Here is a 143153-nt window from a genome sequence, read left to right as displayed (position 1 = left end):
CCGTGTTTAAAGAGTACAATTTGAAACGGCATTACGAGACGAAACATGCCGAGAAATACAAAAACGTGACTGATGCCGAACGAGCGCGGACATCAACAGATTTACTAGCCAAGCTAGAAACATGACAAGGCTGTTTTACAAAGCTGCATGCAGCCAGAGATGCAGCGACCAGAACCAGCTTTGTGATAGCCCACAACTTTTCTTTTGAAAAGAATGCAAGATAAAGTGAGTGAACTCAACGCAGAGCAGAAATTGGTGTTTATACATTGTATTATTCATCAGCAAGCGTTGTGCAAGTCAGTGCTAAAACTTAGCCATGTGGTTGATGTTGTTACTACAACAGTTAATTTCATCAGAGCGCGAGCATTAAATCACAGGCAGTTTGTTTCACTATTGGAGGAGCAAGAGAGCGAACATGGTGATGTCAGGTGGCTCAGATGGCTCAGCCTGGGCAAAGTGCTAAAAAGGTTTTGGGTTCTGAAATCAGAGATAAAGGAGTTTTGTGAGATGAAAGGCAAAACCATCCCAGAGCTGTCTGATGAGGACTGGATGGCAGATTTATCATTTGCAGTTGATGTGACTGCAATGATGAATGAACTGAACACACAACTGCAGGGCAAGGGCCTTTTTGTTCATGAAATGCATAGCCATGTGAAAGCCTTCATGACAAAGTTGCAATTCATTTCAAGGCAACTAGGCAGCAACAATCTCAAACACATGAAAACCCTGAAAGAAGTCAAACCATCAGCTGATCACCGGCACAGGTACTCATCAATGTTAGGAGCACTGCATGGTGAATTTTCAAGGCGTTTTCAAGATTTCAAAAAGGTTGAGGATGAAATGCAGCTGGTTTCCTCTCCCTTTACCTGCAGTGTTGATAGTGCACCCACTGATGTTCAGCTTGAACTCATTGACCTGCAGTCTGATTCACTACTGAAAGAGCACTTCAAGTCAGCATCACTGCTAGAGTTCTACTCTGGTCTCAATTAGGAGAACTTTCCAAACATGAGGAGACATGCTCAGAAGATATTGGTTGTCTTTGGATCCACCTACATATGTGAACAGTAGGGGTGCAACGGTTCTCGGTTTTTTTACGGACGGTACGGTTTGCGTTCCACGGCTCAATTCACTAGTGAACCGTGACGGTTTTCGGTTTCCGTTTTTTTTTTTTTTTTTTTTTAACCTTTATTTTACCAGGAAGTCACATTGAGATTAAAACCTCTTTTACAAGAGAGACCTGGCCAAGACAGGGTCAAAATAGTAGCTTAAAAAAACTGTTCAGATAACAAGACAGGACATAAGACAGTGGCAACAATACAATAGACAAACAATGGTAGGGGTATTTACAAGGTGATTAAAACATTGAGAAGTCTAACCAAAGCAGGTACAGCGAGCGGTGACCACATCCTTTAATCTACGCTTGAAGATACTTATGGAAATAAGGGCCTCTAATTTAAAAGTAGTCTGTAGGTCATTCCAAGACCAAGGGCCATAATAAGACAAGCTTGCCCTTCCAACATTGTTCATGATAAGTGGCACCTTGTATTGTAGCCATCTACGAGACCTGAGACCCGAGCCACTCGGTATAGGGATGAACTTCAGGCCCAGATAATTCGGTAAGAAGCCAGAGATGATTTTAAACACAAGAGTGTACCAGTGTTGGAGCCTTCTGACAGAAAGAGATGGCCATCCAACCAGACTATACAGTGTACAGTGATGGGTCCTGAAGGCACTATTGGTGATGTATCTTAGAACCGAATGATACAGGGGGTCTAGCTTGGATAAAGTGGACAGAGAAGCAAACCTATATACTGTATCACCATAATCCAATTGTGAAAGGAAAAGGGCAGAGACAAGACGTTTTCTGGAAGCCAAGGAAAAGCAAGATTTAAATCTATACAGGAAGCCCACTGTACGCTTAAGCTTTATGGCGAGAAGATCAATTTGGCCGCGTTCGTAAATTAGCTCTGAGAGCGCCGGAGCGTCCACGTGAATGCCTCGAACGCGGCCTTTGGTCAGAGGTCGAGTTGGTCTGGAACGTTTGTTTCTGAACCGAACCGTACCGAAAACCGTGACCCAAAATACCGAACCGTACCGAACCGTGGGCCAACTGAACCGTTGCACCCCTAGTGAACAGACATTCTCAGTCATGAAGTTTACCAAATCCAGGTACAGATCCTCTCTCACTGATGAACATCTGTCAGCTGTGCTTCGCATCTCCACCTGACATTCAACCTGACTTTGATGGACTTGTTAAAGCTCAACAGAGACTGGATTTCTCACACTGAATGAAAAAAAAGAACTGAAGAACACTAAAATGTGGAAACATAACAAGTGAAATGGGACACTTTTTTTTGTGCACAGTTCTGAAAACATTAAATGTTTAATATAGGCATGTAAAGTCAAAAAGGCTACAAAACTGGGACACTTTTCTTTACACAGTTACACAGTTCAGTGACATGTCTTGTTTATTTTGGCTACAAAGATGATGTGATGTCTTTAGGAAGCTAAAAAAAGCCTTGTTTCAATAGTACGTTATTAATGTGACTGAAAATGAGTCAAATGTTTCACATTTTGTTTATCATTTTGGAAATTCTATTTGAATAAATGATATTTTTGAAAGCTAACCTCACCTTTTATTGCCAAATAATAACATACACTCTTACCAGCGGTCAAAACAATGCCATTTACTGCTTTTTATAGAGAAATAAAATGCAATTATGCATAATTGAGTTCGGAATTTTGGCCCGGCCCTCCAAAATATTTTCAGTTGCTCATTTGGCCCCCTGGGAAAAATAATTGCCCACCCCTGGGCTAGGCCCTACAGAAAAGGCCTGTCGATGTCTAGAGCTTTCAGAATTCCCCGATGACATCACAGTGAGTGATTGCATGAAGAAGTCTCTCGTGTAGTATGTCGATGGTGCTGTAATTTGGGAGATGTAACTCTTCAAAGCAGGTCTGGGCCTCTGGATAATATTCATCGGTGTCTGGCTGGGACAAGCGTACGATTATCAGTCGCAGTTTGGAATGGCGACCTCTCGGTACTCTGTCGGTTCCTGACAGAAATTCTAGCAAAACAAAGAATGTCAATACATTAGATGAAGCATTTATGGAAATGTATGGTTATTCACAGTCACTCACTGAGGTATAATGGCCAGGGCCCTGAGGTTTTCCTGACCACATGACATGACCAGGAAAAACTACAGGACCGTAACAATTAGGTATAACACAAAATATCATGATAACATACAGCTAGATATCAGAGATAGAACAGTGTTCTCTCCTCCATGGATCCAGTTCTATCTCTATTCACACTTACTTAGGAACCTTCTCTTGTGCTCCTCAGAGAACTCTGTGAAGACACTCCAGAAGTTCTGGATGACCTCATCTGTGTCACTATATCCTTGATATTCAGAATTCTGTTAAAACAACAATATAATCAAAACACATCTATCCATCAGTTATAGCAATAAAAAGTACTCTATGCTAGGGCCAGGGGCCATTGCCAGTCATAATGTTAAAAGATGGAAGAACAGAACAGAAGATTTTTAAAATATATTTACAGTAGAGAAACTGTACAGGGGGGTAGAGATCTTAGGAGGGACAGTTAAGTTGTAGCCTGAAGAGAAGGGTCTTCAGTCTACAGAGGAAGATAGGTAGTGACTCTGCAATCATGACAGCAGTGGGAAGCTCATTCCACCAGCGGGGCGCCAGGACAGTGAAAAGTTGTGACAGAGTAGCGTGACTGCACTGCATCCATGTAGAGGCTGCGGTGCCAGTCGGCCAGCAGAGGTGGAAGAGCGGAGTGATCAGGCAGGTGTTTGGGGAATGACCATTGCTTGCAAGTAGGGCTGCAACTAACGATTATTTTGGTAGTCGACTAATCTGTCGATTATTTTTCCGATTAGTCGCGATTAGTCGTGTGGCTTTTCGCTGCGCGTAAATGGCGACGCAGAAGCATAAATCCGGCTTAACTAGCTATCTAACCTAACGTTACGCCAAGCTACAGCTGCTCACAGAGCTAGTTGACTGGCTAGCTAGCATTGCTGGCTAGACTACAGACAGCTCACGTTAGTAGGCTACGCTTGGCGCTGTTTATCTTACAGACAGCTCGCTGGTGGACTCAACATAATTGAAATAGCATTCATTTATCAAGCATCATTCATGATCATCCACCATGACTACCTGGTATTTTAATAGCGACCACCCCTCATTTCATCTCGCGTTCTCCTGGCTTCAACATGGAAAACCCCTGCTACGTAACGTTACATACAAGCGCCTCTGTCTGTCACATGCGTGCCACAGGGCAAATAAATTAATAGCACAAACGCTCATAGCATGTACAGCCCTGTCCATGAGACGTTGTTTTCCAACATGTAACAGTAAAGCTAACATAAACATTACGACCCTAACAATATAACGTTAGCCAGTTGGCTAACAACGTTAGCTAAAACTTACCCAGCTGATTCTTGCATGGCTCCCGTAAAAAAAAAAAAAAAAATCCCGTTTTGTTAATATAATTTTTTATGCGATTAGTCGACAACAACATTTCACGCCGACGAATTTTCGTAATCGATTAGTCGTGACTAGTCGACTAATCGTTGCAGCCCTACTTGCAAGTAGGGAGGGGTTGATTCTTTTGTTGCCCGGTAGGCGAGCACCAGTGTCTTGAATCTGATGCAAGCTGCTACCGGGAGCCAGTGAAGGGTGTGAAGGAGGGGGGTGACATGGGAGAATTTGGGGAGATTGAACATCAGATGGCGGCAGCATTCTGGATGAGTTGCAGAGGTCTGAACCCGGCCAGGAGTGCATTGAAGTAGTCAAGGCGGGAGATCACAAGTGTCTGGACCAAGAGTTGTGCTGCTTCTCTGGTGAGGAATGGACATATCCGTCTGATGTTGTAGAGCAGCGGTTCCCAACCTATGGGCCGCGGCCCTCTAGTGGTCCTCGAGAGTACTGCAAGTGGGCCGCCAAATCATGGGCAAAAAAAATGTTTTATTGACGGTTTTTTTGTTACAAAAATGTTTTAATTTTAAAAAGATAAAAAATCTTGGATTGAACAGCCTTGATCGTATTGTGTGTGGTGTGCGCCGATATTTCCATCCGAAAAGAAGAAGTCAGCTCGCTTCTTGATTGGCTACATTCCATCCCCGTCACAATCGGACTCGCGAACAGGGTTGCCAGATGGGATCGACATTTTCCACCCTAACCACAGTCTAAAACCGCTAATTCCACCCCCCAAAAAAACGAGCCCATCTGGCAACCCGAGTCGGGAGTCGGGAGTTGCCCACACACATAAGGATGTTTGGTCGTAAATATTGAACACATACAACATTTACGATCTTGGTATTTGATCACCTGCTATATAAAACATTGCCGCTCGGCTTTAATGGTTTAACCGTTTTTTTTTTGCCACGCTCCCTCTAGTTTTTGGTGAAATTACGTCGTTGTTTTGAGCGCTCCGCGCGCTAGGCCTGAGTGGGCCGCGAATACTGTAGAGATTTGTAAAGTGGGCCGTGAGTCCAAAAAGGTTGGGAACCGCTGTTGTAGAGGAAGAATCTGCAGGAGTGTGCTTTCGCTGTAATGTTCAGTTGTCACGGATCACCCAAAGGTTCTTGGCTGTCTGGGAGGAGGTCATCGTAGCGTTGTCTACTGTGATAGAGATGTCTTGGAGAGGGCAAGCTTTCCCAGGGAGGAAGAGCCAAAGAACCAATGTTGCTGAATTATCATTGTCTCCTTCTCATAGATATACAAATAATAGACTGATTGCATTGTTGCTCCATTCCACAGTAAGGAGGATAGATTATTATCAGCACTAGTGGTGCAAGACTAGACTGGATGTGTCCCAACTCCCAACAGTCCTCTATTCCTCGCTTCCTTCTGAAAACACATTGAAGATCTAAGAGTCCTTCCCTCAGCATCCTCTTACAATACGCTTTGAGAAGGAAGCAAAGAGAGGAATAGAATAAAGGATGCAAGGAATAGAATAAAGACAATTGGGACACTGCCCTTGACGATCACCTCTCTCAGCTCCTCCCATCGGTAGCTGTCGTCTCCATGCAGAAGGGTCATCAGCTCCTCAGGTAGATACATCCTCCACGCTTGTAATGGACAGCCCTGAAGGAAGCCTGTCCTGAAGTCCTCAAACTGACTACTGACAGCCTTGTTGAACACAAAGTCAACGTACAAGTCCACATATTTCTGCCTGTGAACAACACAGAAGACGTGTTTACAGTATACATAAACGCTGCCTGTGTAGTAACCTAAGCATTATCTTGTTAAATCCAAACATTTCTACCATCACCTACCTGTTGACCTTGGTTACTGGGACCTCCCCTCCATTTGGAATCAGTGTCTGACCCTTCACCTTAGAAAGAAAATACATATTTTTACTATATCTGTCTGCTGTGGCTGTCTGAGTGCGTAAAACTACTGTGTACATGTAAGCATCAACTCTTACTGTGAAATCCAAATACAGCTCTTCTACAACCTCCTCTTCTTCCTTCAGCAGTTCTTGTAAGCCCCTGATTTAGAAAAAACAAATACATTGACTCGGGATGGGGGGCTAGCGGAGAATTTTTTATTGGCGGGCTCGAACACTTTCTGCAACAGTGCGAACAGTGCTGAAAAATTTGCTAAAAAGAAGGCGCTACAAATACTTTTGCTTATTTATGAAACTGTGGCGGGACACATCTGAGATTAATGGTAGGCCATCTTTCTAAAGCAACAAAGAGCAGTTGAAGAGAAAATAATTGTACCTTGCTTCAATTGGAGACAGCTCTTTCAGGTCATCCAATGTTGGATTCAAACCCAGGAGCTTCTTGAACAGGGCCAGAGGGAAGCAGACGTCCAGCAAACACTGGTTATACAGTGCCATCCCACAGAGCACTCCGAGCCAGTAGAAATCATCAGTCATATTGTAGTCCTTTGGATAGGGCACACGAATCAATGAAAAAAAAGCCAGTCAATATTTTCAGTATATAATTGTGGATATTTCTGTTGGTTCAAATGCTTTTAAATGTTGAGAAAAATGAGGGACTAGCGTTCATACAGAACCTACATTTGTAGATCTACATGTGAACCAGGCCAGACCAGAGTCCTCGTTAACATCCAGTATCTTTGTTTCTGATGTGAGTTCCTTCGCAAGGAGGGTGAAAAACTCCAATGACACACCGCCGTCATCCATACCATCTTCCAATTTGAACTTCACCTGGACATAGAAACAGGAGAGAGCATTTGAGTGGCTGAAACAAAAGAAATACACACAACAACAACAACAACGATATTTGATTTACCCAATCAGGATGCTTGTTCCTCTTTTCTTCTTCTGTGGTTTTACAATTGCCCTCCTCTCATCATATTCCACATATTACAACACTCCATGTTTTCTTTTACCCTCCTTCTCTACCTCCTCCTCTTCTACCTCCTTCTCTACCTCATCCTCATCCTCGCACCTGTTTCTCTCACTTCTCGTCCCCCTGTCTCCTCTTCCTCCCACATCCCTTGCCCTGTTCTCCTTCTCATTATCTCCAGCACAATTACAAAAACATGTGACAGATTGTCTACGTTCTACTTTGGGGGTACTTTTTAATTTTATTTAATAAAAAAATAAATATATTATTACTTCTTAATAAATTCAGTCGTTTTCAAAAACTACAGCCACACACCCCCTGGATGGAAACTCATAGTTTCTGATTTATTTTGTTTACCCATGATTACATCATCGGGGATAATTTCCATAGGACCTTTTCTCATATCTCTTTGACTGCAGAACATAGACAAGTACTGTTTCCACATATGTAGACACTGGTATGGTGCTGGAGATAATGAATATGTTGTTAAAATATTGTGAAGTGCCCCTTTAAAACAGGAATAACACATCTAACTAATGTTAACCTCTTCCCTCGCTAAGTATGTCCTGAGAGATAAAACAAATGTAGATTTTACAGATTGCCTCCAACCAGATCTTAGGTCTTGCTGCTTAATTTACATAATTCAAAAAGGAGAACACAAACCTTTAAAGGCATCACTGGGCAGCCAATGTTTACTCGTAGCCAATGAAAGGTATCACTCAGTACTGCCGTTCGACCCACTTCTAGTGTATTGTGAAGAAACACACTCTTGCTCTCCAGCAGGTAAACAGCCTGAGATAAAGACATCACAACTTTGGTTTATGTTACTTTAATTAAGCCAAACTAATACATCAAAACTGCTCAGTGCAAAACGTTACCCCGTGCTGAAAAGGTGAAACGCTATTAGTTTGACAAAGGTTTCAATCATCATTAAGAGGTATCGGTATTAGATTCTTTGAATCTTGAATGTTAATCTGTTGACACAAACTATTATACATAATCAATAAATTGGTGTGAAAATTACAAATGATACGTCGTCATTAACTATGAATGGAATTTGTAGTATCAATTCAATTGCTTACCTTGAATCTACAAAGTTCTGCCCTCCACAGTGTACATTTGTCCTCTGTGTCTAAGGTACAGGGATACTCCATCAGCAGAGATAGGGTGGCCTTAGACATGGGAGATACAATGAAATATGTTAGGGATCCATGATACTACAGGACTAAGACATACACTATTTGTGATTGAAAGACAAAGTATACACCTGACAAAGATCTTTTGCGATCAACATCTGCTCAGCAATCTGGACCTTGTCATTGCATTCATACCACATCAACATCCAACGGTTACGATCTAATCTTTGTATCTAAGTTTGGAGAGAGGTGGAAATGCTGTTAAGAAAGTATATGAAAGTATATACCTGACAAAGACCTGTTGCGGCCACCATCCTGTCCTCTCCACGCCAGACCGTTGCATTGGATTCATCACAAAAACGCATAATAATCTCAGCATTGAAATGTTGGATCTAAGTTTGGAGAGAGGTGGAAATGCTTAGTGAGCTGATATCAGGCTGTGTAATGCAGGACCACAATTCAAAACATGATTTGTTTTTACAACAAAACATATGAAATACACATGTACTACACATTTCATAATTGAAGTAAGGACCTGAGAAATGCTTAACCTGTTGACCTCACATTATCAACATATCATTCAAAGTTTCCCCTCGGCGGCACTGCATGTGCCTCGATCCACACTCTAGACAATTAGCAACAGATTTGTCACACTTTTACTTAACATGTGCTTATATTATTGGATTCTCTCTCAATTAAAGAGAGCTTGACATGCATATTATATAAGATATTAAGATATTAATATTAAGTATTGTGAGTATTACAGGTCTACAACTTCCTGTATTTCAGTCATGTATTTGTAGGGAGTGATTAGACTTGTTAGCAGCCCCGTTGTATATGTTGTGTCTATTGTTTGACTACCCTTATGAGCTGACTATGGACTGACTAACAAGTTCAAGAATAAAACAAATCCTCAGGTCTGTATTGATGTACTCACAGTCTGAAAGAGAGAATTGACTTCTTTTTTTAGATGGAAAGTGTTGACTGCAATTCCTCCGGGTCTTTTACTGTTGACCTGCAGTGAAGAGAGGTCGTTAGGTCAGTATTAGGTCAGTAGTGGTCTGAAGTCAGTATTTCATGAGACCAGGTCAATGTTCTATGATCAACACTCACCACATAAAGCTTTTGTAGAGCCCCCAGAGTAATCTCCAGTGATTGTTTATGATCGTCATAATTCACTATTGTCTTGTGAAGGTACTGCACTGACACAGAATGGAGAACTTTTACCACTGCTCGGAAGAAGAAATACGGCAGACTCGACCACAGACCCTCTGTAGATGTAACGCAGGGTTTTACTGATATGAGAGCCATATAACAAGAGGAAAAGACAAGAGAGTAGAGGAGGGGAAATTGATGATGGTATTACCGAGGACCTGTAGCTTGTCAGGGTGCAGTCTGAAGATGGCGGCAGTGAAGGCTTTGGCGAGGTCTGTACCACGGTTGTGTTTGACCAGGACCCGCAGGAGCTCCGGGATGACCAGGTAGACCCTCAGGCCCTCCACCCCGATGGGCTCCTCACCCAGGGAGGGAAGCAGCATACGTTGGACGACCGCTTCAACCTAGCACCATGAGAGGGGAGTCGTATAGGTTAGTAGGCTACTTACTCAAAAGTCTTTGAACATGGAAAGGTCAAATAGTTGCAGAGGTATGTAAAGATGTCAGTATAGAATAAAACTACATTGTCCATCTCTGGGGTGGAAATGTGCCTTTGGTATTTGATGTGTATTCAGAAAGGCCTGGTAGAAGAATACCTCAGTCAGTATCATGTCATTTCTCGCCAGCTTCTGGAAGGCGAGACGAGCGAGAGACAAATCCAGGCCAGAACGCTTCAGTGAGGTTTGGTAATGTTTGTCCTGACTAGTGATGAAACCAAGAGAACGAATACTGAATATACACATAGATTATTTACGTTATGGAGAAATGTTCCTGGGGAGGTAGTGTGGTTTTACCTTTTGTCAAGGAAACTGCCATTTAGACATGACGCGGAGGAAAAGATCTCTGTGATTTCCCTGCAAATTAAAGTTTGAAGATGATTATTATTATTATTGCTGCTCAGTAAACAGACACACTGAAGGTTAGTAACCTTTGAAGTTTTCTGCAGTTGTTTTGTACACTGGTTGGTGAAAGTGTAGCCATGTCTGATCAAACAACCACATTACTTTTTTGTATCAATGTTACTTACCTCTTTATCTCCCTCCATGATTTAGAATCATATTCCATTTGAGATCCATTTGAGATCCATTTGTCAATGGTTTCATCATCTAATGATTGTGTCACTTTGCTAAGACTTGAACAAGGGTTATTAAACCCTTTTTCAGACTCCTGTAATGACAATTGTGAACAAACACCTTATTAAAGCAATATACATTTCTCTAGGACTTAATAAAGAAAAGCTTAAATGTACCAATACCTGAGCTAATGAGCACAGTGCGAAGGAATGATGTCCTCCAGCGAGGATTTTCTCAATGTTCTGATCTTCTATGTGGTCTGACAGGTTGATCAAACATTAGACATTATTACATTTGTTACCTTTCCCGACTCTGCCTCCTGATCTTTAGTCGGGACGGCTCAGGGGAGCTTTCTATTTCCCCAACACATTGTATAAACACTTCCAGTTAGCATGTCAAGTTTCAGAAAGGCTTAAACTGAACTGTTACCTACCCTGTAGTTGTTGAACTGGCAGAGGAACCGCCTGATCTATCTTCACTCCATTTCCCAGCTGCCCTTGCTCTCCACGGCCAAACGAGTAGATCTTTTTGGAGTTCACCAGCGCTAATGTGTGATGTCTGAAGTTAAAGAAATTATAGCAATATGATTCAATAATCATATGCTAAGATATAATAGCTAAACAGCAGTAGTATTTTCATTTACACTAATGTTTATGACACAATACGATGTGATTGTGAGGACTGTGTAGGATTGTGGGCCTACCTTCCACAGGCTATCTGAGTCACCTTTGACCCCCAGAGTTCCGCCACCAGTCGGGGTCGTAGTTCGTCTCTGAGAGAGTTGTGGCCAAGCTGTCCATAACATCCTGAGCCAAATGTAAACACTACACCTCCCTAGAAAAGCAGACAATTGAGACAGTTATCTACCATAGTAGTGTCTCTCTTCTTACTATTGATGTCACTGTATCTATCATCTATGAAGTGAGTCATAAACTACTATAGCCTAGAGATATGCTATGAATATGTATTGGGGGGGGGCGTTTGCTATGACTTGAATGAAGAATACAGAAGTGTGGTGGAAGCTATTGTTGAGTCAGATAAGTCTCACCTTTGTCAAAACGGCAGTATGGCCCTCCCCACAGGAAATGACAACAGTCTTCTTCAGATTCAGACAATCAACAGGAGCTGGGTCATGTCTGTCTATAGGAAATGGATTTAGAATGTATTGATAATAATATAAATATTATTGTCAATACACAATATTGACTTGGGGGTGAATGGGTAAGTTTACTGAGATATTTAGCACCAAGGTCATCTTTGCATCCATTGCCTAAATGGGCTTATCTTGGAGATGATCTTGGTGCTCCAAAGCTTTCGGGAAACCCTAGACCAGATCATGCTTCTAGCAATCCCATACAACTGATAAAGTGAGTCACTAATCTGCGTGTGTGTTCTCTACCTGTTATGTCCCCTAGCCCCAGCTGACCGGCGCTGTTCTTTCCCCAGCTGAACACGGCTCCGGAGAGGGACAGGGCGAAGCTGTGGTCCCCCCCAGCAGTGATCTGAGCCAAGGGGATCCCAGAGAGGGACTTGAGGAGCTGGGGGGTCAGGGTGCTGGGCTTGCCCTTCCTCAAACCCAGCTGACCGCTCGAGTTCTGGCCCCACGTGAACACATGACCATCTGAACAGAAAATCGAAGGTACAAGAAAATGAAAATGCACAGGACACTTTTATATGCATTGTTAGTTTATATCGGCAGGTGATACATTTTTATAGTTGATAATATGATTATAATATGCTATATGCTATAATATGATTGTAACCTGATGTCAGTGGTTATTTACCTTGGGTTAGTGCTATTGAATGCTGGTTTCCACACGCCACCTGAGTTACCCTTCCTTTCTGTAAGTTATCTATGGGTCTGAGACAATAACACAGCAATAACAAGGAATATATTAACATTAAGCATGAACATTATGTGCTAATACTATTGGCAATTGTAACAAATTATGTAAAAAACCCACCTGGGAACATTGGATTTGTTGAGAGAGTGAACTCTGCCCTCTTCTGACAGTAGAACAACATAAGAATCCCCGCAACTCGCAGTCTGTATCCGCTGCTTACAGTCTACGCTCTCTGCGTACATAACATGCACATTTAAGGGGGGTATTCCGTATACGTTGATAAAGGAAAATCTAAGCTTATTCTTGATAAATCTCGCTAGATTTTCCTTTAGCGACAATGATGGAATACCCCCCAGGTAAGGATTGGGGGATAATCAGTGACTTAATACAATTAATAATAATAAAATCGTCAACACGCTCTGTGCACATGAACTGTGTATAATTATTAGTTCAAGAAATGTTTTGGTAATAAATTGAAGGAAAAAAAAACATGTGAAAGGAGCTTACTCAGTCGTCCAGTTCTCTTGATGCCTTGGTCCTCTTGCATCCGAGCGACGGACACTTTCCCGTCATTTCTGATAAACGTGACTACTGAGTTACCGGCGCACAGACCCCTGAGTTGAGATGTCAAGCGTGTGAAATGAACGCTGTCAGTGTCCGTCTTATCTAAACCATTTGGTTTTACTAAACCAAAGCCATAACGCGTGTTCTCACCCCATGAAAACATTTTAAGCGGATCCAACTACTCGGTGAAACTGAGAACAGGACCACTGACTGTTCGCGTAACACCCTCTAAATGCCAACCAAGCCAGAAACGAAAACGAAACTAAACTCTTTTGTTTTTGGCCGAATAGAAACTATGAATTCTCATTCATGTCCAGGCTAGCTAAATTTATTTGGCCGGCTCGGGCCAAAACTACCGCGAAACTGAGACTGCGTACGTGCCTGCGTGACCCCTGACACCCCCTGACCCCCCCTTCTCTCTGTTGATTGGGCCAGCCCAGTGTCTGTATAGAAAATGTACCAATGGGCCGCTGTCCCCGATTTATGGGCCGTTCGTTGGTAGCTTTCGGCCGGGCCGGCTGGTAAAAAATAAATAATAATATTTTGCCGGCCGGCTCGGCCCAAAACTACCGCGGCCCACGGCTGGTAAAAATAAATAAATAATAATAATATTTTGCTGGCCGGCTCGGCCCAAAACTACCGCGGCCCACCGGGCAAATGCCCGGTATGCCAGATGGCCAGTCCAGCCCTGGTTACGACGAGGGAGTACAACGAGACAGAGAGCGACTGATTGATTGATTGATTGAAAACTTTATTAGAAGATTTGCAGAAGTAGGTACATGAAAGTACATATTACATACAAGGTCAACTAACAGGATAAAAACCCAAGAAAGCCACTGGCTTATTTCAATTGGGGTCCTTGATTCTCAATTCATCGTTACATGTAAGACAGACAGAAAAACTAGTACTATCTACAAGATAATACAGACAAATAACTATTACTATCTACAAGATAAACATACATCCATCATGGGAAGAACAATACAACAAAACATAAGGTATGTACAGCGGGTAGGACAGGTGGGGACATACACCACAGGTGGGGGCGGGGGACAAAACACAAAGTATGTACAGTGGGTAGTTCAGGTCTTTTAATCTGATTTTTGTTTTAGAGGGTCCAGTTACGGATTGCAGCCTCCTGTAAATGTTTTTTGAGAGTGGTTTTGAAGGTGGGCAGTGTTTTACACTCCTTTAAGATTATAGGAAGGGCGTTCCACATCTTTACTGCATAGTTTGTAAACGAGTTTAAACCCTTGTTTGTGGTGCAACGCGGTTGAACGTGGTTCGTGGAGCTTCCTCTGGTGTTGTAAGTGTGGACGTTGTTCACTTTTTGGAAGTATGTTGACAGGTACTTGGGTGTCTTTGTGGTGTAGCGTATCTTGAAGACTAGGCCCAGTGCAAGCTGCTGCACTCTGTCAACTACTCGTAGCCAATCAAGGCTCAAAAAATGAGCAGCGGTTAGATGTGTCCTAGGGTTGAGGCCTAGCAGAAGCCTAACCAGTTTATTTTGGGCTGTCTGGAGTCTTGTTTTATGGGCCTTTGTGGTTCTATAGTACCATGATGTTACGGCATAGTCGAAGTGACATTGAATGAGAGCTCCTGATAGGGTCCTCAGTGTGTTTTTACTGACAAGTGAGGATATCCTGTACAAGAATCTAGTTTTATGGTTCACTTTTTTGATTACTTTTGCTGCCATTTTATCTCCGGAAAGATTTGCCTCTAAGATGGAGCCCAGGTATGTAATATCCTCTTTTCTTGTGATATTAATGTTACCCACTTTTATTTTAAAATGTTCAGCCTTTCTGAGTTTAGATGGGGATCCGTATAGGATGGTTTCAGTTTTACCTAGGTGTATTGATAGTTTATTGTCAGCTAGCCAGATGCAGATTCTACTCAGTTCAGTGCTTAGCGCTTTTTCCACCTGCAATATGTCCCTGTCAGAGACCAGCAGAGCCGAGTCATCCGCGAACAGGAACAAATTGCAATTACATGCTGATGACATGTCATTCACATATATTAGGAACAGTAAAGGTCCCAATATGCTTCCTTGTGGAACGCCGCAGGTCACTGGGAGGGGGGGGGACAGTGTTCCGTTCACACTAACCACCTGTTCCCTCCCCTCTAAGTAGGATTGCATCCAGCTCACCGATGTTCTATCGAACCCAATTGCTTTCAGTTTATCTAACAATATGTGGTGATCTACTGTGTCGAAGGCCTTCTGGAGGCCTTCTGGAGGTCCGACAACTAGACGACCACCAGACGAAAACCTGCCGAGTACCAGAGGGACCTGCGACGTTGGAACGAGAGAACACCTGATACACGCCAGGCGCCGAGCTGTGGTCCCGAGCAGAGGGACGACTGGCCACCAACGGAGCTGTCCGTGTCTGACCACTGGGGGTTGTGATTCCAGAGGCCTGTTGGGAAACTTGGGAGGGTGCAGCCAGCGCCCTTCCCAAAGTTAAGTGACTTTTTGTTTGCTTACTTTGGAGGTTGAGGGCTAAACCTACTGTCTAGCATAGCTGAGAGCCAGTTGATGGACTGTGGACTGTGTGGTTGCCTGTCACTCGTGCAACCTGCTGAGTCACTCTTTTCTGTCCTCAGCTAAGTGATTGGAGCCACGCTGGGTCGTGAGGATGCGCCGGACCTCCCCATAGGCGACGGGGTACAGTCTGGAGTCAACCCTGGGCGGAGCCCCGGTCAAGAGTTTATCGTACTATCCTATCCCATCGGACCCTGCTGTTTTTAAAGAGCCTTTTATACTGTTCCTGGTCTCTGACATCACTTATAAGATACACACCGGCTAGACCCCTACGGTCTAGTGGCACTTTTCCTGGAGGCGCTGTGTACAGGTTTTTTGCCCCTGCTTGCCTGCCATGCGCCGGGCTCCTTGGGCCTCTCCTCGGGGCCCCCGGCCGGCCTGCGTGCTTGGTCTGTTCTGCCGCTGGGGCACCTGACCCGGCTAGCCTCGTGCAGGGCTATGATAGTCTGAGCCTGGTGGCCTGGGCCGGGTGCGCCGGTGGTGGGGCGGGTCGGGCGTGTGGGGTCCCCCCGAGGGGCTTGTGGGGGGCTGCGGCTTTGCACTGGTGGGCAAACTGGTAAGTAGTCGCTCTACCACTAGAGGGCTGCAGGGGAATTTTCCTTGATGCACAGTGCACAGGTTTTTTACCCTTGCGTCCTTTTGACGAAGCTATCACTGGAACCTGGACACTGGACACAACACTGAACACTACACTACACTGGACACTGAACATCTGTCATTACGTGAAGCGCATTGAGTCGCATCTTGTGAGAAATGCGCTATACAAATAAAACTTTAATTGATTTGATCCCTTGTACACTTTTTTGGGCATTTGTGTTGCAACACACCTGTACATTGTGCACTCTACCCTAGGCCCTTATTTTACTCTAGACAGAAGGGTCGTAACACTTGTTATTAATTCCATTTGGTATACCTCATACTTTCTTGCATTTCTGGTGTTTGCATTTTACATATTCTAAATATATGCTATCTACATGTCGCACTGGATGGGGTTAGTGCTGTTGACTCATCAGAAAGTAAAGACTAATTCACAGAGTGTATGAAGATTCCAGTAAGTGTTTTGTGAAGGAGCCCTAGTGCTGTTGACTCATCAGAAATAGAATGTTTTATTTAGCTCATCAGTGGGCACTCAGCACCATGGACACCTCCAGCCCAGCACCTTGCACCACGGTTCCTGCCCTGCTCCATGGATTACAACGATGATCGCCTGACCCTTGCCTGACTCCACCAAGTCCTTTGCCTGACCCCTCAAACCTGTTTGACCTAATAAAGTCCCACACCTGGGGTCATTGACATTCATTTATTTATATACAGTTAGGTCTGGAAGTATTTGGACAGTGACACAATTTCCATAATTTGGGCTCTGTATGCCACCACAAAGGATTTGAAATGAAACAATCAAGATGTAATTGAAGTGCATACTTTCAGCTTTAATTCAAGGGGTTGAACAAAAATATTGTTTGAAACATTTAGGAATTGCAACCATTTTTATACACAGTCCCCTATTTTCAGGAGCTCAAAAGTAACAAATTAACAATCATAAATAAAAATGTTCATTTTTAATACTTTGTCGAGAATCCTTTGCAGGCAATGACTGCCTGAAGTCTGGAACACATTTTGTACATTAAGCCGCCTCACGCTACGGAAACAGGAGACAGGCTCCTCCTGCCCTATGGGCCATTAGGCTGGAGAACCATCGGTTCTCAAGGCTACTTACTTATGTGGTCTTGATTACCTGTCCACTTTACTCACCTGGTTCTTGCTGTCTCTCTCTCTGGTGTGCCGACACCATCCTGCTCTCTCTCCTTCTCTCCCTCTCTATCCTCCTCTCTCCCTCTTGAATGAATGAATGAATGAATGAATGAATGGTCTTTATTGTCATTGATATAGTACAGGTACCATACAACGAAATTTGGGAGGGGGGGGCTCCCCTGGTGCTAGGAAAAAAACTAAAAACAAGAAGGGAAAAGAGCTGGTTTACATAAATAAAGGCAATGTACACTATCCACTATACTATACTATTGTGCTGTCAACCAAAATGCAAACATAACAACCAGAGTATTTATAATCTCTGGTTGTTATGTTTGCATAATGGAGAGAGGAGGATAGAGAGGGAGAGAAGAGGATAGAGAGGGAGAGAAGGGGAGAGAGAGCAGGATGGTGTCGGCACACCAGAGAGAGAGAGCAAGAACCAGGTGAGAAAGTGGACAGGTAGTCAAGACCACATCAGTAGCCTTGTGAGCCTAATGGCCCTGACAACACAACTGCGTTCATGGAATGCCTCTTGTCCAATCAAATTACTTGATCGCTCTATGACGTTGAACCCTGTGTGAGCTCCGAATTTACAAACGCACATATCAAATGTAATATAATATTATTTATTTATTTAATGTATTCATATAATATCTGATTAGTATAGCCACAGTAGCCACACACACAGACTCCAGTGATGATGACGGTTGAAGGGGCTGGTGATTATTAATGTGCAATACGCACGTTATGTTCTGGGGGATACAAATGTGACTCAATAATATATTCAAACACTAAATGATACTCATAACAATATTATAAACCTCAACATGTAGCCGTATAGCGTAGCACAGTAGCTTAGTACAGATGCTAGCTCTAAGAAGCTCTCGAGCTAGCAACATAACCAACAGTTATAGTCTGCGATCAATAGAAACATTTTAAACAAGCAACATCCATGTCATGTGAACTAGACGTCACAACTGCGTTCATGGAATGCCTCTTGTCCAATCAAATGACTTGGACACTTTATGACGTTGAACCCAGTCTGAGCTACTCACAAATGTATTCATATAATAATCATTTTAATCAAAAGAATAATTTGATTAATAATATATATTTTTTAAAACATCAGAGGAATTTCGTTGCTACGGAAGCGCATTGCGTTCACCCAAAAAATGTACGCCTTATCTCGTAGGCTATATTTTCTATATATTTCTATAGATATGTTCTCCTAAATACACACCAACTCATTCATAGTTACAGGAAGCAATTGATTTCAGTTATTTTTTTCCAAAGGGTGTGCTGCCAAATATTAAGTTGTAGGTATATACAATACAATCATTTTGTCCAGTCCATTTTTGGAGTTCTGTGGAATTATATCAGATTTGGCTTTTTCTCTCTGCTTTTTTGTGATGTTCCAATGCAAACAAAAGACGTAAACATGTCAATACCAAAGCATAATTGCAACAATGTTACAAACAGTGGTGCAGGGGTGCCAATATTTTTGTTCATGACTGTAGACACCCTGAAGGTGTTTTCCTTCTAAGCAAAAAAATACAGTAGTTTGCATCTGCACCAGATGAATTTGCATGGTGTTATGAGAACAGAGGCGAGACCCTCGACAGAGAGAGACAGAGGAGAGAGACCCCTCACAGACAGAGAGAGACAGAGGAGAGAGACGCCCGACAAAGTGGTGAGTGACATCTCCCAATGATATCATTATAGTTACAGTACATAGCTGTCTGCTTGTCTCCTGTACCCATCTTGTACAGCAATAGAGTAGATTGTAGATGATATGAGATCATTTAATTCATTGTCTGTTTCTGAGCAATTCTTTAATTTTGAATAACATTGTGTTGAATAGTTAATTAAGTGCTTGAAGTGGAATTACAAAGTTGCCTGTTCTTATCTTAGGTGCCAGTACTTGTTTAAATATAATATTGAAATGTATTTAGTGTTGGTGGTGAGGTGAGGTGCTGTCCTCCGTACTACTTTCACTACTTTCTAATGTGTTGCTTTTGTTAGATGGTCAGTTAGTATCGTCACAGGTTATCTCTGTGTGTGTGTGTGTGTGTGTGTGTGTGTGTGTGTGTGTGTGTGTTTGTGTGTGTTTCCGTCATGCATGTTATATCATTTCCTTCACCAAAATTATCCAAATATTTACAAACATAATAACAACATATTTACACATATAATAATGTTTAATTATTCTGGATACGTCTCAGAAGTTTATTACATTAAAATGGGTTTTCTGTTGTAAAAGATTCACAATGTATATGATAGGTAGCCGACATTTTGAACATGAAGATTTGTTGTTGTTGTTGATTTAACCTTTATTTATACAGGTAAAAACACATTGAGCCCCAAGGGCTCATTTTCAAGTGTGACCTGTTCACAGGCATACAACAACAACATCCACCACAAACAAATACAATACAAAACCTGGCCTACATAGTCTAAGACTAAACTAAAACTACATAGTCTAAAACTAAAACTAGTCTAAAACAGTCTAAGATAGTCTAAAACTAAACTAAAACTACAAAACCTAAAACTAGACAGCTAAAGAGCTAGGGACAGGGAGGGGTCAGCAATGGGCAAAAGGGAGGGTCAACTCAATTGCAAGAACAAATCATACGTAGACTCGCACTGTACATGTATGTCTCTCAGCAAGAGCTTGAAACTGGAAAGAGGGATCAGATGAAACAGTTTCAGACTCTTCTGTAAAGAATTCCAAGAGGAAGGGGCTGCAAATGAGAACGCCCTCTTGCCTTTCATGGTCCGGACTAAGGGGATGGAGTATGTGATGATGTCCTGTGTGCGAAGGCCGTAGACGGATTGCTTGCGTGACAGGTGGTTAGAAAGGTAGGATAGGAGCAGACCAAGGATGGATTTGTAAATGAAAGTATACCAGTGAAGGGTTCGGCAGATAGAGAGAGATGACCAGTTAACCAGAGAGTATAGCATACAGTGATGCATAAGGGGTTTACAGCCTGTTATAAACCTTAACCTTAACCTATAACCTTAAGATATCCACACGTAGCCATCTCTACACTACTGTCGGCTACGTTCATGAGTTTAGGATGGTACTCTCGTTCTAGCAAACTGGTGATTGATTGTAGATGTTCTTATTTCATCTGTACAGACAAGAGACAGGTGCAGAGGCCTGAATGAAGCCCCAACCACCAGCCATACAGTGGGGTCTATTTCTCTTCTCTGTGATGGGTAAGTGTCTTACAGTAATAGTACCTGTGCTGGACTTACATTGCAATGAGTGCATACATTTTAAGTATATATACATCAGTATATATGGTTCCAGTGGGGATCAAACCCACAACCTGAGTGCCATGCTCTAATGACCGAGCCATCAAGGACTTTACCTCCACACCACCTGTTTTCTGCTAACCTGTGTGCCTATAGGTGACCCATTAACCTTGGTGATACTGCCACCTAGTGGACAAACTATGTTAAACATCCTAAAACCACACTAAATACACACAATATATAATTAGTAACATTACAGATGTACATAATCATATACTGTGGGCCTAATGTATCAAGATAATTATAACACATTAATAATAATAATAATAATAATACATTAGACTTATATAGCGCTTTTCTAGAGACTCAAAGACGCTTTACAAACTGAAAAGATTGAGTAGTAATAATACAAAGAAACAAAGGTAAATAAAAGAAAGTATAGGGGCCTAATTAAGGTTGTGCTGGGGACACATGGGAAGGGGAGGGGGAGAGGGTTAACTGGTGAAGGTGAGCTTGAAGAGGTGGGTTTTGAGGGCCTGTTTAAATGTTGGGAGGGTGTTGGCCTGTCTGATGTGGTTGGGGAGGGCGTTCCAGAGGGACGGGGCTGCGGCTGAAAAGGCCCTATCACCCCAGGTCCGGAGCTTGGTCCTGGTGGTCTTGAGGGTGGTTTGGTCGACCTTAGGCAACGGGACCTGAGGCAACGGGAGGGGGTGTGGAGGGGGACGAGGTCGGCAAAGTAGGAGGGGGCCAGATTGTTGATGGCTTTATATAATATGAATATATAATATATAATATTAATATTATATATATGAACATTGTGTTGTACCGTGCCTTACTGCCTATTTGGTTTGTTATTGTCTTTCATTCCTGTCCTTATATAGTTACATTTTGAGATGTTGAGATGTCCTTATTTAGTCACACTGTTGAGATGTCGCTCGTGTCAAGCATCTGATTGGACTGTTTGGTATCTGTAGCTGTGCATATGATAAATCGACTGTGATTTGATTTGAGTTGCTATGGTATTCCCAGGTGTGCCAGCCAGCGCCCTGACAGGTAAGAACATCCTTTACATGTTACATTACAATGTCATGTGATTGACTATTTTAATCCTGTGAGATGTACATGAGTTTTCTTCTCTGCCAACTGACTGATGATTTAACATTCTGTAGCCTCCTCTAGGATTTCATGATGACAGGAATCAGGACTGGTGGTGATGTGATGTGTGATTTCTCTGTATTTCTCTCCAGTAAACGTGGCGTTGGAGGGAGTGGCCACTCAGTCATCACAGCTTGGTAATGGTGCTGCTAGTAGAGCCAATGATGGGAACAGAGACCCAGACTATTACAGAGGATCTTGTACCTACACTAAAGAGGACCTGAGCCCCTGGTGGAGAGTGGACCTGCTGGGTGTGTACAGAGTCACTGCTGTGTTCGTCACCAACAGAGAAGACTTCGGGCCTGAAAGGCTTGATGGAGCTGAGATCCACATCGGTAACTCACTGGAGAACAACGGCAACAACAACCCCAGGTGATACATTCATTTAGCTATTATAGTGCCAGCACAAATTGAATCTAAATGTAATCGTTTTTAATTGGTATGCAAAATTTGAAATTGTATTTTACAGATTGAATTTGAGTTTCAGATCCGACATTTAAAATCCGAAGGGATTGGGAGACACTGCAATTTATTATTTCATAACTGTCTGTACATATATGCATAAAAGTGTGTGTAATTGCACGAATATGCGCATTATAATGATCAAAATAACTTTTTAGAAATGTTATATTATGACTATTGGGAACGTGCCGGTTATTGTCGTTCAGAGAATACAGCTCAATGTAAAAAGCAATGCTTTTAATGTACATATAATAACAACAACAACAGAAAAACATGTTTGATAACTTAAGGAATGTAGCCGACATTTCGATGTACGATTTCAATGTAGGCCTACGATTCTGTATAACACAACCGCCCTAAACAGTTGCAAGCAGTTTCGTCAACCTTGTGCATGGGGCCATGTTAAAACTGTAGAGTAGAGCCATAGGTCATTACAGACAGATTGTTAGTTGAACTGTTGAGCGATGAGAGATTACATGTATGAAGTAGATTGACTACACCATAATGATTTGTCATGATGAAAGAGACCAGGCAGCTGATATAACAATATACATTAGATTCTTATTCTTGTTCTGATATACAGTAGGCTAGGCCCTACAGAAAAGGCCTGTCGATGTCTAGAGTTTTCAGAATTCCCAGATGACATCACAGTGAGTGATTGCATGAAGAAGTCTCTCGTGTAGTATGTCGATGGTGCTGTAATTTGGGAGATGTAACTCTTCAAAGCAGGTCTGGGCCTCTGGATAATATTCATCGGTGTCTGGCTGGGACAAGCGTACGATTATCAGTCGCAGTTTGGAATGGCGACCTCTCGGTACTCTGTCGGTTCCTGACAGAAATTCTAGCAAAACAAAGAATGTCAATACATTAGATGAAGCATTTATGGAAATGTATGGTTATTCACAGTCTCTCACTGAGGTATAATGGCCAGGGCCCTGAGGTTTTCCTGACCACATGACATGACCAGGAAAAACTACAGGACCGTAACAATTAGGTATAACACAAAATATCATGATAACATACAGCTAGATATCAGAGATAGAACAGTGTTCTATCCTCCATGGATCCAGTTCTATCTCTATTCACACTTACTTAGGAACCTTCTCTTGTGCTCCTCAGAGAACTCTGTGAAGACACTCCAGAAGTTCTGGATGACCTCATCTGTGTCACTATATCCTTGATATTCAGAATTCTGTTAAAACAACAATATAATCAAAACACATCTATCCATCAGTTATAGCAAGAAAAAGTACTCTATGCTAGGGCCAGGGGCCATTGGCAGTCATAATGTTAAAAGATGGAAGAACAGATTTTAAAAATATATTTACAGTAGAGAAACTGTACAGGGGGGTAGAGATCTTAGGAGGGACAGTTAAGTTGTAGCCTGAAGAGAAGGGTCTTCAGTCTACAGAGGAAGATAGGTAGTGACTCTGCAGTCATGACAGCAGTGGGAAGCTCATTCCACCAGCGGGGCGCCAGGACAGTGAAAAGTTGTGACAGAGTAGCGTGACTGCACTGCATCCATGTAGAGGCTGCGGTGCCAGTCGGCCAGCAGAGGTGGAAGAGCGGAGTGATCAGGCAGGTGTTTGGGGAATGACCATTGCTTGCAAGTAGGGAGGGGTTGATTCTTTTGTTGCCCGGTAGGCGAGCACCAGTGTCTTGAATCTGATGCAAGCTGCTACCGGGAGCCAGTGAAGGGTGTGAAGGAGGGGGGTGACATGGGAGAATTTGGGGAGATTGAACATCAGATGGCAGCAGCATTCTGGATGAGTTGCAGAGGTCTGATGGCGGAGGCACGGAACCCGGCCAGGAGTGCATTGAAGTAGTCAAGGCGGGAGATCACAAGTGTCTGGACCAAGAGTTGTGCTGCTTCTCTGGTGAGGAATGGACATATCCTTCTGATGTTGTAGAGCAGCGGTTCCCAACCTATGGGCCGCGGCCCTCTAGTGGTCCTCGAGAGTACTGCAAGTGGGCCGCCAAATCATGGGCAAATTTTTTTTTTTATTGACGGTTTTTTTGTTACAAAAATGTTTTAATTTTAAAAAGATAAAAAATCTTGGATTGAACAGCCTTGATCGTATTGTGTGTGGTGTGCGCCGATATTTCCATCCGAAAAGAAGAAGTCAGCTCGCTTCTTGATTGGCTACATTCCATCCCCGTCACAATCGGACTCGCGAACAGGGTTGCCAGATGGGATCGACATTTTCCACCCTAACCACAGTCTAAAACCGCTAATTCCACCCCCCCAAAAAACGAGCCCATCTGGCAACCCGAGTCGGGAGTCGGGAGTTGCCCACACACATAAGGATGTTTGGTCGTAAATATTGAACACATACAACATTTACGATCTTGGTATTTGATCACCTGCTATATAAAACATTGCCGCTCGGCTTTAATGGTTTAACCGTTTTTTTTATGCCACGCTCCCTCTAGTTTTTGGTGAAATTACGTCGTTGTTTTGAGCGCTCCGCGCGCTAGGCCTGAGTGGGCCGCGAATACTGTAGAGATTTGTAAAGTGGGCCGTGAGTCCCAAAAGGTTGGGAACCGCTGTTGTAGAGGAAGAATCTGCAGGAGTGTGCTTTCGCTGTAATGTTCAGTTGTCACGGATCACCCAAAGGTTCTTGGCTGTCTGGGAGGAGGTCATCGTAGCGTTGTCTACTGTGATAGAGATGTCTTGGAGAGGGCAAGCTTTCCCAGGGAGGAAGAGCCAAAGAACCAATGTTGCTGAATTATCATTGTCTCCTTCTCATAGATATACAAATAATAGACTGATTGCATTGTTGCTCCATTCCACAGTAAGGAGGATAGATTATTATCAGCACTAGTGGTGCAAGACTAGACTGGATGTGTCCCAACTCCCAACAGTCCTCTATTCCTCGCTTCCTTCTGAAAACACATTGAAGATCTAAGAGTCCTTCCCTCAGCATCCTCTTACAATACGCTTTGAGAAGGAAGCAAAGAGAGGAATAGAATAAAGGATGCAAGGAATAGAATAAAGACAATTGGGACACTGCCCTTGACGATCACCTCTCTCAGCTCCTCCCATCGGTAGCTGTCGTCTCCATGCAGAAGGGTCATCAGCTCCTCAGGTAGATACATCCTCCACGCTTGTAATGGACAGCCCTGAAGGAAGCCTGTCCTGAAGTCCTCAAACTGACTCCTGACAGCCTTGTTGAACACAAAGTCAACGTACAAGTCCACATATTTCTGCCTGTGAACAACACAGAAGACGTGTTTACAGTATACATAAACGCTGCCTGTGTAGTAACCTAAGCATTATCTTGTTAATTCCAAACATTTCTACCATCACCTACCTGTTGACCTTGGTTACTGGGACCTCCCCTCCATTTGGAATCAGTGTCTGACCCTTCACCTTAGAAAGAAAATACATATTTTTACTATATCTGTCTGCTGTGGCTGTCTGAGTGCGTAAAACTACTGTGTACATGTAAGCATCAACTCTTACTGTGAAATCCAAATACAGCTCTTCTACAACCTCCTCTTCTTCCTTCAGCAGTTCTTGTAAGCCCCTGATTTAGAAAAAACAAATACATTGACTCGGGATGGGGGGCTAGCGGAGATTTTTTTATTGGCGGGCTCGAACACTTTCTGCAACAGTGCGAACAGTGCTGAAAAATTTGCTAAAAAGAAGGCGCTACAAATACTTTTGCTTATTTATGAAACTGTGGCGGGACACATCTGAGATTAATGGTAGGGCATCTTTCTAAAGCAACAAAGAGCAGTTGAAGAGAAAATAATTGTACCTTGCTTCAATTGGAGACAGCTCTTTCAGGTCATCCAATGTTGGATTCAAACCCAGGAGCTTCTTGAACAGGGCCAGAGGGAAGCAGACGTCCAGCAAACACTGGTTATACAGTGCCATCCCACAGAGCACTCCGAGCCAGTAGAAATCATCAGTCATATTGTAGTCCTTTGGATAGGGCACACGAATCAATGAAAAAAAAGCCAGTCAATATTTTCAGTATATAATTGTGGATATTTCTGTTGGTTCAAATGCTTTTAAATGTTGAGAAAAATGAGGGACTAGCGTTCATACAGAACCTACATTTGTAGATCTACATGTGAACCAGGCCAGACCAGAGTCCTCGTTAACATCCAGTATCTTTGTTTCTGATGAGTTCCTTCGCAAGGAGGGTGAAAAACTCCAATGACACACCGCCGTCATCCATACCATCTTCCAATTTGAACTTCACCTGGACATAGAAACAGGAGAGAGCATTTGAGTGGCTGAAACAAAATAAATACACACAACAACAACAACAACAACAACAACAACAACAACGATATTTGATTTACCCAATCAGGATGCTTGTTCCTCTTTTCTTCTTCTGTGGTTTTACAATTGCCCTCCTCTCATCATATTCCACATATTACAACACTCCATGTTTTCTTTTACCCTCCTTCTCTACCTCCTCCTCTTCTACCTCCTTCTCTACCTCATCCTCATCCTCGCACCTGTTTCTCTCACTTCTCGTCCCCCTGTCTCCTCTTCCTCCCACATCCCTTGCCCTGTTCTCCTTCTCATTATCTCCAGCACAATTACAAAAACATGTGACAGATTGTCTACGTTCTTTTTAATTTTATTTAATAAAAAAATAAATATATTATTACTTCTTAATAAATTCAGTCGTTTTCAAAAACTACAGCCACACACCCCCTGGATGGAAACTCATAGTTTCTGATTTATTTTGTTTACCCATGATTACATCATCGGGGATAATTTCCGTAGGACCTTTTCTCATATCTCTTTGACTGCAGAACATAGACAAGTACTGTTTCCACATATGTAGACACTGGTATGGTGCTGGAGATAATGAATATGTTGTTAAAATATTGTGAAGTGCCCCTTTAAAACAGGAATAACACATCTAACTAATGTTAACCTCTTCCCTCGCTAAGTATGTCCTGAGAGATAAAACAAATGTAGATTTTACAGATTGCCTCCAACCAGATCTTAGGTCTTGCTGCTTAATTTACATAATTCAAAAAGGAGAACACAAACCTTTAAAGGCATCATTGGGCAGCCAATGTTTACTCGTAGCCAATGAAAGGTATCACTCAGTACTGCCGTTCGACCCACTTCTAGTGTATTGTGAAGAAACACACTCTCGCTCTCCAGCAGGTAAACAGACTGAGATAAAGACATCACAACTTTGGTTTATGTTACTTTAATTAAGCCTAACTAATACATCAAAACTGCTCAGTGCAAAACGTTACCCCGTGCTGAAAAGGTGAAACGCTATTAGTTTGACAAAGGTTTCAATCATCATTAAGAGGTATCGGTATTAGATTCTTTGAATCTTGAATGTTAATCTGTTGACACAAACTATTATACATAATCAATAAATTGGTGTGAAAATTACAAATGATACGTAGTCATTAACTATGAATGGAATTTGTGGTATCAATTCAATTGCTTACGTTGAATCGTTTGAGTTTGATGAGTTCTGCCCTCCACAGTGCACATTTGTCCTCTGTGTCTAAGGTACAGGGATACTCCATCAGCAGAGATAGGGTGGCCTTAGACATGGGAGATACAATGAAATATGTTAGGGATCCATGATACTACAGGACTAAGACATATACACTATTTGTGATTGAAAGACAAAGTATACACCTGACTAGGGCTGCAGCTAACGATTATTTCGATAATCGATTAATCAGCCGATTTTTTTTCTCGGTTAATCGATTAAATCGATTACCAAAAAAAACGGAAAAAAGAATTGAAAAAAAGTACTTTTTTTTTTTTTTTTAAAGATTTATTTTGCAAATGTTATTTTATGTTTTCTAAATCAGCCAGGCCTATACATATACATGTGCAACATGAATAAGTATTAATAAAAAATAAAAAATAATATAAATAAAAAAGGCTTTGCTACATCAAATAGGTTTAACAACAGGCCATGGACTATGGCGGTAGATTGTTTCAATAAAGTAGTTGAACTCTAGCTCAATACATGCATTGTTTTAGGTCATAACTTTGCTTAATGTAAAGGTCAGTAACCCAAAGTGCAATATAGGCTACAGACAAGACACTAATGTTTTTATATAACAGATATGCTCCAAAACAATGCAATGTGTCCTCTCACTCCATACAATAGGCTAGGCTACAGTCAGTGTCTCACTCTAACTCACGGGTAGCTTGGTAGGCTACCACTAGCTAGCCTTTAGCTTATCACCTCTGCTCTACCACTGACGTTAGCCAGCTAGCTAAATACACTTGTCATGCAATATTGAATTCATGAATGCGAGCAAACACTCACTGGCTATCGCATTACATTACAGTCATTTAGCTGACGCTTCGCCAGAACTCACACTAACGCATTTGCATGGAGAGCAGGAGACCATGGAAGGGCTGAGCCCAGCAGGACTTATATAATAAAACAATAGGAAGTTAGCTGTAACCCTCCTCTATAGAAACATAGTTAGTGTAACCCTCCTCTATAGAAACATAGTTAGTGTAACCCTCCTCTATAGAAACATAGTTAGTGTAACCCTCCTCTATAGAAACATAGTTAGTGCTCTGGTTCTCAGCACAGCTACGCAGACTACAGCTGGACGAGCAGCGTAGTGACAGTCAGCTAGCGGCAGCAGCGAGCTAACCCTGCTAGCTAACTCACTAGCATGTCCTGACAGCAGACAGCAGACAGCTTCACTCTCAAGGCTTTTGAGTAGCATGATTTAAATGTAGCCGCTGCGCCGGTGTAGGTACCGGATTTTCCCACTTTTCCGGTTCCGGTCATAGGTTCTGTCCTTTCCGGCCATAGGTAGCGCTATGATTCGCGATGCCTACACCGGCCGCAAGACAGTGTGGCGTGCGTCAACAGGAAGTAGGTTTGTTATGGGAAAAAAAAAAGTTAAAAAAAAAAAAACCGATGAATCGATAATGGCATTCGTCGCCAACGAATTTCGTTATCGATTATTATCGATTTAATTGATTCGTTGTTGCAGCCCTACACCTGACAAAGATCTTTTGCGATCAACATCTGCTCAGCAATCTGGACCTTGTCATTGCATTCATACCACATCAAAATCCAATGGTATCCAAGGTCTAATCTTTGTATCTAAGTTTGGAGAGGTGGAAATGCTGTTAAGAAAGTATATGAAAGTATATACCTGACAAAGACCTTTTACCTCCGCACGCCAGACCGTTGCATTGGATTCATGACCCCACATAAATCCCAACATAATCATCTCAGCATTTAAATGTTGGATCTAAGTTTGGAGAGAGGTGGAAATGCTTAGTGAGCTGATATCAGGCTGTATAATGCAGGACCAAAATTCAAAACTGTTAAAACATGATTTGTTTTTACAACAAAACATATGAAATACACATGTACTACACATTTCATAATTGAAGTAAGGACCTGAGAAATGCTTAACCTGTTGACCTCACATTATCAACATATCATTCAAAGTTTCCCCTCGGCGGCACTGCATGTGCCTCGATCCACACTCTAGACAATTAGCAACACATTTGTCACACTTTTACTTAACATGTGCTTATATTATTGGATTCTCACTCAATTAAAGAGAGCTTGACATGCATATTATATAAGATATTAAGATATTAATATTAAGTATTGTGAGTATTACAGGTCTACAACTTCATGTATTTCAGTCATGTATTTGTAGGGAGTGATTAGACTTGTTAGCAGCCCCGTTGTATATGTGTGGTGGCCTGGGAAAACCCTTCACATGGTGGCATTTTGACATTTTCATTTTTAAATATTTCCATAAATTAGAAGTTCTCAGCTATTCATAACTGGTTTAATGACTGAGATAGCCCTTTATTTTAAAAAGTTATGAGCATTTTAATGTATCATGTCAAAAAAAGTGAAAGGTCATTACTACCCCTTTCTCCTCCGGGTCGGGGGAGGAGCCTATGCAGATCGGCCGGTCTCGTTTGTCTGCTTGTGATGCGGTGTTAGTCTGCTCGCCTCGTCGGTATGCGAGGGACAGATCCATTTGTGTGTCTTCTAGTTAAGATGTTATTACTTTATGCTTATTGTGAGCATCAGTAAACTGGCAATAACACAGGTGGAAGTATCGTCTCTCCTTTCGCTCATGTGTGCGTGCGTTGCTTAACTGAGAATGAGACACGTTCAACATGACGTTGTTTCGCTAGCAAACTACCCACCACAAAAACATAAAAATAAGTACTTTCTCTTTTGTTTTCTTAAAATGTTTATTCACCATAAGGTAGTATGGAGTTCAAAGTACTAGAATACCACATAATATCAAAATCGCCAAAATCGCAATTTCCATCTATTTTTGCTCTTTGCCACAAACGAACGCCAGCGACATCCGACGGGTTTTCCCAGGCCACCACACATATGTTGTGTCTATTGTTTGACTACACTTATGAGCTGACTATGGACTGACTAACAAGTTCAAGAATAAAACAAATCCTCAGGTCTGTATTGATGTACTCACAGTCTGAAAGAGAGAATTGACTTCTTTTTTTAGATGGAAAGTGTTGACTGCAATTCCTCCGGGTCTTTTACTGTTGACCTGCAGTGAAGAGAGGTCGTTAGGTCAGTATTAGGTCAGTAGTGGTCTGAAGTCAGTATTTCATGAGACCAGGTCAATGTTCTATGATCAACACTCACCACATAAAGCTTTTGTAGAGCCCCCAGAGTAATCTTCAGTGATTGTTTATGATCGTCATAATTCACTATTGTCTTGCACAGAATGGAGAACTCTTGCACTGACACAGAATGGAGAACTTTTACCACTGATCGGAAGAAGAAATACGGCAGACTCGACCACAGACCCTCTGTAGATGTAACGCAGGGTTTTACTGATATGAGAGCCATATAACAAGAGGAAAAGACAAGAGAGTAGAGGAGGGGAAATTGATGATGGTATTACCGAGGACCTGTAGCTTGTCAGGGTGCAGTCTGAAGATGGCGGCAGTGAAGGCTTTGGCGAGGTCTGTACCACGGTTGTGTTTGACCAGGACCCGCAGGAGCTCCGGGATGACCAGGTAGACCCTCAGGCCCTCCACCCCGATGGGCTCCTCACCCAGGGAGGGAAGCAGCATACGTTGGACGACCGCTTCAACCTAGCACCATGAGAGGGGAGTCGTATAGGTTAGTAGGCTACTTACTCAAAAGTCTTTGAACATGGAAAGGTCAAATAGTTGCAGAGGTATGTAAAGATGTCAGTATAGAATAAAACTACATTGTCCATCTCTGGGGTGGAAATGTGCCTTTGGTATTTGATGTGTATTCAGAAAGGCCTGGTAGAAGAATACCTCAGTCAGTATCATGTCATTTCTCGCCAGCTTCTGGAAGGCGAGACGAGCGAGAGACAAATCCAGGCCAGAACGCTTCAGTGAGGTTTGGTAATGTTTGTCCTGACTAGTGATGAAACCAAGAGAACGAATACTGAATATACACATAGATTATTTACGTTATGGAGAAATGTTCCTGGGGAGGTAGTGTGGTTTTACCTTTTGTCAAGGAAACTGCCATTTAGACATGACGCGGAGGAAAAGATCTCTGTGATTTCCCTGCAAATTAAAGTTTGAAGATGATTATTATTATTATTGCTGCTCAGTAAACAGACACACTGAAGGTTAGTAACCTTTGAAGTTTTCTGCAGTTGTTTTGTACACTGGTTGGTGAAAGTGTAGCCATGTCTGATCAAACAACCACATTACTTTTTTGTATCAATGTTACTTACCTCTAGGGGTGGGACGATTAGAAAATGTCATGTCACGATTATCGTGGGCAAAATAATCGCGATCCACGATATTATCGCGAGAATAAAAAAAAAATTTAAAAAAAAAAAAAAAAAAAAAAACTTTAGAATGCCAATAAAACACACTGTAATCACTTTAACTTATATTTTGTTGTATTTTTATATCAATGACAATAAAGACCATTCATTCATTCATTCATTCATAATTCATTACTTCTATTATATACTTTTAATTCATTACTTCAACCATGTCATTATTTTGTTCACTTTTGCACAAGCTGTAATCAAAGATGCTCTGTCTACTTAATGTTAATTCACTGTATGATTTGTTTTTCACGGAGACTATTCTAACGAATTCTATGACATTGAAAATTATTTTTGACTGGATAGGATGCCGTGGCCACACACACCCGTAGTCTATCCGTATCCATTCATTTCAATCCATTTGAGAGCTAGATAAGGACACTTTCGTGACATGAGCTGGGCATGTATACAGTAGGATAGCCTGCACGTTCACACATAGGGCTTTCACACCGGCAGTTCCGAACGCCGGTTCGCGTTCGCGTGTCTGGCGAATGAGCCCGCGTTCGGAACTGCCGGTGTGTAAGCCCTATCAGTGCATCATGATTCATGTTGCTAACGAGCATTCAGATGAATGTCACAGTCACATGTTAACTAACTAGTAAAGCCAGGCTCATTTTACCTGGAGTTCAGAGTACAACGCAGGGTGACGGTCACGGAGGTGCACATGCAAATTGGACGTGTTTGCCCTCGGGGCAGACACTTTCCTCCGGCAAGTTCGGCATGTTGGCTCTTCATCCTGGCGTTCTTGACTTGTGAAGCCAAAGTACTTCCACACATCAGATTTCACTTTTTTATTCGGAGGATACAATGGACACGGGGCCGATGCAGCCATGGTGTATGCTAGCATACTAGTGACTGACTGACAACGCTGACTTGACAGTCACGTGCAGGCTGAACAATCCCGCGAGACAAATTTCTGTGAGGATATTCGCGCGCGGCTCATGTGAGAAATCAAAATTATATTACTATGTATTTATAACATACGATTATGACGATTATTCAACTAATTAAAATTCTCCACGATAAAGTTATCGCGTGTGTTTTTATCGCGATTAACGATAATCACGATAATCGTCCCATCCCTACTTACCTCTTTATCTCCCTCCATGATTTAGAATCATATTCCATTTGAGATCCATTTGAGATCCATTTGTCAATGGTTTCATCATCTAATGATTGTGTCACTTTGCTAAGACTTGAACAAGGGTTATTAAACCCTTTTTCAGACTCCTGTAATGACAATTGTGAACAAACACCTTATTAAAGCAATATACATTTCTCTAGGACTTAATAAAGAAAAGCTTAAATGTACCAATACCTGAGCTAATGAGCACAGTGCGAAGGAATGATGTCCTCCAGCGAGGATTTTCTCAATGTTCTGATCTTCTATGTGGTCTGACAGGTTGATCAAACATTAGACATTATTACATTTGTTACCTTTCCCGACTCTGCCTCCTGATCTTTAGTCGGGACGGCTCAGGGGAGCTTTCTATTTCCCCAACACATTGTATAAACACTTCCAGTTAGCATGTCAAGTTTCAGAAAGGCTTAAACTGAACTGTTACCTACCCTGTAGTTGTTGAACTGGCAGAGGAACCGCCTGATCTATCTTCACTCCATTTCCCAGCTGCCCTTGCTCTCCACGGCCAAACGAGTAGATCTTTTTGGAGTTCACCAGCGCTAATGTGTGATGTCTGAAGTTAAAGAAATTATAGCAATATGATTCAATAATCATATGCTAAGATATAATAGCTAAACAGCAGTAGTATTTTCATTTACACTAATGTTTATGACACAATACGATGTGATTGTGAGGACTGTGTAGGATTGTGGGCCTACCTTCCACAGGCTATCTGAGTCACCTTTGACCCCCAGAGTTCCGCCACCAGTCGGGGTCGTAGTTCGTCTCTGAGAGAGTTGTGGCCAAGCTGTCCATAACATCCTGAGCCAAATGTAAACACTACACCTCCCTAGAAAAGCAGACAATTGAGACAGTTATCTACCATAGTAGTGTCTCTCTTCTTACTATTGATGTCACTGTATCTATCATCTATGAAGTGAGTCATAAACTACTATAGCCTAGAGATATGCTATGAATATGTATTGGGGGGGGCGTTTGCTATGACTTGAATGAAGAATACAGAAGTGTGGTGGAAGCTATTGTTGAGTCAGATAAGTCTCACCTTTGTCAAAACGGCAGTATGGCCCTCCCCACAGGAAATGACAACAGTCTTCTTCAGATTCAGACAATCAACAGGAGCTGGGTCATGTCTGTCTATAGGAAATGGATTTAGAATGTATTGATAATAATATAAATATTATTGTCAATACACAATATTGACTTGGGGGTGAATGGGTAAGTTTACTGAGATATTTAGCACCAAGGTCATCTTTGCATCCATTGCCTAAATGGGCTTATCTTGGAGATGATCTTGGTGCTCCAAAGCTTTCGGGAAACCCTAGACCAGATCATGCTTCTAGCAATCCCATACAACTGATAAAGTGAGTCACTAATCTGCGTGTGTATTCTCTACCTGTTATGTCCCCTAGCCCCAGCTGACCGGCGCTGTTCTTTCCCCAGCTGAACACGGCTCCGGAGAGGGACAGGGCGAAGCTGTGGTCCCCCCCAGCAGTGATCTGAGCCAAGGGGATCCCAGAGAGGGACTTGAGGAGCTGGGGGGTCAGGGTGCTGGGCATGCCCTTCCTCAAACCCAGCTGACCGCTCGAGTTCTGGCCCCACGTGAACACATGACCATCTGAACAGAAAATCGAAGGTACAAGAAAATGAAAATGCACAGGACACTTTTATATGCATTGTTAGTTTATATCGGCAGGTGATACATTTTTATAGTTGATAATATGATTATAATATGCTATATGCTATAATATGATTGTAACCTGATGTCAGTGGTTATTTACCTTGGGTTAGTGCTATTGAATGCTGGTTTCCACACGCCACCTGAGTTACCCTTCCTTTCTGTAAGTTATCTATGGGTCTGAGACAATAACACAGCAATAACAAGGAATATATTAACATTAAGCATGAACATTATGTGCTAATACTATTGGCAATTGTAACAAATTATGTAAAAAACCCACCTGGGAACATTGGATTTGTTGAGAGAGTGAACTCTGCCCTCTTCTGACAGTAGAACAACATAAGAATCCCCGCAACTCGCAGTCTGTATCCGCTGCTTACAGTCTACGCTCTCTGCGTACATAACATGCACATTTAAGGGGGGTATTCCGTATACGTTGATAAAGGAAAATCTATGCTTATTCTTGATAAATCTCGCTAGATTTTCCTTTAGCGACAATGATGGAATACCCCCCAGGTAAGGATTGGGGGATAATCAGTGACTTAATACAATTAATAATAATAAAATCGTCAACACGCTCTGTGCACATGAACTGTGTATAATTATTAGTTCAAGAAATGTTTTGGTAATAAATTGAAGGAAAAAAAAACATGTGAAAGGAGCTTACTCAGTCGTCCAGTTCTCTTGATGCCTTGGTCCTCTTGCATCCGAGCGACGGACACTTTCCCGTCATTTCTGATAAACGTGACTACTGAGTTACCGGCGCACAGACCCCTGAGTTGAGATGTCAAACGTGTGAAATGAACGCTGTCAGTGTCCGTCTTATCTAAACCATTTGGTTTTACTAAACCAAAGCCATAACGCGTGTTCTCTCCCCATGAAAACATTTTAAGCGGATCCAACTACTCGGTGAAACTGAGAACAGGACCACTGACTGTTCGCGTAACACCCTCTAAATGCCAACCAAGCCAGAAACGAAAACGAAACTAAACTCTTTTGTTTTTGGCCGAATAGAAACTATGAATTCTCATTCATGTCCAGGCTAGCTAAATTTATTTGGCCGGCTCGGGCCAAAACTACCGCGAAACTGAGACGGCGGTCTGGTGCTGCGTGCGTGCCTGCGTGACCCCTGACCCCCCCCCCCCTTCTCTCTGTTGATTGGGCCAGCCCAGTGTCTGTATAGAAAATGTACCAATGGGCCGCTGTCCCCGATTTATGGGCCGTTCGATGGTAGCTTTCGGCCGGGCCGGCTGGTAAAAAATAAATAATAATAATATTTTGCCGGCCGGCTCGACCCAAAACTACCGCGGCCCACGGCTGGTAAAAAAATAATAATTATAATAATATTTTGCCGGCCGGCTCGGCCCAAAACTACCGCGGCCCACCGGGCAAATGCCCGGTATGCCAGATGGCCAGTCCAGCCCTGGTTACGACGAGGGAGTACAACGAGACAGAGAGCGACAACTAGACGACCACCAGACGAAAACCTGCCGAGTACCAGAGGGACCTGCGACGTTGGAACGAGAGAACACCTGATACACGCCAGGCGCCGAGCTGTGGTCCCGAGCAGAGGGACGACTGGCCACCAACGGAGCTGTCCGTGTCTGACCACTGGGGGTTGTGATTCCAGAGGCCTGTTGGGAAACTTGGGAGGGTGCAGCCAGCGCCCTTCCCAAAGTTAAGTGACTTTTTGTTTGCTTACTTTGGAGGTTGAGGGCTAAACCTACTGTCTAGTGTAACGATGGTCAAACAGCCAAACTTCTTTCATTCAATTCTTTTATTTGACCTGCAGAGAAGACATATAAAACACAATTCTTCTCTGTTCTGCAACTCTTGTGAATCCATGAAGATGGCGGCCATGTTCTAGTCCCACCGTCTATGTATATTTCACGTCAGGATAATTTGTTTACAGAACGAACACAAATTTCCCTCAAACATTACAAATAACAATTACAAACAACATGTGGAGCGACATACCTGCAGAGAAGACATATAAAACACAATTCTTCTCTGTTCTGCAACTCTTGTGAATCTGCGCGTTCAAAATAACATACAATAAATGTTCTGTTTCACATCATCACAATACATGTAAAAACAAACAGCACAGTACTACACCAACATTTTCACCCTACATTACAAGATTCTCCATACAAACAACAAAACACGAGGAGCATTTTACATAGCGCACATACCCATGAAGATGGCGGCCATGTTCTAGTACCACCGTAAGTACGGCAACAAGAGAAGGACAAAAGAACGCGCAGACCTGCAGTACACCCAAACTCCAATGGGGGGGCTCCAACAACAACCAGGGCTGCTCAAGCACGGCGAAACTCATCTACATTCACCACAACTAAACATACATTCCCAACTCTGTTACACCCACCTCCCCTGAATTTCGCCAACCTTGAGCAGCAACTATACATTTAAATACTACTTTTTACTTTTTACACTATTACATAGGGCCGCCAAAGGACAGGACAGCCAACTTGAAAAGTATCCTATAAGGATGATGTGGAAAGAGAGGTAAACTACCTCTCCAACCAACTACTGGCGGTAGGATGCGTTCTACACCCCACAAGACCCTATTTTTTTTCTTTTTTCTGTGTATTACTAGCCTTCAAGAGGCCACAACCTCTTATGAAACAATCAGAATACCGAACAAACCTATATGTCATAGGATGTCAGTGTGCACAGTGTATACATGCACTGAACTGAGCTTCGGCTTATCTAACTGTGGAAAGCCTGGAACACTGACCTACAAACAGCTCGAATGTTTGACTTAGTGTCTTGGATAATGTCTTGTCCTGACATAGTATAAATCAATCTGTCAACTGGTTTGATAAGGCGACCAAACTTGGACTTGACCTGTGTGACTGTACTAGGATGTTCACACTGTGTAACAGAAGCTAGAGTGTCAGTACGCTGTGTGTCACTAGCATCATCTGTCTGATTTGTGTTACCAGAAACATCAGTACAATCATCAGCGCTAACCACAAATCTAGAATCAGAGTTAATGGACTGATCTACCATTTGCTCCTCAGCCATCTGCTCGGGGACCCTCTGAGGGGCAAACGAGACTGAAGACACTACAGTGTTAGTAGCCTCTGTCCGTGAGTGGTCAGGGAATGGTAACTGGGTGACCCACTCTAGGGTTCTTCCCTTGGGATCCTTGGGCTCTGGAACAGTCAAGGGAACATCCCTCTCCCGAACAGCTCTTCCCCCATACTCCATGTCTTCAACCTCCCCTCCCTCACTCCCAGGACAGGAATCCACTCTCTCCGACCCGAACGCGGTTCCTCTACTCACTTCCCCAGGCAAGGAATCCTGTTCCACTTCCGACACGGACATGTCACTTGGCTCATTTGATGTATGAACAGCAGACAGGGATGAAACTGGGTCAGAGATCACACTCGTATCATACACCGGCAGAAAGTTCACCAACAACAATAGATTACGGTGGACTACCTTCTCTCGTCCAGTGACAGTGTCTTGTATCCTGTATGTGTGAGTCTCAGAGTTCCTATCCACCACAGTGTATACAGTAGACTCCCAATGGTCAGCCACCTTTCTCTTTCCTCTCTCTCTCTTGTTCGCCAACAGCACACGGTCTCCGACATCAATGGTGGGCCCTTTCACTCGTCTGTTGTAGAGCTCTGTGTGACGGTGCTGTTCTTTTATGACATGTTCCTGGGCTATGACCATAGCTTCTCTCAGATCCTTCGTGAGAGACATCACATACTTGTCGTAGCTGACCACAGCTGGATCATTCAGGACTGTCCGGAAGAGTATATCGACAGGGAGACGAGGAGTACGCCCGAACATCAGATAGAAAGGTGCATAGCCAGTTGACTCATGCGCTGTGCTATTGTACATGAACGTCAGAGTTTGCAAACGCCTCGGACAGTTGATTTTTGCCTCTGGTTCAAGCGCTCGGATCATGTTACCGAGAGTTCTATTGAAACGTTCCACACTACCGTTACCCATCGGGTGATACGGGGTTGTGTGCGACTTTCTGACACCGGAGACTCTGAGCAGCTCACTCACTAGTTGACTCTCGAAGCTAGCTCCCTGGTCGCTATGGATACGTTCTGGGAACCCAAAGACGCAGAAGAACTTGTCCCATAGAACTCTCGCCACCTGTTTGGCTGACTGATCTTTGCAGGGGAATGCCTGGGCCATTCTTGTAAAATGGTCAGTAACAACTAACACATCAACTGACTTGTTCCTTGAGTCCTCCGCTGACCAGAAATCAATGCAAACCAGCTGAAGTGGCCTGGTTGATGTGATACTCTGCAAAGGCGCCCTCACAGCAGGTTCAACAGTCTTACTGACAATACACCGCTGGCAGTTACGGACGTAGTCTCTTACGTCTCTGTCGAGGTTGAGCCAGAAGAACCTCTGTCTGGCCAAGCCAAGACTCCTGAACTGACCTTGATGGCCGGCATGGTCATGAACACCTCTCAGAACTTCAACTTTCTTAGACTCAGGAACCACATACTGGCGGCGTTTTGACTTCACGACTTGATCCCTCGAGACTCTGTAGAGTATCCCATTGCTCACAACAAGTTTCTCCCAGTGCTTCAGGTACCTCATGACTGTGACTGATTCCTTATCTCTCTCTCTCCTGGAGGGTCTCCGATGTCTCTCCACATAGTACAAGACTCGAGAGAGAGTTCTGTCTCTGAGCTGTTCATCCCGGAGTTCCTTCTCACTGTAAGCAGGAAGTGAGTCCTGACCACCTGGGACTAACTGAGGCAAATGGTGCAAGACTGCTACAGCACGCGTTCTTGCTCCGACCTCCCACAGATCGTCATATGACTGTAGAACAACAGACACTTCATCCATCTCCATAGACTGAGCGTGGACATGCAGAGGTGATGGGACACTTTGAGCGTAACTCTCTGCCTGGCGTGGAGTGTCACCACTATCATTGGACGACCGGAAGGCGTCCTGTACAGAAGCACTCGACACATCCTGGACTTCGGAGAGGAGATTCTTGTAGGGCTCTTCAAGTAATCTGTGACTGACTCTCTGCTTGACGAAAGGCACACGACTCAAGGCATCAGCGACAACATTCTGTGGGCCTGGCACGTACTTGATGTCGAAGTTATAGCTCGCTAACTTAGCCACCCATCGTTGCTCGCAGCAGTCCAGCTTGGGCTTCGTCATGATATGAGTCAATGGATTATTGTCCGTCCAAACAGTGAAATCATGCCCCTTCAACCAATGGCTAAACTTGTCACAGACACTCCACTTCAAGGCTAGGAATTCCAACCGATGGGCTGGGTAGTTTCTCTGAGACTGAGAGAGGGACTTGCTGGCGAATGCGATTGGCCTCGCTCGGTCTTCACCCTCTTGGATCTGCGACAGGACAGCACCGATGCCATCAAGGGACGCGTCCGTTGACAGCATGAAGGGACGGCTGAAATCAGGGTGAGCCAGGACAGCCGTCTCAACCAGCGCCGTTTTCAGCTTCTGGAAAGCCTGCTCCGTTTCGGGGGTCCAGTCAGTAACCTTCAACTTCCTGCTTTGTGACCTTTGTTTGGACTGTTTCACCTTCCCTTTTCTCTTCTGGCCCGTCAACAGAGAGAAGAGAGGCTTTGCAATAGCGGAGAAGCTAGGCACAAAGTGCTGGTAATAATTGATCATCCCCAAGAAAGATCTGATTCGTTTCTGTGAGGGGGTTACACCGTCCGCTTCCATCAGGTCAGCACTTGTCATCTTTGCGATGCTCTCAACTTTGCTGGGATCAGTCAACACACCGTTGTCATTAATTATGTGGCCGAGGAATTTGACGGATTTCCGGAGAAAAAAACACTTCTTGGGGGCCAATTTCAGGTTATGACCACGCAGTCTACTGAACACCATCTCCAAGCGTTCCAGAGCTGTCCTCTCATCAGGGGCGTACACCAATAAATCATCCAGATAAACCAGTAAGCTCAGATAGTTCTGGTCTCCGAAAATGCTAGTCATCATACGCATGAAGCTCCCAGGACTATTACAGAGGCCCTGCGGGAGGCGATTATACTCATACAAGCCCATAGGTGTTGTAAAGGCAGAGTACTTTCTGTCATCCTCGTGTAGTGGCATGTTATAAAACCCTGAGGTTAGATCCATAGTACTAAACAAGGAGTTACCTCCAAGTGCAGCTAAGCAGTCGGCCTGGTGAGGGAGAGGGTGAGCATCCTTCAGGGTCCTCTTGTTCAGCCAGCGAAAGTCTGTACAGATACGGAGATCTCCGTTCTTTTTCCATACAAGAACCAACGGAGATGCATATTCACTGGTTGACTTCCTGATTATATCTTTCTCCTCCATCTCACTCAGTACTTGGCGCAACTTCTGATACTGACTGGGGGGCACTCGTCTGAATGGGAGCCGGAATGGCCTGTGATCTGAGAGGTGAATGCGATGTATGAAGCCCTTTGCCTCTCCACAATCCAGGTGATGGCGTGAGAAGATGTCCTTGTAGCGCACAACCAGGTCAGCCATCTTGCTTCTACACTGTTCAGACACGTCACAGGAGTGTATGTCGAGCCCACTCAATCCCATGTACTTCAGTTCCTCATCAACAGTGCGGGCCGCATTTTCACTGGACGGGGTTACTTGACAGCAACTGAGTAGTGGGACCTCAGCAGGTCCGGTCTCATCCATGTCCTCGAGCGCAATGCAGGAGAAGACGTCGGCCAATTTAGCATTGCGTCTTACCAAGACGGGCCTGTCGGACGAGTTGATCAGCTTCAATGGAACCCATCCGTCTCCCCACAAAGGAGTAACAACTCGGGCCACCAGAACCCCTCTTGGAGCTGAGCGACACGATGTGGGCTCTGTCATCACAGCGCTACCAGGAGACACAATAGTGGACTTGGGTAGCTTGCCCCACATCAGGTACTCCCGACCAGGCTCAAGACACACGGCTGAGTTGCACCTGACTGTGCCTATCTTGTCAGGTATGACGTCACCTCGCCAACGGTTCAGACCAGCGAGCATCGAGAGAAACTGTTCAGATTCTGGATCGCCAGCAGGACAGGGCGTAGACACAGCCTTCCAGTAGCCATCACATTGCTTATACTGCCGGAGGATATATTTAATAACATTGGTGCCTAGTATCAACTCATCATGCTGGCCTTCAACTACCAGAGTGGGAACCATAATCCTACAGCCATACACCTCCATTTCCACGTTGAAAGCTGACTCAGGCTTGACACGGCGACCACCACAGCCAACAAGCACCACATTTGAACTGAACTGGTTATGCTCTGTAGCAACTCCAACCTCTCTAAGCTTTCCCTCTGCCGTCTTACTCATTGTACAAGCCATAGACCCACTGTCTAGCATAGCATTTAGAGTCACTGTATTACCAACTGTCACAGGTGTGTAGAAAAGGCTGTCACTACCACTAATTGTATGCGTATTCTGATAAACAATATCTTCAGAGTTATCACTTGAGCTTTTGAGAGCTATATACACTGTCTCAGCACTAGATTCGTCCTCACAATGGGAGTTTACTTGGCGACCTATACTTTCTCCCTCTGAATACAGGCCACCTAGTTTCCCTGAGGCTGAGGTGCTCGGGACGACCTGGTGGGACACTCAACTTTTGTGTGACCTGGGGCTAAACAGACAAAGCACAGCCTCTCTGACATGCAGTGTGAGATGGTAGTGTGTCTACTGTCATCACAGACTCGGCAGGCCTTCTCACGGGCGCCACCCTGGTATCTTCCGCCACGAGGAGCACTGTCACGCTGCTGCACTTTCCCCATCATCTGCTCCAGCCTCTCCATAATGCGAGCAAGAATCCTGTCTTCAGATTGCTGAGTGTTCTGGGCCACAGCAGTCGCGGAGGAGGGGCACGGAAGCTGGCCTAAAGCATGGTCCTGGGAAGGAATGAGGGTAGAAGGCAGACACTGTGTGTGGTACACTGGACTATGGGCAGGAGCAGGGGGGTACTGGGTGGAACACTGCTCAGACACAGACTGAATCGAAGGCTCTGGATGAGACTGCACAGTGTGGAGGGCGGTGGCATGGCTCTTCAATGGCACAGAACTACCGGTCCTGCCAGAGGCTCTCAGCTCTCTCTGGTAATTATCAATCTTCAACTGTATGTCTCGTGAGCTCCACTCCTCAATAGCCTTGCATTCCAGAATACGGGATAGTCCAGAGTCCGGGCAATGCCTGACAAACATCCGTGCTACCTCTTCACCTATGTTCTCCATCCTCCTACCTTGTCTGCGAAGGCCCTCACCAGCTACATCAGCTGCTTTGTTGATCCTCAACCAGTAGTCTACAGGGTTCTCATTGGGTCTGGGTAGAGTGGCATAGAAATCTGACAACGGGAGGCATGATGACACATCACTGAAGTACTTGAGAAGGATATCATAGATGAGATCAGGGTTCTGCTTCACATCAAGTGTCTGATCGCTACGCAAACCAACCCTCACGACATCCTTTGCCTTACCCATCAGCCTTGCCAGTATCTCCTCAGCCTGTTCATGCATTGGACATTTCTGCTTTCTCAGATAAGCTTTAGACATGTCAATCCAGTCCTGGACTGAACACTTATCAGAACTATCACCTCGGAACATTGGTGGTTCCCTGTCTGATTTTACATTCACAGTAACGCGCGGAACCTCCTGTCTAACAACATTAGGATCAGTTACAGGATCTGGAGGCGATGTGCAGTTGAGGTGTGCACTGCTCATACTACTTGAGTGAACTACACCAGCTGAAATTAACTTGGTTACAATGGACTCGCCAATCTGAGCACCTAGCTGACCCATCATGTCTGAAAGGTGATGAAGAGCTTCAGTGTCATTAACACTGGGTGTGGATGTGGGAGGAGCCTCCCCTGTAAACTGTCCGACAGCAGCACAACCTGGGTCCTGACCTGACCCTGTGCCTCTACCACTGTCAATAAACAACTGGGAACACCCCACCTCCCTACTATTGACAGCACTGTCAATGTCAATGTCACTGTCACTGTCAATGTCTATGACAGCACTGTCTGCTCTGCTCTGACATGCCCCCCATGCACCCCTCCCCATAGGCAACACTGGACTGGCAAAAATCTCATCATTAAAACCTGGCCTCTGAGCCATAGTGGTACAGACTTGCGTTGTGTAATATTACTGAATGAAAAAATAATAATAATAATAATGTTTAAAAAAAATATAAAGTTACAGCAGGACATAAAAACCAAAACAGTCAAAGCACTTTTTAAACTGATATAATCACAGACCTCAGACTGAATGACCATTTACTATAATACTCTGACCACACTTGATCTATCACACTAAGACCTGGCATCCACGCAGCATCCACGGAGATCGGCGTTCAGCTGATCTTGAGATCGACGTGTCACGGCACCAGTGTAACGATGGTCAAACAGCCAAACTTCTTTCATTCAATTCTTTTATTTGACCTGCAGAGAAGACATATAAAACACAATTCTTCTCTGTTCTGCAACTCTTGTGAATCCATGAAGATGGCGGCCATGTTCTAGTCCCACCGTCTATGTATATTTCACGTCAGGATAATTTGTTTACAGAACGAACACAAATTTCCCTCAAACATTACAAATAACAATTACAAACAACATGTGGAGCGACATACCTGCAGAGAAGACATATAAAACACAATTCTTCTCTGTTCTGCAACTCTTGTGAATCTGCGCGTTCAAAATAACATACAATAAATGTTCTGTTTCACATCATCACAATACATGTAAAAACAAACAGCACAGTACTACACCAACATTTTCACCCTACATTACAAGATTCTCCATACAAACAACAAAACACGAGGAGCATTTTACATAGCGCACATACCCATGAAGATGGCGGCCATGTTCTAGTACCACCGTAAGTACGGCAACAAGAGAAGGACAAAAGAACGCGCAGACCTGCAGTACACCCAAACTCCAATGGGGGGGCTCCAACAACAACCAGGGCTGCTCAAGCACGGCGAAACTCATCTACATTCACCACAACTAAACATACATTCCCAACTCTGTTACACCAGCATAGCTGAGAGCCAGTTGATGGACTGTGGACTGTGTGGTTGCCTGTCACTCGTGCAACCTGCTGAGTCACTCTTTTCTGTCCTCAGCTAAGTGATTGGAGCCACGCCGGGTCGTGAGGATGCGCCGGACCTCCCCATAGGCGACGGGGTACAGTCTGGAGTCAACCCTGGGCGGAGCCCCGGTCAAGAGTTTATCGTACTATCCTATCCCATCGGACCCTGCTGTTTTTAAAGAGCCTTTTATACTGTTCCTGGTCTCTGACATCACTTATAAGATACACACCGGCTAGACCCCTACGGTCTAGTGGCACTTTTCCTGGAGGCGCTGTGTACAGGTTTTTTGCCCCTGCTTGCCTGCCATGCGCCGGGCTCCTTGGGCCTCTCCTCGGGGCCCCCGGCCGGCCTGCGTGCTTGGTCTGTTCTGCCGCTGGGGCACCTGACCCGGCTAGCCTCGTGCAGGGCTATGATAGTCTGAGCCTGGTGGCCTGGGCCGGGTGCGCCGGTGGTGGGGCGGGTCGGGCGTGTGGGGTCCCCCCGAGGGGCTTGTGGGGGGCTGCGGCTTTGCACTGGTGGGCAAACTGGTAAGTAGTCGCTCTACCACTAGAGGGCTGCAGGGGAATTTTCCTTGATGCACAGTGCACAGGTTTTTTACCCTTGCGTCCTTTTGACGAAGCTATCACTGGAACCTGGACACTGGACACAACACTGAACACTACACTACACTGGACACTGAACATCTGTCATTACGTGAAGCGCATTGAGTCGCATCTTGTGAGAAATGCGCTATACAAATAAAACTTGAATTGATTTGATCCCTTGTACACTTTTTTGGGCATTTGTGTTGCAACACACCTGTACATTGTGCACTCTACCCTAGGCCCTTATTTTACTCTAGACAGAAGGGTCGTAACACTTGTTATTAATTCCATTTGGTATACCTCATACTTTCTTGCATTTCTGGTGTTTGCATTTTACATATTCTAAATATATGCTATCTACATGTCGCACTGGATGGGGTTAGTGCTGTTGACTCATCAGAAAGTAAAGACTAATTCACAGAGTGTATGAAGATTCCAGTAAGGGTTTTGTGAAGGAGCCCTAGTGCTGTTGACTCATCAGAAATAGAATGTTTTATTGAGCTCATCAGTGGGCACTCAGCACCATGGACACCTCCAGCCCAGCACCTTGCACCACGGTTCCTGCCCTGCTCCATGGATTACAACGATGATCGCCTGACCCTTGCCTGACTCCACCAAGTCCTTTGCCTGACCCCTCAAACCTGTTTGACCTAATAAAGTCCCACACCTGGGGTCATTGACATTCATTTATTTATATACAGTTAGGTCTGGAAGTATTTGGACAGTGACACAATTTCCATAATTTGGGCTCTGTATGCCACCACAAAGGATTTGAAATGAAACAATCAAGATGTAATTGAAGTGCATACTTTCAGCTTTAATTCAAGGGGTTGAACAAAAATATTGTTTGAAACATTTAGGAATTGCAACCATTTTTATACACAGTCCCCTATTTTCAGGAGCTCAAAAGTAATTGGACAAATTAACAATCATAAATAAAAATGTTCATTTTTAATACTTTGTCGAGAATCCTTTGCAGGCAATGACTGCCTGAAGTCTGGAACACATTTTGTACATTAAGCCGCCTCACGCTACGGAAACAGGAGACAGGCTCCTCCTGCCCTATGGGCCATTAGGCTGGAGAACCATCGGTTCTCAAGGCTACTTACTTATGTGGTCTTGATTACCTGTCCACTTTACTCACCTGGTTCTTGCTGTCTCTCTCTCTGGTGTGCCGACACCATCCTGCTCTCTCTCCTTCTCTCCCTCTCTATCCTCCTCTCTCCCTCTTGAATGAATGAATGAATGAATGAATGAATGAATGAATGAATGGTCTTTATTGTCATTGATATAGTACAGGTACCATACAACGAAATTTGGGAGGGGGGGCTCCCCTGGTGCTAGGAAAAAAACTAAAAACAAGAAGGGAAAAGAGCTGGTTCACATAAATAAAGGCAATGTACACTATCCACTATACTATACTATTGTGCTGTCAACCAAAATGCAAACATAACAACCAGAGTATTTATAATCTCTGGTTGTTATGTTTGCATAATGGAGAGAGGAGGATAGAGAGGGAGAGAAGAGGATAGAGAGGGAGAGAAGGGGAGAGAGAGCAGGATGGTGTCGGCACACCAGAGAGAGAGAGCAAGAACCAGGTGAGAAAGTGGACAGGTAGTCAAGACCACATCAGTAGCCTTGTGAGCCTAATGGCCCTGACAACACAACTGCGTTCATGGAATGCCTCTTGTCCAATCAAATTACTTGATCGCACTATGACGTTGAACCCTGTGTGAGCTCCGAATTTACAAACGCACATATCAAATGTAATATAATGTTATTTATTTATTTAATGTATTCATATAATATCTGATTAGTATAGCCACAGTAGCCACACACACAGACTCCAGTGATGATGACGGTTGAAGGGGCTGGTGATTATTAATGTGCAATAAGCACGTTATGTTCTGGGGGATACAAATGTGACTCAATAATATATTCAAACACTAAATGATACTCATAACAATATTATAAACCTCAACATATACGTAGCCGTATAGCGTAGCACAGTAGCTAAGTACAGATGCTAGCTCTAAGAAGCTCTCGAGCTAGCAACATAACCAACAGTTATAGTCTGCGATCAATAGAAACATTTTAAACAAGCAACATCCATGTCATGTGAACTAGACGTCACAACTGCGTTCATGGAATGCCTCTTGTCCAATCAAATGACTTGGTCGCTTTATGACGTTGAACCCAGTCTGAGCTACTCACATATCAAATGTATTCATATAATAATCATTTTAATCAAAATAATAATTTGATTAATAATATATATTTTGTAAAACATCAGAGGAATTTCGTTGCTACGGAAGCGCATTGCGTTCACCCAAAAAATTGACGCCTTATCTCGTAGGCTATATTTTCTATATATTTCTATAGATATGTTCTCCTAAATACACACCAACTCATTCATAGTTACAGGAAGCAATTGATTTCAGTTATTTTTTTCCAAAGGGTGTGCTGCCAAATATTAAGTTGTAGGTATATACAATACAATCATTTTGTCCAGTCCATTTTTTGAGTTATGTGGAATTATATCAGATTTGGCTTTTTCTCTCTGCTTTTTTGTGATGTTCCAATGCAAACAAAAGACGTAAACATGTCAATACCAAAGCATAATTGCAACAATGTTACAAACAGTGGTGCAGGGGTGCCAATATTTTTGTTCATGACTGTAGACACCCTGAAGGTGTTTTCCTTCTAAGCAAAAAAATACAGTAGTTTGCATCTGCACCAGATGAATTTGCATGGTGTTATGAGAACAGAGGCGAGACCCTCGACAGAGAGAGACAGAGGAGAGAGACCCCTCACAGACAGAGAGAGACAGAGGAGAGAGACGCCCGACAAAGTGGTGAGTGACATCTCCCAATGATATCATTATAGTTAGGCCCGATCCCAATTCCCTTTTCTACCCCTACGGCTCGTTTTCGAGTGTCACTCGATTCGAAGGCCTTGCCTTCGAATACGTCACAAGCCCTACCCCTTCAAATCTCAGCCCTTTGAATTGGGACAGCCCTTCACGGCGCCTACGTCATCAACAGTGGTTTAGACGCGGTACGGGTGACGCGTTGTGTTGCCGGCGAATTCTCACATCTCGCAATGCCTTCAGCTGTGTTTATTTCTGTTGCGTGTGCTATAAGGATCTTTTTTCGTTTGTTATCAACACACTGTAGTGTTTAGACGTTCCTTTTTTAGTCTCTTCCGTCAGCGATGTCTTTTTTGTGGACATCGCAATAATGACAATGAATGACTCCAACCAAAACACAGAGTATTAACCATCTGTCAGCGCACAATGTTCCTCCAAAGATACCCGTGACTCAATCCTCAGCCACCACATACACACGAGTCCATCAGTAGTCATAAAGCGTTGTCCAAAAATCACGTTACCAAGCGCCTTTCTCAGAACAATTCGTCGTCTAGAATCCAAAAATTAATCCATCATAGTGGTGGTCAAAAACGTAGAAAGAGGATCTCTTGGGGACGCGGCCACATTTGCCCGTGAAGGAGAAATGACAAATAAGCGGAAACATTTCTCAGTAGAGTCGAACGGTGATAGATCATCATCCTTTACGCGTATCCTTAACTGTAGTTACATTTCGCGTGTCATATGCCATTAGACATGGAAATATGTCAATGCGCGGCTGTCATGCACAAATCAGCTTGTAACGTTAGACACACAGCACACAGCACATCGGCATGATAACGTTTTGTTGTTGTTGTGCTTGTTATAAAGAAAAGGTCTATAATGCATTGAAATGACATTAGTACATCAGACATTAGACATCAGACATGGACATTTGTCAATGCGCGGCTGTCATGCACAAATCAGCTTGTAACGTTAGACACACAGCACATCGGCATAATAACGTTTTGTTGTTGTTGTGCTTGTTATAAAGAAAAGGTCTATAATGCATTGAAATGAATGATACAACCCATTAATAATATTACCTAATAACAACTGCTCGGATTAGATTGCGGGTGGAAATAGGTCAAAATGCGCATCATGTACAAGTCAGCCGAACGTTTGATAGATAACTTTACATATGTGTACCATCATCCACTGTCAAACGCCACAGGTAATAATTGATTTATGATTGTACATCTCTGAAATGCTCGACTGTCATGCAGCGTTGCGTTACTGTAACGTTAGACACAGCACCGACATAAAAGCGATTTTTGGGTTAAGCTTGTTATAAATAAAAGGTCTATAATGCATTGTAATGACATTAAACTAAGACAATACGATGGTTATCATAATTTTTCAAATCTTTATTAATAAGTAATTACAGAGAAAGTAAAATGACATTTCCGCATTGAATAGAGCGACATAAGATTTCTGTAGATGATTCGCAATGCATCCTGGTATCAAGGGGTAGCGTACCGTTAGCCCTTCGAAGCTAGTGTGGTCCTGAAATCCCTCGAAACGAAGGGATAGTTAGCCCTCCCCCTTACCCCTAGCCCTCGATGAAATATGAATTGAGACAGCCCTCGCCCTAAACGTGAACGCGCAAATCGAGCCATAGGGGTGAAAACGAAGGGCTAGGGGTGAATTGGGATCGGGCCTTACAGTACATAGCTGTCTGCTTGTCTCCTGTACCCATCTTGTACAGCAATAGAGTAGATTGTAGATGATATGAGATCATTTCATTCATTGTCTGTTTCTGAGCAATTCTTTAATTTTGAATAACATTGTGTTGAATAGTTAATTAAGTGCTTGAAGTGGAATTACAAAGTTGCCTGTTCTTATCTTAGGTGCCAGTACTTGTTTAAATATAATATTGAAATGTATTTAGTGTTGGTGGTGAGGTGAGGTGCTGTCCTCCGTACTACTTTCACTACTTTCTAATGTGTTGCTTTTGTTAGATGGTCAGTTAGTATCGTCACAGGTTATCTCTGTGTGTGTGTGTGTGTGTGTGTGTGTGTGTGTGTGTGTGTGTGTGTTTGTGTGTGTTTCCGTCATGCATGTTATATCATTTCCTTCACCAAAATTATCCAAATATTTACAAACATAATAACAACATATTTACACATATAATAATGTTTAATTATTCTGGATACGTCTCAGAAGTTTATTACATTAAAATGGGTTTTCTGTTGTAAAAGATTCACAATGTATATGATAGGTAGCCGACATTTTGAACATGAAGATTTGTTGTTGTTGTTGATTTAACCTTTATTTATACAGGTAAAAACACATTGAGCCCCAAGGGCTCATTTTCAAGTGTGACCTGTTCACAGGCATACAACAACAACATCCACCACAAACAAATACAATACAAAACCTGGCCTACATAGTCTAAGACTAAACTAAAACTACATAGTCTAAAACTAAAACTAGTCTAAAACAGTCTAAGATAGTCTAAAACTAAACTAAAACTACAAAACCTAAAACTAGACAGCTAAAGAGCTAGGGACAGGGAGGGGTCAGCAATGGGCAAAAGGGAGGGTCAACTCAATTGCAAGAACAAATCATAGACTCGCACTGTACATGTATGTCTCTCAGCAAGAGCTTGAAACTGGAAAGAGGGATCAGATGAGACAGTTTCAGACTCTTCTGTAAAGAATTCCAAGAGGAAGGGGCTGCAAATGAGAACGCCCTCTTGCCTTTCATGGTCCGGACTAAGGGGATGGAGTATGTGATGATGTCCTGTGTGCGAAGGCCGTAGACGGATTGCTTGCGTGACAGGTGGTTAGAAAGGTAGGATAGGAGCAGACCAAGGATGGATTTGTAAATGAAAGTATACCAGTGAAGGGTTCGGCAGATAGAGAGAGATGACCAGTTAACCAGAGAGTATAGCATACAGTGATGCATAAGGGGTTTACAGCCTGTTATAAACCTTAACCTTAACCTATAACCTTAAGATATCCACACGTAGCCATCTCTACACTACTGTCGGCTACGTTCATGAGTTTAGGATGGTACTCTCGTTCTAGCAAACTGGTGATTGATTGTAGATGTTCTTATTTCATCTGTACAGACAAGAGACAGGTGCAGAGGCCTGAATGAAGCCCCAACCACCAGCCATGCAGTGGGGTCTATTTCTCTTCTCTGTGATGGGTAAGTGTCTTACAGTAATAGTAGCTGTGCTGGACTTACATTGCAATGAGTGCATACATTTTAAGTATATATACATCAGTATATATGGTTCCAGTGCGGATCAAACCCACAACCTGAGTGCCATGCTCTAATGACTGAGCCATCAAGGACTTTACCTCCACACCACCTGTTTTCTGCTAACCTGTGTGCCTATAGGTGACCCATTAACCTTGGTGATACTGCCACCTAGTGGACAAACTATGTTAAACATCCTAAAACCACACTAAATACACACAATATATAATTAGTAACATTACAGATGTACATAATCATATACTGTGGGCCTAATGTATCAAGATAATTATAACACATTAATAATAATAATAATAATAATAATAATACATTAGACTTATATAGCGCTTTTCTATTCTATTCTATTCTTTTCTTTTTTGACAACAAAATTTCCCCATTGGGGACAATAAAGGTTTTCAATCAATCAATCAATCAATCAATCAATTTCTAGAGACTCAAAGACGCTTTACAAACTGAATTAGATTGAGTAGTAATAATACAAAGAAACAAAGGTAAATAAAAGAAAGTATAGGGGCCTAATTAAGGTTGTGCTGGGGACACATGGGAAGGGGAGGGGGAGAGGGTTAACTGGTGAAGGTGAGCTTGAAGAGGTGGGTTTTGAGGGCCTGTTTAAATGTTGGGAGGGTGTTGGCCTGTCTGATGTGGTTGGGGAGGGCGTTCCAGAGGGACGGGGCTGCGGCTGAAAAGGCCCTATCACCCCAGGTCCGGAGCTTGGTCCTGGTGTTCTTGAGGGTGGTTTGGTCGACCTTAGGCAACGGGACCTGAGGCAACGGGAGGGGGTGTGGAGGGGGACGAGGTCGGCAAAGTAGGAGGGGGCCAGATTGTTGATGGCTTTATATAATATGAATATATAATATATAATATTAATATTATATATATGAACATTGTGTTGTACCGTGCCTTACTGCCTATTTGGTTTGTTATTGTCTTTCATTCCTGTCCTTATATAGTTACATTTTGAGATGTCCTTATTTAGTCACACTGTTGAGATGTCGCTCGTGTCAAGCATCTGATTGGACTGTTTGGTATCTGTAGCTGTGCATATGATACATCGACTGTGATTTGATTTGAGTTGCTATGGTATTCCCAGGTGTGCCAGCCAGCGCCCTGACAGGTAAGAACATCCTTTACATGTTACATTACAATGTCATGTGATTGACTATTTTAATCCTGTGAGATGTACATGAGTTTTCTTCTCTGCCAACTGACTGATGATTTAACACTCTGTAGCCTCCTCTAGGATTTCATGATGACAGGAATCAGGACTGGTGGTGATGTGATGTGTGATTTCTCTGTATTTCTCTCCAGTAAACGTGGCGTTGGAGGGAGTGGCCACTCAGTCATCACAGCTTGGTAATGGTGCTGCTCCTAGAGCCAATGATGGGAACAGAGACCCAGACTATTACAGAGGATCTTGTACCTACACTAAAGAGGACCTGAGCCCCTGGTGGAGAGTGGACCTGCTGGGTGTGTACAGAGTCACTGCTGTGTTCGTCACCAACAGAGAAGACTTCGGGCCTGAAAGGCTTGATGGAGCTGAGATCCACATCGGTAACTCACTGGAGAACAACGGCAACAACAACCCCAGGTGATACATTCCCTGGGGTTGGCTCCTCCCACTTTGACTTAAGCTCCGCCCACTTTGACTTAAGCTCCTCCCACTTTGATTTACGCTCCTCCCACTTTGACTTAAGCTCCTCCCACTTTGATTTAAGCTCCGCCCACTTTGACTTAAGCTCCTCCCACTTTGACTTAAGCTCCGCCTACTTTGACTTAAGCTCCGCCCACTTTGACACAAGCTCCGCCCACTTTGACACAAGCTCCGCCCACTTTGACTCAAGCTCCGCCCACTTTGACACAAGCTCCGCCCACTTTGAATTAAGCTCCGCCCACTTTGACACAAGCTCCGCCCACTTTGACTTAAGCTCCGCCCACTTTGACACAAGCTCCGCCCACTTTGACACAAGCTCCGCCCACTTTTACACAAGCTCCGCCCACTTTGACTTAAGCTCCGCCCACTTTTACACAAGCTCCCTCCGGGCTAGGTTAAAGGACTTTAGCTCAGCAACCGTAAGTGCCACAGACACGGTTCAGATATTTTCCGAATCGGCTCGGGCCCGCCGAACACATATCCGAGCCCCGACTCGGTTGCGGCGCCCCCTGTGGCCAGAATTCATAACTCCCCTCCTAGCTGTGAGCTAGAGGTCTGGTTTTCACATATGTCGAACATCTTGGTGAGACAAGTGTTTACCCAACATTTCGGCTTGATCGGCCATTCGTGGCCCAAACGGGGAGCTTTGACGTAAGTGCGAAATCCGTAATTAAAGGGGGCGCCACGGAGCAACCGTTTGAGCTAGCGCCTCGAAACTCGGGGCACGCGACCGGACCCCTGTGACGCTTCATCGTGCCGATTTTTGGGTGACTGGGACTTTCTGGCACCGATTTCTGTTTTTCATCCTAGGCTTTCATCCTGGGGTGCAACTGCGTACAGTCTAGGTAGGTCGTTTGTTGGCAAATGAAAGAAAATTGGAATTAATCAATTAAGCCACTCCCACTTTGACACAAGCTCCGCCCACTAAATGTCTAAGCCACTCCCACTCCCACTTAAGCTTCGCCCACTTTGACACAAGCTCCGCCCACTTTTGACACAAGCTCCGCCCACAATTTGAATTAATCAATTAAGCCACTCCCACTTAGACATAAGCTCCTCCCACTTTGATTTAAGCTCCTCCCACTTTGATTTAAGCTCCTCCCACTTTGATTTAAGCTCCGCCCACTTTGACTTAAGCTTCTCCCACTTTGATTTAAGCTCCTCCCACTTTGATTTAAGCTCCGCCCACTTTTACACAAGCTCCTCCCACTTTGATTTAAGCTCCGCCCACTTTGACTTAAGCTCCTCCCACTTTGACTTAAGCTCCGCCCACTTTGATTTAAGCTCCGCCCACTTTGACTTAAGCTCCTCCCACTTTGATTTAAGCTCCTCCCACTTTGACTTAAGCTCCTCCCACTTTGATTTAAGCTCCTCCCACTTTGATTTAAGCTCCGCCCACTTTGACTTAAGCTCCTCCCACTTTGATTTAAGCTCCTCCCACTTTGATTTAAGCTCCGCCCACTTTTACACAAGCTCCTCCCACTTTGATTTAAGCTCCGCCCACTTTGACTTAAGCTCCTCCCACTTTGATTTAAGCTCCGCCCACTTTGACTTAAGCTCCGCCCACTTATACACAAGCTCCTCCCACTTTGATTTAAGCTCCTCCCACTTTGATTTAAGCTCCGCCCACTTTGACTTAAGCTCCGCCCACTTACACACAAGCTCCTCCCACTTTGATTTAAGCGCCTCCCACTTTGACCTAAGCTCCTCCCACTTTGATTTAAGCTCCGCCCACTTTGACTTAAGCTCCGCCCACTTATACACAAGCTCCTCCCACTTTGATTTAAGCTCCTCCCACTTTGATTTAAGCTCCGGCCGCTTTGACTTAAGCTCCGCCCACTTACACACAAGCTCCTCCCACTTTGATTTAAGCTCCGCCCACTTTGACCTAAGCGCATCACGCTTTGATTTAAGCTCCGCCCACTTTGATTTAAGCTCCGCCCACTTTTACTTAAGCTCCTCCCACTTTTACACAAGCTCCTCCCACTTTGATTTAAGCTCCGCCCACTTTGACTTAAGCTCCTCCCACTTTGATTTAAGCTCCGCCCACTTTGACTTAAGCTCCGCCCACTTTGACTTAAGCTCATCACACTTTGACTCAAGCTCCGCCCACTTTGACTTAAGCTCCTCCCACTTTGATTTAAGCTCCGCCCACTTTGACTTAAGCTCCTCCCACTTTGATTTAAGCTCCGCCCACTTTGACTTAAGCTCCGCCCACTTATACACAAGCTCCTCCCACTTTGATTTAAGCTCCGCCCACTTTGACTTAAGCTCCTCCCACTTTGATTTAAGCTCCGCCCACTTTGACTTAAGCGCCGCCCACTTACACACAAGCTCCTCCCACTTTGATTTAAGCTCCTCCCACTTTGACCTAAGCTCCTCCCACTTTGATTTAAGCTCCACCCACTTTGACTTAAGCTCCGCCCACTTATACACAAGCTCCTCCCACTTTGATTTAAGCTCCTCCCACTTTGATTTAAGCTCCGCCCACTTTGACTTAAGCTCCGCCCACTTACACACAAGCTCCTCCCACTTTGATTTAAGCTCCGCCCACTTTGACTTAAGCTCCTCCCACTTTGATTTAAGCTCCGCCCACTTTGACTTAAGCTCCGCCCACTTACACACAAGCTCCTCCCACTTTGATTTAAGCTCCTCCCACTTTGACCTAAGCTCCTCCCACTTTGATTTAAGCTCCACCCACTTTGACTTAAGCTCCGCCCACTTATACACAAGCTCCTCCCACTTTGATTTAAGCTCCTCCCACTTTGATTTAAGCTCCGCCCACTTTGACTTAAGCTCCGCCCACTTACACACAAGCTCCTCCCACTTTGATTTAAGCTCCGCCCACTTTGACCTAAGCTCATCACACTTTGATTTAAGCTCCGCCCACTTTGATTTAAGCTCCGCCCACTTTGACTTAAGCTCCTCCCACTTTTACACAAGCTCCTCCCACTTTGATTTAAGCTCCGCCCACTTTGACTTAAGCTCCTCCCACTTTGACTTAAGCTCCGCCCACTTTGACTTAAGCTCATCACACTTTGATTTAAGCTCCGCCCACTTTGATTTAAGCTCCTCCCACTTTGATTTAAGCTCCGCCCACTTTTACACAAGCTCCTCCCACTTTGACTTAAGCTCCTCCCACTTTGATTTAAGCTCCGCCCACTTTGACTTAAGCTCCGCCCACTTTGACTTAAGCTCCGCCCACTTTGACGTAAGCTCATCTCACTTTGATTTAAGCTCCGCCCACTTTGACTTAAGCTCCGCCCACTTTGCCTTAAGCTCCGCCCACTTATACATAAGCTCCTCCCACTTTGATTTAAGCTCCTCCCACTTTGATTTAAGCTCCGCCCACTTTGACTTAAGCTCCGCCCACTTACACACAAGCTCCTCCCACTTTGATTTAAGCTCCGCCCACTTTGACTTAAGCTCCTCCCACTTTGATTTAAGCTCCGCCCACTTTGACTTAAGCTCCGCCCACTTACACACAAGCTCCTCCCACTTTGATTTAAGCTCCTCCCACTTTGACCTAAGCTCCTCCCACTTTGATTTAAGCTCCACCCACTTTGACTTAAGCTCCGCCCACTTATACACAAGCTCCTCCCACTTTGATTTAAGCTCCTCCCACTTTGATTTAAGCTCCGCCCACTTTGACTTAAGCTCCGCCCACTTACACACAAGCTCCTCCCACTTTGATTTAAGCTCCGCCCACTTTGACCTAAGCTCATCACACTTTGATTTAAGCTCCGCCCACTTTGATTTAAGCTCCGCCCACTTTGACTTAAGCTCCTCCCACTTTTACACAAGCTCCTCCCACTTTGATTTAAGCTCCGCCCACTTTGACTTAAGCTCCTCCCACTTTGACTTAAGCTCCGCCCACTTTGACTTAAGCTCATCACACTTTGATTTAAGCTCCGCCCACTTTGATTTAAGCTCCTCCCACTTTGATTTAAGCTCCGCCCACTTTTACACAAGCTCCTCCCACTGTGACTTAAGCTCCTCCCACTTTGATTTAAGCTCCGCCCACTTTGACTTAAGCTCCGCCCACTTTGACTTAAGCTCCGCCCACTTTGACGTAAGCTCATCTCACTTTGATTTAAGCTCCGCCCACTTTGACTTAAGCTCCGCCCACTTTGCCTTAAGCTCCGCCCACTTTAACTTAAGCTCCGCCCACTTTGATTTAAGCTCCGCCCACTTTGACTTAAGCTCCGCCCTCTTTGCCTTAAGCTCCGCCCACTTTGATTTAAGCTCCGCCCACTTTGGCTTAAGCTCCGCCCACTTTGATTTAAGCTCCGCCCACTTTGACTTAAGCTCCGCCCACTTTGACTTAAGCTCCTCCCACTTTGACTTAAGCTCCTCCCACTTTGATTTAAGCTCCTCCCACTTTGATTTAAGCTCCGCCCACTTTGATTTAAGCTCATCCCACTTTGATTTAAGCTCCTCCCACTTTGATTTAAGCTCCGCCCACTTTGACTTAAGCTCCGCCCACTTTGACTTAAGCTCCTCCCACTTTGATTTAAGCTCCGCCCACTTTGACTTAAGCTCCTCCCACTTTGATTTAAGCTCATCACACTTTGATTTAAGCTCCGCCCACTTTGATTTAAGCTCCGCCCACTTTGACTTAAGCTCCTCCCACTTTTACACAAGCTCCTCCCACTTTGATTTAAGCTCCGCCCACTTTGACTTAAGCTCCTCCCACTTTGACTTAAGCTCCGCCCACTTTGACTTAAGCTCATCACACTTTGATTTAAGCTCCGCCCACTTTGATTTAAGCTCCTCCCACTTTGATTTAAGCTCCGCCCACTTTTACACAAGCTCCTCCCACTTTGACTTAAGCTCCTCCCACTTTGATTTAAGCTCCGCCCACTTTGACTTAAGCTCCGCCCACTTTGACTTAAGCTCCGCCCACTTTGACGTAAGCTCATCTCACTTTGATTTAAGCTCCGCCCACTTTGACTTAAGCTCCGCCCACTTTGCCTTAAGCTCCGCCCACTTTAACTTAAGCTCCGCCCACTTTGATTTAAGCTCCGCCCACTTTGACTTAAGCTCCGCCCACTTTGCCTTAAGCTCCGCCCACTTTAACTTAAGCTCCGCCCACTTTGATTTAAGCTCCGCCCACTTTGGCTTAAGCTCCGCCCACTTTGATTTAAGCTCCGCCCACTTTGACTTAAGCTCCGCCCACTTTGACTTAAGCTCCTCCCACTTTGACTTAAGCTCCTCCCACTTTGATTTAAGCTCCTCCCACTTTGATTTAAGCTCCGCCCACTTTGATTTAAGCTCATCCCACTTTGATTTAAGCTCCTCCCACTTTGATTTAAGCTCCGCCCACTTTGACTTAAGCTCCGCCCACTTTGACTTAAGCTCCTCCCACTTTGATTTAAGCTCCGCCCACTTTGACTTAAGCTCCTCCCACTTTGATTTAAGCTCCTCCCACTTTGATTTAAGCTCCGCCCACTTTGACTTAAGCTCCTCCCACTTTGATTTAAGCTCCTCCCACTTTGATTCAAGCTCCGCCCACTTTGACTTAAGCTCCGCCCACTTTCACTTAAGCTCCTCACACTTTGATTTAAGCTCCGCCCACTTTGACTTAAGCTCCTCCCACTTTGATTTAAGCTCCTCCCACTTTGACTTAAGCTCCTCCCACTTTGATTTAAGCTCCTCCCACTTTGATTTAAGCTCCGCCCACTTTGACTTAAGCTCCTCCCACTTTGATTTAAGCTCCTCCCACTTTGATTTGATTTAACATACAGCTCATTAACATACACACACAGACACACGTATACACACACAGAGACACACACAGCTAATTAACATACAGCTCATTAACATACAGCTCATTAGCATGAATCTCATTAACATGAAGCTCATTAACATACAGCTCATTAACATACAGCTCATTAACATACACACACAGACACACGTATACACACACAGAGACACACACAGCTAATTAACATACAGCTCATTAACATACAGCTCATTAACATACAGCTCATTAGCATGAATCTCATTAACATACAGCTCATTAACATACAGCTCATTAACATACACACACAGACACACGTATACACACACAGAGACACACACGCAGCTAATTAACATACAGCTCATTAACATACAGCTCATTAGCATGAATCTCATTAACATGAAGCTCATTAACATACAGCTCATTAACATACAGCTCATTAACATACACACACACAGACACACGTATACACACAGAGACACACACAGCTAATTAACATACAGCTAATTAACATACAGCTAATTAACATACAGCTCATTAACATACAGCTCATTAACATACAGCTCATTAGCATGCATCTCATTAACATACAGCTCATTAACATACAGCTCATTGACATACACACAGACACACATATACACACAGAGACACACACACAGCTAATTAACATACAGCTCATTAACATACAGCTCATTAGCATGAATCTCATTAACATGAAGCTCATTAACATACAGCTCATTAACATACACACACAGACACACGTATACACACACAGAGACACACACAGCTAATTAACATACAGCTCATTAACATACAGCTCATTAACATACAGCTCATTAGCATGAATCTCATTAACATACAGCTCATTAACATACAGCTCATTAACATACACACACAGACACACGTATACACACACAGAGACACACACGCAGCTAATTAACATACAGCTCATTAACATACAGCTCATTAGCATGAATCTCATTAACATGAAGCTCATTAACATACAGCTCATTAACATACAGCTCATTAACATACACACACACAGACACACGTATACACACAGAGACACACACAGCTAATTAACATACAGCTAATTAACATACAGCTCATTAACATACAGCTCATTAACATACAGCTCATTAGCATGCATCTCATTAACATACAGCTCATTAACATACAGCTCATTGACATACACACAGACACACATATACACACACAGAGACACACACACAGCTAATTAACATACAGCTCATTAACATACAGCTCATTAGCATGAATCTCATTAACATGAATCTCATTAACATACAGCTCATTAACATACAGCTCATTAACATACACACACACAGACACACGTATACACACACAGAGACACACACAGCTAATTAACATACAGCTAATTAACATACAGCTCATTAACATACAGCTCATTAACATACAGCTCATTAACATACAGCTCATTAGCATGCATCTCATTAACATACAGCTCATTAACATACAGCTCATTAACATACAGCTCATTAACATACAGCTCATTAACATACATAAGCATACACATACATATACACATACTCATACATACACATCCACACATACTCATATCCACATACTCATACACACACATCCACACACATACTCATCCACACACATCCACACACATATACACATACTCACACATCCACACACATACTCATACACACATACACATCCACACTCATACACATCCACATACACACACTCATACAGCTCATTAACACATATATACACACACACATCCAGTCACACGGTGAGACACATTGAATGTAGACATCCAGTCACACACGCGCACAGACACGTCCAGCAGGTCTGATAATGGTCTGACTGGATTCGCCTCGAAGAGTAGATGTTCTTTGGTGTGTTTGGTGTCCAAAACGGTCATTGCATTCCCCCATAGAGACTCGGGCCGGTAGACGCACTGACACATAACTGACACACTGACACACACTGACACAGAAGAAAAAAAAAAAAAAAAAAAATATTTTGAGGCGGGATTTTCAAAAAATATATTTTCAAAAGGGAAAATTCCTCTCTCTCTCTCTCTCTGGACTGAGCCCAGGAATTATTTGCCGCTGCGCATGCCTTTTTTTTTTCTTCCTGTTTGTCCTTCAGATTGAAAAGTGCAACGTGACCTGCCCGCCTGGGATTCGAACCCAGGACTACAAAGTCTACCTTGCGGCAGACTTACACACTGAGCTAACGAGCCAGTCATACAAACATATAAAAAAAAAAAATCTCGACATCTACTGGCCAGTGTGGAATCGCGGACATTGGCTGTCAGAGAATAGAATCCTATTATCCCATTCCTCTCTTCCTCTAGAATGACCTGTCATTGTCTCCGTGTGTCTGTCTTTATTGAAATTGACAAGAAATGATGGATAATGACTCCACGCGGGGCTCGATCCTGGGTGGCTGCACGTCTCTCTCTCTGTCTGTCTTCTGAGACACAGGAGGGACTTCCGCATTAGCGATGTTAGATTAGCAATCTCGTTGTGTTTTAACTTCAGTTTAACATGACTATTCATTCATTCATTCATTCATTCATTCATGACAAGATGACAGGTGAGGAGGACACTACACTTACTATAGTACTATTTCGTGAGCTTAGAATGATACGGTTCTATTGTTTATTACATTAAAATGGGTTTTCTGTTGTAAAAGATTCACAATGTATATGATAGGTAGCCGACATTTTGAACATGAAGATTTGTTGTTGTTGTTGATTTAACCTTTATTTAAACAGGTAAAAACACATTGAGCCCCAAGGGCTCATTTTCAAGTGTGACCTGTTCACAGGCATACAACAACAACATCCACCACAAACAAATACAATACAAAACCTGGCCTACATAGTCTAAGACTAAACTAAAACTACATAGTCTAAAACTAAAACTAGTCTAAAACAGTCTAAGATAGTCTAAAACTAAACTAAAACTACAAAACCTAAAACTAGACAGCTAAAGAGCTAGGGACAGGGAGGGGTCAGCAATGGGCAAAAGGGAGGGTCAACTCAATTGCAAGAACAAATCATAGACTCGCACTGTACATGTATGTCTCTCAGCAAGAGCTTGAAACTGGAAAGAGGGATCAGATGAGACAGTTTCAGACTCTTCTGTAAAGAATTCCAAGAGGAAGGGGCTGCAAATGAGAACGCCCTCTTGCCTTTCATGGTCCGGACTAAGGGGATGGAGTATGTGATGATGTCCTGTGTGCGAAGGCCGTAGACGGATTGCTTGCGTGACAGGTGGTTAGAAAGGTAGGATAGGAGCAGACCAAGGATGGATTTGTAAATGAAAGTATACCAGTGAAGGGTTCGGCAGATAGAGAGAGATGACCAGTTAACCAGAGAGTATAGCATACAGTGATGCATAAGGGGTTTACAGCCTGTTATAAACCTTAACCTTAACCTATAACCTTAAGATATCCACACGTAGCCATCTCTACACTACTGTCGGCTACGTTCATGAGTTTAGGATGGTACTCTCGTTCTAGCAAACTGGTGATTGATTGTAGATGTTCTTATTTCATCTGTACAGACAAGAGACAGGTGCAGAGGCCTGAATGAAGCCCCAACCACCAGCCATGCAGTGGGGTCTATTTCTCTTCTCTGTGATGGGTAAGTGTCTTACAGTAATAGTACCTGTGCTGGACTTACATTGCAATGAGTGCATACATTTTAAGTATATATACATCAGTATATATGGTTCCAGTGGGGATCAAACCCACAACCTGAGTGCCATGCTCTAATGACCGAGCCATCAAGGACTTTACCTCCACACCACCTGTTTTCTGCTAACCTGTGTGCCTATAGGTGACCCATTAACCTTGGTGATACTGCCACCTAGTGGACAAACTATGTTAAACATCCTAAAACCACACTAAATACACACAATATATAATTAGTAACATTACAGATGTACATAATCATATACTGTGGGCCTAATGTATCAAGATAATTATAACACATTAATAATAATAATAATAATAATAATACATTAGACTTATATAGCGCTTTTCTAGAGACTCAAAGACGCTTTACAAACTGAATTAGATTGAGTAGTAATAATACAAAGAAACAAAGGTAAATAAAAGAAAGTATAGGGGCCTAATTAAGGTTGTGCTGGGGACACATGGGAAGGGGAGGGGGAGAGGGTTAACTGGTGAAGGTGAGCTTGAAGAGGTGGGTTTTGAGGGCCTGTTTAAATGTTGGGAGGGTGTTGGCCTGTCTGATGTGGTTGGGGAGGGCGTTCCAGAGGGACGGGGCTGCGGCTGAAAAGGCCCTATCACCCCAGGTCCGGAGCTTGGTCCTGGTGGTCTTGACGGTGGTTTGGTCGACCTTAGGCAACGGGACCTGAGGCAACGGGAGGGGGTGTGGAGGGGGACGAGGTCGGCAAAGTAGGAGGGGGCCAGATTGTTGATGGCTTTATATAATATGAATATATAATATATAATATTAATATTATATATATTAACATTGTGTTGTACCGTGCCTTACTGCCTATTTGGTTTGTTATTGTCTTTCATTCCTGTCCTTATATAGTTACATTTTGAGATGTCCTTATTTAGTCACACTGTTGAGATGTCGCTCGTGTCAAGCATCTGATTGGACTGTTTGGTATCTGTAGCTGTGCATATGATAAATCGACTGTGATTTGATTTGAGTTGCTATGGTATTCCCAGGTGTGCCAGCCAGCGCCCTGACAGGTAAGAACATCCTTTTGAATTGTATTTTACAGATTGAATTTGAGTTTCAGATCCGACATTTAAAATCCGAAGGGATTGGGAGACACTGCAATTTATTATTTCATAACTGTCTGTACATATATGCATAAAAGTGTGTGTAATTGCACGAATATGCGCATTATAATGATCAAAATAACTTTTTAGAAATGTTATATTATGACTATTGGGAACGTGCCGGTTATTGTCGTTCAGAGAATACAGCTCAATGTAAAAAGCAATGCTTTTAATGTACATATAATAACAACAACAACAGAAAAACATGTTTGATAACTTAAGGAATGTAGCCGACATTTCGATGTACGATTTCAATGTAGGCCTACGATTCTGTATAACACAACCGCCCTAAACAGTTGCAAGCAGTTTCGTCAACCTTGTGCATGGGGCCATGTTAAAACTGTAGAGTAGAGCCATAGGTCATTACAGACAGATTGTTAGTTGAACTGTTGAGCGATGAGAGATTACATGTATGAAGTAGATTGACTACACCATAATGATTTGTCATGATGAAAGAGACCAGGCAGCTGATATAACAATATACATTAGATTCTTATTCTTGTTCTGATATACAGTAGGCTAGGCCCTACAGAAAAGGCCTGTCGATGTCTAGAGTTTTCAGAATTCCCAGATGACATCACAGTGAGTGATTGCATGAAGAAGTCTCTCGTGTAGTATGTCGATGGTGCTGTAATTTGGGAGATGTAACTCTTCAAAGCAGGTCTGGGCCTCTGGATAATATTCATCGGTGTCTGGCTGGGACAAGCGTACGATTATCAGTCGCAGTTTGGAATGGCGACCTCTCGGTACTCTGTCGGTTCCTGACAGAAATTCTAGCAAAACAAAGAATGTCAATACATTAGATGAAGCATTTATGGAAATGTATGGTTATTCACAGTCTCTCACTGAGGTATAATGGCCAGGGCCCTGAGGTTTTCCTGACCACATGACATGACCAGGAAAAACTACAGGACCGTAACAATTAGGTATAACACAAAATATCATGATAACATACAGCTAGATATCAGAGATAGAACAGTGTTCTCTCCTCCATGGATCCAGTTCTATCTCTATTCACACTTACTTAGGAACCTTCTCTTGTGCTCCTCAGAGAACTCTGTGAAGACACTCCAGAAGTTCTGGATGACCTCATCTGTGTCACTATATCCTTGATATTCAGAATTCTGTTAAAACAACAATATAATCAAAACACATCTATCCATCAGTTATAGCAAGAAAAAGTACTCTATGCTAGGGCCAGGGGCCATTGGCAGTCATAATGTTAAAAGATGGAAGAACAGATTTTTAAAATATATTTACAGTAGAGAAACTGTACAGGGGGGTAGAGATCTTAGGAGGGACAGTTAAGTTGTAGCCTGAAGAGAAGGGTCTTCAGTCTACAGAGGAAGATAGGTAGTGACTCTGCAGTCCTGACAGCAGTGGGAAGCTCATTCCACCAGCGGGGCGCCAGGACAGTGAAAAGTTGTGACAGGGTAGCGTGACTGCACTGCATCCATGTAGAGGCTGCGGTGCCAGTCGGCCAGCAGAGGTGGAAGAGCGGAGTGATCAGGCAGGTGTTTGGGGAATGACCATTGCTTGCAAGTAGGGAGGGGTTGATTCTTTTGTTGCCCGGTAGGCGAGCACCAGTGTCTTGAATCTGATGCAAGCTGCTACCGGGAGCCAGTGAAGGGTGTGAAGGAGGGGGGTGACATGGGAGAATTTGGGGAGATTGAACATCAGATGGCGGCAGCATTCTGGATGAGTTGCAGAGGTCTGATGGCGGAGGCACGGAACCCGGCCAGGAGTGCATTGAAGTAGTCAAGGCGGGAGATCACAAGTGTCTGGACCAAGAGTTGTGCTGCTTCTCTGGTGAGGAATGGACATATCCTTCTGATGTTGTAGAGCAGCCGTTCCCAACCTATGGGCCGCGGCCCTCTAGTGGTCCTCGAGAGTACTGCAAGTGGGCCGCCAAATCATGGGCAAAATTTTTTTTTTATTGACGGTTTTTTTGTTACAAAAATGTTTTAATTTTAAAAAGATAAAAAATCTTGGATTGAACAGCCTTGATCGTATTGTGTGTGGTGTGCGCCGATATTTCCATCCGAAAAGAAGAAGTCAGCTCGCTTCTTGATTGGCTACATTCCATCCCCGTCACAATCGGACTCGCGAACAGGGTTGCCAGATGGGATCGACATTTTCCACCCTAACCACAGTCTAAAACCGCTAATTCCACCCCCCAAAAAAACGAGCCCATCTGGCAACCCGAGTCGGGAGTCGGGAGTTGCCCACACACATAAGGATGTTTGGTCGTAAATATTGAACACATACAACATTTACGATCTTGGTATTTGATCACCTGCTATATAAAACATTGCCGCTCGGCTTTAATGGTATAACCGTTTTTTTTATGCCACGCTCCCTCTAGTTTTTGGTGAAATTACGTCGTTGTTTTGAGCGCTCCGCGCGCTAGGCCTGAGTGGGCCGCGAATACTGTAGAGATTTGTAAAGTGGGCCGTGAGTCCAAAAAGGTTGGGAACCGCTGTTGTAGAGGAAGAATCTGCAGGAGTGTGCTTTCGCTGTAATGTTCAGTTGTCACGGATCACCCAAAGGTTCTTGGCTGTCTGGGAGGAGGTCATCGTAGCGTTGTCTACTGTGATAGAGATGTCTTGGAGAGGGCAAGCTTTCCCAGGGAGGAAGAGCCAAAGAACCAATGTTGCTGAATTATCATTGTCTCCTTCTCATAGATATACAAATAATAGACTGATTGCATTGTTGCTCCATTCCACAGTAAGGAGGATAGATTATTATCAGCACTAGTGGTGCAAGACTAGACTGGATGTGTCCCAACTCCCAACAGTCCTCTATTCCTCGCTTCCTTCTGAAAACACATTGAAGATCTAAGAGTCCTTCCCTCAGCATCCTCTTACAATACGCTTTGAGAAGGAAGCAAAGAGAGGAATAGAATAAAGGATGCAAGGAATAGAATAAAGACAATTGGGACACTGCCCTTGACGATCACCTCTCTCAGCTCCTCCCATCGGTAGCTGTCGTCTCCATGCAGAAGGGTCATCAGCTCCTCAGGTAGATACATCCTCCACGCTTGTAATGGACAGCCCTGAAGGAAGCCTGTCCTGAAGTCCTCAAACTGACTCCTGACAGCCTTGTTGAACACAAAGTCAACGTACAAGTCCACATATTTCTGCCTGTGAACAACACAGAAGACGTGTTTACAGTATACATAAACGCTGCCTGTGTAGTAACCTAAGCATTATCTTGTTAATTCCAAACATTTCTACCATCACCTACCTGTTGACCTTGGTTACTGGGACCTCCCCTCCATTTGGAATCAGTGTCTGACCCTTCACCTTAGAAAGAAAATACATATTTTTACTATATCTGTCTGCTGTGGCTGTCTGAGTGCGTAAAACTACTGTGTACATGTAAGCATCAACTCTTACTGTGAAATCCAAATACAGCTCTTCTACAACCTCCTCTTCTTCCTTCAGCAGTTCTTGTAAGCCCCTGATTTAGAAAAAACAAATACATTGACTCGGGATGGGGGGCTAGCGGAGAATTTTTTATTGGCGGGCTCGAACACTTTCTGCAACAGTGCGAACAGTGCTGAAAAATTTGCTAAAAAGAAGGCGCTACAAATACTTTTGCTTATTTATGAAACTGTGGCGGGACACATCTGAGATTAATGGTAGGGCATCTTTCTAAAGCAACAAAGAGCAGTTGAAGAGAAAATAATTGTACCTTGCTTCAATTGGAGACAGCTCTTTCAGGTCATCCAATGTTGGATTCAAACCCAGGAGCTTCTTGAACAGGGCCAGAGGGAAGCAGACGTCCAGCAAACACTGGTTATACAGTGCCATCCCACAGAGCACTCCGAGCCAGTAGAAATCATCAGTCATATTGTAGTCCTTTGGATAGGGCACACAAATCAACGAATCAATGAAAAAGCCAGTCAATATTTTCAGTATATAATTGTGGATATTTCTGTTGGTTCAAATGCTTTTAAATGTTGAGAAAAATGAGGGACTAGCGTTCATACAGAACCTACATTTGTAGATCTACATGTGAACCAGGCCAGACCAGAGTCCTCGTTAACATCCAGTATCTTTGTTTCTGATGTGAGTTCCTTCGCAAGGAGGGTGAAAAACTCCAATGACACACCGCCGTCATCCATACCATCTTCCAATTTGAACTTCACCTGGACATAGAAACAGGAGAGAGCATTTGAGTGGCTGAAACAAAAGAAATACACACAACAACAACAACAACAACAACAACAACGATATTTGATTTACCCAATCAGGATGCTTGTTCCTCTTTTCTTCTTCTGTGGTTTTACAATTGCCCTCCTCTCATCATATTCCACATATTACAACACTCCATGTTTTCTTTTACCCTCCTTCTCTACCTCCTCCTCTTCTACCTCCTTCTCTACCTCATCCTCATCCTCGCACCTGTTTCTCTCACTTCTCGTCCCCCTGTCTCCTCTTCCTCCCACATCCCTTGCCCTGTTCTCCTTCTCATTATCTCCAGCACAATTACAAAAACATGTGACAGATTGTCTACGTTCTACTTTGGGGGTACTTTTTAATTTTATTTAATAAAAAAATAAATATATTATTACTTCTTAATAAATTCAGTCGTTTTCAAAAACTACAGCCACACACCCCCTGGATGGAAACTCATAGTTTCTGATTTATTTTGTTTACCCATGATTACATCATCGGGGATAATTTCCGTAGGACCTTTTCTCATATTTCTTTGACTGCAGAACATAGACAAGTACTGTTTCCACATATGTAGACACTGGTATGGTGCTGGAGATAATGAATATGTTGTTAAAATATTGTGAAGTGCCCCTTTAAAACAGGAATAACACATCTAACTAATGTTAACCTCTTCCCTCGCTAAGTATGTCCTGAGAGATAAAACAAATGTAGATTTTACAGATTGCCTCCAACCAGATCTTAGGTCTTGCTGCTTAATTTACATAATTCAAAAAGGAGAACACAAACCTTTAAAGGCATCATTGGGGAGCAAATGTTTACTCGTAGCCAATGAAAGGTATCACTCAGTACTGCCGTTCGACCCACTTCTAGTGTATTGTGAAGAAACACACTCTCGCTCTCCAGCAGGTAAACAGCCTGAGATAAAGACATCACAACTTTGGTTTATGTTACTGTAATTAAGCCAAACTAATACATCAAAACTGCTCAGTGCAAAACTTTACCCCGTGCTGAAAAGGTGAAACGGTATTAGTTTGACAAAGGTTTCAATCATCATTAAGAGGTATCGGTATTAGATTCTTTGAATCTTGAATGTTAATCTGTTGACACAAACTATTATACATAATCAATAAATTGGTGTGAAAATTACAAATGATACGTCGTCATTAACTATGAATGGAATTTGTAGTATCAATTCAATTGCTTACTTTGAATCTACAAAGTTCTGCCCTCCACAGTGCACATTTGTCCTCTGTGTCTAAGGTACAGGGATACTCCATCAGCAGAGATAGGGTGGCCTTAGACATGGGAGATACACAATGAAATATGTTAGGGATCCATGATACTACAGGACTAAGACATATACACTATTTGTGATTGAAAGTATATACCTGACAAAGATCTTTTGCGATCAACATCTGCTCAGCAATCTGGACCTTGTCATTGCATTCATACCACATCAAAATCCAATGGTATCCAAGGTCTAATCTTTGTATCTAAGTTGGGAAAGACAGTGTTTCCTCCAAGAATTTTTACATTAGTGGCGGATAGCCCTGACGCGATTTTTTTTTCAAAACAACGACCTAATTTCAGCCAAAACTAGAGGGAGGATGGCCCCCCAAAAAATAAATGAATATACAGAATATAAACTTGTGACTGACAGACACATACACACACACAAAGATCATCAGCTATAATATAATACGAAGTAGGCCTACATGAGCACAAAAGCGGCTAACGTTACTGATTAACTGTTTACTGTAGTGCAGAGAGATGGGAGTCGTAGGCGGCGTATCAAATGACAAAGCTAAACGTTTAATGAAGGACATGAACGATTGTCAACAACACACTCAAGCAGTAAATAGAACAGACTAAACAACTTGGGTACTACGCACTCAACTGCGGACGGAACAATACTCCCAACCCATAGTTCCGTGCGTGAATTATGTCAACCCACCACATTACAGAAGTAAAATCACAGTCAGATGGAGCATTCGGTAAACAGCTGAGTATCAGCTGAGTTAAAGAAAACAAACTCTTACCTTTGATGACACCCACATCAGCCCTGTTTTCCCGTACTTCTCCCGTGTGTCTCTTATTGTCCAAATATTCCCTGAATTTTAGCTGCATGTTTTTCCAGCATGTAATTCCGTTGTCAATCAAAAAATCGACTCCCCTTCTTTTCCCCTTGACAATACTGTGTCGTTGCTAAAGTGACGGCACATAAGAATCGTTTTTTGACTTGCTAATGTCTGCTGATACACCAACACAGCTAGCCGATGCTGATGGCTCTCCCGCTGTAGTTGTAGCTGGTGGTGGTGGTGGTACCCCGCCATAAACGTTGTTAGCTGATCTGATCCACCACCTAGCTCCTTTGCCAGCCATGCAGTTTCGGGTCGCTCATAGCCACTGCTAGCTTCAGCAATGTTTGAAGTGTCTGGGACATCTTTTTTCTTGAAAAATCCATCCATCTGTCGCTGTTTTCGTTTAATTTTTCGAAGTTATTTAACGTGATATCTTATTTGTGCACCTAGCTAGCTAGATCAGCTTTTTGTATCTTTTAGATGCTAGGCTGATCCGGAGGCTGGATGCTGAACGTAGCACTTGAAACTGGCGCCGCTCTCTGGACTGCAGCTGCTGCCGCGTTAGCATTAGCATCCATCTTTTCTTCTCCCTTCTCACCGTCACGAGCTCAAATGACACTTGTCGGCCGATCTAACTCTTAACACTCACTTACAGGACTTCTGACACCATGTCGTGTTATTCTATTAAACATACACGTGAGTCCTTCTGTATTTCAAGGTAAGTGTCTTTATTTTAACTCGCTCTGTAAGCTCTACAATACCGGTCTCTTGTTGTCTCGTCGTAACCTGCCCACCTGACCTGATGTCACTACGGTGGCCTGTACACAATAACAATAATACCACAGTTCACATTTAGACCAATCAGGAGCCCTTGTGTCACGTCGTCAACTGAATGTTTAATGTCATTAATCTGATTTTGGATCAGCGGTTAGAGAGAGATGGGCGTGGATTTAGGTGCACTTTTAGTCAACATCCATTATAGCGCTGATCTAGGATCAGATATATTTTAATCAGCTAAAATGTTCAGATTTTTTTTTTTTCGAGAACTTTTTTTTTTTTTTTTGTGGACTGAATCAATTAGTGGCGGAGGAAATTCATTCGTGGCGGCCCGCCACCAATAAATGCATATAGAGGAAACACTGAGAGAGGTGGAAATGCTGTTAAGAAAGTATATTAAAGTATATACCTGACAAAGACCTTTTGCGGCAATCCTGTTGTCCTCCGCACGGCAGACCGTTGGATTGTATTCATAACAAAATCCCAACATGATAATCTCAGCATCTAAATGTTGGATCTAAGTTTGGAGAGAGGTGGAAATGCTTAGTGAGCTGATATCAGGCTGTGTAATGCAGGACCAAAATTCTAAACTGTTAAAACATGATTTGTTTTTACAACAAAACATATGAAATACACATGTACTACACATTTCATAATTGAAGTAAGGACCTGAGAAATGCTTAACCTGTTGACCTCACATTATCAACATATCATTAAAAGTTTCCCCTCGGCGGCACTGCATGTGCCTCGATCCACACTCTAGACAATTAGCAACAGATTTGTCACACTTTTACTTAACATGTGCTTATATTATTGGATTCTCTCTCAATTAAAGAGAGCTTGACATGCATATTATATAAGATATTAAGATATTAAGTATTGTGAGTATTACAGGTCTACAACTTCATGTATTTCAGTCATGTATTTGTAGGGAGTGATTAGACTTGTTAGCAGCCCCGTTGTATATGTTGTGTCTATTGTTTGACTACACTTATGAGCTGACTATGGACTGACTAACAAGTTCAAGAATAAAACAAATCCTCAGGTCTGTATTGATGTACTCACAGTCTGAAAGAGAGAATTGACTTCTTTTTTTAGATGGAAAGTGTTGACTGCAATTCCTCCGGGTCTTTTACTGTTGACCTGCAGTGAAGAGAGGTCGTTAGGTCAGTATTAGGTCAGTAGTGGTCTGAAGTCAGTATTTCATGAGACCAGGTCAATGTTCTATGATCAACACTCACCACATAAAGCTTTTGTAGAGCCCCCAGAGTAATCTTCAGTGATTGTTTATGATCGTCATAATTCACTATTGTCTTGCACAGAATGGAGAACTCTTGCACTGACACAGAATGGAGAACTTTTACCACTGATCGGAAGAAGAAATACGGCAGACTCGACCACAGACCCTCTGTAGATGTAACGCAGGGTTTTACTGATATGAGAGCCATATAACAAGAGGAAAAGACAAGAGAGTAGAGGAGGGGAAATTGATGATGGTATTACCGAGGACCTGTAGCTTGTCAGGGTGCAGTCTGAAGATGGCGGCAGTGAAGGCTTTGGCGAGGTCTGTACCACGGTTGTGTTTGACCAGGACCCGCAGGAGCTCCGGGATGACCAGGTAGACCCTCAGGCCCTCCACCCCGATGGGCTCCTCACCCAGGGAGGGAAGCAGCATACGTTGGACGACCGCTTCAACCTAGCACCATGAGAGGGGAGTCGTATAGGTTAGTAGGCTACTTACTCAAAAGTCTTTGAACATGGAAAGGTCAAATAGTTGCAGAGGTATGTAAAGATGTCAGTATAGAATAAAACTACATTGTCCATCTCTGGGGTGGAAATGTGCCTTTGGTATTTGATGTGTATTCAGAAAGGCCTGGTAGAAGAATACCTCAGTCAGTATCATGTCATTTCTCGCCAGCTTCTGGAAGGCGAGACGAGCGAGAGACAAATCCAGGCCAGAACGCTTCAGTGAGGTTTGGTAATGTTTGTCCTGACTAGTGATGAAACCAAGAGAACGAATACTGAATATACACATAGATTATTTACGTTATGGAGAAATGTTCCTGGGGAGGTAGTGTGGTTTTACCTTTTGTCAAGGAAACTGCCATTTAGACATGACGCGGAGGAAAAGATCTCTGTGATTTCCCTGCAAATTAAAGTTTGAAGATTATTATTATTATTGCTGCTCAGTAAACAGACACATTGAAGGTTAGTAACCTTTGAAGTTTTCTGCAGTTGTTTTGTACACTGGTTGGTGAAAGTGTAGCCATGTCTGATCAAACAACCACATTACTTTTTTGTATCAATGTTACTTACCTCTTTATCTCCCTCCATGATTTAGAATCATATTCCATTTGAGATCCATTTGAGATCCATTTGTCAATGGTTTCATCATCTAATGATTGTGTCACTTTGCTAAGACTTGAACAAGGGTTATTAAACCCTTTTTCAGACTCCTGTAATGACAATTGTGAACAAACACCTTATTAAAGCAATATACATTTTAGTGATGCTCCGATCTGATCGGCGCCGATCGGTATCGGCCGATATGGCCTTGATCGGTTTTGATCGGAGTTCTCAAAACGGCCGATCAAACATGACCGATCAGTTTACAAAATGGCGTCGCCAGTCTGGAAATATTACACAGTGTCGGAAAGAGACAACAAATATGCCGTTTGTAATGTCTGCTCAAAAGAAATACCTTGCGGAGGAACGCACGCAAGGTCTTTCAATACCACGAATATCATACGGCATTTGCTGCGTTCGTCGATTCGCTCAGAGAGCGCCGAAGCGCACACTGGGCTCGACGTCATAAAGGGACCGAGTGCTTTGATTGGACGAGAGGCGTTCCACGAGTGCTGGTCAGAGTTCCAGCGCGACTTCACGAGCGTAGTGTAGGTAGTGTTCACCGACGTCATGTGACCCCGCGAGCAGGAAGTCACTTGGCCCATAGCAACAACAACTATTAGCGCGTGAGTTTTAGGTCTTCCTCTGTGCACCTTGCACAAGTGTAGATAGCGAGCGACTTTTCAGCAGCAGGACATATTTTAGATGATAAGAGGAACAGGCTGAGTGCCAAAAACGCTGAGATGCTTGTATTTCTCAAGGCTAATCTGCCAGTGATGCTGCTTAATCAGAAGTAAGGTTTGAGTCTGAAATCTCCTTAGGTGCAATGTTTTGTTTTTTTGTTTTATTGATTATTGCTGACTTGCTGTCTTATCTCCTCCTAAATATGACTTGAAACTGACTGACTTGAAACAGTATTTTATATTTGGCTATAGCCTGTTTATGTTGCAGTTTAGTTTGGGTATGTTTATTGTTCCTCAGGAAAGCTACAGTATAAGCTCCAAGTTCTCTAAGAGCCCCTAGTTCCTCTCATTCGAGTGGAATGTTGCACATTTGATGTGACAGTGTACATTTTATTTATTATGATTTTTATTTTCACATTTTATTTGTTTTTCCTGAAGTAAGCTACAGGTGGTTGAGAATTCAATAAAACAGATGGTCGTCAATTCATGATACTTTCTCATCTCCTAATTTCATTTAAATACTTAATATACAATGTCAATGGTGTTAAGAATAATTTAAAACATAAATAATGCTACACAATAAATAGAATGCTTCAATTGCCATTTTCGACGCTGTGATCGGTGATCGGTGATATCGGATCGGCAGATCACTGATTCCAGTGATCGGTGATCGGCACCAAGAACCCTGATCGGAGCATCTCTAATACATTTCTCTAGGACTTAATAAAGAAAAGCTTAAATGTACCAATACCTGAGCTAATGAGCACAGTGCGAAGGAATGATGTCCTCCAGCGAGGATTTTCTCAATGTTCTGATCTTCTATGTGGTCTGACAGGTTGATCAAACATTAGACATTATTACATTTGTTACCTTTCCCGACTCTGCCTCCTGATCTTTAGTCGGGACGGCTCAGGGGAGCTTTCTATTTCCCCAACACATTGTATAAACACTTCCAGTTAGCATGTCAAGTTTCAGAAAGGCTTAAACTGAACTGTTACCTACCCTGTAGTTGTTGAACTGGCAGAGGAACCGCCTGATCTATCTTCACTCCATTTCCCAGCTGCCCTTGCTCTCCACGGCCAAATGAGTAGATCTTTTTGGAGTTCACCAGTGCTAATGTGTGATGTCTGACATGACAATTTTAAGAAATTAGGCTATAGCAATACGATTCAATAATCATATGCTAAGATCTAAATAGCTAAACAGCAGTACTGTTTTCATTTACACTAATGTTTATGACACAATACGGCGTGATTGTGAGAAGCAAGTGTGGGCCTACCTTCCGCAGGCTATCTGGGTCACCTTTGACCCCCAGAGTTCCGCCACCAGTCGGGGTCGTAGTTCGTCTCTGAGAGAGTTGTGGCCAAGCTGTCCATAACATCCTGAGCCAAATGTAAACACTACACCTCCCTAGAAAAGCAGACAATTGAGACAGTTATCTACCATAGTAGTGTCTCTCTTCTTACTATTGATGTCACTGTATCTATCATCTATGAAGTGAGTCATAAACTACTATAGCCTAGAGATATGCTATGAATATGTATTGGGGGGGCGTTTGCTATGACTTGAATGAAGAATACAGAAGTGTGGTGGAAGCTATTGTTGAGTCAGATAAGTCTCACCTTTGTCAAAACGGCAGTATGGCCCTCCCCACAGGAAATGACAACAGTCTTCTTCAGATTCAGACAATCAACAGGAGCTGGGACATGTCTGTCTATAGGAAATGGATTTAGAATGTATTGATAATAATATAAATATTATTGTCAATACACAATATTGACTTGGGGGTGAATGGGTAAGTTTACTGAGATATTTAGCACCAAGGTCATCTTTGCATCCATTGCCTAAATGGGCTTATCTTGGAGATGATCTTGGTGCTCCAAAGCTTTCGGGAAACCCTAGACCAGATCATGCTTCTAGCAATCCCATACAACTGATAAAGTGAGTCACTAATCTGCGTGTGTGTTCTCTACCTGTTATGTCCCCTAGCCCCAGCTGACCGGCGCTGTTCTTTCCCCAGCTGAACACGGCTCCGGAGAGGGACAGGGCGAAGCTGTGGTCCCCCCCAGCAGTGATCTGAGCCAAGGGGATCCCAGAGAGGGACTTGAGGAGCTGGGGGGTCAGGGTGCTGGGCTTGCCCTTCCTCAAACCCAGCTGACCGCTCGAGTTCTGGCCCCACGTGAACACATGACCATCTGAACAGAAAATCGAAGGTACAAGAAAATGAAAATGCACAGGACACTTTTATATGCATTGTTAGTTTATATCGGCAGGTGATACATTTTTATAGTTGATAATATGATTATAATATGCTATATGCTATAATATGATTGTAACCTGATGTCAGTGGTTATTTACCTTGGGTTAGTGCTATTGAATGCTGGTTTCCACACGCCACCTGAGTTACCCTTCCTTTCTGTAAGTTATCTATGGGTCTGAGACAATAACACAGCAATAACAAGGAATATATTAACATTAAGCATGAACATTATGTGCTAATACTATTGGCAATTGTAACAAATTATGTAAAAAACCCACCTGAGAACATTGGATTTGTTGAGAGAGTGAACTCTGCCCTCTTCTGACAGTAGAACAACATAAGAATCCCCGCAACTCGCAGTCTGTATCCGCTGCTTACAGTCTACGCTCTCTGCGTACATAACATGCACATTTAAGGGGGGTATTCCGTATACGTTGATAAAGGAAAATCTAAGCTTATTCTTGATAAATCTCGCTAGATTTTCCTTTAGCGACAATGATGGAATACCCCCCAGGTAAGGATTGGGGGATAATCAGTGACTTAATACAATTAATAATAATAAAATCGTCAACACGCTCTGTGCACATGAACTGTGTATAATTATTAGTTCAAGAAATGTTTTGGTAATAAATTGAAGGAAAAAAAAACATGTGAAAGGAGCTTACTCAGTCGTCCAGTTCTCTTGATGCCTTGGTCCTCTTGCATCCGAGCGACGGACACTTTCCCGTCATTTCTGATAAACGTGACTACTGAGTTACCGGCGCACAGACCCCTGAGTTGAGATGTCAAACGTGTGAAATGAACGCTGTCAGTGTCCGTCTTATCTAAACCATTTGGTTTTACTAAACCAAAGCCATAACGCGTGTTCTCTCCCCATGAAAACATTTTAAGCGGATCCAACTACTCGGTGAAACTGAGAACAGGACCACTGACTGTTCGCGTAACACCCTCTAAATGCCAACCAAGCCAGAAACGAAAACGAAACTAAACTCTTTTGTTTTTGGCCGAATAGAAACTATGAATTCTCATTCATGTCCAGGCTAGCTAAATTTATTTGGCCGGCTCAGGCCAAAACAACCGCGAAACTGAGACGGCGGTCTGGTGCTGCGTACGTGCCTGCGTGACCCCTGACACCCCCCCCCCCTTCTCTCTGTTGATTGGGCCAGCCCAGTGTCTGTATAGAAAATGTACCAATGGGCCGCTGTCCCCGATTTATGGGCCGTTCGATGGTAGCTTTCGGCCGGGCCGGCTGGTAAAAAATAAATAATAATAATATTTTGCCGGCCGGCTCGGCCCAAAACTACCGCGGCCCACGGCTGGTAAAAAAATTATAATAATAATAATATTTTGCCGGCCTCTCGGCCGGCCGGCTCGGACCAAAACTACCGCGGCCCACCGGGCAAATGCCCGGTATGCCAGATGGCCAGTCCAGCCCTGGCTACTCAAAACCAGGTCTACAAACATCAGCATAAAATCTGGAGATTCTCTCTTAACAGACAAGCTGGATGTGGCTAAGTGCTTAAACACTTTCTTTACAACCATAGCCACTAAATTAGTTAACAATCTACCACCCCACTCAGGGCGTTATGGTGTAGAGCACATCCGTGCGTTCTACAATAAACTGGGTGTACGCAAAGATGATTTTAAACTCTCCATGGTGTCAAACGATGAGGTGTTTAAAAAACTGGGCGCTCTACACTCAGAAAAGGCCACGGGCCATGACAATATTCCAGCCAGATTTCTAAAAGACTCAGCTGCCTCCATTACCCCAATCATCACCCACATAATAAACCTCTCCATCAAACAGGGACACGTCCCCCTTGACTTTAAAATAGCAACGGTAACCCCACTGTATAAAAAAGGAAGCAAATTAGACCCAGGCAACTACCGACCTGTTTCTATTCTTAATTCCATCTCGAAACTTATGGAAAAAATAGTTTATGAACAGGTTGATAGGTACCTTACCGAAAAAAATCTGATGTATGAATTTCAATCAGGATTCAGAACATCCCATTCCACTGACACATGCCTTCTCTATTTGAACGACCACATCAACCATGAGGTGGACTCGGGCAAGTACTGCGGCATGGTCATGCTGGACCTCCAGAAGGCCTTCGACACAGTAGATCACCACATATTGTTAGATAAACTGAAAGCAATTGGGTTCGATAGAACATCGGTGAGCTGGATGCAATCCTACTTAGAGGGGAGGGAACAGGTGGTTAGTGTGAACGGAACACTGTCCCCCCCCCTCCCAGTGACCTGCGGCGTTCCACAAGGAAGCATATTGGGACCTTTACTGTTCCTAATATATGTGAATGACATGTCATCAGCATGTGATTGCAATTTGTTCCTGTTCGCGGATGACTCGGCTCTGCTGGTCTCTGACAGGGACATATTGCAGGTGGAAAAAGCGCTAAGCACTGAACTGAGTAGAATCTGCATCTGGCTAGCTGACAATAAACTATCAATACACCTAGGTAAAACTGAAACCATCCTATACGGATCCCCATCTAAACTCAGAAAGGCTGTAAATTACAATATAAAAGTGGGTAACATTACTATCACAAGAAAAGAGGATATTACATACCTGGGCTCCATCTTAGAGGCAAATCTTTCCGGAGATAAAATGGCAGCAAAAGTAATCAAAAAAGTTAACCATAGAACTAGATTCTTGTACAGGATATCCTCACTTGTCAGTAAAAACACACTGAGGACCCTATCAGGAGCTCTCATTCAATGTCACTTCGACTATGCCGTAACATCATGGTACTATAGAACCACAAAGGCCCTAAAAACAAGACTCCAGACAGCCCAAAATAAACTGGTTAGGCTTCTGCTAGGCCTCAACCCTAGGACACATCTAACCGCTGCTCATTTTTTGAGCCTTGATTGGCTACGAGTAGTTGACAGAGTGCAGCAGCTTGCACTGGGCCTGGTCTTCAAGATACGCTACACCACAAAGACACCCAAGTACCTGTCAACATACTTCCAAAAAGTGAACAACGTCCACACATACAATACCAGAGGAAGCTCCACGAACCACGTTCAACCGCGTTGCACCACAAACAAGGGGTTAAACTCGTTTGCAAACTATGCAGTAAAAATGTGGAACGCCCTTCCTATAATCTTAAAGGAGTGCAAAACACTGCCCACCTTCAAAACCACTCTCAAAAAACATTTACAGGAGGCTGCAATCCGTAACTGGACCCTCTAAATCAAAAATCAAATTAAAAGACTACACCCCCACCTGGACTACCCTCTATATATTCTTGTTGTTTTGTTGTTATGTCTCCCACCCCCCCCCCCCCCCCCCCCCCACCCGAAATACCCTCTGCACATACTAGTTGTTTTGTCCCACCCCCCTACCTGGTCTACACTCTGAGCAAACGCAATGTTATTATGTCGCCCCCCCCCCCTCCCCCCCGCCTAAATCTACTGGTGTTTTTGTACCCCCCCCCCCCCCCACCATGACCACACACTGTACATACTTGTTGTTTTGTCCCCCCGCCCGAACTACCCATTGTACATATTATATGTCTGTCCCCCTGCCCGAACTACCCACTGTACATACTTTGTGTTTTGTCCCCCGCCCCCACCTGTGGTGTATGTCCCCACCTGTCCTACCCGCTGTACATACCTTATGTTTTGTTGTACATGTATTGTTCTTCCCATGTTGGATGTATGTTTATCTTGTAGATAGTACTAGTTATTTGTCTGTATTATCTTGTAGATAGTACTAGTTTTTTGTCTGTCTTACATGTAACGATGAATTGAGAATCAAGGACCCCAATTGAAATAAGCCAGTGGCTTTCTTGGGTTTTTATCCTGTTAGTTGACCTTGTATGTAATATGTACTTTCATGTACCTACTTCTGCAAATCTTCTAATAAAGTTTTCAATCAATCAAAAAAAAACGACGAGGGAGTACAACGAGACAGAGAGCGACAACTAGACGACCACCAGACGAAAACCTGCCGAGTACCAGAGGGACCTGCGACGTTGGAACGAGAGAACACCTGATACACGCCAGGCGCCGAGCTGTGGTCCCGAGCAGAGGGACGACTGGCCACCAACGGAGCTGTCCGTGTCTGACCACTGGGGGTTGTGATTCCAGAGGCCTGTTGGGAAACTTGGGAGGGTGCAGCCAGCGCCCTTCCCAAAGTTAAGTGACTTTTTGTTTGCTTACTTTGGAGGTTGAGGGCTAAACCTACTGTCTAGCATAGCTGAGAGCCAGTTGATGGACTGTGGACTGTGTGGTTGCCTGTCACTCGTGCAACCTGCTGAGTCACTCTTTTCTGTCCTCAGCTAAGTGATTGGAGCCACGCTGGGTCGTGAGGATGCGCCGGACCTCCCCATAGGCGACGGGGTACAGTCTGGAGTCAACCCTGGGCGGAGCCCCGGTCAAGAGTTTATCGTACTATCCTATCCCATCGGACCCTGCTGTTTTTAAAGAGCCTTTTATACTGTTCCTGGTCTCTGACATCACTTATAAGATACACACCGGCTAGACCCCTACGGTCTAGTGGCACTTTTCCTGGAGGCGCTGTGTACAGGTTTTTTGCCCCTGCTTGCCTGCCATGCGCCGGGCTCCTTGGGCCTCTCCTCGGGGCCCCCGGCCGGCCTGCGTGCTTGGTCTGTTCTGCCGCTGGGGCACCTGACCCGGCTAGCCTCGTGCAGGGCTATGATAGTCTGAGCCTGGTGGCCTGGGCCGGGTGCGCCGGTGGTGGGGCGGGTCGGGCGTGTGGGGTCCCCCCGAGGGGCTTGTGGGGGGCTGCGGCTTTGCACTGGTGGGCAAACTGGTAAGTAGTCGCTCTACCACTAGAGGGCTGCAGGGGAATTTTCCTTGATGCACAGTGCACAGGTTTTTTACCCTTGCGTCCTTTTGACGAAGCTATCACTGGAACCTGGACACTGGACACAACACTGAACACTACACTACACTGGACACTGAACATCTGTCATTACGTGAAGCGCATTGAGTCGCATCTTGTGAGAAATGCGCTATACAAATACAACTTGAATTGATTTGATCCCTTGTACACTTTTTTGGGCATTTGTGTTGCAACACACCTGTACATTGTGCACTCTACCCTAGGCCCTTATTTTACTCTAGACAGAAGGGTCGTAACACTTGTTATTAATTCCATTTGGTATACCTCATACTTTCTTGCATTTCTGGTGTTTGCATTTTACATATTCTAAATATATGCTATCTACATGTCGCACTGGATGGGGTTAGTGCTGTTGACTCATCAGAAAGTAAAGACTAATTCACAGAGTGTATGAAGATTCCAGTAAGGGTTTTGTGAAGGAGCCCTAGTGCTGTTGACTCATCAGAAATAGAATGTTTTATTTAGCTCATCAGTGGGCACTCAGCACCATGGACACCTCCAGCCCAGCACCTTGCACCACGGTTCCTGCCCTGCTCCATGGATTACAACATGATCGCCTGACCCTTGCCTGACTCCACCAAGTCCTTTGCCTGACCCCTCAAACCTGTTTGACCTAATAAAGTCCCACACCTGGGGTCATTGACATTCATTTATTTATATACAGTTAGGTCTGGAAGTATTTGGACAGTGACACAATTTCCATAATTTGGGCTCTGTATGCCACCACAAAGGATTTGAAATGAAACAATCAAGATGTAATTGAAGTGCATACTTTCAGCTTTAATTCAAGGGGTTGAACAAAAATATTGTTTGAAACATTTAGGAATTGCAACCATTTTTATACACAGTCCCCTATTTTCAGGAGCTCAAAAGTAATTGGACAAATTAACAATCATAAATAAAAATGTTCATTTTTAATACTTTGTCGAGAATCCTTTGCAGGCAATGACTGCCTGAAGTCTGGAACACATTTTGTACATTAAGCCGCCTCACGCTACGGAAACAGGAGACAGGCTCCTCCTGCCCTATGGGCCATTAGGCTGGAGAACCATCGGTTCTCAAGGCTACTTACTTATGTGGTCTTGATTACCTGTCCACTTTACTCACCTGGTTCTTGCTGTCTCTCTCTCTGGTGTGCCGACACCATCCTGCTCTCTCTCTCCTTCTCTCCCTCTCTATCCTCCTCTCTCCCTCTTGAATGAATGAATGAATGAATGAATGAATGAATGGTCTTTATTGTCATTGATATAGTACAGGTACCATACAACGAAATTTGGGAGGGGGGGCTCCCCTGGTGCTAGGAAAAAAACTAAAAACAAGTAGGGAAAAGAGCTGGTTTACATAAATAAAGGCAATGTACACTATCCACTATACTATACTATTGTGCTGTCAACCAAAATGCAAACATAACAACCAGAGTATGTATAATCTCTGGTTGTTATGTTTGCATAATGGAGAGAGGAGGATAGAGAGGGAGAGAAGAGGATAGAGAGGGAGAGAAGGGGAGAGAGAGCAGGATGGTGTCGGCACACCAGAGAGAGAGAGCAAGAACCAGGTGAGAAAGTGGACAGGTAGTCAAGACCACATCAGTAGCCTTGTGAGCCTAATGGCCCTGACAACACAACTGCGTTCATGGAATGCCTCTTGTCCAATCAAATTACTTGATCGCTCTATGACGTTGAACCCTGTGTGAGCTCCGAATTTACAAACGCACATATCAAATGTAATATAACATTATTTATTTATTTAATGTATTCATATAATATCTGATTAGTATAGCCACAGTAGCCACACACACAGACTCCAGTGATGATGACGGTTGAAGGGGCTGGTGATTATTAATGTGCAATAAGCACGTTATGTTCTGGGGGATACAAATGTGACTCAATAATATATTCAAACACTAAATGATACTCATAACAATATTATAAACCTCAACATGTAGCCGTATAGCGTAGCACAGTAGCTAAGTACAGATGCTATCTCTAAGAAGCTCTCGAGCTAGCAACATAACCAACAGTTATAGTCTGCGATCAATAGAAACATTTTAAACAAGCAACATCCATGTCATGTGAACTAGACGTCACAACTGCGTTCATGGAATGCCTCTTGTCCAATCAAATGACTTGGTCGCTTTATGACAATGAACCCAGTCTGAGCTACTCACATATCAAATGTATTCATATAATAATCATTTTAATCAAAAGAATCATTTGATTTGATAAAACATCAGAGGAATTTCGTTGCTACGGAAGCGCATTGCGTTCACCCAAAAAAATGTACGCCTTATCTCGTAGGCTATATTTTCTATATATTTCTATAGATATGTTCTCCTAAATACACACCAACTCATTCATAGTTACAGGAAGCAATTGATTTCAGTAATTTTTTTCCAAAGGGTGTGCTGCCAAATATTAAGTTGTAGGTATATACAATACAATCATTTTGTCCAGTCCATTTTTGGAGTTCTGTGGAATTATATCAGATTTGGCTTTTTCTCTCTGCTTTTTTGTGATGTTCCAATGCAAACAAAAGACGTAAACATGTCAATACCAAAGCATAATTGCAACAATGTTACAAACAGTGGTGCAGGGGTGCCAATATTTTTGTTCATGACTGTAGACACCCTGAAGGTGTTTTCCTTCTAAGCAAAAAAATACAGTAGTTTGCATCTGCACCAGATGAATTTGCATGGTGTTATGAGAACAGAGGCGAGACCCTCGACAGAGAGAGACAGAGGAGAGAGACCCCTCACAGACAGAGAGAGACAGAGGAGAGAGACGCCCGACAAAGTGGTGAGTGACATCTCCCAATGATATCATTATAGTTACAGTACATAGCTGTCTGCTTGTCTCCTGTACCCATCTTGTACAGCAATAGAGTAGATTGTAGATGATATATGAGATAATTTCATTCATTGTCTGTTTCTGAGCAATTCTTTAATTTTGAATAACATTGTGTTGAATAGTTAATTAAGTGCTTGAAGTGGAATTACAAAGTTGCCTGTTCTTATCTTAGGTGCCAGTACTTGTTTAAATATAATATTGAAATGTATTTAGTGTTGGTGGTGAGGTGAGGTGCTGTCCTCCGTACTACTTTCACTACTTTCTAATGTGTTGCTTTTGTTAGATGGTCAGTTAGTATCGTCACAGGTTATCTGTGTGTGTGTGTGTGTGTGTGTGTGTGTGTGTGTGTGTGTGTGTGTGTGTGTGTGTTTGTGTGTGTGTGTTTCCGTCATGCATGTTATATAATTTCCTTCACCAAAATTATCCAAATATTTACAAACATAATAACAACATATTTACACATATAATAATGTTTAATTATTCTGGATACGTCTCAGAAGTTTATTACATTAAAATGGGTTTTCTGTTGTAAAAGATTCACAATGTATATGATAGGTAGCCGACATTTTGAACATGAAGATTTGTTGTTGTTGTTGATTTAACCTTTATTTATACAGGTAAAAACACATTGAGCCCTAAGGGCTCATTTTCAAGTGTGACCTGTTCACAGGCATACAACAACAACATCCACCACAAACAAATACAATACAAAACCTGGCCTACATAGTCTAAGACTAAACTAAAACTACATAGTCTAAAACTAAAACTAGTCTAAAACAGTCTAAGATAGTCTAAAACTAAACTAAAACTACAAAACCTAAAACTAGACAGCTAAAGAGCTAGGGACAGGGAGGGGTCAGAAATGGGCAAAAGGGAGGGTCAACTCAATTGCAAGAACAAATCATAGACTCGCACTGTACATGTATGTCTCTCAGCAAGAGCTTGAAACTGGAAAGAGGGATAAGATGAGACAGTTTCAGACTCTTCTGTAAAGAATTCCAAGAGGAAGGGGCTGCAAATGAGAACGCCCTCTTGCCTTTCATGGTCCGGACTAAGGGGATGGAGTATGTGATGATGTCCTGTGTGCGAAGGCCGTAGACGGATTGCTTGCGTGACAGGTGGTTAGAAAGGTAGGATAGGAGCAGACCAAGGATGGATTTGTAAATGAAAGTATACCAGTGAAGGGTTCGGCAGATAGAGAGAGATGACCAGTTAAACAGAGAGTATAGCATACAGTGATGCATAAGGGGTTTACAGCCTGTTATAAACCTTAACCTATAACCTTAAGATATCCACACGTAGCCATCTCTACACTACTGTCGGCTACGTTCATGAGTTTAGGATGGTACTCTCGTTCTAGCAAACTGGTGATTGATTGTAGATGTTCTTATTTCATCTGTACAGACAAGAGACAGGTGCAGAGGCCTGAATGAAGCCCCAACCACCAGCCATGCAGTGGGGTCTATTTCTCTTCTCTGTGATGGGTAAGTGTCTTACAGTAATAGTACCTGTGCTGGACTTACATTGCAATGAGTGCATACATTTTAAGTATATATACATCAGTATATATGGTTCCAGTGGGGATCAAACCCACAACCTGAGTGCCATGCTCTAATGACTGAGCCATCAAGGACTTGACCTCCACACCACCTGTTTTCTGCTAACCTGTGTGCCTATAGGTGACCCATTAACCTTGGTGATACTGCCACCTAGTGGACAAACTATGTTAAACATCCTAAAACCACACTAAATACACACAATATATAATTAGTAACATTACAGATGTACATAATCATATACTGTGGGCCTAATGTATCAAGATAATTATAACACATTAATAATAATAATAATAATAATACATTAGACTTATATAGCGCTTTTCTAGAGACTCAAAGACGCTTTACAAACTGAATTAGATTGAGTAGTAATAATACAAAGAAACAAAGGTAAATAAAAGAAAGTATAGGGGCCTAATTAAGGTTGTGCTGGGGACACATGGGAAGGGGAGGGGGAGAGGGTTAACTGGTGAAGGTGAGCTTGAAGAGGTGGGTTTTGAGGGCCTGTTTAAATGTTGGGAGGGTGTTGGCCTGTCTGATGTGGTTGGGGAGGGCGTTCCAGAGGGACGGGGCTGCGGCTGAAAAGGCCCTATCACCCCAGGTCCGGAGCTTGGTCCTGGTGGTCTTGAGGGTGGTTTGGTCGACCTTAGGCAACGGGACCTGAGGCAACGGGAGGGGGTGTGGAGGGGGACGAGGTCGGCAAAGTAGGAGGGGGCCAGATTGTTGATGGCTTTATATAATATGAATATATAATATATAATATTAATATTAGATATATGAACATTGTGTTGTACCGTGCCTTACTGCCTATTTGGTTTGTTATTGTCTTTCATTCCTGTCCTTATATAGTTACATTTTGAGATGTTGAGATGTCCTTATTTAGTCACACTGTTGAGATGTCGCTCGTGTCAAGCATCTGATTGGACTGTTTGGTATCTGTAGCTGTGCATATGATACATCGACTGTGATTTGATTTGAGTTGCTATGGTATTCCCAGGTGTGCCAGCCAGCGCCCTGACAGGTAAGAACATCCTTTACATGTTACATTACAATGTCATGTGATTGACTATTTTAATCCTGTGAGATGTACATGAGTTTTCTTCTCTGCCAACTGACTGATGATTTAACATTCTGTAGCCTCCTCTAGGATTTCATGATGACAGGAATCAGGACTGGTGGTGATGTGATGTGTGATTTCTCTGTATTTCTCTCCAGTAAACGTGGCGTTGGAGGGAGTGGCCACTCAGTCATCACAGCTTGGTAATGGTGCTGCTAGTAGAGCCAATGATGGGAACAGAGACCCAGACTATTACAGAGGATCTTGTACCTACACTAACGAGGACCTGAGCCCCTGGTGGAGAGTGGACCTGCTGGGTGTGTACAGAGTCACTGCTGTGTTCGTCACCAACAGAGAAGACTTCATGCCTGAAAGGCTTGATGGAGCTGAGATCCACATCGGTAACTCACTGGAGAACAACGGCAACAACAACCCCAGGTGATACATTCATTTAGCTATTATAGTGCCAGCACAAATTGAATCTAAATGTAATCGTTTTTAATTGGTATGCAAAATTTGAAATTGTATTTTACAGATTGAATTTGAGTTTCAGATCCGACATTTAAAATCCGAAGGGATTGGGAGACACTGCAATTTATTATTTCATAACTGTCTGTACATATATGCATAAAAGTGTGTGTAATTGCACGAATATGCGCATTATAATGATCAAAATAACTTTTTAGAAATGTTATATTATGACTATTGGGAACGTGCCGGTTATTGTCGTTCAGAGAATACAGCTCAATGTAAAAAGCAATGCTTTTAATGTACATATAATAACAACAACAACAGAAAAACATGTTTGATAACTTAAGGAATGTAGCCGACATTTCGATGTACGATTTCAATGTAGGCCTACGATTCTGTATAACACAACCGCCCTAAACAGTTGCAAGCAGTTTCGTCAACCTTGTGCATGGGGCCATGTTAAAACTGTAGAGTAGAGCCATAGGTCATTACAGACAGATTGTTAGTTGAACTGTTGAGCGATGAGAGATTACATGTATGAAGTAGATTGACTACACCATAATGATTTGTCATGATGAAAGAGACCAGGCAGCTGATATAACAATATACATTAGATTCTTATTCTTGTTCTGATATACAGTAGGCTAGGCCCTACAGAAAAGGCCTGTCGATGTCTAGAGTTTTCAGAATTCCCAGATGACATCACAGTGAGTGATTGCATGAAGAAGTCTCTCGTGTAGTATGTCGATGGTGCTGTAATTTGGGAGATGTAACTCTTCAAAGCAGGTCTGGGCCTCTGGATAATATTCATCGGTGTCTGGCTGGGACAAGCGTACGATTATCAGTCGCAGTTTGGAATGGCGACCTCTCGGTACTCTGTCGGTTCCTGACAGAAATTCTAGCAAAACAAAGAATGTCAATACATTAGATGAAGCATTTATGGAAATGTATGGTTATTCACAGTCTCTCACTGAGGTATAATGGCCAGGGCCCTGAGGTTTTCCTGACCACATGACATGACCAGGAAAAACTACAGGACCGTAACAATTAGGTATAACACAAAATATCATGATAACATACAGCTAGATATCAGAGATAGAACAGTGTTCTCTCCTCCATGGATCCAGTTCTATCTCTATTCACACTTACTTAGGAACCTTCTCTTGTGCTCCTCAGAGAACTCTGTGAAGACACTCCAGAAGTTCTGGATGACCTCATCTGTGTCACTATATCCTTGATATTCAGAATTCTGTTAAAACAACAATATAATCAAAACACATCTATCCATCAGTTATAGCAAGAAAAAGTACTCTATGCTAGGGCCAGGGGCCATTGGCAGTCATAATGTTAAAAGATGGAAGAACAGATTTTTAAAATATATTTACAGTAGAGAAACTGTACAGGGGGGTAGAGATCTTAGGAGGGACAGTTAAGTTGTAGCCTGAAGAGAAGGGTCTTCAGTCTACAGAGGAAGATAGGTAGTGACTCTGCAGTCATGACAGCAGTGGGAAGCTCATTCCACCAGCGGGGCGCCAGGACAGTGAAAAGTTGTGACAGAGTAGCGTGACTGCACTGCATCCATGTAGAGGCTGCGGTGCCAGTCGGCCAGCAGAGGTGGAAGAGCGGAGTGATCAGGCAGGTGTTTGGGGAATGACCATTGCTTGCAAGTAGGGAGGGGTTGATTCTTTTGTTGCCCGGTAGGCGAGCACCAGTGTCTTGAATCTGATGCAAGCTGCTACCGGGAGCCAGTGAAGGGTGTGAAGGAGGGGGGTGACATGGGAGAATTTGGGGAGATTGAACATCAGATGGCGGCAGCATTCTGGATGAGTTGCAGAGGTCTGATGGCGGAGGCACGGAACCCGGCCAGGAGTGCATTGAAGTAGTCAAGGCGGGAGATCACAAGTGTCTGGACCAAGAGTTGTGCTGCTTCTCTGGTGAGGAATGGACATATCCTTCTGATGTTGTAGAGCAGCGGTTCCCAACCTATGGGCCGCGGCCCTCTAGTGGTCCTCGAGAGTACTGCAAGTGGGCCGCCAAATCATGGGCAATTTTTTTTTTTTATTGACGGTTTTTTTGTTACAAAAATGTTTTAATTTTAAAAAGATAAAAAATCTTGGATTGAACAGCCTTGATCGTATTGTGTGTGGTGTGCGCCGATATTTCCATCCGAAAAGAAGAAGTCAGCTCGCTTCTTGATTGGCTACATTCCATCCCCGTCACAATCGGACTCGCGAACAGGGTTGCCAGATGGGATCGACATTTTCCACCCTAACCACAGTCTAAAACCGCTAATTCCACCCCCCCAAAAAACGAGCCCATCTGGCAACCCGAGTCGGGAGTCGGGAGTTGCCCACACACATAAGGATGTTTGGTCGTAAATATTGAACACATACAACATTTACGATCTTGGTATTTGATCACCTGCTATATAAAACATTGCCGCTCGGCTTTAATGGTTTAACCGTTTTTTTTATGCCACGCTCCCTCTAGTTTTTGGTGAAATTACGTCGTTGTTTTGAGCGCTCCGCGCGCTAGGCCTGAGTGGGCCGCGAATACTGTAGAGATTTGTAAAGTGGGCCGTGAGTCCAAAAAGGTTGGGAACCGCTGTTGTAGAGGAAGAATCTGCAGGAGTGTGCTTTCGCTGTAATGTTCAGTTGTCACGGATCACCCAAAGGTTCTTGTTACGGGTCTACTTAGATCGATGCCATCGGCTATCGACTTGTTTGGTTGTTTCTGCATGACCCGTGTGTAGGTGCTTGTTCCCTTCACTTTGATATTACATGGCTGAACTTGATACACGTGTCTGTCATCATTGCTGCATCATACCATACACAAACATGGTGTCAGAAGCTGCTGAACTCACGTTAGCGTAATATTAGATAATATTAAGTGAGTACAGGTAGAGTAGCCTATGTCTGGATCGGAATCAAGTGATTCGGAGACTTTAGAAGACGAGACAAGTCAGCGAGCAACGATAGCTAGCATGGCAGCCATTACTTTTCCACCCCCTTCACCCATGAGCTTCACGGGCGATTGGAGCGTCAATTGGGACATATTCCGGGCCGAATATGAGGACTATGTCATCGTTACTGGCATAACTGAAAAGGACAAGAAAATCCAGGCTGCAACTCTGAGGACCGTGATGGGAAGTGAATGCAGACATATATACCGTCACAACTTAAATCTTTCCGAAGAGGATCAGGGGGATGCTGCGATCATACTGGCCGCGTTGGAGAAGTATTTCAAACCTACCAAGAACACAATATATGAAAGGTACGTCTTCGGGAGCTGCAAACAGGAGGAAGGAGAATCTATAGACGGTTTTGTGACCAGGCTGAGAGAAAGGGCAGCAACCTGTGAGTACGGACAGTTAAGAGATGAGATGATTCGTGACAAAATTGTACTGGGTGTTGGTAACGAGAGCATAAGGCGCAGATTGCTTAGAGAAAAGCAACTGACGTTGATCACAGCAATTGACATGTGCCGCGCAACGGAGCAGACAGACATTCGTATGAGAGCGATGGAGATAGCGAGTCCTCCGCACGTAGAAGCGGTGCTCGCCGTTGCTAGGCAACAATCTAGGCAACAACAATCCAGGCAAAACCAATGGAGGCAGAGCAATTCACCCAGAGCTGTAGACGCAGGCTATGCATGTAAATACTGTGGCAACTCGCATGCAAGGGGCAGAGATCACTGCCCAGCATTCGGAAAACAATGCAAATCATGTGGAGTAAATAATCACTTTGCTAAAGTGTGTCAAAAAAGCAAAAGACCCACTGAGGGAAAGATACACTGCATGGAAAATACAGCTGAGAGCTCAGAACAAAACAGTGAGGAAGACATATACATGCATGAGTCAATTGGTGCAGTGCAAGCCAAAGGGAAGAAATGGTTTGTAACATTACGTTTTCACAACAAGCCACAGCAATGTCAGTTGGACTCTGGAGCGACATGCAATGTAATGAGCCTTCATGACAAGAAAAGGCTGGCACCCAACGCACCACTCTGCCCAAGTGAGGCTAGACTAAAGCTGTACTCCGGGGAAACACTGAGCTCCATAGGCATCTTTGAGACAGAATGTAGAGTAAGAGGTCAAACATACAAGCTCTCATTTGAAATAGTTAAGTCTAGGCAAAATCCTCTCCTGTCAGGCTCTACCTGTGAACGCCTAGGTCTCATGCAGTTCACAATCCCTGAGGACGTGCTCAAAGTGGAACATGCACAGCCTGGAGCCCTAACCAAGGAGCAGCTGACTAACAAATACAGTGATGTATTCAACTCACCTGTGGAATCTCTACCCGGGGAGGTCCACTTTGACCTAGATTCCAGGGTTCCTACAGTTCAATGTGCCCCTCGCAATGTTCCCATTGCAATGAAAGCAGCAGTCAAAGCCCAGCTGGACAAGTACGAGGCTGACGGCCACATGGCGCCGGTCACAGACCCAACTGATTGGATCAGCAACATGGTTATTGTAAAAAAAACAGACAAGCTCAGACTATGTATAGATCCTAAGTTCCTGAACAAGGCCCTAAAGCGCTCTCATTACATCATGCCTACTCTGGATGATGTCCTGTACAAACTACCGAAGGCAAGAGTATTCACCTTAGTGGATGCCCGAGATGCATTTCTACAATGCAGACTTGACTACGAGAGCAGCCTCATGACCACATTCTGGACCCCCTGGGGGAGGAAACGCTGGCTTAAGCTACCATTCGGAGTGTCTGTGGCACCCGAGGTGTATCAGCGAAAACAACACGAGCTCCTGGCTGGACTCAAGGGCATCGAGCCCATTGCGGACGACATCCTGGTTGTGGGTTGTGGGGACACAGACAAAGAGGCTGAGAGTGACCATGATGTCAAGCTTTTGGCACTGATGGAACGCTGCCGTGAGGTCAAGCTGCGGCTAGGGTTGAAGAAGCTGCAGTTCAAAGTAGCTGAGGTCCAGTTTCACGGCCACATCCTCTCATCCACAGGGCTGAAGCCTGACCCAGAGAAGGTGAGGGCCATCATCGAAATGCCCAATCCAACTGACGCAAAAGGGGTGCAGCGTCTGATTGGCTTTGCCAACTACTTGGCCAAATTCATGCCACACTTATCAAGTGTCTGTGAGCCGTTGCGACGCTTGCTGGACAAGGAAACCCCCTGGCATTGGCTACCCAAACACGAGGCGGCAGTTCAAGAACTCAAGTCTCTAGCTACAACCATGCCTGTCCTGCGCTACTATGATGTGACCAAGCCAATCACAGTCCAGAGCGACGCCAGCCAGAATGGTCTCGGATGCTGCCTCATGCAGGAAGGACAGCCCATCGCGTTCGCTTCGAGAGCTCTTACCCCCACAGAAAAGAACTACGCACAGATTGAGAAAGAGTGTCTCAGCATCGTCTTCGCCTGTCAGAGGTTTCACTACTATCTATATGGCCGCGACCTGATCACAGCGGAGACAGACCATAAGCCCCTAATCTCCATTTTCAGCAAACCTCTCCTCAACGCTCCCAAGAGGCTTCAGAGCATGCTCATGACCTTACAGAACTACAGTCTGACGGTCATCTACAAACCAGGGCCTGAAATGTTCATCAGCGACACGCTCAGCAGAGCAACAGCAGGATGCACCGGCAGAGGAACAACCTACCAGCGGCACGCTATCTGCTCCCTGCAACAAGAGCAAGAGGAGATACAGCATGTGAACCAGGCAGACTACTTGAATGTAAGTGACCAGCGTCTCGAACAAATCAGGCTGCACACTGACCGAGATGAATGCCTGCAGGCACTTAAGTCCACAGTTCTCATAGGCTGGCCGGATGTGAGAGAAGAAGCACCTCTCATTACCAGAGAATACTGGCCTTACAGAGATGAAGTCAGTGTACAGAACGGTGTTCTATTCCGGGGGCAGAAAGTCATCATCCCAAAATCACTACGCCCAGAGATGCTTACGCGCATTCATTCAAGTCACACAGGAGGAGACGCATGCTACCGACATGCTCGAGAGACATTGTACTGGCCGAACATGCAGGCAGAGATAAAGGATTTTGTGGGCACCTGCTCAACCTGCAATGAGTATGCTCACAAACAGCAAAAGGAGACCATGCTCTCACATGAACTGCCCACCAGGCCGTGGCAAATTCTGAGCATGGACCTGTTCAGTCATAGGCAGAAGGACTATCTTATTATAGTCGACCACTATTCTGACTTTTGGGAAGTTGAGCTCCTCCCTGACTTATCTGCAGAGACAGTCATCAAGCGATGTAAGGCACAGTTCGCTCGGCATGGCCAGCCAGAGAGGGTCATCACAGACAATGGCCCACAATTTACCTCTCAGTTCTCACGTTTTGCCTCTGAATGGGAGTTTGAGCATGTGACCTCCTCTCCAAGGCACCCGAAAGCAAACGGCAAGGCAGAGTCGGCCGTCAAGATTGCAAAGAATCTGCTGCGCAAGGCTATGCGTGACAGTGACGACCCCTGGAAGGCCATACTACACTGGAGAAATACTCCCACCGAAAGCATGAACAGCAGCCCGGCACAACGTCTCATGTCTCGTTGGCTGAAGACCTCTATTCCAGTGACAAACAAGCTGCTGGAACCAGTCGTTGTGGTAGGAGTCACTGAAAAGCTGCGCCACAGGAGGCAGCTTGCCAAGTCTTTCTATGACCGGTCCGCCCGGGACCTGCCGGAGCTGGCAGTCGGGGAAACCGTCCGAATGAAGCCTCTGCCTACTGACAACACTGGCATCTGGAGGGCTGGGACCTGCCTCCGCAGGGTTACACCGAGATCGTACCTGGTGGATGTCGACGGCTCCCTCTATCGACGCAACAGGGTGGACCTCAGAGTAGCCGAGCCGACTGCTACTCCGACCTACGAAGAGAATGACCCTGTGCCAGAGAGTACTGCTGCAGAGGCTCCCCCAACTGTGGCCGAGCCGAGCCCGGTCAGGTTCACACCTAGGACCTCACCTAGTCCAATTGGCACAGCACCATTTGAGGGACGCGCATACACTAGGGCTGGACGGCTGTCTAAGCCACCTGTGAGACTCAATTTGTAACCTAAACTATATAGGGCTGTTGCCATAAAATAAAAATGGAAAAAATGAAAAAGGAAAGACACAGAGAATACAGAAGTTAACAGAGACTGTTGTTACATTTTATATAAGAACAAACTTTTGTTATTTTTGCACTAGATTACTTTTGTTATTTTTGCACTAAGTTCTAAGGTGTTTGTGTTCACTTGGAAAAGGAGGATGTTACGGGTCTACTTAGATCGATGCCATCGGCTATCGACTTGTTTGGTTGTTTCTGCATGACCCGTGTGTAGGTGCTTGTTCCCTTCACTTTGATATTACATGGCTGAACTTGATACACGTGTCTGTCATCATTGCTGCATCATACCATACACAAACAGTTCTTGGCTGTCTGGGAGGAGGTCATCGTAGCGTTGTCTACTGTGATAGAGATGTCTTGGAGAGGGCAAGCTTTCCCAGGGAGGAAGAGCCAAAGAACCAATGTTGCTGAATTATCATTGTCTCCTTCTCATAGATATACAAATAATAGACTGATTGCATTGTTGCTCCATTCCACAGTAAGGAGGATAGATTATTATCAGCACTAGTGGTGCAAGACTAGACTGGATGTGTCCCAACTCCCAACAGTCCTCTATTCCTCGCTTCCTTCTGAAAACACATTGAAGATCTAAGAGTCCTTCCCTCAGCATCCTCTTACAATACGCTTTGAGAAGGAAGCAAAGAGAGGAATAGAATAAAGGATGCAAGGAATAGAATAAAGACAATTGGGACACTGCCCTTGACGATCACCTCTCTCAGCTCCTCCCATCGGTAGCTGTCGTCTCCATGCAGAAGGGTCATCAGCTCCTCAGGTAGATACATCCTCCACGCTTGTAATGGACAGCCCTGAAGGAAGCCTGTCCTGAAGTCCTCAAACTGACTCCTGACAGCCTTGTTGAACACAAAGTCAACGTACAAGTCCACATATTTCTGCCTGTGAACAACACAGAAGACGTGTTTACAGTATACATAAACGCTGCCTGTGTAGTAACCTAAGCATTATCTTGTTAATTCCAAACATTTCTACCATCACCTACCTGTTGACCTTGGTTACTGGGACCTCCCCTCCATTTGGAATCAGTGTCTGACCCTTCACCTTAGAAAGAAAATACATATTTTTACTATATCTGTCTGCTGTGGCTGTCTGAGTGCGTAAAACTACTGTGTACATGTAAGCATCAACTCTTACTGTGAAATCCAAATACAGCTCTTCTACAACCTCCTCTTCTTCCTTCAGCAGTTCTTGTAAGCCCCTGATTTAGAAAAAACAAATACATTGACTCGGGATGGGGGGCTAGCGGAGAATTTTTTATTGGCGGGCTCGAACACTTTCTGCAACAGTGCGAACAGTGCTGAAAAATTTGCTAAAAAGAAGGCGCTACAAATACTTTTGCTTATTTATGAAACTGTGGCGGGACACATCTGAGATTAATGGTAGGGCATCTTTCTAAAGCAACAAAGAGCAGTTGAAGAGAAAATAATTGTACCTTGCTTCAATTGGAGACAGCTCTTTCAGGTCATCCAATGTTGGATTCAAACCCAGGAGCTTCTTGAACAGGGCCAGAGGGAAGCAGACGTCCAGCAAACACTGGTTATACAGTGCCATCCCACAGAGCACTCCGAGCCAGTAGAAATCATCAGTCATATTGTAGTCCTTTGGATAGGGCACACGAATCAATGAAAAAAAAGCCAGTCAATATTTTCAGTATATAATTGTGGATATTTCTGTTGGTTCAAATGCTTTTAAATGTTGAGAAAAATGAGGGACTAGCGTTCATACAGAACCTACATTTGTAGATCTACATGTGAACCAGGCCAGACCAGAGTCCTCGTTAACATCCAGTATCTTTGTTTCTGATGTGAGTTCCTTCGCAAGGAGGGTGAAAAACTCCAATGACACACCGCCGTCATCCATACCATCTTCCAATTTGAACTTCACCTGGACATAGAAACAGGAGAGAGCATTTGAGTGGCTGAAACAAAAGAAATACACACAACAACAACAACAACAACAACAACAACAACAACGATATTTGATTTACCCAATCAGGATGCTTGTTCCTCTTTTCTTCTTCTGTGGTTTTACAATTGCCCTCCTCTCATCATATTCCACATATTACAACACTCCATGTTTTCTTTTACCCTCCTCTTCTACCTCCTTCTCTACCTCATCCTCATCCTCGCACCTGTTTCTCTCACTTCTCGTCCCCCTGTCTCCTCTTCCTCCCACATCCCTTGCCCTGTTCTCCTTCTCATTATCTCCAGCACAATTAGAAAAACATGTGACAGATTGTCTACGTTCTACTTTGGGGGTACTTTTTAATTTTATTTAATAAAAAAATAAATATATTATTACTTCTTAATAAATTCAGTCGTTTTCAAAAACTACAGCCACACACCCCCTGGATGGAAACTCATAGTTTCTGATTTATTTTGTTTACCCATGATTACATCATCGGGGATAATTTCCGTAGGACCTTTTCTCATATCTCTTTGACTGCAGAACATAGACAAGTACTGTTTCCACATATGTAGACACTGGTATGGTGCTGGAGATAATGAATATGTTGTTAAAATATTGTGAAGTGCCCCTTTAAAACAGGAATAACACATCTAACTAATGTTAACCTCTTCCCTCGCTAAGTATGTCCTGAGAGATAAAACATTTTACAGATTGCCTCCAACCAGATCTTAGGTCTTGCTGCTTAATTTACATAATTCAAAAAGGAGAACACAAACCTTTAAAGGCATCATTGGGGAGCCAATGTTTACTCGTAGCCAATGAAAGGTATCACTCAGTACTGCCGTTCGACCCACTTCTAGTGTATTGTGAAGAAACACACTCTCGCTCTCCAGCAGGTAAACAGCCTGAGATAAAGACATCACAACTTTGGTTTATGTTACTGTAATTAAGCCAAACTAATACATCAAAACTGCTCAGTGCAAAACTTTACCCCGTGCTGAAAAGGTGAAACGGTATTAGTTTGACAAAGGTTTCAATCATCATTAAGAGGTATCGGTATTAGATTCTTTGAATCTTGAATGTTAATCTGTTGACACAAACTATTATACATAATCAATAAATTGGTGTGAAAATTACAAATGATACGTCGTCATTAACTATGAATGGAATTTGTAGTATCAATTCAATTGCTTACTTTGAATCTACAAAGTTCTGCCCTCCACAGTGCACATTTGTCCTCTGTGTCTAAGGTACAGGGATACTCCATCAGCAGAGATAGGGTGGCCTTAGACATGGGAGATACACAATGAAATATGTTAGGGATCCATGATACTACAGGACTAAGACATATACACTATTTGTGATTGAAAGTATATACCTGACAAAGATCTTTTGCGATCAACATCTGCTCAGCAATCTGGACCTTGTCATTGCATTCATACCACATCAAAATCCAATGGTATCCAAGGTCTAATCTTTGTATCTAAGTTGGGAAAGACAGTGTTTCCTCCAAGAATTTTTACATTAGTGGCGGATAGCCCTGACGCGATTTTTTTTTCAAAACAACGACCTAATTTCAGCCAAAACTAGAGGGAGGATGGCCCCCCCAAAAATAAATGAATATACAGAATATAAACTTGTGACTGACAGTCACATACACACACACAAAGATCATCAGCTATAATATAATACGAAGTAGGCCTACATGAGCACAAAAGCGGCTAACGTTACTGATTAACTGTTTACTGTAGTGCAGAGAGATGGGAGTCGTAGGCGGCGTATCAAATGACAAAGCTAAACGTTTAATGAAGGACATGAACGATTGTCAACAACACACTCAAGCAGTAAATAGAACAGACTAAACAACTTGGGTACTACGCACTCAACTGCGGACGGAACAATACTCCCAACCCATAGTTCCGTGCGTGAATTATGTCAACCCACCACATTACAGAAGTAAAATCACAGTCAGATGGAGCATTCGGTAAACAGCTGAGTATCAGCTGAGTTAAAGAAAACAAACTCTTACCTTTGATGACACCCACATCAGCCCTGTTTTCCCGTACTTCTCCCGTGTGTCTCTTATTGTCCAAATATTCCCTGAATTTTAGCTGCATGTTTTTCCAGCATGTAATTCCGTTGTCAATCAAAAAATCGACTCCCCTTCTTTTCCCCTTGACAATACTGTGTCGTTGCTAAAGTGACGGCACATAAGAATCGTTTTTTGACTTGCTAATGTCTGCTGATACACCAACACAGCTAGCCGATGCTGATGGCTCTCCCGCTGTAGTTGTAGCTGGTGGTGGTGGTGGTACCCCGCCATAAACGTTGTTAGCTGATCTGATCCACCACCTAGCTCCTTTGCCAGCCATGCAGTTTCGGGTCGCTCATAGCCACTGCTAGCTTCAGCAATGTTTGAAGTGTCTGGGACATCTTTTTTCTTGAAAAATCCATCCATCTGTCGCTGTTTTCGTTTAATTTTTCGAAGTTATTTAACGTGATATCTTATTTGTGCACCTAGCTAGCTAGATCAGCTTTTTGTATCTTTTAGATGCTAGGCTGATCCGGAGGCTGGATGCTGAACGTAGCACTTGAAACTGGCGCCGCTCTCTGGACTGCAGCTGCTGCCGCGTTAGCATTAGCATCCATCTTTTCTTCTCCCTTCTCACCGTCACGAGCTCAAATGACACTTGTCGGCCGATCTAACTCTTAACACTCACTTACAGGACTTCTGACACCATGTCGTGTTATTCTATTAAACATCCACGTGAGTCCTTCTGTATTTCAAGGTAAGTGTCTTTATTTTAACTCGCTCTGTAAGCTCTACAATACCGGTCTCTTGTTGTCTCGTCGTAACCTGCCCACCTGACCTGATGTCACTACGGTGGCCTGTACACAATAACAATAATACCACAGTTCACATTTAGACCAATCAGGAGCCCTTGTGTCACGTCGTCAACTGAATGTTTAATTCGAATGTTAATGCGACGGACACTTTCCCGTCATTTCTGATAAACGTGACTACTGAGTTACCGGCGCACAGACCCCTGAGTTGAGATGTCAAGCGTGTGAAATGAACGCTGTCAGTATCCGTCTTATCTAAACCATTTGGTTTTACTAAACCAAAGCCATAACGCGTGTTCTCACCCCATGAAAACATTTTAAGCGGATCCAACTACTCGGTGAAACTGAGAACAGGACCACTGACTGTTCGCGTAACACCCTCTAAATGCCAACCAAGCCAGAAACGAAAACGAAACTAAACTCTTTTGTTTTTGGCCGAATAGAAACTATGAATTCTCATTCATGTCCAGGCTAGCTAAATTTATTTGGCCGGCTCAGGCCAAAACAACCGCGAAACTGAGACGGCGGTCTGGTGCTGCGTACGTGCCTGCGTGACCCCTGACACCCCCCCCCCCTTCTCTCTGTTGATTGGGCCAGCCCAGTGTCTGTATAGAAAATGTACCAATGGGCCGCTGTCCCCGATTTATGGGCCGTTCGATGGTAGCTTTCGGCCGGGCCGGCTGGTAAAAAATAAATAATAATAATATTTTGCCGGCCGGCTCGACCCAAAACTACCGCGGCCCACGGCTGGTAAAAAAATAATAATTATAATAATATTTTGCCGGCCGGCTCGGCCCAAAACTACCGCGGCCCACCCGGTATGCCAGATGGCCAGTCCAGCCCTGGTTACGACGAGGGAGTACAACGAGACAGAGAGCGACAACTAGACGACCACCAGACGAAAACCTGCCGAGTACCAGAGGGACCTGCGACGTTGGAACGAGAGAACACCTGATACACGCCAGGCGCCGAGCTGTGGTCCCGAGCAGAGGGACGACTGGCCACCAACGGAGCTGTCCGTGTCTGACCACTGGGGGTTGTGATTCCAGAGGCCTGTTGGGAAACTTGGGAGGGTGCAGCCAGCGCCCTTCCCAAAGTTAAGTGACTTTTTGTTTGCTTACTTTGGAGGTTGAGGGCTAAACCTACTGTCTAGCATAGCTGAGAGCCAGTTGATGGACTGTGGACTGTGTGGTTGCCTGTCACTCGTGCAACCTGCTGAGTCACTCTTTTCTGTCCTCAGCTAAGTGATTGGAGCCACGCTGGGTCGTGAGGATGCGCCGGACCTCCCCATAGGCGACGGGGTACAGTCTGGAGTCAACCCTGGGCGGAGCCCCGGTCAAGAGTTTATCGTACTATCCTATCCCATCGGACCCTGCTGTTTTTAAAGAGCCTTTTATACTGTTCCTGGTCTCTGACATCACTTATAAGATACACACCGGCTAGACCCCTACGGTCTAGTGGCACTTTTCCTGGAGGCGCTGTGTACAGGTTTTTTGTCCCTGCTTGCCTGCCATGCGCCGGGCTCCTTGGGCCTCTCCTCGGGGCCCCCGGCCGGCCTGCGTGCTTGGTCTGTTCTGCCGCTGGGGCACCTGACCCGGCTAGCCTCGTGCAGGGCTATGATAGTCTGAGCCTGGTGGCCTGGGCCAGGTGCGCCGGTGGTGGGGCGGGTCGGGCGTGTGGGGTCCCCCCGAGGGGCTTGTGGGGGGCTGCGGCTTTGCACTGGTGGGCAAACTGGTAAGTAGTCGCTCTACCACTAGAGGGCTGCAGGGGAATTTTCCTTGATGCACAGTGCACAGGTTTTTTACCCTTGCGTCCTTTTGACGAAGCTATCACTGGAACCTGGACACTGGACACAACACTGAACACTACACTACACTCAGGGTGCGAAATAAGGGGGAGCTCGGGGAGCTATAGCTCCCCTAGTGGTGACATGAGCTCCCCTGGAAACATGGTTTGTGAAATTTTGGGGGAGCTCTAAAATATTCTAAATTGCGATGGATTTATTCCAAGTTGTGACGGATTTTACCTTGTGTAATATGATTTGTAGAGGCATACAATCTATTTTGATGTTGGTATTAGGTATATAAATGATATATCATAGCCTACATATAGGCCTTTATTGGCTACAACTATGCGACAGTAACTTGCAGCGGGGTGCACTGACGCTGAACCCCTCATAGTGATAAGTAGGTGGACAACGCGTGGTGCTGAAATAGCCGACATGCGGTGTGTGGTTTGAAAAAAGTAACGCCAGCTCAGTAAATAATTCAAACTTAATGTTTACTTATAGGCTATGTGAATGTGACTGCACCACACATGTGAACAGTAACAAAGCAAATGCAGTTTAATTTTATGAAAAACATTGACAACTAAATCGGTGCAAAAAAAAAAAGAAGATGAATCTGCTTAGCCTATGCTCCTGAAAAACATTTAATGACAGAGCAAACACGCTACATTACTAGGGATAATAATTACAATGAGCCATTCATTAAAAATAGAAAAAATAATATTAGGCTATTAAATCTCACTTAATGAGAAAACTGGCATCTCCCATCGGTCACTATTTGTTGGCTATCTGGTGATATGGACGTCTTTGAGTGTCTAGAAAAGCGCTATAAGTCTAATGTATTATTATTATTTATTATTATTATGGACGTCACTTTAATCCGGCAGTTCTCAAGGTTTTTATGCACCAATCGATTCCTCTAGCGCGTCTTTATCACATTCATTGACGAAAAGGACGACTCGCATGTATAGGTGGAAGGGAACATTCATTGTGAGCACGGAAAATGCGAGTCTCTCACAACGGCTTTGCATTGATGAAACCAGGTAGGATGAACGCATAGTTCGCTGTCCATTCCTCTTTAAATGCCCTGTTTTCACCGTCAACTTTCCTCTTTAGACCTTTGGAGAGTGACATGATGTTTCTCTTGCTAGCTAGCAGGTTAAATGTTTAGCCAACTTCACCTGGCACCAAACAACCAATCCAATAATAATGTGACCTTGTAAGTCTGGGAGGAGGGGGGAATCATTATCAGAATAAAACTATGTTAAATAATTATTAGAATAAGTTAGGCTGCGCTACATCGTCAGTCCACACATGTATTATTCAAAACTATGGAAAAGGGTGAAACTACGTTGTTGAGAATCACAACACAAACTCGCTAGTCAAGCCAAAATACAGCAGCGAAATGGATTGGACTGCTACCTAGTTAACTAGAACACTACTTTACATTGTTACCTAGTTAACTAGAACACTACTTTACATTGTTACCTAGTTAACTACAACACTACTTTACATTGTTAGCAGGCTCACAAAACAAGCCGTGTTAGTTGACTAGCGATGTGTCATTGATTTTCGACAACGCGGAAATGTATTCACATTTTTCGAAAGAAAAGTCAAAGCATTAGAACGTAGAACGGAAAATCGCACGCGCGCTATGCGCACGGAAAGCCACCGGCCCCGATTTGGCCAGATTTTTTTTTTCCGTCAGGAGATTTATTTATTTTTTTGCTTTAATCCCTGGGCTCCCCCGCACACCGTGATTTAATTCGCACACTGACTACACTGGACACTGAACATCTGTCATTACGTGAAGCGCATTGAGTCGCATCTTGTGAGAAATGCGCTATACAAATAAAACTTGAATTGATTTGATCCCTTGTACACTTTTTTGGGCATTTGTGTTGCAACACACCTGTACATTGTGCACTCTATCCTAGGCCCTTATTTTACTCTAGAGTCTAGACAGAAGGGTCGTAACACTTGTTATTAATTCCATTTGGTATACCTCATACTTTCTTGCATTTCTGGTGTTTGCATTTTACATATTCTAAATATATGCTATCTACATGTCGCACTGGATGGGGTTAGTGCTGTTGACTCATCAGAAAGTAAAGACTAATTCACAGAGTGTATGAAGATTCCAGTAAGGGTTTTGTGAAGGAGCCCTAGTGCTGTTGACTCATCAGAAATAGAATGTTTTATTTAGCTCATCAGTGGGCACTCAGCACCATGGACACCTCCAGCCCAGCACCTTGCACCACGGTTCCTGCCCTGCTCCATGGATTACAACGATGATCGCCTGACCCTTGCCTGACTCCACCAAGTCCTTTGCCTGACCCCTCAAACCTGTTTGACCTAATAAAGTCCCACACCTGGGGTCATTGACATTCATTTATTTATATACAGTTAGGTCTGGAAGTATTTGGACAGTGACACAATTTCCATAATTTGGGCTCTGTATGCCACCACAAAGGATTTGAAATGAAACAATCAAGATGTAATTGAAGTGCATACTTTCAGCTTTAATTCAAGGGGTTGAACAAAAATATTGTTTGAAACATTTAGGAATTGCAACCATTTTTATACACAGTCCCCTATTTTCAGGAGCTCAAAAGTAATTGGACAGGATTCTTAATAGGACTGGTTGTTAAAATCCCTAAATATTCAGCACAACAATTGAGTGGAGTTGGAGATGTCCTCTTGGGTGGAGTGGAATTTGGCAATGATCACGTGGTGCCACCAGTACGACACATCTTCAGTTGTGGTCCCCGACCTCATTGGGTGTTTCGGCCAGTTATCACAAGACACCCTCTGCCGAGGTTGGCCCACCACAGGCTGATCAGGCCTGGGTGTGTGTCGCACGGTGGCACCACGTGGTCATTTGGGAGCCCATGTTGGGTCCCTACGTTTCAGCCACAGCCAGTGACTGCTCCGTTCTGCTGCAGTGGACAGTTCTCTGATTGCCTTCCGTTGGGCCTGTCCTCTGATCCCTACTGCCCTCAGGAGCCTTGTGGTGGAGCTGGCTACAAAGCCTCTGCAGCCCACCTCCACTGGCCACACCTTCACGTTCCAGCCCCGCCCCTCTGCTTCGACTGCTAAGTTGGCATACCGCAGCCTCTTCCGTTCGAATGCCTCATCGATGGCCTCCTCCCATGGGACCGTCAGTTCTACGATGAAGACACGCCGGCAGGACTTGGACCAGAGGGCTAGGTCTGGGCGCAGGTTGGTCGCTGCAATTAACAATCATAAATAAAAATGTTCATTTTTAATACTTTGTCGAGAATCCTTTGCAGGCAATGACTGCCTGAAGTCTGGAACACATTTTGTACATTAAGCCGCCTCACGCTACGGAAACAGGAGACAGGCTCCTCCTGCCCTATGGGCCATTAGGCTGGAGAACCATCGGTTCTCAAGGCTACTTACTTATGTGGTCTTGATTACCTGTCCACTTTACTCACCTGGTTCTTGCTGTCTCTCTCTCTGGTGTGCCGACACCATCCTGCTCTCTCTCCTTCTCTCCCTCTCTATCCTCCTCTCTCCCTCTTGAATGAATGAATGAATGAATGAATGAATGGTCTTTATTGTCATTGATATAGTACAGGTACCATACAACGAAATTTGGGAGGGGGGGCTCCCCTGGTGCTAGGAAAAAAACTAAAAACAAGAAGGGAAAAGAGCTGGTTTACATAAATAAAGGCAATGTACACTATCCACTATACTATACTATTGTGCTGTCAACCAAAATGCAAACATAACAACCAGAGTATTTATAATCTCTGGTTGTTATGTTTGCATAATGGAGAGAGGAGGATAGAGAGGGAGAGAAGAGGATAGAGAGGGAGAGAAGGGGAGAGAGAGCAGGATGGTGTCGGCACACCAGAGAGAGAGAGCAAGAACCAGGTGAGAAAGTGGACAGGTAGTCAAGACCACATCAGTAGCCTTGTGAGCCTAATGGCCCTGACAACACAACTGCGTTCATGGAATGCCTCTTGTCCAATCAAATTACTTGATCGCACTATGACGTTGAACCCTGTGTGAGCTCCGAATTTACAAACGCACATATCAAATGTAATATAACGTTATTTATTTATTTAATGTATTCATATAATATCTGATTAGTATAGCCACAGTAGCCACACACACAGACTCCAGTGATGATGACGGTTGAAGGGGCTGGTGATTATTAATGTGCAATAAGCACGTTATGTTCTGGGGGATACAAATGTGACTCAATAATATATTCAAACACTAAATGATACTCATAACAATATTATAAACCTCAACATGTAGCCGTATAGCGTAGCACAGTAGCTAAGTACAGATGCTAGCTCTAAGAAGCTCTCGAGCTAGCAACATAACCAACAGTTATAGTCTGCGATCAATAGAAACATTTTAAACAAGCAACATCCATGTCATGTGAACTAGACGTCACAACTGCGTTCATGGAATGCCTCTTGTCCAATCAAATGACTTGGTCGCTTTATGACGTTGAACCCAGTCTGAGCTACTCACATATCAAATGTATTCATATAATAATCATTTTAATCAAAAGAATAATTTGATTAATAATATATATATTTTTAAACATCAGAGGAATTTCGTTGCTACGGAAGCGCATTGCGTTCACCCAAAAAATTGACGCCTTATCTCGTAGGCTATATTTTCTATATATTTCTATAGATATGTTCTCCTAAATACACACCAACTCATTCATAGTTACAGGAAGCAATTGATTTCAGTTATTTTTTTCCAAAGGGTGTGCTGCCAAATATTAAGTTGTAGGTATATACAATACAATCATTTTGTCCAGTCGGAGTTCTGTGGAATTATATCAGATTTGGCTTTTTCTCTCTGCTTTTTTGTGATGTTCCAATGCAAACAAAAGACGTAAACATGTCAATACTGTCGTATATTTTTACACATTAATAGCCTTCTTATACAACGTATATCTTACACATATATTCACGTATATTTTACACATATTACACGTATATTTTTATTACTTCATATATACTTTATTAAATACTTTTATTATTTCATTACAAACGATCTCGGGAAGATTTTCAATTGTCGCACATGCGCAGTCACACACACACGCACATGCACGCCCCCGAGGGTCTAGGCCAATCAGAGGCCTAGAAGGAAGGATCATGATTGGCCAAGAACATACTGTGATGTGATTGGCTGAGGGCCGCTATAAAACCTCTGTGCTGAGTCTGGAGCGGTCTGTCTGCTGCCTACCTCGAATCACGTTGTGACTGTTTCGTGTGCCTGTAATCTGAGGACCCGATCTTTTTTGAATAAATACTTTTAAACTTTGGCCAGGAGTTTTTACCTCTTCTTTAATCACTGAAACAGAGAAATATTCGACAATACCAAAGCATAATTGCAACAATGTTACAAACAGTGGTGCAGGGGTGCCAATATTTTTGTTCATGACTGTAGACACCCTGAAGGTGTTTTCCTTCTAAGCAAAAAAATACAGTAGTTTGCATCTGCACCAGATGAATTTGCATGGTGTTATGAGAACAGAGGCGAGACCCTCGACAGAGCGAGACAGAGGAGAGAGACCCCTCACAGACAGAGAGTGACAGAGGAGAGAGACGCCCGACAAAGTGGTGAGTGACATCTCCCAATGATATCATTATAGTTACAGTACATAGCTGTCTGCTTGTCTCCTGTACCCATCTTGTACAGCAATAGAGTAGATTGTAGATGATATATGAGATAATTTCATTCATTGTCTGTTTCTGAGCAATTCTTTAATTTTGAATAACATTGTGTTGAATAGTTACAAATTACAAAGTTGCCTGTTCTTATCTTAGGTGCCAGTACTTGTTTAAATATAATATTGAAATGTATTTAGTGTTGGTGGTGAGGTGAGGTGCTGTCCTCCGTACTACTTTCACTACTTTCTAATGTGTTGCTTTTGTTAGATGGTCAGTTAGTATCGTCACAGGTTATCTGTGTGTGTGTGTGTGTGTGTGTGTGTGTGTGTGTGTGTGTTTGTGTGTGTTTCCGTCATGCATGTTATATAATTTCCTTCACCAAAATTATCCAAATATTTACAAACATAATAACAACATATTTACACATATAATAATGTTTAATTATTCTGGATACGTCTCAGAAGTTTATTACATTAAAATGGGTTTTCTGTTGTAAAAGATTCACAATGTATATGATAGGTAGCCGACATTTTGAACATGAAGATTTGTTGTTGTTGTTGATTTAACCTTTATACAGGTAAAAACACATTGAGCCCCAAGGGCTCATTTTCAAGTGTGACCTGTTCACAGGCATACAACAACAACATCCACCACAAACAAATACAATACAAAACCTGGCCTACATAGTCTAAGACTAAACTAAAACTACATAGTCTAAAACTAAAACTAGTCTAAAACAGTCTAAGATAGTCTAAAACTAAACTAAAACTACAAAACCTAAAACTAGACAGCTAAAGAGCTAGGGACAGGGAGGGGTCAGCAATGGGCAAAAGGGAGGGTCAACTCAATTGCAAGAACAAATCATAGACTCGCACTGTACATGTATGTCTCTCAGCAAGAGCTTGAAACTGGAAAGAGGGATCAGATGAGACAGTTTCAGACTCTTCTGTAAAGAATTCCAAGAGGAAGGGGCTGCAAATGAGAACGCTCTCTTGTCTTTCATGGTCCGGACTAAGGGGATGGAGTATGTGATGATGTCCTGTGTGCGAAGGCCGTAGACGGATTGCTTGCGTGACAGGTGGTTAGAAAGGTAGGATAGGAGCAGACCAAGGATGGATTTGTAAATGAAAGTATACCAGTGAAGGGTTCGGCAGATAGAGAGAGATGACCAGTTAACCAGAGAGTATAGCATACAGTGATGCATAAGGGGTTTACAGCCTGTTATAAACCTTAACCTATAACCTTAAGATATCCACACGTAGCCATCTCTACACTACTGTTGGCTACGTTCATGAGTTTAGGATGGTACTCTCGTTCTAGCAAACTGGTGATTGATTGTAGATGTTCTTATTTCATCTGTACAGACAAGAGACAGGTGCAGAGGCCTGAATGAAGCCCCAACCACCAGCCATGCAGTGGGGTCTATTTCTCTTCTCTGTGATGGGTAAGTGTCTTACAGTAATAGTACCTGTGCTGGACTTACATTGCAATGAGTGCATACATGTTAAGTATATCTACATCAGTATATATGGTTCCAGTGGGGATCAAACCCACAACCTGAGTGCCATGCTCTGATGACTGAGCCATCAAGGACTTTACCTCCACACCACCTGTTTTCTGCTAACCTGTGTGCCTATAGGTGACCCATTAACCTTGGTGATACTGCCACCTAGTGGACAAACTATGTTAAACATCCTAAAACCACACTAAATACACACAATATATAATTAGTAACATTACAGATGTACATAATCATATACTGTGGGCCTAATGTATCAAGATAATTATAACACATTAATATTAATAATAATAATAATACATTAGACTTATATAGCGCTTTTCTAGAGACTCAAAGACGCTTTACAAACTGAATTAGATTGAGTAGTAATAATACAAAGAAACAAAGGTAAATAAAAGAAAGTATAGGGGCCTAATTAAGGTTGTGCTGGGGACACATGGGAAGGGGAGGGGGAGAGGGTTAACTGGTGAAGGTGAGCTTGAAGAGGTGGGTTTTGAGGGCCTGTTTAAATGTTGGGAGGGTGTTGGCCTGTCTGATGTGGTTGGGGAGGGCGTTCCAGAGGGACGGGGCTGCGGCTGAAAAGGCCCTATCACCCCAGGTCCGGAGCTTGGTCCTGGTGGTCTTGAGGGTGGTTTGGTCGACCTTAGGCAACGGGACCTGAGGCAACGGGAGGGGGTGTGGAGGGGGACGAGGTCGGCAAAGTAGGAGGGGGCCAGATTGTTGATGGCTTTATATAATATGAATATATAATATATAATATTAATATTAGATATATGAACATTGTGTTGTACCGTGCCTTACTGCCTATTTGGTTTGTTATTGTCTTTCATTCCTGTCCTTATATAGTTACATTTTGAGATGTTGAGATGTCCTTATTTAGTCACACTGTTGAGATGTCGCTCGTGTCAAGCATCTGATTGGACTGTTTGGTATCTGTAGCTGTGCATATGATACATCGACTGTGATTTGATTTGAGTTGCTATGGTATTCCCAGGTGTGCCAGCCAGCGCCCTGACAGGTAAGAACATCCTTTACATGTTACATTACAATGTCATGTGATTGACTATTTTAATCCTGTGAGATGTACATGAGTTTTCTTCTCTGCCAACTGACTGATGATTTAACATTCTGTAGCCTCCTCTAGGATTTCATGATGACAGGAATCAGGACTGGTGGTGATGTGATGTGTGATTTCTCTGTATTTCTCTCCAGTAAACGTGGCGTTGGAGGGAGTGGCCACTCAGTCATCACAGCTTGGTAATGGTGCTGCTAGTAGAGCCAATGATGGGAACAGAGACCCAGACTATTACAGAGGATCTTGTACCTACACTAACGAGGACCTGAGCCCCTGGTGGAGAGTGGACCTGCTGGGTGTGTACAGAGTCACTGCTGTGTTCGTCACCAACAGAGAAGACTTCATGCCTGAAAGGCTTGATGGAGCTGAGATCCACATCGGTAACTCACTGGAGAACAACGGCAACAACAACCCCAGGTGATACATTCATTTAGCTATTATAGTGCCAGCACAAATTGAATCTAAATGTAATCGTTTTTAATTGGTATGCAAAATTTGAAATTGTATTTTACAGATTGAATTTGAGTTTCAGATCCGACATTTAAAATCCGAAGGGATTGGGAGACACTGCAATTTATTATTTCATAACTGTCTGTACATATATGCATAAAAGTGTGTGTAATTGCACGAATATGCGCATTATAATGATCAAAATAACTTTTTAGAAATGTTATATTATGACTATTGGGAACGTGCCGGTTATTGTCGTTCAGAGAATACAGCTCAATGTAAAAAGCAATGCTTTTAATGTACATATAATAACAACAACAACAGAAAAACATGTTTGATAACTTAAGGAATGTAGCCGACATTTCGATGTACGATTTCAATGTAGGCCTACGATTCTGTATAACACAACCGCCCTAAACAGTTGCAAGCAGTTTCGTCAACCTTGTGCATGGGGCCATGTTAAAACTGTAGAGTAGAGCCATAGGTCATTACAGACAGATTGTTAGTTGAACTGTTGAGCGATGAGAGATTACATGTATGAAGTAGATTGACTACACCATAATGATTTGTCATGATGAAAGAGACCAGGCAGCTGATATAACAATATACATTAGATTCTTATTCTTGTTCTGATATACAGTAGGCTAGGCCCTACAGAAAAGGCCTGTCGATGTCTAGAGTTTTCAGAATTCCCAGATGACATCACAGTGAGTGATTGCATGAAGAAGTCTCTCGTGTAGTATGTCGATGGTGCTGTAATTTGGGAGATGTAACTCTTCAAAGCAGGTCTGGGCCTCTGGATAATATTCATCGGTGTCTGGCTGGGACAAGCGTACGATTATCAGTCGCAGTTTGGAATGGCGACCTCTCGGTACTCTGTCGGTTCCTGACAGAAATTCTAGCAAAACAAAGAATGTCAATACATTAGATGAAGCATTTATGGAAATGTATGGTTATTCACAGTCTCTCACTGAGGTATAATGGCCAGGGCCCTGAGGTTTTCCTGACCACATGACATGACCAGGAAAAACTACAGGACCGTAACAATTAGGTATAACACAAAATATCATGATAACATACAGCTAGATATCAGAGATAGAACAGTGTTCTCTCCTCCATGGATCCAGTTCTATCTCTATTCACACTTACTTAGGAACCTTCTCTTGTGCTCCTCAGAGAACTCTGTGAAGACACTCCAGAAGTTCTGGATGACCTCATCTGTGTCACTATATCCTTGATATTCAGAATTCTGTTAAAACAACAATATAATCAAAACACATCTATCCATCAGTTATAGCAAGAAAAAGTACTCTATGCTAGGGCCAGGGGCCATTGCCAGTCATAATGTTAAAAGATGGAAGAACAGAACAGAAGATTTTTAAAATATATTTACAGTAGAGAAACTGTACAGGGGGGTAGAGATCTTAGGAGGGACAGTTAAGTTGTAGCCTGAAGAGAAAGGTCTTCAGTCTACAGAGGAAGATAGGTAGTGACTCTGCAATCATGACAGCAGTGGGAAGCTCATTCCACCAGCGGGGCGCCAGGACAGTGAAAAGTTGTGACAGAGTAGCGTGACTGCACTGCATCCATGTAGAGGCTGCGGTGCCAGTCGGCCAGCAGAGGTGGAAGAGCGGAGTGATCAGGCAGGTGTTTGGGGAATGACCATTGCTTGCAAGTAGGGAGGGGTTGATTATTTTGTTGCCCGGTAGGCGAGCACCAGTGTCTTGAATCTGATGCAAGCTGCTACCGGGAGCCAGTGAAGGGTGTGAAGGAGGGGGGTGACATGGGAGAATTTGGGGAGATTGAACATCAGATGGGCGGCAGCATTCTGGATGAGTTGCAGAGGTCTGATGGCGGAGGCACGGAACCCGGCCAGGAGTGCATTGAAGTAGTCAAGGCGGGAGATCACAAGTGTCTGGACCAAGAGTTGTGCTGCTTCTCTGGTGAGGAATGGACATATCCTTCTGATGTTGTAGAGCAGCGGTTCCCAACCTATGGGCCGCGGTCCTCTAGTGGTCCTCGAGAGTACTGCAAGTGGGCCGCCAAATCATGGGCAAAAAAAATATTTTATTGACGTTTTTTTTGTTACAAAAACGTTTTAATTTTAAAAAGATAAAAAATCTTGGATTGAACAGCCTTGATCGTATTGTGTGTGGTGTGCGCCGATATTTCCATCCGAAAAGAAGAAGTCAGCTCGCTTCTTGATTGGCTACATTCCATCCCCGTCACAATCGGACTCGCGAACAGGGTTGCCAGATGGGATCGACATTTTCCACCCTAACCACAGTCTAAAACCGCTAATTCCACCCCCAAAAAACCGAGCCCATCTGGCAACCCGAGTCGGGAGTCGGGAGTTGCCCACACACATAAGGATGTTTGGTCGTAAATATTGAACACATACAACATTTACGATCTTGGTATTTGATCACCTGCTATATAAAACATTGCCGCTCGGCTTTAATGGTTTAACCGTTTTTTTTGTTGTTTTTTTTGCCACGCTCCCTCTAGTTTTTGGTGAAATTACGTCGTTGTTTTGAGCGCTCCGCGCGCTAGGCCTGAGTGGGCCGCGAATACTGTAGAGATTTGTAAAGTGGGCCGTGAGTCCAAAAAGGTTGGGAACCGCTGTTGTAGAGGAAGAATCTGCAGGAGTGTGCTTTCGCTGTAATGTTCAGTTGTCACGGATCACCCAAAGGTTCTTGGCTGTCTGGGAGGAGGTCATCGTAGCGTTGTCTACTGTGATAGAGATGTCTTGGAGAGGGCAAGCTTTCCCAGGGAGGAAGAGCCAAAGAACCAATGTTGCTGAATTATCATTGTCTCCTTCTCATAGATATACAAATAATAGACTGATTGCATTGTTGCTCCATTCCACAGTAAGGAGGATAGATTATTATCAGCACTAGTGGTGCAAGACTAGACTGGATGTGTCCCAACTCCCAACAGTCCTCTATTCCTCGCTTCCTTCTGAAAACACATTGAAGATCTAAGAGTCCTTCCCTCAGCATCCTCTTACAATACGCTTTGAGAAGGAAGCAAAGAGAGGAATAGAATAAAGGATGCAAGGAATAGAATAAAGACAATTGGGACACTGCCCTTGACGATCACCTCTCTCAGCTCCTCCCATCGGTAGCTGTCGTCTCCATGCAGAAGGGTCATCAGCTCCTCAGGTAGATACATCCTCCACGCTTGTAATGGACAGCCCTGAAGGAAGCCTGTCCTGAAGTCCTCAAACTGACTCCTGACAGCCTTGTTGAACACAAAGTCAACGTACAAGTCCACATATTTCTGCCTGTGAACAACACAGAAGACGTGTTTACAGTATACATAAACGCTGCCTGTGTAGTAACCTAAGCATTATCTTGTTAATTCCAAACATTTCTACCATCACCTACCTGTTGACCTTGGTTACTGGGACCTCCCCTCCATTTGGAATCAGTGTCTGACCCTTCACCTTAGAAAGAAAATACATATTTTTACTATATCTGTCTGCTGTGGCTGTCTGAGTGCGTAAAACTACTGTGTACATGTAAGCATCAACTCTTACTGTGAAATCCAAATACAGCTCTTCTACAACCTCCTCTTCTTCCTTCAGCAGTTCTTGTAAGCCCCTGATTTAGAAAAAACAAATACATTGACTCGGGATGGGGGGCTAGCGGAGAATTTTTTATTGGCGGGCTCGAACACTTTCTGCAACAGTGCGAACAGTGCTGAAAAATTTGCTAAAAAGAAGGCGCTACAAATACTTTTGCTTATTTATGAAACTGTGGCGGGACACATCTGAGATTAATGGTAGGGCATCTTTCTAAAGCAACAAAGAGCAGTTGAAGAGAAAATAATTGTACCTTGCTTCAATTGGAGACAGCTCTTTCAGGTCATCCAATGTTGGATTCAAACCCAGGAGCTTCTTGAACAGGGCCAGAGGGAAGCAGACGTCCAGCAAACACTGGTTATACAGTGCCATCCCACAGAGCACTCCGAGCCAGTAGAAATCATCAGTCATATTGTAGTCCTTTGGATAGGGCACACGAATCAATGAAAAAAAAGCCAGTCAATATTTTCAGTATATAATTGTGGATATTTCTGTTGGTTCAAATGCTTTTAAATGTTGAGAAAAATGAGGGACTAGCGTTCATACAGAACCTACATTTGTAGATCTACATGTGAACCAGGCCAGACCAGAGTCCTCGTTAACATCCAGTATCTTTGTTTCTGATGTGAGTTCCTTCGCAAGGAGGGTGAAAAACTCCAATGACACACTGCCGTCATCCATACCATCTTCCAATTTGAACTTCACCTGGACATAGAAACAGGAGAGAGCATTTGAGTGGCTAAAACAAAAGAAATACACACAACAACAACAACGATATTTGATTTACCCAATCAGGATGCTTGTTCCTCTTTTCTTCTTCTGTGGTTTTACAATTGCCCTCCTCTCATCATATTCCACATATTACAACACTCCATGTTTTCTTTTACCCTCCTTCTCTACCTCCTCCTCTTCTACCTCCTTATCTACCTCATCCTCATCCTCGCACCTGTTTCTCTCACTTCTCGTCCCCCTGTCTCCTCTTCCTCCCACATCCCTTGCCCTGTTCTCCTTCTCATTATCTCCAGCACAATTACAAAAACATGTGACAGATTGTCTACGTTCTACTTTGGGGGTACTTTTTAATTTTATTTAATAAAAAAAAATATATATTATTACTTCTTAATAAATTCAGTCGTTTTCAAAAACTACAGCCACACACCCCCTGGATGGAAACTCATAGTTTCTGATTTATTTTGTTTACCCATAATTACATCATCGGGGATAATTTCCGGAGGACCTTTTCTCATATCTCTTTGACTGCAGAACATAGACAAGTACTGTTTCCACATATGTAGACACTGGTATGGTGCTGGAGATAATGAATATGTTGTTAAAATATTGTGAAGTGCCCCTTTAAAACAGGAATAACACATCTAACTAATGTTAACCTCTTCCCTCGCTAAGTATGTCCTGAGAGATAAAACAAATGTAGATTTTACAGATTGCCTCCAACCAGATCTTAGGTCTTGCTGCTTAATTTACATAATTCAAAAAGGAGAACACAAACCTTTAAAGGCGTCATTGGGGAGCAAATGTTTACTCGTAGCCAATGAAAGGTATCACTCAGTACTGCCGTTCGACCCACTTCTAGTGTATTGTGAAGAAACACACCAATCTCCCGCAGGTAAACAGCCTGAGATAAAGACATCACAACTTTGGTTTATGTTACTGTAATTAAGCCAAACTAATACATCAAAACTGCTCAGTGCAAAACTTTACCCCGTGCTGAAAAGGTGAAACGGTATTAGTTTGACAAAGGTTTCAATCATCATTGAGAGGTATCGGTATTAGATTCTTTGAATCTTGAATGTTAATCTGTTGACACAAACCATTATACATAATCAATACATTGGTGTGAAAATTACAAATGATACGTCGTCATTAACTATGAATGGAATTTGTAGTATCAATTCAATTGCTTACCTTGAATCTACAAAGTTCTGCCCTCCACAGTGCACATTTGTCCTCTGTGTCTAAGGTACAGGGATACTCCATCAGCAGAGATAGGGTGGCCTTAGACATGGGAGATACACAATGAAATATGTTAGGGATCCATGATACTACAGGACTAAGACATATACACTATTTGTGATTGAAAGTATATACCTGACAAAGATCTTTTGCGATCAACATCTGCTCAGCAATCTGGACCTTGTCATTGCATTCATACCACATCAAAATCCAATGGTATCCAAGGTCTAATCTTTGTATCTAAGTTTGGAAAGACAGTGTTTCCTCCAGGAATTTTTACATTAGTGGCGGATAGCCCTGACGCGTTTTTTTTTTCAAAACAACGACCTAATTTCAGCCAAAACTAGAGGGAGGATGGCCCCCCCAAAAAAAAATAATATACAGAATATAAACTTGTGACTGACAGTCACATACACACACACAAAGATCATCAGCTATAATATAATACAAAGTAGGCCTACATAAGCACAAAAGCGGCTAACGTTACTGATTAACTGTTTACTGTAGTGCAGAGAGATGGGAGTCGTAGGCGGCGTATCAAATGACAAAGCTAAACGTTTAATGAAGGACATGAACGATTGTCAACAACACACTCAAGCAGTAAATAGAACAGACTAAACAACTTGGGTACTACGCACTCAACTGCGGACGGAACAATACTCCCAACCCATAGTTCCGTGCGTGAATTATGTCAACCCACCACATTACAGAAGTAAAATCACAGTCAGATGGAGCATTCGGTAAACAGCTGAGTATCAGCTGAGTTAAAGAAAACAAACTCTTACCTTTGATGACACCCACATCAGCCCTGTTTTCCCGTACTTCTCCCGTGTGTCTCTTATTGTCCAAATATTCCCTGAATTTTAGCTGCATGTTTTTCCAGCATGTAATTCCGTTGTCAATCAAAAAATCGACTCCCCTTCTTTTCCCCTTGACAATACTGTGTCGTTGCTAAAGTGACGGCACATAAGAATCGTTTTTTGACTTGCTAATGTCTGCTGATACACCAACACAGCTAGCCGATGCTGATGGCTCTCCCGCTGTAGTTGTAGCTGGTGGTGGTGGTGGTACCCCGCCATAAACGTTGTTAGCTGATCTGATCCACCACCTAGCTCCTTTGCCAGCCATGCAGTTTCGGGTCGCTTATAGCCACTGCTAGCTTCAGCAATGTTTGAAGTGTCTGGGACATCTTTTTTCTTGAAAAATCCATCCATCTGTCGCTGTTTTCGTTTAATTTTTCGAAGTTATTTAACGTGATATCTTATTTGTGCACCTAGCTAGCTAGATCAGCTTTTTGTATCTTTTAGATGCTAGGCTGATCCGGAGGCTGGATGCTGAACGTAGCACTTGAAACTGGCGCCGCTCTCTGGACTGCAGCTGCTGCCGCGTTAGCATTAGCATCCATCTTTTCTTCTCCCTTCTCACCGTCACGAGCTCAAATGACACTTGTCGGCCGATCTAACTCTTAACACTCACTTACAGGACTTCTGACACCATGTCGTGTTATTCTATTAAACATACACGTGAGTCCTTCTGTATTTCAAGGTAAGTGTCTTTATTTTAACTCGCTCTGTAAGCTCTACAATACCGGTCTCTTGTTGTCTCGTCGTAACCTGCCCACCTGACCTGATGTCACTACGGTGGCCTGTACACAATAACAATAATACCACAGTTCACATTTAGACCAATCAGGAGCCCTTGTGTCACGTCGTCAACTGAATGTTTAATGTCATTAATCTGATTTTGGATCAGCGGTTAGAGAGAGATGGGCGTGGATTTAGGTGCACTTTTAGTCAACATCCATTATAGCGCTGATCTAGGATCAGATATATTTTAATCAGCTAAAATGTTCAGATTTTTTTTTTTTTGAGAACTTTTTTTTTTTTGTGTGTGTGTGGACTGAATCAATTAGTGGCGGAGGAAATTCATTCGTGGCGGCCCGCCACCAATAAATGCATATAGAGGAAACACTGAGAGAGGTGGAAATGCTGTTAAGAAAGTATATTAAAGTATATACCTGACAAAGACCTTTTGCGGTAAACATCCTGTAGTCCTCCGCACGGCAGACCGTTGGATTGTATTCATAACAAAATCCCAACATGATAATCTCAGCATTTAAATGTTGGATCTAAGTTTGGAGAGAGGTGGAAATGCTTAGTGAGCTGATATCAGGCTGTGTAATGCAGGACCAAAATTCAAAACTGTTAAAACATGATTTGTTTTTACAACAAAACATATGAAATACACATGTACTACACATTTCATAATTGAAGTAAGGACCTGAGAAATGCTTAACCTGTTGACCTCACATTATCAACATATCATTCAAAGTTTCCCCTCGGCGGCACTGCATGTGCCTCGATCCACACTCTAGACAATTACGGTAGCAACAGATTTGTCACACTTTTACTTAACATGTGCTTATATTATTGGATTCTCTCTCAATTAAAGAGAGCTTGACATGCATATTATATAAGATATTAAGATATTAATATTAAGTATTGTGAGTATTACAGGTCTACAACTTCCTGTATTTCAGTCATGTATTTGTAGGGAGTGATTAGACTTGTTAGCAGCCCCGTTGTATATGTTGTGTCTATTGTTTGACTACCCTTATGAGCTGACTATGGACTGACTAACAAGTTCAAGAATAAAACAAATCCTCAGGTCTGTATTGATGTACTCACAGTCTGAAAGAGAGAATTGACTTCTTTTTTTAGATGGAAAGTGTTGACTGCAATTCCTCCGGGTCTTTTACTGTTGACCTGCAGTGAAGAGAGGTCATTAGGTCAGTATTAGGTCAGTAGTGGTCTGAAGTCAGTATTTCATGAGACCAGGTCAATGTTCTATGATCAACACTCACCACATAAAGCTTTTGTAGAGCCCCCAGAGTAATCTCCAGTGATTGTTTATGATCGTCATAATTCACTATTGTCTTGTGAAGGTACTGCACTGACACAGAATGGAGAACTTTTACCACTGCTCGGAAGAAGAAATACGGCAGTCTCGACCACAGACCCTCTGTAGATGTAACGCAGGGTTTTACTGATATGAGAGCCATATAACAAGAGGAAAAGACAAGAGAGTAGAGGAGGGGAAATTGATGATGGTATTACCGAGGACCTGTAGCTTGTCAGGGTGCAGTCTGAAGATGGCGGCAGTGAAGGCTTTGGCGAGGTCTGTACCACGGTTGTGTTTGACCAGGACCCGCAGGAGCTCCGGGATGACCAGGTAGACCCTCAGGCCCTCCACCCCGATGGGCTCCTCACCCAGGGAGGGAAGCAGCATACGTTGGACGACCGCTTCAACCTAGCACCATGAGAGGGGAGTCGTATAGGTTAGTAGGCTACTTACTCAAAAGTCTTTGAACATGGAAAGGTCAAATAGTTGCAGAGGTATGTAAAGATGTCAGTATAGAATAAAACGACATTGTCCATCTCTGGGGTGGAAATGTGCCTTTGGTATTTGATGTGTATTCAGAAAGGCCTGGTAGAAGAATACCTCAGTCAGTATCATGTCATTTCTCGCCAGCTTCTGGAAGGCGAGACGAGCGAGAGACAAATCCAGGCCAGAACGCTTCAGTGAGGTTTGGTAATGTTTGTCCTGACTAGTGATGAAACCAAGAGAACGAATACTGAATATACACATAGATTATTTACGTTATGGAGAAATGTTCCTGGGGAGGTAGTGTGGTTTTACCTTTTGTCAAGGAAACTGCCATTTAGACATGACGCGGAGGAAAAGATCTCTGTGATTTCCCTGCAAATTAAAGTTTGAAGATGATTATTATTATTATTGCTGCTCAGTAAACAGACACACTGAAGGTTAGTAACCTTTGAAGTTTTCTGCAGTTGTTTTGTACACTGGTTGGTGAAAGTGTAGCCATGTCTGATCAAACAACCACATTACTTTTTTGTATCAATGTTACTTACCTCTTTATCTCCCTCCATGATTTAGAATCATATTCCATTTGAGATCCATTTGAGATCCATTTGTCAATGGTTTCATCATCTAATGATTGTGTCACTTTGCTAAGACTTGAACAAGGGTTATTAAACCCTTTTTCAGACTCCTGTAATGACAATTGTGAACAAACACCTTATTAAAGCAATATACATTTTAGTGATGCTCCGATCTGATCGGCGCCGATCGGTATCGGCCGATATGGCCTTGATCGGTTTTGATCGGAGTTCTCAAAACGGCCGATCAAACATGACCGATCAGTTTACAAAATGGCGTCGCCAGTCTGGAAATATTACACAGTGTCGGAAAGAGACAACAAATATGCCGTTTGTAATGTCTGCTCAAAAGAAATACCTTGCGGAGGAACGCACGCAAGGTCTTTCAATACCACGAATATCATACGGCATTTGCTGCGTTCGTCGATTCGCTCAGAGAGCGCCGAAGCGCACACTGGGCTCGACGTCATAAAGGGACCGAGTGCTTTGATTGGACGAGAGGCGTTCCACGAGTGCTGGTCAGAGTTCCAGCGCGACTTCACGAGCGTAGTGTAGGTAGTGTTCACCGACGTCATGTGACCCCGCGAGCAGGAAGTCACTTGGCCCATAGCAACAACAACTATTAGCGCGTGAGTTTTAGGTCTTCCTCTGTGCACCTTGCACAAGTGTAGATAGCGAGCGACTTTTCAGCAGCAGGACATATTTTAGATGATAAGAGGAACAGGCTGAGTGCCAAAAACGCTGAGATGCTTGTATTTCTCAAGGCTAATCTGCCAGTGATGCTGCTTAATCAGAAGTAAGGTTTGAGTCTGAAATCTCCTTAGGTGCAATGTTTTGTTTTTTTGTTTTATTGATTATTGCTGACTTGCTGTCTTATCTCCTCCTAAATATGACTTGAAACTGACTGACTTGAAACAGTATTTTATATTTGGCTATAGCCTGTTTATGTTGCAGTTTAGTTTGGGTATGTTTATTGTTCCTCAGGAAAGCTACAGTATAAGCTCCAAGTTCTCTAAGAGCCCCTAGTTCCTCTCATTCGAGTGGAATGTTGCACATTTGATGTGACAGTGTACATTTTATTTATTATGATTTTTATTTTCACATTTTATTTGTTTTTCCTGAAGTAAGCTACAGGTGGTTGTGAATTCAATAAAACAGATGGTCGTCAATTCATGATACTTTCTCATCTCCTAATTTCATTTAAATACTTAATATACAATGTCAATGGTGTTAAGAATAATTTAAAACATAAATAATGCTACACAATAAATAGAATGCTTCAATTGCCATTTTCGACGCTGTGATCGGTGATCGGTGATATCGGATCGGCAGATCACTGATTCCAGTGATCGGTGATCGGTGATCGGCACCAAAAACCCTGATCGGAGCATCTCTAATACATTTCTCTAGGACTTAATAAAGAAAAGCTTAAATGTACCAATACCTGAGCTAATGAGCACAGTGCGAAGGAATGATGTCCTCCAGCGAGGATTTTCTCAATGTTCTGATCTTCTATGTGGTCTGACAGGTTGATCAAACATTAGACATTATTACATTTGTTACCTTTCCCGACTCTGCCTCCTGATCTTTAGTCGGGACGGCTCAGGGGAGCTTTCTATTTCCCCAACACATTGTATAAACACTTCCAGTTAGCATGTCAAGTTTCAGAAAGGCTTAAACTGAACTGTTACCTACCCTGTAGTTGTTGAACTGGCAGAGGAACCGCCTGATCTATCTTCACTCCATTTCCCAGCTGCCCTTGCTCTCCACGGCCAAATGAGTAGATCTTTTTGGAGTTCACCAGTGCTAATGTGTGATGTCTGACATGACAATTTTAAGAAATTAGGCTATAGCAATACGATTCAATAATCATATGCTAAGATCTAAATAGCTAAACAGCAGTACTGTTTTCATTTACACTAATGTTTATGACACAATACGGCGTGATTGTGAGAAGCAAGTGTGGGCCTACCTTCCGCAGGCTATCTGGGTCACCTTTGACCCCCAGAGTTCCGCCACCAGTCGGGGTCGTAGTTCGTCTCTGAGAGAGTTGTGGCCAAGCTGTCCATAACATCCTGAGCCAAATGTAAACACTACACCTCCCTAGAAAAGCAGACAATTGAGACAGTTATCTACCATAGTAGTGTCTCTCTTCTTACTATTGATGTCACTGTATCTATCATCTATGAAGTGAGTCATAAACTACTATAGCCTAGAGATATGCTATGAATATGTATTGGGGGGGCGTTTGCTATGACTTGAATGAAGAATACAGAAGTGTGGTGGAAGCTATTGTTGAGTCAGATAAGTCTCACCTTTGTCAAAACGGCAGTATGGCCCTCCCCACAGGAAATGACAACAGTCTTCTTCAGATTCAGACAATCAACAGGAGCTGGGACATGTCTGTCTATAGGAAATGGATTTAGAATGTATTGATAATAATATAAATATTATTGTCAATACACAATATTGACTTGGGGGTGAATGGGTAAGTTTACTGAGATATTTAGCACCAAGGTCATCTTTGCATCCATTGCCTAAATGGGCTTATCTTGGAGATGATCTTGGTGCTCCAAAGCTTTCGGGAAACCCTAGACCAGATCATGCTTCTAGCAATCCCATACAACTGATAAAGTGAGTCACTAATCTGCGTGTGTGTTCTCTACCTGTTATGTCCCCTAGCCCCAGCTGACCGGCGCTGTTCTTTCCCCAGCTGAACACGGCTCCGGAGAGGGACAGGGCGAAGCTGTGGTCCCCCCCAGCAGTGATCTGAGCCAAGGGGATCCCAGAGAGGGACTTGAGGAGCTGGGGGGTCAGGGTGCTGGGCTTGCCCTTCAAACCCAGCTGACCGCTCGAGTTCTGGCCCCACGTGAACACATGACCATCTGAACAGAAAATCGAAGGTACAAGAAAATGAAAATGCACAGGACACTTTTATATGCATTGTTAGTTTATATCGGCAGGTGATACATTTTTATAGTTGATAATATGATTATAATATGCTATATGCTATAATATGATTGTAACCTGATGTCAGTGGTTATTTACCTTGGGTTAGTGCTATTGAATGCTGGTTTCCACACGCCACCTGAGTTACCCTTCCTTTCTGTAAGTTATCTATGGGTCTGAGACAATAACACAGCAATAACAAGGAATATATTAACATTAAGCATGAACATTATGTGCTAATACTATTGGCAATTGTAACAAATTATGTAAAAAACCCACCTGAGAACATTGGATTTGTTGAGAGAGTGAACTCTGCCCTCTTCTGACAGTAGAACAACATAAGAATCCCCGCAACTCGCAGTCTGTATCCGCTGCTTACAGTCTACGCTCTCTGCGTACATAACATGCACATTTAAGGGGGGTATTCCGTATACGTTGATAAAGGAAAATCTATGCTTATTCTTGATAAATCTCGCTAGATTTTCCTTTAGCGACAATGATGGAATACCCCCCAGGTAAGGATTGGGGGATAATCAGTGACTTAATACAATTAATAATAATAAAATCGTCAACACGCTCTGTGCACATGAACTGTGTATAATTATTAGTTCAAGAAATGTTTTGGTAATAAATTGAAGGAAAAAAAAAACATGTGAAAGGAGCTTACTCAGTCGTCCAGTTCTCTTGATGCCTTGGTCCTCTTGCATCCGAGCGACGGACACTTTCCCGTCATTTCTGATAAACGTGACTACTGAGTTACCGGCGCACAGACCCCTGAGTTGAGATGTCAAGCGTGTGAAATGAACGCTGTCAGTGTCCGTCTTATCTAAACCATTTGGTTTTACTAAACCAAAGCCATAACGCGTGTTCTCTCCCCATGAAAACATTTTAAGCGGATCCAACTACTCGGTGAAACTGAGAACAGGACCACTGACTGTTCGCTTAACACCCTCTAAATGCCAACCAAGCCAGAAACGAAAACGAAAGTAAACTCTTTTGTTTTTGGCCGAATAGAAACTATGAATTCTCATTCATGTCCAGGCTAGCTAAATTTATTTGGCCGGCTCAGGCCAAAACAACCGCGAAACTGAGACGGCGGTCTGGTGCTGCGTACGTGCCTGCGTGACCCCTGACACCCCCCCCCCTTCTCTCTGTTGATTGGGCCAGCCCAGTGTCTGTATAGAAAATGTACCAATGGGCCGCTGTCCCCGATTTATGGGCCGTTCGATGGTAGCTTTCGGCCGGGCCGGCTGGTAAAAAATAAATAATAATAATATTTTGCCGGCCGGCTCGACCCAAAACTACCGCGGCCCACGGCTGGTAAAAAAATTATAATAATAATAATATTTTGCCGGCCTATCGGCCGGCCGGCTCGGACCAAAACTACCGCGGCCCACCGGGCAAATGCCCGGTATGCCAGATGGCCAGTCCAGCCCTGGCTACTCAAAACCAGGTCTACAAACATCAGCATAAAATCTGGAGATTCTCTCTTAACAGACAAGCTGGATGTGGCTAAGTGCTTAAACACTTTCTTTACAACCATAGCCACTAAATTAGTTAACAATCTACCACCCCACTCAGGGCGTTATGGTGTAGAGCACATCCGTGCGTTCTACAATAAACTGGGTGTACGCAAAGATGATTTTAAACTCTCCATGGTGTCAAACGATGAGGTGTTTAAAAAACTGGGCGCTCTACACTCAGAAAAGGCCACGGGCCATGACAATATTCCAGCCAGATTTCTAAAAGACTCAGCTGCCTCCATTACCCCAATCATCACCCACATAATAAACCTCTCCATCAAACAGGGACACGTCCCCCTTGACTTTAAAATAGCAACGGTAACCCCACTGTATAAAAAAGGAAGCAAATTAGACCCAGGCAACTACCGACCTGTTTCTATTCTTAATTCCATCTCGAAACTTATGGAAAAAATAGTTTATGAACAGGTTGATAGGTACCTTACCGAAAAAAATCTGATGTATGAATTTCAATCAGGATTCAGAACATCCCATTCCACTGACACATGCCTTCTCTATTTGAACGACCACATCAACCATGAGGTGGACTCGGGCAAGTACTGCGGCATGGTCATGCTGGACCTCCAGAAGGCCTTCGACACAGTAGATCACCACATATTGTTAGATAAACTGAAAGCAATTGGGTTCGATAGAACATCGGTGAGCTGGATGCAATCCTACTTAGAGGGGAGGGAACAGGTGGTTAGTGTGAACGGAACACTGTCCCCCCCCCTCCCAGTGACCTGCGGCGTTCCACAAGGAAGCATATTGGGACCTTTACTGTTCCTAATATATGTGAATGACATGTCATCAGCATGTGATTGCAATTTGTTCCTGTTCGCGGATGACTCGGCTCTGCTGGTCTCTGACAGGGACATATTGCAGGTGGAAAAAGCGCTAAGCACTGAACTGAGTAGAATCTGCATCTGGCTAGCTGACAATAAACTATCAATACACCTAGGTAAAACTGAAACCATCCTATACGGATCCCCATCTAAACTCAGAAAGGCTGTAAATTACAATATAAAAGTGGGTAACATTACTATCACAAGAAAAGAGGATATTACATACCTGGGCTCCATCTTAGAGGCAAATCTTTCCGGAGATAAAATGGCAGCAAAAGTAATCAAAAAAGTTAACCATAGAACTAGATTCTTGTACAGGATATCCTCACTTGTCAGTAAAAACACACTGAGGACCCTATCAGGAGCTCTCATTCAATGTCACTTCGACTATGCCGTAACATCATGGTACTATAGAACCACAAAGGCCCTAAAAACAAGACTCCAGACAGCCCAAAATAAACTGGTTAGGCTTCTGCTAGGCCTCAACCCTAGGACACATCTAACCGCTGCTCATTTTTTGAGCCTTGATTGGCTACGAGTAGTTGACAGAGTGCAGCAGCTTGCACTGGGCCTGGTCTTCAAGATACGCTACACCACAAAGACACCCAAGTACCTGTCAACATACTTCCAAAAAGTGAACAACGTCCACACATACAATACCAGAGGAAGCTCCACGAACCACGTTCAACCGCGTTGCACCACAAACAAGGGGTTAAACTCGTTTGCAAACTATGCAGTAAAAATGTGGAACGCCCTTCCTATAATCTTAAAGGAGTGCAAAACACTGCCCACCTTCAAAACCACTCTCAAAAAACATTTACAGGAGGCTGCAATCCGTAACTGGACCCTCTAAATCAAAAATCAAATTAAAAGACTACACCCCCACCTGGACTACCCTCTATATATTCTTGTTGTTTTGTTGTTATGTCTCCCACCCCCCCCCCCCCCCCCCCCACCCGAAATACCCTCTGCACATACTAGTTGTTTTGTCCCACCCCCCTACCTGGTCTACACTCTGAGCAAACGCAATGTTATTATGTCGCCCCCCCCCCCTCCCCCCCGCCTAAATCTACTGTTGTTTTTGTACCCCCCCCCCCCCCACCATGACCACACACTGTACATACTTGTTGTTTTGTCCCCCCGCCCGAACTACCCATTGTACATATTATATGTCTGTCCCCCTGCCCGAACTACCCACTGTACATACTTTGTGTTTTGTCCCCCGCCCCCACCTGTGGTGTATGTCCCCACCTGTCCTACCCGCTGTACATACCTTATGTTTTGTTGTACATGTATTGTTCTTCCCATGTTGGATGTATGTTTATCTTGTAGATAGTACTAGTTATTTGTCTGTATTATCTTGTAGATAGTACTAGTTTTTTGTCTGTCTTACATGTAACGATGAATTGAGAATCAAGGACCCCAATTGAAATAAGCCAGTGGCTTTCTTGGGTTTTTATCCTGTTAGTTGACCTTGTATGTAATATGTACTTTCATGTACCTACTTCTGCAAATCTTCTAATAAAGTTTTCAATCAATCAAAAAAAAACGACGAGGGAGTACAACGAGACAGAGAGCGACAACTAGACGACCACCAGACGAAAACCTGCCGAGTACCAGAGGGACCTGCGACGTTGGAACGAGAGAACACCTGATACACGCCAGGCGCCGAGCTGTGGTCCCGAGCAGAGGGACGACTGGCCACCAACGGAGCTGTCCGTGTCTGACCACTGGGGGTTGTGATTCCAGAGGCCTGTTGGGAAACTTGGGAGGGTGCAGCCAGCGCCCTTCCCAAAGTTAAGTGACTTTTTGTTTGCTTACTTTGGAGGTTGAGGGCTAAACCTACTGTCTAGCATAGCTGAGAGCCAGTTGATGGACTGTGGACTGTGTGGTTGCCTGTCACTCGTGCAACCTGCTGAGTCACTCTTTTCTGTCCTCAGCTAAGTGATTGGAGCCACGCTGGGTCGTGAGGATGCGCCGGACCTCCCCATAGGCGACGGGGTACAGTCTGGAGTCAACCCTGGGCGGAGCCCCGGTCAAGAGTTTATCGTACTATCCTATCCCATCGGACCCTGCTGTTTTTAAAGAGCCTTTTATACTGTTCCTGGTCTCTGACATCACTTATAAGATACACACCGGCTAGACCCCTACGGTTTAGTGGCACTTTTCCTGGAGGCGCTGTGTACAGGTTTTTTGCCCCTGCTTGCCTGCCATGCGCCGGGCTCCTTGGGCCTCTCCTCGGGGCCCCCGGCCGGCCTGCGTGCTTGGTCTGTTCTGCCGCTGGGGCACCTGACCCGGCTAGCCTCGTGCAGGGCTATGATAGTCTGAGCCTGGTGGCCTGGGCCGGGTGCGCCGGTGGTGGGGCGGGTCGGGCGTGTGGGGTCCCCCCGAGGGGCTTGTGGGGGGCTGCGGCTTTGCACTGGTGGGCAAACTGGTAAGTAGTCGCTCTACCACTAGAGGGCTGCAGGGGAATTTTCCTTGATGCACAGTGCACAGGTTTTTTACCCTTGCATCCTTTTGACGAAGCTATCACTGGAACCTGGACACTGGACACAACACTGAACACTACACTACACTGGACACTGAACATCTGTCATTACGTGAAGCGCATTGAGTCGCATCTTGTGAGAAATGCGCTATACAAATACAACTTGAATTGATTTGATCCCTTGTACACTTTTTTGGGCATTTGTGTTGCAACACACCTGTACATTGTGCACTCTACCCTAGGCCCTTATTTTACTCTAGACAGAAGGGTCGTAACACTTGTTATTAATTCCATTTGGTATACCTCATACTTTCTTGCATTTCTGGTGTTTGCATTTTACATATTCTAAATATATGCTATCTACATGTCGCACTGGATGGGGTTAGTGCTGTTGACTCATCAGAAAGTAAAGACTAATTCACAGAGTGTATGAAGATTCCAGTAAGGGTTTTGTGAAGGAGCCCTAGTGCTGTTGACTCATCAGAAATAGAATGTTTTATTTAGCTCATCAGTGGGCACTCAGCACCATGGACACCTCCAGCCCAGCACCTTGCACCACGGTTCCTGCCCTGCTCCATGGATTACAACATGATCGCCTGACCCTTGCCTGACTCCACCAAGTCCTTTGCCTGACCCCTCAAACCTGTTTGACCTAATAAAGTCCCACACCTGGGGTCATTGACATTCATTTATTTATATACAGTTAGGTCTGGAAGTATTTGGACAGTGACACAATTTCCATAATTTGGGCTCTGTATGCCACCACAAAGGATTTGAAATGAAACAATCAAGATGTAATTGAAGTGCATACTTTCAGCTTTAATTCAAGGGGTTGAACAAAAATATTGTTTGAAACATTTAGGAATTGCAACCATTTTTATACACAGTCCCCTATTTTCAGGAGCTCAAAAGTAATTGGACAAATTAACAATCATAAATAAAAATGTTCATTTTTAATACTTTGTCGAGAATCCTTTGCAGGCAATGACTGCCTGAAGTCTGGAACACATTTTGTACATTAAGCCGCCTCACGCTACGGAAACAGGAGACAGGCTCCTCCTGCCCTATGGGCCATTAGGCTGGAGAACCATCGGTTCTCAAGGCTACTTACTTATGTGGTCTTGATTACCTGTCCACTTTACTCACCTGGTTCTTGCTGTCTCTCTCTCTGGTGTGCCGACACCATCCTGCTCTCTCTCTCCTTCTCTCCCTCTCTATCCTCCTCTCTCCCTCTTGAATGAATGAATGAATGAATGAATGAATGAATGGTCTTTATTGTCATTGATATAGTACAGGTACCATACAACGAAATTTGGGAGGGGGGGCTCCCCTGGTGCTAGGAAAAAAACTAAAAACAAGTAGGGAAAAGAGCTGGTTTACATAAATAAAGGCAATGTACACTATCCACTATACTATACTATTGTGCTGTCAACCAAAATGCAAACATAACAACCAGAGTATGTATAATCTCTGGTTGTTATGTTTGCATAATGGAGAGAGGAGGATAGAGAGGGAGAGAAGAGGATAGAGAGGGAGAGAAGGGGAGAGAGAGCAGGATGGTGTCGGCACACCAGAGAGAGAGAGCAAGAACCAGGTGAGAAAGTGGACAGGTAGTCAAGACCACATCAGTAGCCTTGTGAGCCTAATGGCCCTGACAACACAACTGCGTTCATGGAATGCCTCTTGTCCAATCAAATTACTTGATCGCACTATGACGTTGAACCATGTGTGAGCTCCGAATTTACAAACGCACATATCAAATGTAATATAACATTATTTATTTATTTAATGTATTCATATAATATCTGATTAGTATAGCCACAGTAGCCACACACACAGACTCCAGTGATGATGACGGTTGAAGGGGCTGGTGATTATTAATGTGCAATAAGCACGTTATGTTCTGGGGGATACAAATGTGACTCAATAATATATTCAAACACTAAATGATACTCATAACAATATTATAAACCTCAACATGTAGCCGTATAGCGTAGCACAGTAGCTAAGTACAGATGCTAGCTCTAAGAAGCTCTCGAGCTAGCAACATAACCAACAGTTATAGTCTGCGATCAATAGAAACATTTTAAACAAGCAACATCCATGTCATGTGAACTAGACGTCACAACTGCGTTCATGGAATGCCTCTTGTCCAATCAAATGACTTGGTCGCTTTATGACAATGAACCCAGTCTGAGCTACTCACATATCAAATGTATTCATATAATAATCATTTTAATCAAAAGAATCATTTGATTTGATAAAACATCAGAGGAATTTCGTTGCTACGGAAGCGCATTGCGTTCACCCCAAAAAATGTACGCCTTATCTCGTAGGCTATATTTTCTATATATTTCTATAGATATGTTCTCCTAAATACACACCAACTCATTCATAGTTACAGGAAGCAATTGATTTCAGTTATTTTTTTCCAAAGGGTGTGCTGCCAAATATTAAGTTGTAGGTATATACAATACAATCATTTTGTCCAGTCCATTTTTGGAGTTCTGTGGAATTATATCAGATTTGGCTTTTTCTCTCTGCTTTTTTGTGATGTTCCAATGCAAACAAAAGACGTAAACATGTCAATACCAAAGCATAATTGCAACAATGTTACAAACAGTGGTGCAGGGGTGCCAATATTTTTGTTCATGACTGTAGACACCCTGAAGGTGTTTTCCTTCTAAGCAAAAAAATACAGTAGTTTGCATCTGCACCAGATGAATTTGCATGGTGTTATGAGAACAGAGGCGAGACCCTCGACAGAGAGAGACAGAGGAGAGAGACCCCTCACAGACAGAGAGAGACAGAGGAGAGAGACGCCCGACAAAGTGGTGAGTGACATCTCCCAATGATATCATTATAGTTACAGTACATAGCTGTCTGCTTGTCTCCTGTTCCCATCTTGTACAGCAATAGAGTAGATTGTAGATGATATGAGATCATTTCATTCATTGTCTGTTTCTGAGCAATTCTTTAATTTTGAATAACATTGTGTTGAATAGTTAATTAAGTGCTTGAAGTGGAATTACAAAGTTGCCTGTTCTTATCTTAGGTGCCAGTACTTGTTTAAATATAATATTGAAATGTATTTAGTGTTGGTGGCGAGGTGAGGTGCTGTCCTCCGTACTACTTTCACTACTTTCTAATGTGTTGCTTTTGTTAGATGGTCAGTTAGTATCGTCACAGGTTATCTGTGTGTGTGTGTGTGTGTGTGTGTGTGTGTGTGTGTGTGTGTTTGTGTGTGTTTCCGTCATGCATGTTATATCATTTCCTTCACCAAAATTATCCAAATATTTACAAACATAATAACAACATATTTACACATAATATAATAATGTTTAATTATTCTGGATACGTCTCAGAAGTTTATTACATTAAAATGGGTTTTCTGTTGTAAAAGATTCACAATGTATATGATAGGTAGCCGACATTTTGAACATGAAGATTTGTTGTTGTTGTTGTTGATTTAACCTTTATTTATACAGGTAAAAACACATTGAGCCCCAAGGGCTCATTTTCAAGTGTGACCTGTTCACAGGCATACAACAACAACATCCACCACAAACAAATACAATACAAAACCTGGCCTACATAGTCTAAGACTAAACTAAAACTACATAGTCTAAAACTAAAACTAGTCTAAAACAGTCTAAGATAGTCTAAAACTAAACTAAAACTACAAAACCTAAAACTAGACAGCTAAAGAGCTAGGGACAGGGAGGGGTCAGCAATGGGCAAAAGGGAGGGTCAACTCAATTGCGAGAACAAATCATAGACTCGCACTGTACATGTATGTCTCTCAGCAAGAGCTTGAAACTGGAAAGAGGGATCAGATGAGACAGTTTCAGACTCTTCTGTAAAGAATTCCAAGAGGAAGGGGCTGCAAATGAGAACGCCCTCTTGCCTTTCATGGTCCGGACTAAGGGGATGGAGTATGTGATGATGTCCTGTGTGCGAAGGCCGTAGACGGATTGCTTGCGTGACAGGTGGTTAGAAAGGTAGGATAGGAGCAGACCAAGGATGGATTTGTAAATGAAAGTATACCAGTGAAGGGTTCGGCAGATAGAGAGAGATGACCAGTTAACCAGAGAGTATAGCATACAGTGATGCATAAGGGGTTTACAGCCTGTTATAAACCTTAACCTATAACCTTAAGATATCCACACGTAGCCATCTCTACACTACTGTCGGCTACGTTCATGAGTTTAGGATGGTACTCTCGTTCTAGCAAACTGGTGATTGATTGTAGATGTTCTTATTTCATCTGTACAGACAAGAGACAGGTGCAGAGGCCTGAATGAAGCCCCAACCACCAGCCATGCAGTGGGGTCTATTTCTCTTCTCTGTGATGGGTAAGTGTCTTACAGTAATAGTACCTGTGCTGGACTTACATTGCAATGAGTGCATACATTTTAAGTATATATACATCAGTATATATGGTTCCAGTGGGGATCAAACCCACAACCTGAGTGCCATGCTCTAGTCTAATGACTGAGCCATCAAGGACTTTACCTCCACACCACCTGTTTTCTGCTAACCTGTGTGCCTATAGGTGACCCATTAACCTTGGTGATACTGCCACCTAGTGGACAAACTATGTTAAACATCCTAAAACCACACTAAATACACACAATATATAATTAGTAACATTACAGATGTACATAATCATATACTGTGGGCCTAATGTATCAAGATAATTATAACACATTAATAATAATAATAATAATAATAATAATACATTAGACTTATATAGCGCTTTTCTAGAGACTCAAAGACGCTTTACAAACTGAATTAGATTGAGTAGTAATAATACAAAGAAACAAAGGTAAATAAAAGAAAGTATAGGGGCCTAATTAAGGTTGTGCTGGGGACACATGGGAAGGGGAGGGGGAGAGGGTTAACTGGTGAAGGTGAGCTTGAAGAGGTGGGTTTTGAGGGCCTGTTTAAATGTTGGGAGGGTGTTGGCCTGTCTGATGTGGTTGGGGAGGGCGTTCCAGAGGGACGGGGCTGCGGCTGAAAAGGCCCTATCACCCCAGGTCCGGAGCTTGGTCCTGGTGGTCTTGAGGGTGGTTTGGTCGACCTTAGGCAACGGGACCTGAGGCAACGGGAGGGGGTGTGGAGGGGGACGAGGTCGGCAAAGTAGGAGGGGGCCAGATTGTTGATGGCTTTATATAATATGAATATATAATATATAATATTAATATTAGATATATGAACATTGTGTTGTACCGTGCCTTACTGCCTATTTGGTTTGTTATTGTCTTTCATTCCTGTCCTTATATAGTTACATTTTGAGATGTTGAGATGTCCTTATTTAGTCACACTGTTGAGATGTCGCTCGTGTCAAGCATCTGATTGGACTGTTTGGTATCTGTAGCTGTGCATATGATAAATCGACTGTGATTTGATTTGAGTTGCTATGGTATTCCCAGGTGTGCCAGCCAGCGCCCTGACAGGTAAGAACATCCTTTACATGTTACATTACAATGTCATGTGATTGACTATTTTAATCCTGTGAGATGTACATGAGTTTTCTTCTCTGCCAACTGACTGATGATTTAACATTCTGTAGCCTCCTCTAGGATTTCATGATGACAGGAATCAGGACTGGTGGTGATGTGATGTGTGATTTCTCTGTATTTCTCTCCAGTAAACGTGGCGTTGGAGGGAGTGGCCACTCAGTCATCACAGCTTGGTAATGGTGCTGCTCCTAGAGCCAATGATGGGAACAGAGACCCAGACTATTACAGAGGATCTTGTACCTACACTAAAGAGGACCTGAGCCCCTGGTGGAGAGTGGACCTGCTGGGTGTGTACAGAGTCACTGCTGTGTTCGTCACCAACAGAGAAGACTTCGGGCCTGAAAGGCTTGATGGAGCTGAGATCCACATCGGTAACTCACTGGAGAACAACGGCAACAACAACCCCAGGTGATACATTCAACACTTCCCCTGTGACAGGTGCAGAAGTCTTCACAGTTTCCTCTCTGTTAGCTGGTTGAATGATCCATGCCAAGAACATTTATGGCTGAACGAATATATTGATCTTTACTTACTCCAACACCCCTCCTCCCTCTCTCCCTCTCAGATGTGCTGTCATCACCAGTATCCCAGCAGGACAGACCTACACCTTCCAGTGTAACAACATGGAGGGTCGCTACGTCAGTGTAGTCATCCCTGGCAGGAGTGAATACCTTACTCTGTGTGAAGTGGAGGTGTATGGAACGCTTGCAGGTAACATGAACTAGTTATTAAACCATGTTCTTGGTAACATGAAGTAGTTATTAAGCCCCTCTAGACATTGTTCCTGGTCAGCCCCCCCCCCCCCCCTCCCTCTAGACATCGTTCCTGGTCAGCCCACCTCCCTCTAGACAACATTCCTGGTTACTTGCATTCAGAGGTGGGAAACCCTTTTTCAAAAAGTGGAAGTACTTTCACCAACATGTACTAACCCAGCTGATTGGGTCTCCACAGGTAGGAGAACTCATTAGTTGCAAAAGCTGGTTTAGTGCTTTTACTTAATGTGTTCAATATTTCTTTCCTGCGTCATTCCACTTTATTGCACATGTGTGTAGTTTTATTGAAACCAATGTCTGGCCTACATTTCATGTGAATAGCTGCAATGGAAATATGTTGAATTAAAATGGTTGATGTGTTGAATAGTTATTTTCCCCACTGTATATACTATATACATGGTCATTTCTGCACCTTTCAGTTCATGTAGACTTTTAAGACTTTGAGATTATTCGGGCTTGATTTGATTTGAGATCTACTGCATGTCCCCAAAAATCATGTCTTATGTTCCAGAGAGCGGGGCAACAACCACCACTGCAGGACCCTCAACCATGCCAACCTCTACTGAACATCCAATAACTACCCGTGCAGGACCCTCGGCTGGGCCAACCTCTACTGAACATCCAATTACTACCAGTGCAGGACCCTCAGCTGGGCCAACCTCTACTGAACATCCAATTACTGCCAGTGCAGGACCCTCAGCTGGGCCAACCTCTACTGAACATCCAATTACTGAACACCAAACACCAGAGAACACCACACCTGGGAGCCAGACTAAAGGTACATTGAGAGCCCTTTCCTGTTTCAGTTTGTTCAAATTTCTCTTACTTTGGTTCTGCCATATTGTTGTAATACAGCCCTTTTATATCATAGAGAACACTGTAACTGCAACTCCACACCAACCAACTCCGCACCAAACCTTCAACAAGCAGAGACTTGTTTTATGCCATAACCTCTACAATAACAGCAACACAGCCAACACAGCTTACCGCTACAACAATTTTGTCTCTCTCTTTGAGTCACTGAAGTGCTAGCTGTAGCTTATTGGATGGACAAGATGCTAGTTCATACTGCAAGAGCTCTGATAGGTTATATCTATATAACCTATCAGCACAGTGAAATATGAATTCCATGCAGTGACTGTGAAAGAAATAGCTATGGAGCTATTTTAGTGCCATCAGAAATGTATTTGACAGATTGAATTGAATATGAGCACACATTTAATTGTATTTGACAGATCTGAATTGTATTTGACAGATTGAATTGAATCTGAGCAAAAACTGAATTGTATTTGACAGATTGAATTGTATTCAATTCAGTTTTCATTATTTTAATTCAGTTTTCAAATTCAGTTTCTCTAAATACAATTCGTTTTTTCTCAAAATACAATTCGTTTTTTCTCAAAATACAATTCAGTTTTTCTCAAAATACAATTCAGTTCTCAAAATACAATTCAGTTTTTCTCAAAATACAATTCAGTTTTAGAGGCACTCATCCGGGGACTCTGGGCTAGGTAGAATAATAGAGCACCGATTCTAACTCCCATCCCTCCCATCCGAATTCATAAGAGCAACGCATCCGGGTACTTTGCTCTCCCGTCATGTCCTTTTGGGTGATAGAAGTGTAGAAGTTTGACTGGCGGTCACCGTAGTGCTTTTTACATATTAGGAGCCCAAATCCGATGGCCAGTTAGGCAAACTATTATATAGTGTCGTTGCCGATCAATGATCGACGTCGTTATATAGAGAAAATTAATGAAATAGGGGTTGATTCATCAGAGCAGTCATACGTCATCTCCCTGTCATCAGGGATGTGTAGTTCTTCATTGCCGTGTCAATCCCCAGATGAGAGTGTTACATTAGTTTTCTTAAGATAGGATAATGAATAAATCTGTTCAATGGGCATTTGCCAAAGTAGCCTACTGTTAATCAGTATTTAGCCTGTATGGTGTATATGAAGATGTTATAGCTAGCTAGCTACGATTTATCATGAAAATAATGAACAGCAAGCTAGATCCAAAACTCGGGCCGGTGGAGGAGGGCAATTGTCACATTGGACAGACTACCAAAACAGAAAATTAAAGTATCTTAACGATGTCAGAAATACATTACCTGGAGATTCAATAAGGTACTTTTATATGACACCTGTAGCGAGATAGATAGATAGAGCCAAAAGTAAAAAGTCGCTGAGAGACGTAAGCAGGGTCTGGGCTGGTAATTGTATGACGCGCCAAACAATCCGCTGAGATGAAAAGTACGTTTTAGAGCATTTATTGAATAGAACAATCAAACTTGGCGACGTACAAAAAGAATCCATAAGCGATCAAAACCAGAAAAATAACAAACAATGCGTATAGAATATGCATATAATGCGGTCAACAAAAATACATCGCTCCCCTAGGGATACGGTGATCAAGGCAATAAACAAACAATCAAAGTAAACTCACAATAAACCCATTAGCCTGTTATACTAAATACCCCCTAAATCATATTCATGCCTCCTACAACACCTCAGGCCTTTGGGTCGGGTGGTTCATCCACATGGATGGAGGCAGACTGAAAGGACACACATTCATTGCCTATTTCATAAATGTTCTCCATATAACGACGTCGATCATTGATCGGCAACGACACTATATAATTGTTTGCCTGACTGGCCATCGGATTTGAGATCCTAATATCTAAAAAGCGATACAGTTTTCTTATTTTATCGGATTAAAGTAGCAAAGACCACAAATATCCATTGGCTGCCAGTCAAACGTCTACACTTCTAGCACCCAACGTGATCGTTCTGATGACAGGGAGATGACGTGTAACTGCTCTGGAGGCAGACTGAAAGGACACACATTGCCTATTTCATTACTTTTCTCCATATAACGACGTCGATCATTGATCGGAAACCACACTATATAATAGTTTGCCTAACTGGCCATCGGATTTGGGCATCTAATATCTAAAAAGCAATACTGTTTTCTTATTTTATCGGATTAAAGTAGCAAAGACCAGAAATTCCCATTGACCGCCAGTCAAACTACACTTCTATCACCCAAAAAGGGGCGTGATCATTCTGATGACAGGCAGATGACGCGCAATTGCTCTTAGAATCGGTGCTCTATTATTCTACCTAGCCCAGAGTCCCCGGATGAGTGCCTCTAAAACTGAATTGTATTTTGAGAAAAACTGAATTGTATTTTGAGAAAAACTGAATTGTATTTTGAAAAAAACTTACTAATTGTATTTTGAGAAAAAACGAATTGTATTTAGAGAAACTAAATTTGAAAACTGAATTAAAATAATGAAAACTGAATTGAATACAATTCAATCTGTCAAATACAATTCAGTTTGTGCTCAGATTCAATTCAATCTGTCAAATACAATTCAGAACTGTCTAATACAATTCGATTTGTGCTCATATTCAATTCAGTCTGTCAAATACAATTCAATTTCTGATGGCACTAAAATAGCTCCATAAATAGCCTTCAACATAAAAGCTGTTTGGATGGAGTACCTGTCAGTGCTGGCATGGACGTTGATATTAGCAGAGGAGTTGCTGCCGACAGTTCAAGTTCAAGTTCTGTATGTTTGGGGAAGCTGACTATTATTAAGCCATGCACTTGCCAAATTAAGAGTAATAATTAGTACTAGGGCCTGAATACAAAATGCCTTTCTTTTTGTAAAAACAATAGAAACATCTGTACACAGACTTGTTACGTTCTTGTTCTCTAGGGTGAAGAAGAAGTAACAAATTACAGGTGTTATCTCCTATTTAGCTTTTAAAGAGATACAGACACAGACAACCAGAACAGACACTACAACAGACATATAACATATAGACAGCCAACCAGGCTACTGATAGCCGTCACACTATTCAACTGAATGGAGCCTCTTGTCTATCTATGGTGTTGAGAAACATAGTATAGTATTACATGCAATCTGAAGTATAGAAAACTTGAACTTTTATTGTGGGCAACTTGGCTTACTGTATGGCAAATAGGGCCCTAAGTGTGTGTACACTCCACTCCACTGATGAAGACCTCATAAAAGTCTGTTCCATAATAAAGCCTTCCTCTCTCCCACCACCAGCTGAAAGCCTGAAGAGACAAGTGGTGAGAGTGGAGTTGCAGTCAGATGTCCAACTGGACCCTAACGACCCTGAGATGAATGCAAAGATTTTACAAAAGGTTGGATTCAGAGAAACGCACCCACACGACTGGTCTCATGCCCTTAAAAGAACATCTTCCATGAATGTCATCTCTGGCCATGGGAAATGTTCATGGTTTTAGAAGAGAAACAACACCGAGATTTGAGAAATGTTCCAAAACAGGGTTTTGTGAAATGGGAGACTTGTTTTATGTTATAGATTCATGAGGAGCTAAAGAAGCGTGGAGTGCCAGAGGGCTTCAAACTGACATGGAGAAATCAAGCAGATGGGAAGGTGTTCCACAACAAAGAGAATCAAGAGAACTAGGAAGACCAGCCCCTCACTCAGATTGTAAACCTAGGTTTGTCTTTAGTTTGAAACTCGACTGTTAGTAGGATTATAGCAGCGCCGCCAAATTTGGGGCCCACTGGGCAAGTTTGGCCCACGTTCCCTTTGTTTTGGCCTGCCATGACATTTGACAATCTCATGCTTCTTCTCCTCTTATTTTTAAAGTGCTGTAAAATCAGTAACAGTAATGACTACAAAACTGAATTTTTGTGGAGCTAAAAAGTACATAATCTGAGTTTTACGGCAATGGACAGCACAGTGCTACTTCCCTTATTACGTACGTAATTTATGAGGAATTACGGTATTCTCTCTGAGCTGAGTGAGTGATGAATTTACACCACTTGTCGGTTAAGATGTATTGAAAAATCTATGTAGTAATTGAAAATATCAATGTAGTAATTTGGAGTAAACACGTAAACAATTGTATTAAACTGATTGATATCAATGCAGTTGTCATGTTTGTCAGAGTCAGGGGATAATAAGGCTGCTGTACCTTGTTGCCTTGTTACAAGTCGTCTTACTGGTCCACGAAACCACATCCCTTGCCTCTCTCTTGTTCCTTATCAATCTGTTCTCTCTGAGAGAGAGAGAGAGAGAGAGAGAGAGAGAGAGAGAGAGAGAGGGAGAGAGAGAGAGAGAGAACCTATCCATATCGTGTTCACTGGAAACTTCCTTCTAGCTCTCAGATCGTATATTCAAATAGTTGCCAGGGTCTGAAGACAACGTTAATGAGGAGTTGAGAAGTTGCTCTTTGCTATTGTTCTATTTGTTGTTGTTTTATTATTGACATGTAATGCTATGAATGATGCTCTATTCACATATTACTTTAATGAAGAACTTCACATTCATTGATGTGAGGTCTTCATTCCATTCCATGCATTACAATGACCGTGGCTACTTGTTGCCCAGAACACCAGCTGTTGTCACATAGGAGACCTGTATACCAGGTGAGTCCTGGTCCTCAGATGTTCACTTCCACCTGCCTCCCCTGGTATACAGGTCTCCTATTTGTTGTCACATGTTTGTTGCGCAGAACTGTTGCCCAGAATTTCACTGGGTGCCAAAATTTTTTTTTGCCTTTCTGTCGGGATTTGCCTTCATTGTCGTCATGCAGTCAGTCAATATTAATATTAATTAAAGGCATTTCACTGACCATTTATAGGCAACTATGGGCGTTAAAAGGGTGGGACAAGATGCTCGTTTATGTGCGCAAAATTAAGAGTTGATTGTGATTTATCAAGTGAAAAAGGTGTGGGACATGTGTGCGCACTGTATTATAATTCTGAATATTTGTGTGCGTAAACGTTCTGGCTTTCGTACGTACGCAACCTTTTCATGCCAGTCCTACGGCACAGTTTTGTAAATGACACGCCTGTTTTCTAAGCATTGTTTTTCATTACAGCACCCCAGCTGATCATTCAGGCTGGCCAGAGGCCAACAACACTCTTCCTCTTCTCATAACACGTATCTCCTTAACACTCTCTCTGTTCACTCATACTGAACAGGTGTGCTCAACAATAGATTAGATAGCTTAGCTTACAAGGAGCGAACGCTGACAGTCTCCAATTGAATGTTTAATTTGATTGCTGCTGTAAATTGGGGGTTGGGGTGGAAAGGAGGAGAAGCTCTTTCAAGCTGTCCGGAGGCTGATGACCATACCCTGCAGGTGGTGTCTTAGCTGCTGCAGCACCACTGTCTGCAGTGTCTCCTGGGTAGAATAGTCGTCCATGGGCAGAGTAAAAATGGCATCTAGAAATGCCAGCAGCATTGTCTGAAGAGAAAACAAAACCAAAAAGTGAAACTTGTGTAGCCAAATCATAATCAATCAAATCACCTCAAAGTAACTTCCAACCAAGTCAGAGAGTTCATCTTCTTTCCCATAGTTTTTTTGTAGTGGTGGCTGAAGTTAGTAGTGTCTATTTACACAAGTCTGAAGCATGGATTACAGTTTCTCCTGGCACAGAGAGATTCCTCTCAATGTAAGGAACCATCTCACTATTTTTAATATTGAAGAATATTGAATGAACCCTTTAACGCTCTTAATGTCGAGTCTGATCTAATCTGACGAGTAAGTGGGTGCGTGCCTACATGCGTCTGAGGCATGTGTTCATCAAGTGATGTCTCTTCTAGTGGACATAAACACAGGGACCTTCACCTTAATATTATCCAGGAGCGCTGGGCTTGGGCCTGCCATTGGCCGGCCGGCAGGACAACCTGGAGGAGGGAGTAGAGCTCCTCAAACACCCCACCAGACACATGGTAAAGCAATGAGAGTCCTGTAGTCATCCAGCTGTGGTACGTATACTTTATCCAGCTATGCCATGGTGGGATCGTAGTACTGTAATGTTGAACATGTGACTTACATTGACAGCTGGCAATCTCTTGTCCTTCCCCAGCATTCCCAAAAGAACCAAGTCATATATTATGTCAATGAAATTGACATGCTGGATCTGAAAGGAGTTTGGAGAATTTATAGATTAATGTTTTGGAAGATTGTGCAACTCAGATGTTTAGATGTACAGTCCAGTGTGTGTAAACAAACTTGAATGTAAAATGCAAGGAGCCTACCCCTTCCTCTGCTAGCTCCCTGGCAATAGCGTCTTTATTAGCCTCGCTAATAAAGAGTCCGATCAGTCGGTCATACTGTCTGGAAAACATTTCATCGTCCTGTCAGAGGAAACAAGAGCCAGCATTAATACATAAAGCGTGCTTTATGTTTTTACTAGAGTCATGTAGAGAGTTTGGATGTCAACTTGGATGACACCGGATGTTACAACCTTTGAACATTCCATTCAGCCATTAATGACAAGTGTTTGGATTCTAGATTTCTCTGTAGGCTTGGGTTGTTACTCTTCAGTGTCACTGAGACCACTAACTCTACAGATTATTAATGTCTACCTTATGGCCAGCATTGGCCAGGCCACTGAGCAGGAGCCTCCCAGCCCCGGTGATGAATCTCCTGATGCCTTCATTTCTCAGGAGAGTCTATGTGGAGACAAATGGAATAAGACACCATGTTACAATGTTCTGGTGTCCACAGAAGCCTTAAGAAGTACATCAGTAGAGATAAGAGAATGCACCAAGCTGGAGGTTAGAGTATTGCACATAGATGAAGAGTGATTATAAGTACTCACAATTTCGACTGGTGAAGTAGTAACTGTGAGAAGATCGTACTCATGTTAAACTGTGAGGTCACCCCTGATTGTTTGTGAGGACTGATAGTTTAAGTGAACAGAAAGCATCATACGGAATATGTAATGCATAAAATATGTTATTTTTAGAGTCTTCTTTAAAAGCAGGCACATAACAATACTAGTATAGTGAGATATGACAAGTATTTGGACGAGGACAGAGAGTGTACTCACTTCAGATAGGGGACCTCAATCTCCTCAGCTGTGAACGCGACGGTATCCATCTGGAACATAAGACAACTTTCACTTAAACTAATTTTCTAGAGACAATTTTCTAGACATCAAACATGTGATGAAATGGTAAAGCCATTGCTGACTGTGTGTGTGTGTGTGTGTGTGTGTGTGTATGTGTTTAATTTATGTGTGTAAAATATATATTCGAACTACATAAGGGAAGCTCTGGGTCTCAGCCTCTTCTTGACTGTCAGGTTGGGCATCAGCCTGTGTCTGAGCCTGGGGGTCTGTAGGAGTGGACAGAGACTTGTGGAAGGTCTGGGCTGTTGAGGAAAGCTTCCCATCAGGTCCCATGAATAGCGTGGCCGTGGCTATTGACACATCTGTCTGCTGTTAGAAACAAACAAACACACACTCCTCTCAGACTGGGCTGTATCCCACACGTGATGCTACCTCAGCGTCACCATACATGTCATAATGTCTATAATATAGACGTCTATAAGAAGGTATTTGACTTACAAAGAGCAACATAAAGCACCTTACAGAATATAGGATAATAAAATATACTAGTAACATTGAAACACTCGTGGGTATCTAGAGTGAAACATACTGTACAGTAGTACATGTAATAATTACCCAATAATGCTGGAACGGTAGGCTGACCGATGTCTTGTGACACAGGTGCGACTGAACCTGCCACACCTGACCACTCAGGAACTAAAACAGCCCAGACAGAAACAGAATGTCACACAGACTCATACTCCCATACTGAATCTGCTGCTAGAGCTAAAACTCAGCTTCCTTCTCATCTCAAGAGGTTGAAATCTCACCTGAATTCCAGTAACAGATATCACTGTCGTGGTAGTGTGTGGGTTACCCTTCAGAAACAAACGGAATAGTGGATTCATTGAGAGAGGTGGGTTACAGGAGAGATCTGGGACAAACTATCTATAGTTTGCCACTTCTACCAGAACTTTCTGATTAGACTTGGTTATCCCAACTAGAGTAAATCATCATTGTTCCTACCTCTGGCGTTAGCCTTGACCTTTCCACTGACATCGCCCACCACAGTCGGCTCTCAGTTCCTCGCACCACACACACATGGTGCATCTTGGTCTCCACCTTCTGGGGAGTGACAATGGAAACAAGGACGTGTGTAGTGAGTGTGATCCTAGATCCTAGTACCAGGGACCAGAGTTATTAGATTGGTTGTTGAGGGTTGTTCTATGGTACCTTGGACCTCGTTACACGAGACCATGAAGTCTGGTACTGGGAAGCCCTCCTAGAGCTCATCAGCACTCTGCATGTGTTCGTCTGAGAACGAGAGGAGAGGAGACATCAAGAAACGTTACAGAGGTATTCTCTTTTCAGATAACATAGAGAAACATTAAATGTAACAGATGTCTCTGTTATGTAACAGACTCTACAACCCTTATTTTTCTTAAGGCATGATTCTGATTCTATGCTGATCATTCTGGTCTATAATTGAGAGGATGGATATGACTGTGAACATAGTAAAATAGGATTTATCTTTCACTTTTGCCAACCATCCCCATTAAAATTCCATTGTTTTCATTGCAATAGGAAAGGTAAATCAAGCATACCTAAGTTTCTAATGGTGTGCTGTGAAATCAACTGGATATTTCACCATTTGGACATTCCTTTTTGAAAGTCGAACTAGGGGCTGATGGTGAAAATTAGCATGAGCTGAAGCTAATCAAGCTCAATTGGGTTCTTTAGGGTGACCTTTAACCCTTACCCTAACAATAACTCCTGAATTCTAACACCCAATCATATTCAGTTGTAGTCTGCTGTCTTGGACTGTATTTGTTCATTGATGATGGTTTTCTTGGCTCTCTAATGGCAACAGGTGGTGTGGATTAGTGCCAACAGTTGCTTGTAGCTTACCACTCCACAAAATAAGTTCCTTATTTAAGTTATATCTATCTCCCACCTAACCCTTAACCTAACCCATTTAAGATGTCAACTTCAACAGGGTGACGTCAGAGTTGGGCCGTCCCAAGGATCACAGTTAGCATGTGTCAATCCATAACAGACTGACAAGCTAGGAGAGTAAAACGTGTCTTACCCTTATGGCCAGAGGCCCACAGTACAGAGGACAGCACCTCCATGGCAACAACTGCCCGCTTGACACCAGCACCTCCTGTAGCACAGAATGCATGGACATAAAGTAATGATGATGTCTGTCTCTCTACTAACATACTGTACATACCGAG

General features: G+C 43.3%; 8 protein-coding genes across 8 annotated transcripts; 4 read left to right on the top strand and 4 right to left on the bottom strand.

The window, feature by feature from the left end:
- Positions 1 to 3305: 3305 nt before the first annotated feature.
- On the bottom strand, positions 3306 to 13107 carry LOC308160806 (putative E3 ubiquitin-protein ligase HERC3; the record flags this gene model as incomplete). Its single annotated transcript, XM_080534743.1, has 17 exons — positions 3306 to 3419; positions 6022 to 6205; positions 6309 to 6367; positions 6461 to 6524; positions 6759 to 6925; positions 7061 to 7210; positions 8435 to 8524; positions 9602 to 9759; positions 9855 to 10047; positions 10899 to 10975; positions 11150 to 11274; positions 11420 to 11550; positions 11765 to 11856; positions 12116 to 12337; positions 12501 to 12577; positions 12681 to 12792; positions 13068 to 13107. The coding sequence occupies 17 exons, from the start codon at positions 13105 to 13107 to the stop codon at positions 3306 to 3308; spliced, it is 2055 nt and encodes a 684-aa protein (XP_080390869.1).
- Positions 13108 to 21689: 8582 nt separating this feature from the next.
- Positions 21690 to 22204, top strand: LOC308160805 (fucolectin-like; the record flags this gene model as incomplete). Its single annotated transcript, XM_080534742.1, has 2 exons — positions 21690 to 21726; positions 21921 to 22204. The coding sequence occupies 2 exons, from the start codon at positions 21690 to 21692 to the stop codon at positions 22202 to 22204; spliced, it is 321 nt and encodes a 106-aa protein (XP_080390868.1).
- A 4195-nt stretch (positions 22205 to 26399) lies between these two features.
- Positions 26400 to 35629, bottom strand: LOC308160804 (putative E3 ubiquitin-protein ligase HERC3; the record flags this gene model as incomplete). Its single annotated transcript, XM_080534741.1, has 12 exons — positions 26400 to 26504; positions 27733 to 27831; positions 30924 to 31090; positions 31186 to 31378; positions 33422 to 33498; positions 33673 to 33797; positions 33943 to 34073; positions 34287 to 34378; positions 34638 to 34859; positions 35023 to 35099; positions 35203 to 35314; positions 35590 to 35629. The coding sequence occupies 12 exons, from the start codon at positions 35627 to 35629 to the stop codon at positions 26400 to 26402; spliced, it is 1440 nt and encodes a 479-aa protein (XP_080390867.1).
- A 17161-nt stretch (positions 35630 to 52790) lies between these two features.
- LOC308160803 (fucolectin-like) lies at positions 52791 to 53305 on the top strand (the record flags this gene model as incomplete). The annotated part of the gene is made up of 2 exons (XM_080534740.1): positions 52791 to 52827; positions 53022 to 53305. 2 exons carry the CDS (start codon positions 52791 to 52793, stop codon positions 53303 to 53305), a joined length of 321 nt encoding a protein of 106 aa, XP_080390866.1.
- Positions 53306 to 64947: 11642 nt separating this feature from the next.
- On the bottom strand, positions 64948 to 76973 carry LOC308160802 (putative E3 ubiquitin-protein ligase HERC3; the record flags this gene model as incomplete). The annotated part of the gene is made up of 16 exons (XM_080534739.1): positions 64948 to 65061; positions 66897 to 67080; positions 67184 to 67242; positions 67336 to 67399; positions 67634 to 67800; positions 67941 to 68090; positions 72221 to 72387; positions 72483 to 72675; positions 74760 to 74836; positions 75011 to 75135; positions 75288 to 75418; positions 75631 to 75722; positions 75982 to 76203; positions 76367 to 76443; positions 76547 to 76658; positions 76934 to 76973. The coding sequence occupies 16 exons, from the start codon at positions 76971 to 76973 to the stop codon at positions 64948 to 64950; spliced, it is 1974 nt and encodes a 657-aa protein (XP_080390865.1).
- Positions 76974 to 86548: 9575 nt separating this feature from the next.
- On the top strand, positions 86549 to 87063 carry LOC308160801 (fucolectin-like; the record flags this gene model as incomplete). The annotated part of the gene is made up of 2 exons (XM_080534738.1): positions 86549 to 86585; positions 86780 to 87063. 2 exons carry the CDS (start codon positions 86549 to 86551, stop codon positions 87061 to 87063), a joined length of 321 nt encoding a protein of 106 aa, XP_080390864.1.
- Positions 87064 to 108905: 21842 nt separating this feature from the next.
- Positions 108906 to 109420, top strand: LOC308160800 (fucolectin-like; the record flags this gene model as incomplete). Its single annotated transcript, XM_080534737.1, has 2 exons — positions 108906 to 108942; positions 109137 to 109420. The coding sequence occupies 2 exons, from the start codon at positions 108906 to 108908 to the stop codon at positions 109418 to 109420; spliced, it is 321 nt and encodes a 106-aa protein (XP_080390863.1).
- A 1164-nt stretch (positions 109421 to 110584) lies between these two features.
- On the bottom strand, positions 110585 to 122621 carry LOC308160798 (putative E3 ubiquitin-protein ligase HERC3; the record flags this gene model as incomplete). The annotated part of the gene is made up of 17 exons (XM_080534735.1): positions 110585 to 110698; positions 112552 to 112735; positions 112839 to 112897; positions 112991 to 113054; positions 113289 to 113455; positions 113591 to 113740; positions 114959 to 115048; positions 117870 to 118027; positions 118123 to 118315; positions 120410 to 120486; positions 120661 to 120785; positions 120938 to 121068; positions 121281 to 121372; positions 121632 to 121850; positions 122014 to 122090; positions 122194 to 122305; positions 122582 to 122621. The coding sequence occupies 17 exons, from the start codon at positions 122619 to 122621 to the stop codon at positions 110585 to 110587; spliced, it is 2052 nt and encodes a 683-aa protein (XP_080390861.1).
- Between the last annotated feature and the right edge of the window lie 20532 nt (positions 122622 to 143153).

Source organism: Nansenia antarctica (assembly GCF_963989245.1).
Source record: "Nansenia antarctica genome assembly, chromosome: 6".
NCBI lineage: Eukaryota > Metazoa > Chordata > Actinopteri > Argentiniformes > Microstomatidae > Nansenia > Nansenia antarctica.
Note: the sequence above shows the minus strand (reverse complement) of the source record. Positions and strands in the feature narration are given on the sequence as shown.